This window comes from Diuraphis noxia, unplaced genomic scaffold (genome assembly GCF_037042655.1).
Source record: "Diuraphis noxia isolate RWA-SAM2 unplaced genomic scaffold, SU_Dnox_SAM2 contig0002, whole genome shotgun sequence".
NCBI lineage: Eukaryota > Metazoa > Arthropoda > Insecta > Hemiptera > Aphididae > Diuraphis > Diuraphis noxia.
In genome coordinates, this window is record NW_028301712.1 from 20,258,610 (window position 1) to 20,402,788 (window position 144,179).

General features: G+C 27.8%; 8 protein-coding genes and 2 long non-coding RNA genes across 17 annotated transcripts; 4 read left to right on the forward strand and 6 right to left on the reverse strand.

The window, feature by feature from the left end:
* Positions 1–5,111: 5,111 nt before the first annotated feature.
* Positions 5,112–13,970, reverse strand: LOC107162274 (F-box only protein 33). 2 transcript variants are annotated; one of them, XM_089220625.1, is made up of 8 exons: positions 13,953–13,970; positions 11,720–12,225; positions 11,366–11,630; positions 11,141–11,289; positions 10,245–10,365; positions 9,978–10,179; positions 9,208–9,344; positions 5,112–8,197 (listed from the first exon to the last, which is right to left on the reverse strand). In XM_089220625.1, exons 2-8 carry the CDS (start codon positions 12,094–12,096, stop codon positions 8,072–8,074), a joined length of 1,377 nt encoding a protein of 458 aa, XP_089076751.1. In that variant the 5' UTR covers positions 12,097–12,225; positions 13,953–13,970; the 3' UTR covers positions 5,112–8,071. The 2 variants fall into 2 exon arrangements, with proteins under 2 accessions (XP_089076751.1, XP_089076750.1); XM_089220624.1 differs by lacking the exon at positions 13,953–13,970 and adding an exon at positions 12,301–12,523.
* Positions 13,971–30,529: 16,559 nt separating this feature from the next.
* Positions 30,530–33,931, reverse strand: LOC149058195 (uncharacterized). The gene is made up of 2 exons (XR_016190126.1): positions 32,566–33,931; positions 30,530–30,715 (listed from the first exon to the last, which is right to left on the reverse strand). It is a non-coding gene; the product is annotated as an uncharacterized LOC149058195 (long non-coding RNA).
* Positions 33,932–35,743: 1,812 nt separating this feature from the next.
* On the reverse strand, positions 35,744–52,260 carry LOC107162287 (uncharacterized). Of its 4 annotated transcripts, XM_015509122.2 has the most exons (12): positions 51,886–52,258; positions 48,376–48,488; positions 45,667–45,974; positions 41,816–42,059; positions 41,467–41,735; positions 41,191–41,399; positions 39,864–39,943; positions 39,682–39,754; positions 39,460–39,599; positions 39,194–39,389; positions 38,892–39,131; positions 35,744–38,731 (listed from the first exon to the last, which is right to left on the reverse strand). In XM_015509122.2, the coding sequence occupies exons 3-12, from the start codon at positions 45,802–45,804 to the stop codon at positions 36,295–36,297; spliced, it is 4,026 nt and encodes a 1,341-aa protein (XP_015364608.2). In that variant the 5' UTR covers positions 45,805–45,974; positions 48,376–48,488; positions 51,886–52,258; the 3' UTR covers positions 35,744–36,294. The 4 variants fall into 4 exon arrangements, with proteins under 4 accessions (XP_015364608.2, XP_015364609.2, XP_015364607.2 ...); XM_015509123.2 differs by lacking the exon at positions 48,376–48,488 and having other exon boundaries at positions 38,892–39,128; positions 51,886–52,260; XM_015509121.2 differs by lacking the exon at positions 48,376–48,488.
* LOC149058196 (uncharacterized) lies at positions 43,202–43,918 on the forward strand. Its single transcript, XR_016190125.1, has 2 exons — positions 43,202–43,616; positions 43,683–43,918. It is a non-coding gene; the product is annotated as an uncharacterized LOC149058196 (long non-coding RNA).
* Positions 52,261–57,554: 5,294 nt separating the features above from the next.
* Coa7 (Cytochrome c oxidase assembly factor 7) lies at positions 57,555–58,871 on the forward strand. The gene is made up of 4 exons (XM_015509114.2): positions 57,555–57,863; positions 57,947–58,116; positions 58,223–58,351; positions 58,416–58,871. Exons 1-4 carry the CDS (start codon positions 57,764–57,766, stop codon positions 58,713–58,715), a joined length of 699 nt encoding a protein of 232 aa, XP_015364600.1. The 5' UTR covers positions 57,555–57,763; the 3' UTR covers positions 58,716–58,871.
* Positions 58,872–59,847: 976 nt separating this feature from the next.
* LOC107162290 (transcription factor Dp-1-like) lies at positions 59,848–62,465 on the reverse strand. Its single transcript, XM_015509128.2, has 2 exons — positions 62,107–62,465; positions 59,848–61,558 (listed from the first exon to the last, which is right to left on the reverse strand). Exon 2 carries the CDS (start codon positions 61,529–61,531, stop codon positions 60,137–60,139), a length of 1,395 nt encoding a protein of 464 aa, XP_015364614.2. The 5' UTR covers positions 61,532–61,558; positions 62,107–62,465; the 3' UTR covers positions 59,848–60,136.
* Positions 62,466–62,623: 158 nt separating this feature from the next.
* Positions 62,624–70,352, forward strand: LOC107162288 (uncharacterized). Of its 3 annotated transcripts, none has more exons than XM_015509124.2 (11): positions 62,624–62,762; positions 64,225–64,557; positions 64,614–65,145; positions 65,223–65,377; positions 66,248–66,418; positions 66,483–66,724; positions 66,985–67,165; positions 67,247–67,484; positions 69,039–69,335; positions 69,417–69,551; positions 69,611–70,352. In XM_015509124.2, exons 2-11 carry the CDS (start codon positions 64,250–64,252, stop codon positions 69,911–69,913), a joined length of 2,562 nt encoding a protein of 853 aa, XP_015364610.2. In that variant the 5' UTR covers positions 62,624–62,762; positions 64,225–64,249; the 3' UTR covers positions 69,914–70,352. The 3 variants fall into 3 exon arrangements, with proteins under 3 accessions (XP_015364610.2, XP_015364612.2, XP_015364611.2); XM_015509126.2 differs by lacking the exon at positions 62,624–62,762 and adding an exon at positions 62,849–62,988; XM_015509125.2 differs by lacking the exon at positions 62,624–62,762 and adding an exon at positions 63,001–63,402.
* Positions 70,353–72,052: 1,700 nt separating this feature from the next.
* On the forward strand, positions 72,053–100,426 carry nudC (nuclear distribution C, dynein complex regulator). The gene is made up of 7 exons (XM_089219150.1): positions 72,053–72,392; positions 74,629–74,709; positions 74,788–74,970; positions 79,192–79,350; positions 93,748–93,942; positions 99,973–100,175; positions 100,231–100,426. Exons 1-7 carry the CDS (start codon positions 72,315–72,317, stop codon positions 100,280–100,282), a joined length of 951 nt encoding a protein of 316 aa, XP_089075276.1. The 5' UTR covers positions 72,053–72,314; the 3' UTR covers positions 100,283–100,426.
* LOC107162277 (uncharacterized) lies at positions 79,627–87,819 on the reverse strand. The gene is made up of 4 exons (XM_015509108.2): positions 87,629–87,819; positions 81,906–82,016; positions 80,761–81,028; positions 79,627–79,857 (listed from the first exon to the last, which is right to left on the reverse strand). The coding sequence occupies exons 1-4, from the start codon at positions 87,677–87,679 to the stop codon at positions 79,823–79,825; spliced, it is 465 nt and encodes a 154-aa protein (XP_015364594.2). The 5' UTR covers positions 87,680–87,819; the 3' UTR covers positions 79,627–79,822.
* A 7,417-nt stretch (positions 100,427–107,843) lies between the features above and the next one.
* On the reverse strand, positions 107,844–110,326 carry LOC149058197 (uncharacterized). 2 transcript variants are annotated; one of them, XM_089220380.1, is made up of 3 exons: positions 110,219–110,326; positions 109,967–110,158; positions 107,844–108,183 (listed from the first exon to the last, which is right to left on the reverse strand). In XM_089220380.1, the coding sequence occupies exons 2-3, from the start codon at positions 110,137–110,139 to the stop codon at positions 108,015–108,017; spliced, it is 342 nt and encodes a 113-aa protein (XP_089076506.1). In that variant the 5' UTR covers positions 110,140–110,158; positions 110,219–110,326; the 3' UTR covers positions 107,844–108,014. The 2 variants fall into 2 exon arrangements, with proteins under 2 accessions (XP_089076506.1, XP_089076505.1); XM_089220379.1 differs by having other exon boundaries at positions 109,967–110,326.
* Between the last annotated feature and the right edge of the window lie 33,853 nt (positions 110,327–144,179).

Sequence of the window (144,179 nt, forward strand, 5' to 3'; positions counted from 1 at the left end):
TAAATCGTATTATTATTATTATTAAAATTATTATTGTCATTCGTATCAGTCTAGTCTCGACGTCTACGAAGATACCGAGAAAAAAATCGAATATTCGATAATTGAACAAATAAATAATCATTTTGGTGCAATTTACAAATTCTATTTTCGACTATCAGCAGTGGTGCAGATTATATATCTTTAATTTGGTGCAAATTACAAACTCCCAGATTTACGCCAGTACCTACCTTTAATATTTTTTTAATAGTTATAATAATGTCAATTTACGATGAACGAACCATTTTTTAAAAACAATAACTGTTAAAAGAAATAAACAACATTTACAATAGTCCACTGAGCAGTATTAACTATATGTCTATATGTGACTACCTATATAATATGAATAATAATAATATGTCGTTTATATGGGAAAATAATTATTACCTAAAGGAATAAATGTATTTATGTTTAATATTTTATGTGGTTAAGTCAATCAATATTAAAATATAAACACAATTCAATATAATATAATTATTTGATGAACCAATTCTAAACTACGCCACTGGTCTTATATTGATGGACATACCAAAACAAAGTTTTATTTATAAAGCTATAGGAAATTTGACTCGTTTAAATTCAAACAGATATTCATTAGTATAATAATCATCAGTATCCTGGAAATAAAAATAACTTGACCTTGGGCTGAGCTGGATAGAATTTTAGGTTCTATCAGTAAAAAAGCAACTCTTAAAAATTAACAACCAAAACAAATTTACCTAAAAACTAAACTACCTAAAAAAAATTGAAGAACACTATCGAGTAAAACTAATAAAATACAACGAACAAAAATATAAATAATATAAAATATTGTCTCTGGTACACTGATTATATTATTATTATCAATTGACGTTTGGTAGGAAAAATATTAATTAAATATAATAAATTAGTAATCACCACATTATTAATATGGTATCTGATGGAATATTTAATATATTACCTATTAACAAAGATTTTCACTTTTCCTTGTTTTTGGTTATTTCTATATATAAAAATGAATCCCTTTTTCCCTTGGTCAGAGCATCACGCGTGAACTGCTGGACCGATTTCGCTCATTCTTTTTTTGTCGGGTTCATAATATTGTCAGGAGAAGGATCTTAAGGATAAACAATTTGAGATAGTTACCGGGTTAGAGAAAAATTACGTAGTGGTGATTAAATTACAGTGACTCCATCTGTCCAGCAAAAAGTAAACTAAATAATAACAATATTTTTTGGTAATCAATGGCAACCATTTAAATAAACAAAACACAAAATAAATCATTTATTATTATAGAAACGGAACTAGTGAACAAAATGGAATTCGATGCCATAATAGATGATTTTGCGACTCAGAAGTCGAGCAAAAAGTAAAACGGTAAAACGCTTCCAGAGGTGGTAAAAATATACTGGGATAAATTAAACTTTATTTAAATTATACTAGGATATATTTACCTCCCTGGTGAATTGATATAGGATATTTTTACCCCCCCCCCCCCCCATCCCTATAAAAATGTGTTCTTATTATTATATTGATTTGTTTATTAAAAATTAAACAGTATTTTCAATATATTCGTGACTGTCGCTAAATATTATGATAAGAATAAAAATACAACTATACAATTCAAAATAAAATGTACGGTATTATACTTAATTAACAATCAAGTTAGGTGGTAAAGTTTTAGCCCCGTATCGTTTTAGAATTATAATATATTTTAACCACTATCTATCATTATTCATTATATTATATAAAAATATAATGCTAGCATCATTACATATAAGAGATAGGATTTTTAACGGGCTACGAAGTGCACGGTTTCAGTTAATATATTATAAATATTCCTATATGGTATATGCATATATAAAAGAACAGGCCTTTTTTGTGTTCCAATTAAACTATTGAACTTTTTTTTCACAGAGTTGTTTCAAATACTTTCAAGAGTGTTAACAAATTGCCCGATTTTTCATTTTTTCGTCTGTGGCAGGGAAGAGAGGTGAATGAGGTGATGTATTGTATTTAAAGGTTTTGGTTTTGTAGCATGTCATTTTAATAATTTAACAATTTTTTTTTTGCTAAGTTGTTACGAATATTTTCCTGGGTGATCTATTTTTTCCAATTTTATCGTTACTTAAAAAATTCCGAATCCTGTAATTTAAGATGATGTCGTGATTTTATTAGATTTTTCAACTGAATTGTAATCCATTTTTACGATTAAAGTATAATAAATATACCTTTATAATGAATTTAATATATGTTTTTGCGAGAAATAATGTACAGGCATAGATTATAATATAATAGTTTACGGAATTCTGTTATGAATAAAGATTGACCGAAATTATAAACTAAAAGTTAACATAAACCTTGTTGAATAGTTTTAATATTAAAAACACAAGTCTCCAACGTGTTAAACGATCTTCGTCCGCCGGACATCAGTAAGTTATTCGTTCACTTCAATAATACTTCACCAGTGTAGTACTGCGTTTGGAATACATAGGTAACTGTGCCCGTTTGTGTTTTGTCAGCTTTCATTGCGTACCTACTGTTCTTATATTATTAATTGGTATTTTAGATTTTGAGCGGAGCGATGAAAGTATTGATTTTACATTTTATTTCCAAATTTAAAATTAAAACAACATTGAATATAATTGATTGAATTTCTCTTTTACCGATATTCTTATTTTGTTGTTACCTATTCAAAAACAAATAACCGAAAAACTTGAAATTTACACCGTATATTTATTTCATCAATTCCTGTACTTGATACAATTTTCAAAATATATCAACTTTTTTAAAGTTATTACAAAAAAAAAAAAACCTAAAAACTATACAAACACCGTTTTTTTTATAGTTATCTTAAGATCGAATTTGCAGAATAAAATTACATATTTAATATAACAAAGAATAACAATTTTAGTTATATTGTTGTAATTTATAAAAATATTGTTCGTGTACTTGACATTTTTAGAGCATACTCAGTGGCGGCGCTAGGCGTGGGTGGTGTGGGCCATTGCCCACGGCCTCACACCTCAAAGGGCCTCGCGTTCCATAGGGCTTTATAATTAACCATAGAGAAATATGACAGAAGTTAAAAAATTTTTTAAAAGGGCCTCTTTAAGTCTACTTCGCCCACATGTAACTTTTACCTCGCCACGCCACTGAGCATACTTATAAGTTATAATTTATAATTGTAATAGTTAATGTTGTTAATGACTTATTAAAAACTAACTATATATTACTCATATCGAAAAGTCTCGCTAGAGTCACCATTCTGTGCGTATGAAACGCCAAGAAAAAACAGCACACATTTCCTGCCCAGGACTTTAGTCCACGATGTTTCCCCTATAATAGAGGTACTTCGGAGTTAGTGTTTGGCCTTGGAGATAATGACTTTTATTTTGGCATGTACACTCCATGACCAACCTGGGGGAACTTTTTCCTTTCAGTAATCCTAACCCCAAGTGCAATGGCCGAGCGTCGTTTATTGACGACTGACGTCAACAACGATTACATAATAAATCAAGGGATCGTGGTGGGCCAGTCTCCCATCACTCGCGTATACAAACTTATGAGTGACTTTTCCCCTCATCTTCAATATTGCCCTTCGGGTCACTACATATTTCTTTTTTCTTATACTATTCGACTATTCCAAGAGAAGTTTGGAAGTTCAACAAAATAACGATCTAGCAATTAATAACATAGGTAACCAATCTCAATTGCGTTTCCAGAAGACGCCGCGGCTTCAGCTAATTTTCAGCTATCTGTTACATTCCTCTTACTGTTATCAAATTCAACATTGAAAATCGAGTAATATAACTTTCATTAGATCATAATATCTTTAACTTGATGATCAATAATTACTGGACAAACAGGCTGCAAGATTTACGAGAATTTAAGCTTTTTGTCATACACGAATATATTTTCGCAACTAACAATAACACGCAACAATACTGAACTTCTTACAATCGATTTTGAATAAAAGTAATCAGAATAAATAGAATAATGATATTGTTGCGTTCAAGGGTGTTTATATAAAAACATGCATTATTGTACCTATGTTCTTGTAAAAATGTTCACGAATTTCACAAAAATTTCAAGATGTTCGACTGTGCAAACATTGGAAAAAAAATTACCCAGTACGACATATATCAATGATGAAATTAATGACTTGTTTATCATAAATTGTCTGTTTGACTCGAATTGTTGTTGACAATCTGTTATTCACGCCATATTGTGCTAATTTTGTTTTTTCAACGTTTATTCAGTTGAACATCTTGAAATTTTTGTGAATTGATATTTTTTCAAGTTGAGACATAGAATTTTTGGGATTGATTTCACTTATTTTTTAACATCAAAATTCTATCTTTTCTTCCAATTGATTCAACTTAGTACTTACGCACACAGGAAGCCTTTTTTATTTCTCCAAAGTATTTTTTTCTGCGGGATTGTATATACAATGAAAGACTGAGTGAGTTGGGTAGCTACATAATGAATCTGATTTTTTTTTAATACCTATTAACATTTTAATTAATATTGTGTAAAATATCCTTGACTGACAAACCGTCTACTGCACTCAGAATCTTTTTTTGTATATACAATGACATTATATAATTAAATTTAAATTTAATACCATCCATCACAGTAACCCACTTGTATCCAACTGTATTACAGCAGACTCAGCAGAGCGACATCCATTTACACGCTTGGACTAAGGTACACTAAACTGAGATACAACTAAATAGTGCTGTATTTTATGTATGATTAACAGCTGTCAGCTAGTAATAATATATAAACATTACACTTAATAAATAATTTTTTACAAAATAGATAATGCTTATATACAATACGTGTGCCGTACATATAGGCAGATATTTAGTTGAATGTTTATTGTTTAGAGGGGCTAAAATAATCATCTAATGTAAAGTAAACAGCAGGGGCTTCGCCCTTGCACCCCTTCCCACGCAAAAGTATAACAATTATTAATGAAAATATAGGTCTATTTTAAAAATGTAATCAAAACAAATGTAATACTTATAAAATGGCTATAATATAACACTTATAAGTTATAACCATTAATAACTAGAATACTGAATAATCAATTTCAATCATAATACATTTATTGATTTTTTGCTATTTTACAATTATTTATAATGAATATATTTATAATATATGTAAATTATGTGTTGATAACATATTTATCATGATCATTCAAACCATGATCCAACAAATATAGGTTTTAAAAAAAAATTAACAATTATAGATTATAAGAACAAGTTTGACTGTAATACAATATAAATAAGATAAAATGAAATAATAATAATGATAATAATACAACTTACATAATATAATAACATCAATAAACAAAAAATTCTAGCATTTGGTTAAAACATATTTTATCAAATTTGTTTTAGCTGAGGACAATTATATTTTTGATGTTGTGGCAGTGGTGTACATTATTACAACATAAATAAATATCTAGTTTAATTTATAATGAGATTTGATACTTGACTTTAATAAAAGAAATTAAAACTACACTAAAAATACAATTTTTTTTTTTAATAAATAAAATTGCATAGGTGCACAACAAAATTTAATTTTAATTTTAAATTATGGGATTAATAAATTTTTTTTTTATTTTTTTTTAACATACAATATTTGATAAGTGATTGAATTTTGATAAAAATTGATTTTCAAAATAGATTTAAATTATAGGTAGTCCAATATAAATTAGTTATTACCGCCACATAAGTTTAACACTGCATTAATTGTTATAAAAAATATTTTAATAAAATAATAAGTATATATAATTTTATTTTATTTTTTGATGTCTTTAAAGAAGACATTAATATAATATTATAAACACTATAATTAGCTTAAGATATAACAATGAACACAAGCACAAGAATACATAAGTGAATATACAAATATATTTTTTTTTTAATTATTAGAATGCTATGAATACAATACTTGTCTGAAGATATAAATACTTTTTTCTTAATAATATTTTGGTAATTAATTTTCTATAGAGATATAGGTTTTATATACTAATAATATAGGTAGTATAAATGTAAATATTTCCTAATTAACTAATAGCCATTAAATGTATTATAAAACATTAAATTCAAATTACAAATTAAAACAAATGTTTTTATTTTATTTCTCGATTTTTAATCGATAATTTTTAAATCACAATATCAACATAATATGGACTATAAATAGAATAAAATAGTAATTAATTCACTAAAAATCCAATATGAATATTGGATAACAATAATGTAATAAAAATAAATAAAATAAATTCAAAATCAGTGCGTATTTTGTTTTAAAGAGTTTTAGTTTGTCAAAGACGAAGGATTTTGTTTGAAGATTTTTAATACGTACTTTTAAAATTTATGTTATCGATCATAGAAAAAACATTTTTTTTTTTTTTTGATAACAAGTATAATCTATCACGAATTGTTTTCATCATATTCGTTCAGTCCTAGTTTTGTTTGTGTTAGGTACTTGTGTTACTGTTGAAAAATATTCACACAAATACATTGTAACAATTTTAACAATATTAATAAAACAATTGTCACAGTTCTTACATTTTTTATAAAATGGTTTTAGACAATTAACCTACATTAATAACATAAGAAATGATCTTTTTAAACATCACAGTAGTTTAGATCTTAATTAATCAAATACTTCTAAGATCACATCCTTTTACATGTATATGATATTATAATATAAATATATATTTTAATACACATTTCAACAACAATATTATTTTTAACAGTATTAACAACTCTTTGATGGTCCGCTCTAGTCACGACCAGTTCTAATTGCCTAAACACTATAATGTTGTACATATTTTAACAGATGTTATCACAGTCTAATCAGTAAAATGTGCTTTTTTGAGTTGCACTTGTCATATAAGTAGAACCACATAGGTATATAATTTGTGGTAGGAACGCTTTTGCTAACATAATACAATATAAATATTTTGTTTTAATTATTATTGAAAACAAATGTTTTATTTTAAAGCAATTGGATTGATCATTGCATAAAAAATTGATCTTGGTGATTTATTATCAAGTAAAAATTCATCTTGAAATCGACAAATACTCTCTGAATATAACGATTGTTTATCATGTTTATTTTTGAATTAAGTATGAAATAGAAAAATAAGTGAATTTGTGTATAACACTGATATTGTAACATAATAATCAATAAAGTAAATGAAAAATGAACTTTGGTAACTTTAAATCATCTTTTTTTATGGTTTACAGATTTTTAAATATTATGTTAAATAACATTTTATTATTAAACTTTAAAAAAAAAGTATCAAATATTTTTTTTTTAACTGAACGTTTTACATATTATTAAATGAGTGTAAAAAATATATCATAATATTATGTAATGAGTAAAAATGAAAAAATGTTTCTATATAAGATATTTTGTATTTTGGGAGATTGAGAAGAAATTATAACTTTATTTCTTTTAAAAAGCATTTCATATTTAAACAAACTCCTACATTGAAAAAAAAAAACATTAAAACGAATCAATTACAGAAAAATTGTTTATAATTGCCATGAATAATAGGATTTAAATTTAAAGTAAACAATAACTAAAAAAAAAAGAAAAATATTAATAATCAAAAAATAGGACTAGATAAAAAAATTTTTTTTTAAACAACATTTATAATTCAATATTTTAGTTTCAGAGTAAATTGAGGCTAGCTAGCGATATGAGTATTTTGTTTAGTATTACTATTTGGATCTAATACAATACTTTATATTTTTATACTAATACATTTTTGAATCACAGGTGTTGAGAGGTACTTCCAACATACATATTATTTGTAATAGTAATTTTTCATCCAAAAAATCAACATGAAGAAGTATAATGAATTATCATTATATTATGATTTAACAACATACTATATTTTATTTTGTAATTTAAATTTTTTCGTGATTAAAATATTATTTTTATTTTTATAGAATGATTGACTATTGATGACCACAAAATATAAAATCATGTAAATTCAAGAAAGGCATTTTAAATTATTGTGTAAATATTAATTAATATCTAATTTTGTTGTTAAATCTTTGGAAATACATTTCAATATGTAATGCGAATGACTTACAAATAAATTATTTTTATTCAAAGGTTTCCAATTTGTATCCATCCAATTTGATACATCCTGAAAGCATTTAGAAAATATAATTTTTATTTCTCGTTATAATATAACTACTGTCTATTATAATGCATAGCCTTAATAAAATAAACTAATAGCTACTTCAAATGGACAAACAAATTGTAGCCAATATTTCAATAATGATTATCTTAAACTATAATATATTTTAAGTTACCTATCACGAAAGTACAATTTTATGTCTCTTTCGTATTATATATAACTATTAACTATATAAGTAATATATTCAAAGTTTAAAAGCACACACAGAAGGTATTTTCCCCCATAGCAGCTAAATAGTTAATATTAAAAGACTATGACCTATTACAACAAACATAATTATTAATGATTACTATAATCTATGTTTTTTTCAAAAGCTTTTTTAATATTTTAACTTTTAAGATATTTTAAATATTTTAAAATTAATAAGTTTAAAATACATACAGAGTATTAAAAAACAAAAAACCGAAGAAATAATATATCTATACTTTATAAGTTATAATAATTAATAAGTCAATATGTGTTGTGGAACATTAATATTAACCATTAGTCATTAGTCACAAAAATATGATACAGTAATTATTTTGTTACATAAGCTCATAAGCATACATTTTGGAAGACGGATGATTAATTAATCAATAATTTTTATTAAAGAGGACATTTTTCAGAAAAAATGAACATATTGTTTTTAAAGAAACTATATTATTATTAAATTAGAAAGTACTTTAAAATTTATACTTTTACAGAATTAATTTTTTTTTTTTTAATTTGATCAAAGATTTTTCAAAACCAACAGTTAAATTGATAAAAATGGAATGTTTTTCTTGTTTTTACTGGTTACCAACAGTTGATACAACAAAGTAAAAAACTAAAAACTATAACTTATCATATTATGTATTATCTTCATTCTTCACACATAATGTTAATATTATTATGTTTTAGGAATCACGTCCGTTTATATTAAATAAATAAATTATTAATTAATAAATAAATAAATAGTTGAATTTGAAAATACTTACTAAAATAACTTCATCATATATCATTTCACTTTGTGGTTGATGAAAGCAAATATCTTCTTCTAATAATTCATACCTCTTTAAATTAGAACCCCTCAGTCTTGCGATTCCACATACGTCCACTGGTTCAATCAAGTATCCTAAAATAATTGACTACTATTTACTAAATTTTAATAAAAAAGACATTTTTATGACAATTTAAAGGGAAAATTAAATATTTTAGTAAGCAGGGCTAGAATTTGAATGCCCTAAAAAATGCAAAAATTGAAAATGTTTTTTTTTAGATTAGTATTAATATTAATGGTATAAATTTAAAAAAATGATAAATATAGCTAGATTTCATAAATTTATTTTACTTTAAAAGTTGCTTAGACTCATTACCTAGGTTTTGAGATTTCAACTGTTATTTGATAATATAATAGGAATTATGAGGACCTACTTTATTATCTACATATGTTTAAAAAATCTTGCTGATAATTTAAAAAAAATTTCAAATTCATATATTATTTCCAAAAATGCAAAATAAACTTTGTTATTCATTATCCTCAAACAAAAGTACACAAAACGAATTTGAGAAAATAGTAAGCTCTGGAAAACCATGTATATAATAGTGCATTGAAATCCCAGCCTAGTAATAGGATACACATTTTGTGTATGTAATTTTTTTTAAGGTCTAAACTAAATAATTTCTTATAACTAGTAATTTTGGAACTTAAAATATCATTAAATGTTATTATAATAAACTTTTCTAAATAATAAATTGACAAATTTACCCAATACAACAAGTTCTGTAAGTTTGCTGCAGACCCATGATAATATTATCAGTGGATTAGTTTCAATATCATCAGCAGATGGTTCAAGATGCCAATGTCCTTTAAGTAAGCCAGCAGGATTCATTGATTGTTCATCAACCCAGATTAATGATTGAAATGTATTTCTATAGTCCAGTAATTTATGTAATACTTCAATATTCATCTATAGATTTATAAAATATAGTAAATAGTTAAATGTATTAAAAGAATGTATCATGAGAAACTCACCATATTACAAAAAAGAACTTTGAGATGTGTCAAAGGCATTGATGGACGAAGTAACTTAGTATGTAAGTGCTTAGCAACAATATGACAGTTGATAATTGTTAATCTTAGTTCAAGTTTAGGGCTGTAAAAACAATTAACAAAAATATTTTTAAAATAACAATTCATTTTGTAAACAATTTTTACAATAATATATTATCACAAGTCAGTGGCGCCGAAATCCTAAAAATCTAGTAGGGCGAAAAATATTTCAAAAGGCCCAACATCTTAATATCGGAAAAAATGGCAAATTGTGGAAGGGTTCGGCGCCACTGTCACAAGTTATAATAAATATGTGTTTTATATAATTATTGTGATATTACATCATATATGGCTTGAATATAGGGTCAAATGGGGTAATTGTAAATAAATTTTGTTACTTTTTAATATTTTTTTTATTTTCTAAATTATAATTAACAATACATTTTCTTTCTCATCAAAACCATTCATAAACATATCCTAGGCTTATAAAATTTCCTACACAAGACCAGAATATTAAATCACTTAAGAAAAAAAAAATAATTTACATATGCCCCATTCATTTACATTTGCCCCATTTATTTGGGGTAAATGTAAACAATGATTTCACGTTATAAGAGTGAAATAGAATCTGGATCTGGGGCATAAGTAAACAACCTGTATTACCTTTTATTTAACGTTTTGATAGACCCAATACACACAAATTTACATTAGCCCCAAATATTATACTTTGACGTTCATACCTTCATGTTATTAATATGAAATACATTAAAAATGATTGGTTAATTTCTTATGATTATTATTTACAAATGCCCCGATTTACAATTACCCCATTTGACCCTAAATAGGTATAACACAAAATAAATAAAATTGATAGTTACCAGTATTTTTTAATATCTGCCCAAATATCATCACTTATATCTATATCCAACTCATTATGAACATGTAAAACAAGGATTTCCAATTGAGACATTGAACACAATGCTGGAAGCAATTTGCACGTATTGGAATTTAGATCTAAACTTAATTTCTGAAATAAAAATGCTCATTATTATTAATAAGTAATCAAAACCTAATCAGATTATGAAAATAATTTAATAACTGACCTTTAAATTGATTAGCGACGACATACTATCAAAAGTTGAATTAAAACATGTAGTTTTACTCTCTTCATTAAAAATTGATGGTCCCAATCCAGCTAGTTCCAAACGCTGTAAGCTATCACAGCTATATTTGGATAGCATATGAATCAAAGCATTCCAATAGTAAAACATAAAATATCCAAAACTAAACCCTTCAATGTTTCCTTTTTGCACAACATTGAGAATAGCAAACTCAAAATAGTTTTGAATTGACCACCTGTACTGAAATCTGATAACATTTTCCAGTTAGTAAAAAAGAGGTTTAAAACTCTAAATTTTAAATCGTCTGACATGTGTTCAAGATGGCAAGCTACTCACATTTCGTCCTTTGATAACTCACAGTGGTTGAGTTCAATGTCAACGTTTCTCAACAGTTGATTGCCCATCAATGCCTTGATAACAGAAGAAGCCAATTCAAAGCACTGGGTGCTCCGGGAATCAAATGCAAGGTGGATGTCACGTACTAATGTCACTAAGTTCTTATTGGCATGCTTCACTTTGGACTTGACTTCAGCGTATGAAGTTCCAGGAGCAGGTATGTCTAGCACCAGAGTGTGCCAAAACTGTGGATGGTAAAGAGCAGTCCTCCAGTGTTTGCAAGTGGACGAAGCGGCCACCCTGGATTCGGGTGACAAATGAGTGAATATTTGATGTAGAGCAAGGCTGGGAAGAGAGTTCCAATTGACGGTTTCCATTTCAATAAAAAAATAATAAAGGTATCAGGGGTTACGATCCGACGGGCTAGGGTTCACAGACATTTGACGAAAATCATTTTCGATCGCGATATCAGGGAATATATTATTTTAATAATATGATGTACTTTCCTGTAACAGGTAGATATATAACTTAGTAGCTTCGTAGGAGCAACAATAACAATATAAGATAATAAATAATAATACTAGAAATACTGCACGGTTACAGTCTCAGAGTGTACTAAAAACTATGACGTAGAGTTAATGATTTTTTTTCCTCTAATGTTTTTAAATTTGTAATTAAATTAATCTAACAAGTTGTTCTAGTAATCTAGTCCGAAGACATTTTGATTTCTAATTTCTGAGTTCTGCTAATCTGGTTCTGACAACAGCGAATAAAATATACCGATAATACGATACCGTACGCGATCAACAGCTGCGACTGCAGCTGTTCAAAATCGTAATTTGTAAATAACTAGATAGTAAATACTGTGAACCATATGACTAACAGTGTGCACGGTACGTGTATGAAAAATATTGAAAAACCGTACAGCCAAACGGTAATAAGATATTGTAGTATTCTTAGATCTAGATTCTATTCTGTGGTAACTGGTAGTAAAATGTAGTGCATGTAAGATTATTGCTCTATGCTAGTATGCTTAACATCAACTTATCTTAAGACATGGTCCGTAGTAGTCATTATCGTAATTAAGTCGAATTATATCGATATATTTAATTTTTATTATATTATAGAACAATTATATAAAAATCCAATTTTTTATATAACTGCATAATTAGCAGTGATAAAAATAATACAAAAGTACTATTTATAAAAAAATAGTTCATTTTCATGAATCCCGAAACGTGCAATTTTGCGCAACTTAAAACTTTCTTTGAGTTAATCTATACATTTCTTGATTCGGATTTGTAGTTATTGTTTCAATAGAATTTAGAACACGCCATAAAAAGATGCAATTGTACGGGTCTTTACTAATAACTATATTAACTAGTAATTATCTACTTACGAGAAACCATAGGTGCAAATAGGGCCAATAGGGGGAGGGGTCTAGCACCCTCAAATAATATTCGTGTTTACGTAAACCTTATTTTTAGTCTTACATTTTGATATTTACCTATGGTATTCAAATCATGATATTTAGAATTTTTAAATACATATGAAATTCTGAATTCTCTGAAACCATTTTAACCATATTTTTGATTACATGATATTTGCTTGTCCCACTCTTAGGTGTGATATTTTGACAATGCAAACTTTTGTTTTCAAACAGGAATCCCTTTTTCAATTATTGGTTAGATGTATCAAAATTGAAATTCGAACAAGTAGTCGTGGATTGTTATATAACTTTGTGTACTATGGATGATATATCTATAGTAATCGCTAATAGATTAAGTAGATATGGGTGCTTAGATTATTTAAAAATGTCAGTAACTATTATTGATCTATCTAATTTGTAAAAAATATCCAAGTATAATAAATACTACATCTAATATTATACGAAGTTTATATTTTTGTAAAACCAATTTAAAAAAGTATATCCTTATAGAACATATATTTTAATAACTCGGGAACTACCTACTTATTAGAATTTTGATTTAGATACATCAACGTTTTTAAGAAAATCGCCCATTAAATAATTTTCAGTAAAAAAAGGGGGTTCGTAATAGAAGTTTGTATCACAAAGTTTGTCTCATATAATTATTCCTCAAGTAGTTAAGGATTACAAAAAATTCAGGAATTTGAAAATATGGTTAAGTTTAAACATCATAGATTTATGTATATTATACTTACAGATAGGTATTACTATTTTACTATTTTAGATATACGTTCTAATACTTACTTGTATTTAGTAGAAAGTAGAATACATCACATGCCAACATTTAATTGAATTTGCAAGTTACACATAGATTGTAATTTGTAGATTATAATTTTTTTTTAATTACCCAAATAAATTTGAATTTTCATAATTATACTGTAGTTAACATAGATAATATGAAATTATGTTTTAAGTACAACAATTATATATTAATTAATTAATAATTGTATATTATTATTAATTACTTTTATCATACCTAGAACATTAGATTTTTGGATTGTATTGAGTGTTAATATCTAGTTAAAAATTGTAAAAGTGAATACCTAATAAAATACTGAATTAACAATAGTCTATACTCTATAGGTAGGTATCTACTATCTATACAAACATCAAAGTAGTCATATTATAATATAAATGATAAATATTATGTTTATTTAATAAGTAGGTGTATTAACAGTTCTGAGTTCACAAACATATTTACTAGTTTACCACTTTTTTCATACTATTATATCGTAATTGTTGAACATTATGTAATAATTTATTGCCATTACAATTATCTATGTATTGGTAATTATATAGTCATAATTCATAAAGAGTCACTAATGTTGTTGTTTCATTGTTTGTATTTTCTTTTACATAGGTACATCATAATCATTAGACAAAAATTTAAAATATACAAAAATACTTAAAAACCATTGTCATTATTTGACATCATATAATATTATCATTATAAATTTAAAATCGAAATGGTTGAAGTTATTTCTACTGTTCTTAACACCCTAATATTATTTAGTACCTTGTTAAAATAGAGGTTCCCAATAAACTGTGAGTCAAGATTCAAAAATGGGTTTTGATAATATTTTTGATGAGTCACGTTACGTTTAGAAATTTTATATCATATATAATAGGTTATTATTGAAGTAAAACATGTAGATATAACTGATCTTAAAATTATGGGATTTTCCTTTTATCATCACCTTGCTTTTTTGGGACAGTATAAATACTCAAAATCCAAAAAATATATATTATTAAATAATAATACAATAGGCAATAGATTCATGTTTAACAATTATTGCACCAACTATATGTATTTGAAGAAACAACTATAAAACGGATTATGGTAATCAGATGTGAACTTATTTTAGTACCTATATGGCTATACAGGGTGATTCGTTTATCAAACAACACTCATTATTTATAAAAGTATTGAATTTTTTCAAAATATTGTTTTACATAGTTTCAAGTTGTTAAAAAACCAACGCTTTTATTAAAAAATTATATTTTTAAATATTTTTTATCCTTATCATTTTTTAAGTTTTTTACTTTTTTGAATGGCAACATAGTTTTTTAATTTCATATTCCAAAGCAGAATATTTTTCTAAAAATTTTGATACATAAAAATCGAATTTAGGACTAGTAGTTTATGAGTTATAAGTATTTAAAGTTTAGACAAGCGGAGTAGTGGACAAACATTTTGCGGGGTAACCCCGTACCACTCCACTCTGCCAATCTAAACTTTAAATACCTATAACTCATAAACTACTAGCGCTAAATTCAAAATTTTAACGTAATAATTAATTAAAAAAATAGCTTTATTAATTTATGAAATTTGAAGTACAGGTTACCATTTGAAAATCAAAAGTTGATGGTGGTGTATATAATAAATATAAGGGTGAAAAATATAAAAATAATAAACAATTCAAGAAGAGTGTAAATCTACAATTTTGAAAAAAAAAAAAATTGAAAAAAGTCAATACTTTTTTAAATAATGAGTGTTGTTTGATAAAAGAATCACCCTGTATAGTTAAAATGATGAATTGATTACAGATTGTTGTTTTTACAAAAACATATGTACTTATCGTTGTGATAAAACATAAAATGATAAAAATTCCGAAAACTTATAAAATATACATACACCTAAAACCCATTATTTTCAATTTTAAACCTTCGTTTTCCACTTAAAATGACAATGAAGAATTTAAATACCGCATAACTAAAGAAATCGAATTTTTAATTGTGTGAATATATAGTGCTTTAAAAAGAAATATTTTGGTAGTCCTAAAATTGTTATCGGACAATTGGTTCCGTGTTTAAAATGTAAAGTCACGTTTTACGTGTGGCGTTATAAAATCACACCGTCCAACGGGCCGTATCTAAAAGACTAAAATACAAACGTGATATTTATTTAGCGCGATTAAAATAACTATACAGAAAAATTGATTTAATATATAAGTAATTAAAGCACATTTATAAAAAGGACATATATTTAATTAGATGCTCATATCATCTTCATTAAATTAAAATTTGTTTCAAAGTTATTAAGAAAAACAAACAACAAAAATATATAAAATAGCAAACATAAATATTTTTTAAATTTATTTATTAAGAAAATTAAAATGTCTCGGCATATTACATGCTATTACAAGTCAGTTTACAAATTACGATTACAAGTCAAGATTATATTACTATTGACTAATTATAATTAGTCTAAGATATTGTGATAGGTGTATACATCTTTAAGTTATAGTAGGTACTTGTGGTGGTTGATTTTCGTCTTCGCTTTGGTCTGTTATAAAAATATCCGTTGGTGAGTGTGATTTTAAATGCCAATTTTTCATTTTGATTCCTAGATTGTAAAACAAGGAAGCTGCTGGCGCTGCTGCCTAGATTGGACAGGTATAAGTGATCAGTGGTCGGATTCTTGAGGTGTATAGTAAAATGGACGATTTCATTTGGAGAGTTGATTTAAAGTTAATTAGGGGATATATTATGTTTATCCTTGCATAGCCCTGAGCGAGTTTCTTATTTATTTGAATTTTCCATGTCAGTTTTTCGATTTTCGTCTAAAAACACTCCAAGATACTTGACTGAGTCTTCCTTATTGCTCCATTATATTTGTGTTTAGAGCTGTTTGGAGATTTTGAATTGAAGAATTTAGGAAATTGCTTCGGGTTATTATTGTTGTGTCATCCGTAAACATCGCCAGCTGTGAGTTTGAAAGAATTGGTATGCCGTAGCACTCGTAGCAGTAGATTAAGGTAGGGCTTAGAACTGAGCCTTGGGGGACTTAAGCTTGTATATCGTGAGTTTGAGAAAAGTTGGTTCCAATTCTGCAGACTTGGAACGTTCGATCCGATATGAAAGAGATTATTGTTTTTAATAAATATTTGGGAAGAGCTAGAGTGTTCAATATTTGTTCAAGTCCATACCTTGTCGAAGGCTTGCGTTACATCGAAGAAGACAGCCGTTGTATATTGTTTCTTTTCAAAGTCATTTACAGTTAATTTAGAGATTCGTTGGATTTGATGACATGTAAAGTGATGCGTTTTGAATCCAAATTGACGTTTTGGAATAATGCGTGTGAATGATTCTAGTATTTTATATTTTATATTTTAGCAGTATCATTTCATAGTTTTGATAATGATGTAAGAAGGCTAATTGGCCTTTTTAATTTAACATTTTATGCAGTTTTGATTTTTTTTTTTTGTAGATTTATTTGAGTTCTTACATTATAATTAATTATACTAACATGTAAGTTTAAACTTTTCATAACAATATACAAAATTTAAAAATATAAGTACTACATAAAATATGTAGGTATGTTTTTAGTTTTATAGTCGACAGTCGTATATGATATACCTACCTTAGGTATATCATATCTATTCACATTGTATATGTACTTAATTTTTCTTGAATTATTATATTTTACTGTGAAGTATTTTTACACATTTTTTACACATTTATTTATATTTTAAATAACGGAGTATAATATTATTTAATATTTATGTGTGCTATTTATATATTTTTGTCGTCAAATTTTAATACTATAAAAATGATATGAGTATCTAAAGAAATTTATAACCTTTTTATAAATATACTTATACATTAAATCAATTTTTCTCTATATAGTTATTTTAGATGCGCTAAATAAATACCATGCGTGTATTTTAGATACGACTCGTCGGACAGCGAGATTTTATGACATGCTTAAAACGCAACCTAACCTAACCAATTGTCCGGAAACAATTATAAGACCCCCATAATTATTATTTTTGAAGCATATATATTCTTACAGTAAAAAAATTCCTTTTTAAATGGTGATTCGAAAAAATAGTTTGATTTTGATAAGTATTAAGTAAATTTAAATATGTTTTCAAATTTCTTGTCACATTATACATTTTGTCGATAATTATGACTGTCAACTGTTAAATACTTAATACTTACATAGTTATATCAACCATATATTTCCGAAGTCTGACATAATAGTTACACGTGTGGTAGTGGCCTGTTATTTTTTTTTTATTACCTTTTGGTTGATTCATTAACGTATGGCACTTGTTAAATTTTCGTTTATAAGACTTATAAAAATTATTGTCGATTCACGCTCAACTTTTTTTTTAAATTTCCACTAATAAAAATTTATGAGGAATGATGTCATACACTTTCTTTTTTTTTGACTAATCGACATTTTTTTATCGATAACAATTCAAAATAAAATAATAGCTCAAAAAGAGTTCAATATTATTTCGAACATTTTGTGGAACATAGAACTTGCTATTTTAGATTCTGAGCGGAGCAATGAATGTATTGATTTTACCACAATGTGTGTTTTTTGTCTGTCATCATGTTTTGGGGCAGTAAAAGTGCTTCGATTTTTGACTTCAGTACCTCGTTCGATCAGAAAGTGAATCTAGTTGGTACTTTGGGGGGTCAAAAGTGAAAAATTCTTAATACTTTTCTAAATAATCGGGATAAACAAACTAAAAATTAAGGAAAAAACGGGAATTTTTACGCACACTCATTTTTCGACAACATCGATTTTGGTTTTTGATGTAACTTTTCACAGAATGTTTATATAAGTAATAAGTATATTCTATCCACCATGAAAATTTTCGACTTAAGTTGAACTATTCATAGGCATTTGAAATTTTCGAACATTATTAGTTTTTTTTAAATTAATATCGATAACAATTTATTTGTTAGACAGAAAAGCTTGAAAACTTAATACAAGGCTCTTAAAATATTGTTACAATAGCAGTTGAAAATAAAAGAAATTCATAGTCACAATTTTTTTTTATAAGCATTCAAAGTTTGAATTTTGACAAAATACGTAAAAATCACGAAAATTCACAAATTATTTTAAGCTAGAAATTCATAAAAAATTTTCTTTTTAAATCTAAGATTTCAAAATTTAATACAAGATTCATTACAAGTTTTTCAATCTTTATCACAAATAAAAATTCCACCGGAAACTCAAATTAAATTTTTATGAGCATTTGAAATTTAAATTTTTACAACATTGGATTTTCACTTTTAACGATTTCCTTATTTTGGTACACCTCAAATAACCACAGATACTTGAAATTTTGACTGAATGTTTGTATAGGCATTTTATACATTTGATAAAATTTTCAAAATATTTAAATTTTTTTTGAGCTGTTTACTGACATTTTAATTTTTAAACTTGTTTGGTTTTTTTTTCTATAAAAAAACAAAATCGATTTTTATCTGATTTTGCGTGAAAATTTCGGTTTTCCTAAATTTTTTGTTTAATTTTGGTCTGAAGAATTTTTTACTTTTCATCCATCCATAGTACCAATGCTGAGGAAGAATATCGAAGCATTTCGACCGTCTTTAGAGGTGATGGCTGATGTCAGATAATACAAAAATAACACATACCTAATTGTAATTCAATTCATTAAAAGATCAATAAAACGATTAAAATGTATATTGGTAACAATATGGTAAGTGACTTTTAGTGTGCCGCTATGCCTATATATATCATAATTGGCATTTATATATAATTGCTTATTATCGATCAGTTAATAAATATAATATCAACCTCTACCTCTATTAACCTATTGCATATCCATATATAAATTATAATTAAAGATGCATAGTAATTCACTATACTTATATAGACAGTTGTAAAATAAATTATTATCACATACCTACATCATAGGTTTTTGTTGCACAAGATGGGAAACTATAATAAGCTACTAGCCGATATTTTTGTAGTATGATAAGAACTAATAGGGTATATATTCAAACACTTAAATTTCTGTAAACAAAAACAGGCGTGCTACCCTGGCTCCCCAAGGTCAAAATTTCAACTTGAAAATTGTTTGGTATATTATGTTATTTATTATGTAACATTTTGTAACCGCAAAAAAAAAATTTCGTAACCATCACATAGGTGCCCCGTAAAACGACGTTATATTGCAAGTTCCGGGTGCCAGGGTAAAATTACTTAATTAAATGTACAAGACAACAGCTCAAAATGTTGGCAGGTTAAAAAACTTGACAATTTTATAAAAGCTCCTCCATAAGTTGTTATAATTAAAATTTAAAAATATGAAAATACATAGGATGCATAGGTACAATTTTTTTCACAGCATATTTATATTTATACTGACGCGTCAAAAACTGAAAATGGTTCTGCTATAGCCAATTATCGCTCCTAATTTTCAAAAAAATATAAAAATAAGCAATAATTACAGCATATTTTCTGCTGAAATGTTAGCAATATACACAGCTATAGAATACATAAAAAACTCTCAACTCAGTGGCGTGCCCAATGGGGGGGGGAGGTTAGGGGTTATATCCCCCCCATTTGCTTTTTTTTGTTAACTTCAACTTATTAGATATTACCATAGACATATATAAACATTTATAAATGGATATGGATATTACTTTTAAAATTATCAGTAATAAGTTATTGCTTATAAATTATTTCCCATTGGCTATTATAAACATTCACTAAAGGGATTATACTGATTACAGATCAGTGATTATGTATTCATGTTCATGAGCAATAAATCCTCTAAGTAATAATTAATAATTAATTATGTTTATGTTAAGATATAAGATAAAATGATGGATCATGCTTATCACGTAGACTAAAAGTATAAATATAAATTTTCGTTTGGAATAACGAATAACTAAGTTGTTTTTAAGAATTATTTTTCTTTTGTATATTAATTATTTTAATAAAGGTTATAAATGTTTTTAGTTTAATGTTGTCATTTTATTTAAACAATAATGTATAGTGTGTGGCTATTTAAATTAATTCTAATTGTAGAATGATACTCAATATACATGAATGTACATAATATGTTTAGCAATTTTTGTGTTTGGATAACCATGATTAATTTAAATGTACCTACTTTTACTAAAAAATGTATAACATATATTCCTCCCCATTGAAATTTCCTGGGCACGCCACTGTCTCAACTACCCAATAACTATGTCATATTCACCGACTCATTAAGCTCCGTAATGTGCTTAAGTAGCCATGAAAACATCAACAGTCTTAAATCAAAAATAATAGAAACAGTAAATAACTACGAAAACAAAATAACCATTGTCTGGATACCTGGACACAGCAACATAGAAGGAAATGAAAAAGCAGATTACCTAGCAAAAGAAGCAGCCAACAATGTGATGACAAAAATAAGCGAAATACTCTGCACCTATGAAGACACGCTAAGATGTATTAATTCTGCAATTAAAGAAAGATGGTCATTCAAATGAAGAAGAAAAGTAACTAAACTCAACGAAATAAAGCGTACAACAGAACGTTGGAAAAACAATGCTAATCTTAATAGAAAAGACGAAGTAATATTAACACGGCTACCTAATGAACCGAGAAGAACAAACAGAATGCGCGATCATGTGGAGTCCCCCGTCCCCGTGACAATCAAACACATTTTTGTCGAATACAGACAAACTGAAGCCGTCAGAAATAAGTATAACATCCCAGAACGGCAGAACATCTATACGAATCACTAGGCCCGAACATAGAAACCATCACAAATACTCTAAGCTTCATCAAAGATATACAAATCGAAAATTTATTGTAAAAAATTAACCATAATATGTAATGTACTAACGAAATCATTGCAATAACTAATATTATATAATTGTTAACTGCCAAACGTCAGCCAGTGGCCTTCGCTGCCGAGGCTTATTCTAATAATAAAAAAAAATTTTTTCACAATAATATTTGTGTGGCGATACTTTAAAAAGCATTTAATAATTGTATTATATTTTACATTTTAAAATGCAAGTTTTTCGGGAAAAATGATTGCAATCTATACCTATAATACTATACCTAGGTAATAAATTACTTTAATTACAATCATAAAATACTTAATTATATTATATAGGCATATAGACCGGGTGTTGACCAGTTTCCCTCAACATCGGTTTTTTGCATTTTAAAATATACCAGTTACCTGCTCAATCAAATGTACCAATTGCCCTCAAACATATATACCAGATACTCTCACATATTTTATATTCAGGTTTATACAACCCGTAGAATGGAGGAGGTAAATTGTTCAATAATAATCATAGTACAAAAATATATAGAATTTAGGACGAGTAGTTAATGAGTTATATGTATTTAAAGTTTAGACAAGCGGAGTAGTGGACAAACATTTTGCGGGGCAACCCCGTACCACTCCACTCTGCCAATCTAAACTTTAAATACTTATAACTCAAAAACTACTAGCCCTAAATTCGATTTTTATGAATCAAAATACTTAGAAAAATATTCTGCTTTGAAGTATGAAATTAAAACTCTATGTTGTCATTCAAAAAAGTAAAAAACTTAAAAAATGATAAGGATAAAAAATATTTAAAAATATAATTTTTTAATGAAAACGTTGGTTTTTTAACAACTTGAAACTATGTATAAAAATATTTTGAAAAAAGTAAATACTTTTCGAGATAATTAGTGTACCCACTTAAAATAATCACCCTGTATTTATCTAATTGCAAATGTAATTGTATACTATATTACCTTTTTTGACAACTTACATTTTATGCTACTTATAATTATTGTACATACCTATTTATACTTTTACTATAAATATTATTATCACTTACATATTTACCTATGCTATTTTATGGATTGGTATTATAATCACACCTATTGTATAGCATAGCGTTACTCACTTACTCACCTTTTTTTTATTTTACTTTAATGTCACTTGCTTGTTATAGTGCATGCGTATAGTGCTTGCATTGGGGAGTGCGCAGGGGGACGGAGCTCCCCTACTATTTTCTATTTTTATTTTTTTTGCGTACCTACCCCTACTATTTTTTTTACTTAGACGAGGGGGGGCGGTACAAACTAATGTACGAAATAATTTTTATTAAAATATGGATTTTTAATTGATATGTCAGTTATAAAAATTTTTTACTATTTTTGATATGAATAAGTCATTCCAACAATGAAATTACCAACTTTTTTTTCAGAGTAGCATCTGCATCACCATTGGTTATAAATAATTTATAATCAATGGTATCACGCCTTATAATATACCTATTGCAGTTTTTTATCTTTGTATATTTATTATTATTTTATTTTCATTTATAATTCTAAATTATTTGTTAAAAAAATATAGGTACTTATCTTACACAAAACACTTTATAAGTAATATTATGAAATACGAAAAAATTATAATTTAATACACACAAAACAACGATTTTAATGTAGGAACCAGATGAGTTTTGATTTATATCCATGATCCACGATGGTTGAATTGATTATGGAAAAAGAAATTAAATGATTACTATGTTCTCATTGACTATATTTTAAAATATTTATAAATAGCTAAATAAGTAGGAATTATAATACAATTATAAAAATAAACAACACACAGTAATAATTTCACTTAAGTATAAAAATAGATATTTTGGGAATTGCGGTGGCTTTGAATTTAACCTCTTATAAACTTCTTAATTTTGAATACTAAATAGGTCTAAATGGTATACTATTTGTACAACAATGATTTTAAATAAAATAAATTAAAATATGAATAGTTAATTATTTATGGATGTCCATTGACATTCTATAATATAAGATAGCTTGATCTTATACTATTATACGACCATGCTGATAAATAGGGCTCGGGACTTCTAGGAGTTTGCATGTTTTTAAATAATCATTAAAAATATAGCAAAGTAATATAGAAATTTGTTTACTTATAATATGACTTTATATTTAAAATTTTAGTTGCATATTTTGCATATTTTACAATTATTTATATCAGTGGTTTTAACCTTTTTAACAACGTAGCACACTTCTTCTCCTACAAAATTTTTGCGGCACACCAATTCATATAATACGTGATATAATACCTAGTATATATTTAGATATATAATATTTATACATATATAGGTACACTATTTATAATCTACTCTATTAGAGGGTTAATTATTGTGAAATAAATTAAAACAATGATGAAAAAATTTGATAATAATACTGGAAAATACAAAATTAACCCTATTAATAGAATTTTCGCTGCACACCAGTGCCGCGGCACACCGGTTGAAAACCACTGATTTATATGAACGAGTAAGTTTTTAATTTCCAACTAACTTAAGAAAATATCTAATAGTTCAATGTAATGTTCAAGGTAATAAGTACTATATTAAAAATATACAAATATATTCAATTTAAGTTGTTTTAAAAAAAAAATTTTACCATTTTTGTTTTAAACTAAAACTCAATGTATCTATGATGAAAAAAGAAAATTAATAAAATGTATCTATGTAATTGAATTTATCTATTCCTGTATTATATCTATAAATATTATTAGGTATTTATTACAAATATGCTTTTTTTAAATGCATATTTTGAAATCCTTTAAGGCATAAATATATGCAAATTGTAATTCATAAGGTTTGTAGTGTATACTGTATAATACTTAATACTTATCATTTTTAAACGATAACATTTTGTATTATCTTCATAAACGTGCACACTACTGTGCATCAATACAGCGCATGGAGCTTTCGCAGTGCTTCTCTAAAATGTATTTCTGATTCATAAGTAAGCCAGTTGATATTTGTTTATAACACTTACATTACATTTTTATGTTTATTTGACGTTTAACATGGGGTGTATTAAAAAAAAAAAAAAATGAATAATATAAACGATAAAGCCATGATAGATTTGTATACTAAAATATTATAAATAATTAAATCACAGTTTTCTAGGGTACCAGTGAAGTTACAAATTTTTTTTGTGGGTTTTTGGAACTTGTAACGCCGCTTTCTAAGGCCGTGATGTGTTTCCAAATTTTTTTTGGTGGTTACAAAATATTACATGATAAATAACATAATACCAAACAGTTTTCAAGTCGAAATTTTAATTATTTAATGTTTGGGGTGCTGACTGCTGGGGTAACGTTATCCTGGCACCCGGATGCATAATGCATATTATAAGCATTGTGTACATTGTTAGAAAACCCTATGAAAATACTGTTCTACGATTGGCTCTAATACCAATAAGAAAGAAGATAACAACTTTGCTATCAGTTATCTGTTATTACGAAATGAAAAATTATTAATATTTAATTTATTTATATCCTTAGATCATATACTATGGATGTAGCCACTCGGTATATGCTTGTATTAGATTTGAAGCCAAAATGACTGAAAACGCTAGAGCCTTGGTTATTACTGCGCATGCGTAAATTACTGATAATAGTGTAGTATATGATATTATGATCATATTATTTTTTGTGATAATTTATTAACCAATCAGAATTACGCGCATGCGCACAAACAGTCGGGGCTCTGGGTTATTCTGGCTTCAAGAATTAGCCCGATGGCTTCATCCATTGTATATGATCTAAATTCTAAGTTCATATCTGTGTTTATTAATTAATTATTATAATATTTAATTTAAATAAAGATACCAATTTTAAATTTAATATCAAATTTGTATTTCAGGATAAAACATTGTTTCAAACAAAATATGTTGGTTATGGTAACTAAAAATAAAAAATAATAGAAATAATGGTGATTCATAATATAATCATATCAACAAATAACATAACGCCATAAAATGTTGTATTATTTATCAGTCTGTAAAAAAAAAAAAAACATTGTAAAATCAATACATTCATCACTTCGTTCAAAATCTAAAATATATACATATAATGGTTAAATATTTATCCTGTAAGGCTGTAAGTACCTTTAAAGAAAAAATATAAAATATGAATTAAAAATTCAAGTCTTCTATACCTATTACTTAAAATAAATAATTGTTATTCATATCAACAAATAATTTAAATTACAAATTTGTACAATGGTCGAGTCTGTAAAAATAAAAAAAATTAATAAAAAAAATAATAGTTGAGATATTTATCCTGCGAGTACCATAAAAAAAATATTATAAAATATGAATTAAAAATTCAAGTTTTCTACCGGTAAAAAAAATATACATATTATATTAATTGTGTAAAATACATTAATATATATTTTTTAGGAAATATCATTTTGTCAAATTTCAAAATTTTAAAGTATTAAGAGTTAAAACGTCTTTAAAATATTCAAAATTCAGAACAGAATTTGGTAACTGATAACAGATAATTGATAACGAAGTTTTTATCTCATTGGGATTAGAGCCAATCGTAGAACAGTATTTTCATTGGGTTCTCTAACAATGTACACTTTGCTTATATGCCACCCGGATCTTGTAACGCCGTTTTCCGAGGCACCGATGTGGTTACAACAATTTTTTTGCGGTTACAAAATGTTACATAATATTAAACTTAATTTAAACAGTTTTCAAGTCGATATTTTGACCTGGTGCCAGGGTAATGCACCTAACAAAGACGGTTAAATTAGATTTCCCATGATAAAGTATACATAAATAGGTAAAATGTAAGGGATTATAATATATTATAATTTATAATCTATTTTTTCGACTGAAATATGAATAATTAGTCAAATTTATTTTGAACCTCAGCATTTATTTAAGCTTAACAATTATGCGCACTTCAGTCTTTCTGGAATCCACATTGCACCGGTTGGGTTTTTCTAGAAATGTAAGTTTTAAATTGGTAACTTTTGCAAAGTTTGCATAATGTACCTATTTAGAAGTGAAATAGAACGGCATCCATCTAGGGATAATTTTGTTCTTGATTGGTTTATTCATTGGGTTGTCTATATTATTTCTTCACGATTGTGGAAAATCATTGTTCATTCATATAAAGTTATATATTTTTAGAAAGAGTTTTAAGAATGTTAATGGAGAAGTTACGAATAAATATGTGTGAATATCTGGAATAGTGTCGTGGCCAGATCTTAACTTTAATAACAGAATTAGTGAATTTTGTCACGGATTCATCGTTTATATAGAGCCTAGAGGTGGTCGTTGAAATGGTTTTCGTTTTAATTTCAGATTCGAGATAAGACAAGAAGGATGGCCATTCAGTCTTATTTGAATTCTATCTTGTATGTAAGGTGTTATTTTTTGGTGAAATTAATAACATTTTTAAATTATAGGTAGGTAGGCGATCAAAGTGGCTTTATACGTCTTTTCTTTCATTTAATCTACATAGTACATATTGACTTCACAGTAGTAGCATTGATTATAGAATAGACTATTCTATAATCAATGGTAGTAGCTTATAAGCTCTTATAGTTCTAGGATTTATTAAATGCAATACTGAACATTTCACCAATTAGGTGAATTGTCTCCATTCTTTCTACCTTGCATTTATAAGTTCATCTCTCGAGTATGTGAAGCACCCATACCTTGAAAAACACCAACAAGAGCTAAAACAGGAGCAAAATCACTTCCTAATTTACTCGACATTTGTAAGTAAAACTGATGTGTCTCATTGTATTCCCATAACTGCGTAATATTGTCTAACATACCATATTAACTTTCTTCTCGCAGCATCGTTATAGATGAACACTTTTCCTAAATAGTACCCTAGACGCCCTCATTGCTCTCAATTTACTTGCTAAAAATCCATTCAAAGTTCCTACCTGTGGAATACGAAACCTAGCTCAGTTTATAAACCACACTATTATCTAAATGTGCCTTAGAGCTTAGTTGTTTTAAGCTTCATTCTCTGGCTACTTGTATCATAAGTATGTTTTTTTTTTATTGTTATACTATAACTTGGTATAATTGTTACTTAATTGTTATTGCCACCATAGGTATGTATCGCCGATTAGTGTTTAACATATTTAAATAAACAACTTAGTACAGTTATACCAGTATAATAGTTATATAGTATAGACACGAGAATGTCGAAATAACTGCAGGTCTTTAAGTCTTTTAATAGGCTTGTTGTTTTGTTATAAGGTTCATTAATATGTATTTTGTGAAAAGCCCGACGAGTCGTAGGGAACGGAATAGAGTAGTTTAGTGATTGATTTGACATAGTTGATTTGATGTAGGTATGTTATAGACTAAGTCTAAAACGATTGTTTGGTTTTTTTTTTTTTTTTTTGGGGAGGGCTCACATTTAAGTGTAGTCTCAGTGAATGATGTTTCTTGAAGGTACCTATATATTACCTACTGCTAATGGTTTAAATGGAATATAGATTAATTGTATTTTTATAATATCTTATGAATTCCATAAATTTAAATAATAACTTCTGATAATTTTTTTGTAATTTAATATAAATTTCATCATTAATATTAAAAAAATCTGATATGAATGTAAAAGATACAATACAGAACAATAGTTTATATTTTTGGGAAAAATTAATAAAATGTTAATGATATTAGTGGTACCTATATATTTACTTGTATAATCTAATGGATTGTGCATTTTTAGCAGATGCATTTTTATTGTTTGACAAATGATTTTAATTTTAAAAACTGTATTTTGCTTTTTTCGTATTTTCAACCTTTTATTTTTATTTTTAACTGCCGAGCGTTAGATGTTGATTATTGTTATCAAACTAGTTAGTTGGTACCTAAATATCTTTTGTCAGCATTTCACGATTGTAAATCTATATAAATACTGCAACTGTTTAAATATTTTTGAATAATGTTTGAATCCATTAATTTAGGATAAACACTAACATCCAACATAATGTGTCGGTCCAGTAGACAGGGAATTAATATGGGGGTATCTCATAGTTTTCATATTCTAAGGGAGGTTGAACTCCCTAACCTCCCTCCCTCCGTTTCTAATTTATACATATATATAGGATATAGATAAGGTTTCCATTGGTGACGGCAACTATTTTGATGTAGAAGCTTTGATTCAGTCAGTTTACCGTCGGCAGTCGTTCATTTTACTCTTAAGATGTTTCAGCAGATTTCCTAGCTGACAATTGCAGCAGGCTGCAACACATATCTAGGGGTGAAACACGATTGCGGACGCTCCACCTTTTTTGCAACACGACTGCGGACGACCACTGTATGACAAAAGGTTTTATATTGCACCCAAAAAATGACACGACTCCGGACGAAATTTATTGAAACATTTGAAACGTTGCCAAGTTGTGCAACGCAGTCTTAACGAGCCCAACGGTTATCAATTTAATGATAGGCTTATCGACTATCGTTTGAATGGCTAGTGAGCACCGACTACAACGCGGTTTAAGATATTAGATAATATAATATTATATAGCTAATAATAGGAATAATAATAATACAAATATTCTGATAAAATATTTTGACAGTTTTCCATAGTTTGATAAAAACACTATACTAATATAATATTATACTAATAATAGAACACTATAACTATACGGTCTATGAGTGTGCAGCTATTACTGCAGTACCTATTTAACAGAAATGACTTGTAACTGCAAACTACATTTAATATTTTAATACGCTCAGAATTCCCATATTCCCACATTATCGAAGTATTATTTATAAATTTGGCAACATGTGTCCCGCAAACGTGTCATTTTTGGGTGTCCATCATTAAAGTATATAATCGTCCGCAATCGTGTTATTAAAAAGGTAGCCCTGATAAGATCCGTCCGCACTTCCGCAGTCGTGTATCACCGATATCTATTATTTTTATAGTTTATCTACAAATGTTTGATGTTTTGGGTAGCATTGAAACATTTTCAACATCTGTTGACAATATTTGATAACAGATGAGGCGTTCAAACTGTTCAAAGTTCATTTAGACGATTTAGTTGTGTTTGACATTCAAAAATCATGATCGAATGATGAAATTTATAATGTTAAATCTTTTATTATTTATAACCCGTGGCGACCAAAAAAAAAATATATATATACAAGCCAAATACCACTCATTCATCGCTACATATCTCAAAAACTACATAACGCATAAACTTGAAATTTGGAATAGTAATCATAATAATATGAGCTATAAGGAAGGATTTTCCAATATTTGCATTTTAAAGAGGTAGCCAGACAGGGATCTAGAGATTCACGGTGAAAAATGAAACTTTCTTTTGTTGATAAATGGTTGCTATATTGGTTAATCGGATAGATCAAGTCAAGTATTTTAAAACTAAATTTATGTGCGCAACTTATTAACTCAAATAATACTAATTTGAATTTAACTAAAATCTCAGATGGTTTTTAGAAATGTTAGAAAAGTTTTTGAGAGTAAGTAATAGTTTAATCCCCGTTTAAAAATATACAAAACGCTAAATTCAATCAGAGACTTGGATTTGGAGATGGTTGCCTATTATCTAGGTCGAATTATTTCAAAAATCTTAGTATACTAACTCCGATTTGTCCGTAAACCAAGGTGCACTTAAACTGAAATATACTCAAACCGAGACAAAACCTATATAATAACAGCGTTCCACGAGTGCCGGGATGCTAGAAGTTATACACTTTAACATATGATATTTGTTATTAGTTTATTACATCTTTTATAGACATATTTAATTATTAAATGTTTAGGTGGCAAATATACTTGGGCTGTGTGTGATAAGGTAGGTACTTTGTAGTTTGTTGTTACAGCAATTGATCATCCGGCCGCGGTTTATCGGTCAAATGTAAGATCCTACACGAATAATCTTTTTACCTGAAAATAAAAAAAAATAGTATAATATTCTACACTGACCTTTTTACTTGACAAAATAGTAGTTTATAATGTATCAAAAAGCTCTGACTTTGATAAAAATAATATAACTATTATTAAATATTTTTAAAATGTAGTAAACATAATATAATCATTTAAGCTGCCTTTTTTATAAACTAATAAATAACGTAATATATGTTATTTATAAGAAAGTACGATAGTGGTTGAGTGGTACTTATTTATGAATTTTCTTTTTCTTTAGGCTTTTGATCTTTTGTGCTATTTATAGATATTTTAAGTTTTAAACTTTTATTGTATCATGTTTAAATATATTTTTCTTAGTCTGTAGGTCCCAGATAGCATTTTCGTAATGATACAGTTGTACGTATTAATATCATATCTTCATTAAGAAAATAATATTTTAAGATAAACATCAATTAATTATTTTGTGAAATAATATTATGAAAGAATTAAAATATGATAATAAATACGAAATAATAATATAATATTCGGAATGCATATCATCATTATGTTATTAAAGATAAATTGTTTTAATTATTTTTTAAATATTATAATACTAATCTTATGGCATCAATAATTAAATAGTACAATAATATTCAGAAAATATGATCATAATATTATTAAAATCTAAATAATTATAGAACGATTCAAAATTATAATCAAAAAATGATTTAAAGCCATTATACGTATAGCTTAAAAATATGTTGTCACAATTTTTTAAATTATACTTCTGATCATCATTACTTTATATATTATATCTATATATATTTAAACTAATTTACTTAGGTTTGATTTAGTTAAATATTTCTGGTACAGAACACTATCTCATACAGGGCATATAGTCTTTCTTTGTCGGAGTTTACCATTTCTAATTTCAGTAAATCTCAACCACTGCTTGAATCAACGTTTATATAGATACTGCAGTGTATATTATTATATTTGTCTATAATGTCTATATTATTCAGACACTATATGCATAGACGTATAGTATTATATTATAAAGATTCGAGAAAAGCCAAGGTCACAAATTACGCAAATAATGTAATGAGTGCATATGCATCCGAGACCCGACATTCGAAACTTGATGTTATTATAATAGGTATACCCGTATTGTTATTTCGTACACAAGTACTTTCTCATATCAACTACTCATTCAATCGTGGTCGTTTCGTATATTACATTCGCTGGAAACGTTTTGAATATGAAATTCCCTGTAATACATACGCTGCAATCGCACGCTATATGTACATATTATACACTAGCAATAGTATTTAAATTATATTAAATTATAACATAAAATTGTAATGAATAATTATTATCCTATGTGACAGTGGCATGTGCGCTTGCTTGTCGTCTTATTAAATGTAAAATATTCGAAAACAAGTTTTTTTTATTGAAAACTCTGGTGTGTGGTGTGTCTATTTATATTTAAATTGTTAGAAGACAAATGTCGTGCATAAAAAATAGACTACCTATACATATAAATCATTTACATATAAATCGAGTCCGAAATACCCGAAATTCTCGTTAGCATATTATAAGTATACATATATATAGGTATAAGGTATCAAAAATAATAATAATAACCGTCTTTAGGAATATAAACGCGCCTAAAATCCTACTTCTGCAGGCCAATATGATTAACGTATTCGCTGTTTAGTAATAAATGTCGCCTCCTAGCCCCTAGGAGATTTTTGAATTGATCTGTCTTTGTGTTGGATTGTATTTGGATGTTAATTAAGTTCATTAGCAAAAGCAATTAGTTCGATTTAAGTACTTATAACTATCACGTATATTTACGCATGAATACAAATGACTGTTAATAACCATACCTAACGTTAAAAACGCAATACATTCTCACTACCCACTCGAAGAATTAATAGTTGTAAACATTATGAACGGAAGTTATGAGGACGAAAACCGCCTTGTACTATCGTTTACATCTCTTATGCCTGCACTACTGCTATAATGATACGACGTCGAGTGGTGACGCGCTGTCTGCTGCAGAGTCGAATCCTGAAGTATCCATTTCGATTCTCGAGGGCCTTATTTTATGTCAGTTTGGTTCAGTGTTTCGCGATAGGTTTGTAGTCACCAGCGCACGTTCTCCGACCACCCTTGGCACGACTGGTTTCGCGGGGCGCTACGGTCTCCGATGACGTGCGAGATCCTCTGGCGGCTTGGCGGGCGCCCGGTTACAGTTGTATACGGTTGCGTGGAGCTGGTTACATTTAACGGCGACTAAAAAATCGTTTAAATGTATATTTACATCCAAAGACTCGTTAGTCGTTTGTATAAAGTATATTATAATGATTATAGTGACCATCAACCCCGCAGTATAAACGTAACACGAATATTGTATTTTATTCCAAGAAACATTTAAACAATCAAACACTGGACGCGACGAAAACTGCTAAATAAATCATGAAATCACTTTTTGCCCGAATGTCATTTTTAACAGTTAAACAATTACCTATAACTTGTTTTAGTAATCACAGGTATAAATATATAAGGTTTGAATGAATATGATGATCATTATTCCCGATGGTTCTGATGGAATAATAGATATAGGTATAGGTTATAGGATGTTGAGTATTGTGCTAAACAGACAAACAGTTCCCACTATAGATAATCTATGGTTCCCAACCGTTCCCGGTTTCGAAAAAAAAAAAAAGGTTATAAGATGTTAACATTATCATAACACAAGTTCATACAGCAAATAACAAACACCACAGTATTAAACGTTACGTTTCTTAACCAAAATATCTATTTACCCATAAGGCCTTGAAACATGTATGGATATAATAATATGATGTAGCCATCATGTAGATATAGCTAGGTATATGCGTATTCATATTTATTTGGTCATATTAATATGGATATGCCATATAATAGCCAATAGGTAGGTATATATTATATTATACTTGTATAGTGTATACCCTATTATACACACAAATATACAGTGTATAAAACGCTAATTGAGAACACTCAATGTCATTGCGCAGGACTTGAAATTTGAACTCAGTTTCTAAGTTGGGTGTTAGGTCTTAGCAGTGACATAAAAACACACATTTTTATGGACTTTGATGTATTTTACCTTAAATAGATCTGCGCATGCGCAATACAACTTTTTTAAAAAGAAGTTTAGCAGTTTAACCACCTTTTTAAATCTAAAATTGACCAAGTTACAGCAATTAAAAAAAAACCTGCAAAATGTGCGCAATTTTTTTACTTTAACACTGAAAATAATTATTCTAAGATTAATAGGCATAACATTTTCACTCCTTTTTATTAACGTAAAATTTACACAACATTACACATTATTTTCATTTTTATCACTTTAATTTTTGAATAAATTATAACTTATTATACCAAAAAAAATCGTAAATAAGTACATAATATTGATTATTTCGTTAAATGCAATCGATGTATTGGGATTTATTAATAATAAATAATAAGTTTAATTCTCATTTAAGTTTTCTACTTACAACTAGGAACTAATAATAGTTCTTATAATCAGATATATAAAAATCAAAATTGCAAACTTGTAACTAACAATTGCAACTACTATTATTATTACAAATACAAAAGATAAAACTAGTTTTTTACAACGCTTTCTGAAATACCTAAAATAAATAAATCTATACCTATGAAATGTGTTTATTTTTTATCCATTTAACATTTTTTTTATCTTTTATATGTATAGAGAATTTCGGGAGACGGGACCCCAGAACCCTTTTCCACGGGATATTTATCTGCTAGGAATCTAATTTGAAAGGTGATTTCTTACGATACTAAATTATAGCTATATCTGTCAGTTATTTAGTTGTTATGTTAGTCAAAATAGTTAGGGTTAGCTATCTACTAAACAAATTAACTCATCATATTCTGATATTAATTAATATTAAAAATTAATTAATTTGAATTTGAATCTTCCTCCCCTGTACGCGAGCCGAGGTATACTATTTATTTCAAATCAGTATATTACTATAAACCAATTTTGTCATTTATAAATTATATAGGTAATGTTAAAAGTTTAAGTTAATTTTCTATCTAGTTCAATTTATGGTTGAAATAACTTAGCTTCTTTTAGTTGATTAAAAAATAATCCATCATGTTAAAATTATTATTAATATAATAATAGTAAGTAAAAACTAATAATGCTATAATTTCTCTTATGTTTCTTGATAAAATAATATTATATTGAATAGATAGGTTCAAGATACTCCTTGTGAGATCATTTTTTTTTTTTAAATTAAAAAAATTGATATAAGTGAGTTGATATTTCTTCTGTATTAACATAGAGCATAGTTAGTTACATTTATGATTTGTGTGATACCTAACGATTTATGTTCCTTTAATTTAAGTTAATGATTTCTATTAACTTACCCAACTTTGTCTATATATAGACATACCAGATAAGACTACGAGTGGGATACACACTGACAAACGGCTGCAATTCTATGATAATATTATAATTTATAATTATTAAATATTTCTCATACAATCTCATTAGTTATTTATTGCTTTGTACATTTGGAAGAAGTTTAAACTTAAACAAATGGTTATTTACTTTAAATCTTGATACATTTTCATAAAATATCATCAGTACCTTCTTGAGTATTTATTAATTCAAAATATGTCACTATGTCAATAAGTATGATCAGCACATTTCATATTGACGGCTGAGAGAGAGAGAGAGAGATCTTGTTTTTAATTTCAAATTTGACACATCTATTTAGTAGTTTAGGATTCGTATAGCACAGAAGTAACATTTTCATTAGAAACATTAAAAATATGTATTTTACTTCATTATTTGGTTATCATCTAGCACTTATAGATCAACAATTACGAGCCTATAGAAAACCTGAAACACGTAATAGGAAAACATAAATTACTGATCGTTTACTAGACATATGATAAGAAATGGGATGATAGTTGAAACATAATTATGATCATAAGGTGTACACAGTACAGTGTGTAATAATTATTGTCAACAAAAAATAAACATTAAAATTAGTAATCATATGTATTCAATTAAAACTTTTGTAAACAATAATACTATAGCTTATCAGTTAAAATATCAGGTAAAAATGTAAAGTTATTAAACATTTAGTTATAGGTATGCTTATAAATTATGATAGATATTAATTTTTTATAACATAATAATTTTATCAAGTTGTATTAATACTTTAAAATATTGACATATTTAATATGCATTAAAATTTGTTGTATAATATATAGAATATACAATTCCAAATATCATACAAAATACAAGAAAAAAAATGTTACACTTAATATTTTGCATAGGATGTTTTCAACTTTGACACAAGTTATTGAAAAACAAAATAATACAATAATGAAAAATAATGAAGTATTTTATTAAAAATAAGTTAATTACTGAACAATTATGATGAGAAAATCATTGATCTTTACACAATAAAATATTTAAATACTTATAGAACATAAAATGTTGCATAATTTTTAATGAACATATAAAATCTTAATTAGGCTCTAAAACAATCAATTTAATTAATTAATATAAAATCTATTTATTCAATTTACCGTCTGCCTTGAAATCGGTTATTTTGACCACGATTGAATCGATTGTTCCTATTATTTTCTCTAGGCGTTCCTTGGTATGTGTCGGGATAAGTATTATTAGTTTTATAAGAATTTTTACCTTTATAATAACTGGAAGCATTTTGATGATATTTAGTATAAGAATCCTGATGTTGCCCATGGTAATAATTATTACTTCGATTTTGTGAATAAGGATCATTGTAATTATCTACTTGGTTAGCTGAATACGGATCAGGTTTCTCTGGAGATATATCATACTCATTAGATTGCACTTCAGAAGTATTATATTCATTGGGTTCCTCTTGAGGTATATTATACATATTTGGCAGCTCTTGAGACATATATTTATTAATCGGTTCTGGAGATATATATTTATTAGTCGGCTCTTGAGGTACATTAAATTTATTAGGCAACTCTTGAGAATTTATATCATATTTATTAGGTGGCCCTTGTGACATATTGTATTTACTGGGTTGTTCTTGCGCCATGTATTTATTAGGCGGTTCTTGAGGTACATTATATTTACTAGATTGTTCTTGATTTTTATTGTATTTTTTAAGTTGATCTTGTGGTTTACTGTATTTATTAGGCTGTTCTTGGGGTTTATTGTATTTATTAGGCTTTTCTAGAGGAATATTGTATTTTTCAGGTTGGTCTGTTAAAAATGTAGTGGATGTTGATGGCTGTGGAGAATAATTAGTGTCATTATTTTTAGCTGAATATGGATCTAAAGAATAAGAAGTAGTCTGAGGTTCAATGTTAGGACTTTTGTAATAAGATTGGTCAGGAGTTGTTTGAATTTGAGTGTTTGTAGGTTCCAAACTATAATCAGATTTTATTTCTGGTAAAAAATGTTTTATACTACTTAAAAGTTTCTGTTGCTCTTCAGTAATTTCAAAATTAACAGCCATGTTGTTTACGTCTCCATCTTTCTGATCACTAACTTTTTCCTTAACAGCCTTACAAACGTCTGATAGTTCATAATTGTCATCATCATCATCATCATCTTTAAACATAGAACTAACTTCTTTTAAGTTAGATGGTCCCATGTCGATGTACTTTCTCAATTTTTTAACCTCTTCTGGTTTTTTTTCTCCCAACTTTTTTAAATAAGTTATAAGTCCATCTTGTTCATCAGTATTCAAGTCTCTAAAATTTTTCAATAAGTTAATGATGTCACCCTGAGATAGTTGGTCTAAATTTATCTTTTCAATTTCTTCCTTTTTTTCAACTTCTTCATAAGCAGTTTTTAACATATCTCCATTATTTATGTTTGCTAATAAGTTCTTTGCCCCTTGAATATTATCTCCTGACTGTGCCATACCCACAACAGCATTTATGAGAGTTTCTAGATCATTCTGTGATAAATCCACTCTACCTTGTGCTAGTAATGCTTGAGTTATTTGTTGAGCAATAGCCATTTTATCAATAACTCCAACTCCGGGCACTATAATTGGAGCAGTTTTAGATATAGGTACAGTTGTGGGTATGGTTGTGGGTATAGGCGTGGGTATGGACGGAGGCGTAGAGTTTAACATGCTTGATGTTGGTATAAACTTAGGGGCTAACTGCATCAATTTTTCAATGTTGCGAATAGAGAACATAGTAGCATTTACCAAACTCCTTTTGACAACACCTGCTAAAAGTTGTCCTTTGAGTTTTTCCTTTACGGTTTCAAACATCACACAATTGTCTGGAGTCAGCAGCTTAATTGAGGATTTGGGTTCAATTTTTTCCATCACAAGACCTTTAGACAACAAATCTACTATTTTAGGTGCTAATAAACCTAATTGACTTTCCAATACACTCAATTGTCTTAGAACGGTAATAACATTTAATGGATTTTCAATTTTTATCTTTTCCCTAGGTTTATTATGGTCATTGATTTCATTTATCGAATCCTCTGAATCTGAATTAATAGGAGATGCCCCAGCAACTCGAGGTTTTTTATCGTTAGATGGTTTGTTAATTATAACATCAGAATCCCTTTCAAAAACTTCTGAAACTGGAATATTGTGCCAACTAGGTTTTGAATCAATCATCGACTTTTTATCTTTTAAAGGTGGAGAATCTCTGGAAGGCGATTCTGAAGAACTTTTATCCATATTAATATCACCAAGTATTTTATTTTTTAGTTTTTCCATCTTTTCATTGATTTCCTCTTCATGCATTTCCTGTGTACGTTTACTCCATGAAAGGATCCATTCGGGTTTAAAATCATAAGTATTTGGATCTTTACCCTCCATTTGCAATTCTTTAAAACGCCGATTCCAAAACTTTTTCCATTCCTCTGGATATAATGGATGATTTTCAGGGTTTTTTTCATGATAACTTAACTTCTTCTCCATTTCAATTTTCATTTCTTCTACAGCCTTTTCGTATTCTTGTATCAATCTTTTTCTTTTACTCGTACCTCTGAAAACCAAAACATTATTATAAACATGCATTTATATTAATTTTATTGTGAGTATAATTTAATTTAATTATAATTTAACTTATTGTAAACATAATTTAAAATAATAATAATTAAACCTATTATAACCATAGTTTATATTTATATCAGTAAAAATCCTACCTTTCTTTTTGTGTATGATATTCGGCTGAATATATATCTGGAGAGTAGAACCTAGGTTGATTAGTTGAAGGGTACCTCATAAACGGTCTTGGGAAAGACATATAAGGTGCAGCATAAAACATTCTAGGATGTGGATGTCCTGAGACATAACCCGACATAGAGTGCATAGAATGCACATTTGGTGGAGGGGAAATTTTTCTTCTGTATGATTCATCTCTTTCTCTGCTTCTGTAACGCCTTCTGTTACAAACAAAATAATGACTAACAAATGCTATTTATTTTTATTTTTAGTATTAAATTACCGATGACTAGAGTATTTATTATTACGGTTGTAGTAAGGCGAATGAGATCTTGAACGAGATCTCCCAAAAGAACGTGAACGGGATCTTGGTCTAACCATTGCAGGTGTTTTTGAACGTGATTTATGACGAAGTGGACTTCTAGAACGGTGATGTCTTCTAGGTGGTGATCTACGTCTCCTATCTTTAGAATCTCTACCTGAAAATGAATAATTATTTACTTAGACTTGAATTTTTTTATTTTATGATAAGTATTATGACAAATTTACTTGATATACGCTTTCTTGGTTTGGATTCAGTATTTGGTTTAATATCAACAAATTCTATATCAGAATCACTTTCTTCTTTATCATTCTTTGGGCGCAATTGAGATTTATTAACAGCGATTCTTGGATTTTTATTAAATGACCTTAAATGCACAAATTATTAGAATATTAATGAATGTAAGGTAATAGAAATAAGTGCCAGATATTTAATATAATTTTACTTACGTTTCAGCTTTAATTGCCTTTTGTTTTTCTTCTTCTTCACGTTTATTTTTTTCAGTTATTTTTTTTAAAGGAACTTAAAATAGATAATTTAAAATTGTAACATTAAAAATTTTAATAATAAACTTAAGCCTAATGAGAATGACCAACTAATGATATTAGGATAAATAGACATAAAAACTTACATTTTTCTTGTAAAAGTGAAGGATTTTCAACAAATTCTGGCTTTATCATATCTAACATCCATAGGTCTTCTTGACTTTCCCTGTATCAAAGATAAACATAATGTACAACAAATATTCAAAATTTTTTGAACTTTTACTAGACTTTATAGTTTATGTGGATTTATTCTTTAAAATACATAGTTTGCAGTTATTATTTTTGTGTTGGTCAGACAATATTTAATTTTAATGTGTTGTTTGTAATATATTTATGATTGTATATAAGTATATGTTTAATGTTTACACAAAAATATCAGTAAAAGATTTTTTACAACTTATTTACATAATATTTACTAATTATGACATGAATAGTATCCATTGATTGAGTAACCAAATAGTCTATCACTATTTGTTACAGACATGTAGTTATTTGTATAAGGCTTGGTAAAATTACAGATGTAAATATACAAAATGCTGTACTTATGCTAGCAATAAAAGATTTTGGTAGATGATAACATTTAAGATGATAGAGTAGAAAATGATAAAAAGTGAAAACCTACTAATACCATCTGAAGTTCAATTTATTTTGCATGGCAATTAAACAACTTTAAAATTATAATGACACATTTTGTATGTGATAAGAGTTCTAAATACCAATATTATTTTTATAAATAATATTTAAGAGTAAGGGGAAAAGTAATTATAAGTATTTATTATGGTGTTGAACTATATCAGTATAACAGCAACACAATCAAATAGATTTTAAAAGGGTTGAAAGTTCAATGAGAGAGCATGCCATGGTAAGACCAAAATTGATCAGGTCTACATATCCCTGCACAACACCTAAAGAATAGGTTAGGCACTCCCCATCAGACGGTAGTGACCAACGGTCATGATTGGCAGTGTACATTGTTATTGTGTACAGTAATAAATAATCAACAGGTAGCTTTGGGAGTAGCTAACTATGAAGAGGAGGAAATAAGGCCTTGGTAGTCAGTATATATTATATGTGCACAACTTACATGCTCTCATTAAAGAGAGAATACATATTATTAATTAGTAGTAAATTGTATATTTACATTTTTTTATAATATTATAGTATACATTTTTAAAAGGGTTTATAACTTATACTTACTTATGTCCATAAAATATACCTTAAGGCCGTTCTTAAAATGTCTGGTTAAAGTTAACGGACACTTAATCGGAGAATTCTGTCAATAAAAATCCCACTAACCGTTGATTAACCGTTAACGGGCAATTAACCAGACATGGTAAGAATCGCCCTTAAACAGTCAAGCATATCTAATATTTCCCTAGATTATGAAAGAATTAATACTTTTGATTTACTTACATGATATGTTTTCCATTATTTACTTGTCTTAAGATTTTTATTTTTTCAGTAGATAAATCAAATAGACTTGCATCAACCACTATTGGTTTCATTCGGCCATAGGTTTCTTCTATTTTCCCAATAACATGAAATACTAATTCTTGAAATCCTTTAGAAGACACTTTGTTTAATTTTTCCAATGCACTGGCTAATGATCTAAAATATCTTCGCTAGGGTTTAAAATTAAAAATTTTAACTTTACAACGAATGTTGACAATTTATAAATAAATTACTTACCAAATACGCCATGTGATGATTAAAGCTTCGCAAGTGATTAGGAAAAGTTCTTGGATCACCTCGTTTGTCACACAATGCACACATGTACCTAGGTTCTTCAGTTGGTTCAGACGGTAATAATTCAAGAATAAATTCTATGCCTATTAATGGTACAAAAATTGAATCCAATGTAGCTTGAATACGGGCCAACACATTAACCACTTCGTCTTCCATTCCTGGTGGTATTGGTTCACCCGATACCATTGATGGCATACCAACACTTATCCCAGCTATTCCAATAACATCACATAAATTTAGATCACACAATAATGTATGCTGAACTATTTAATTTGCATAAAAATATATTTACTTTCTGAAGATGCTCGGATAAAGTTTTTTGCGGGAAAACAAGATTTTCCCATTTCTAACAAATGCATTTTGTTGGTTAAATGTTCTTCGAGCAATGACAGAGATGGAACTTTGAATGGATAACAAGCGTGACATGACCATGATCCTGTTGTTTTGTTTAAAGTTATTAAATATCCAGTTGTACCATTATCCAAGTGAACAACCGTAGATAACAACTGTTCTTCTCGAGATAAATTGGAGGGAGCCTAAAAAATTTTAACTTTAAAATATAAATTGTTTACTGTTATTTTTATTATTTTTATATTATCATTAATATAGAAATTAACTGAAATGCAGAAACAGCTAGTTCTTTGTAAAATACATATTTATCATTGATCAAACCATATACCATAATTCATGACATTGTAAGGTATCTTAATTTAATTTCATTTATACCAAAATAACAATTATAAAAAAAAAATATATAATTGCATATTTTTTTTAGAGCTTTGTCAATAATTACAGGTAAACATTTAAGTATAAATACAGTAGGTTATACAATTTATATTTTGCATAACTAGTAATAATAAAATTTAATAATTCAACTAATGATTCAAACATTTTATTTTGAAATTCACTAAAAATATTTTAATGACCAATAATAAAAATTCTTTCTAACATATTAATATTATGTGTTTTATTTTTCTAAACTACAACTAGCTAAAATACAGTTTATAAACTAAAAGATAATATGAGATACATGTTGATTTATCTAGTTTTCATGTTTATAAAAACAATTTAAATATAATTTATATAAAACATTATATAACCAATGTTATGAAGAACATGGAATGGGATAAGTTTAGGTAAAGCAACTTGAAATAACCATTTTTTAATTTAAAAATAATAAATACTAAAATAAATAGCAAATTTACATTCAATTTAAGTTAAAGTTCTCTGTTGCAGAATTTATTTGCTTGGATAACATTTTTATTTAACATCCAATGACACCAAATGTTTTGGTTGCTTTTAGGCAAATATAAAAAGACCTAAGATAAAATATATAATATGGTATATTAATTTTTGTTATAAATTTATAATAATGAAAGAATGTAATTTCAATGTATTAAGAAACATGTAAGTCTAAACATTACAATCATCTATGAGTGGACAATATAACAATTTAACGCAATATTAACATATTGTGTTTGCATTTAAAAGATTAATATGCGTATTCCCACATCAGCAATATTTCGACTGATTTAAATAAATCTATATAAAAAGATATTCAGATTTGTATCAATTTCAATCTATATCAGTCTTTAGGAAGAATATTGTAGTAGTATATACAATATAATATACTATATAGACAGCGCACAATAATGGACTCCCATATTTCAAGTAATCATTGGCACATAGTCAGACTGATTAGATTAGTGTTTTATTTAGTTACATAAGGTAACCAATAAGGTTTTCAGTTGCCACCATGTAATGTTGTAGTTAACAACATGGTTTTGTTATCAAGACATTTTTAAAAAATGCCGAGTGTGGGACTGCGATAGTGATTCTAAAAATTGCACCTTTCAACAGCATTGTGTAGAGTAGTGAAGAAACACATTTTCATATTTTTGGCACGGTAAGGCAAGCACAATTTTTGTTACTGAGTAGCTGAAACATCACAAACAATACACCAACAACTTCTTCACAGTCCTAAAGATACTGTTTGGTATGTTTTGTTCTCGCTAAGCATCATCTGGTTAGGTTTTTTGAAGAGGTCGGAGTCACTGTTACTGTGAGTTCAAATTGATTCTTCAAAATTTAATGTAAGATGATTTTTTACATCCAAAATTGAATGAATACTAAAATAAGATGCCTTCTGGTTTCAACAGAACAGAGACACAGTCCATACTGCCGTTCATTTTTGCATCATTTGACAAGAAATATTTCATGGTCCCCTGATCTCTTTCCATGAAGACACGAGAATTGCACACAATATGCTGGCAAGTGATAGAAATTTTTGAGAATGACTCCATATGTGTATCACTTTTCAAGGCCTTCAATTGGAAGATAACATTAAAAAAATAAATTATAATAATATACTTTCCATAAAAACATTTTTTCTCTATATCTTGTATCTTTTTTTTTTTAATATGCCTCGGAAATATGGGAGTCAATTACGCCACACCTTGTATTATATCATAAATAAATAGTTTCTCTAGTTATTTCAGCAGTGGTAAGATTTATACTAAAAGATAAAAACATGTGTTAAATCAATGGGAATGTGAAATTCTAGAACAAATATATATATACATATATAAATAATCATACAAATAAAAATGGAAAAGTGATTATAAAAGGATTTTAAGAATAATCTAGGATTATTAGAAAATATGTTGAATGTTATAATGCATTTTAAAAATAATCCTTTAATAAGTAATAAGTGATCACTTCTGTCCACCAAGACCATAAAATACAATATTGAAGAATAAATAATTCCATTAATTATAACATTTAGAATAATTTGTGTTATGTACTTTAGAAACTACGTGGATTGTAATATAAAATATATTATTAAATTATAATACTCATAAAAGAAAAGAAATAAAGTATAGTTTAATGTTAAATCATATAATAATAATTATACTTACGCTTTAGAATAAACATATTCCATTAAATAATTACACATAACGGTCATATACCAAAACAAATTAGTTTAAGAAAAAAAAAACTATCATAGGTAACAGTTAAAAAAATCAAAATAGCATTATTCTTGATCTGGTGAATTTGTTAATTTTATGTTTTAATTGCATGTTTCAATGTTTATTAATATTACTATTTTTGCTGCAGTCAAAAAAATTAGAAAATAATTTCTTTATATTCAAAACATTCTTCAGTTTGAGCAGATTAGTTCAATAATATTAGTGCTACAGATAGTTTTACTTTCGATTTCAATATGGCTTATATTCTAATATTTCATTTCATCTGTTGTTTACAGATAATATTAAATTATATTTTATAAGTTATAACTATTAATTGATACATTATGTTTAAGAATTGAAGTACTTAAGTAATAATTGAACTAACAATTTAGTTTAGGACAAAATCTTTTTGTTATTAATACAGATCATAAATGGATTAATTCTTTAAAAATGGTATTATGAGGTAAATTTCCTTATTACAATTATTTTATAGTATAGGTATAGTAGTTCTTAATTTATATCAAACAGTTGATTTAAAAAAAATAAATACGTAAATAATTAGGTGCATTAGAAAAGATATCATCATTTAGCGAAACATACTCGTGTATAAAATTAGGGCAAACATATTTATATGATCAATTTTTGATCATTTTGTCTACTGACCTATAGGCTATAATATATTTTTAATATTTAATACAATGCTTATTAATCAAATATTTCAAATCAAAAATTATTCATAGTAAGTCTATTAAATTAAATTTATTGTACAAATCAATTTTTGTAGTTAATCTAAGGTAATAAATAGTTAAGAAGAATTCATGAAATAAAATTAAAAATGTTTAGACTACTTTTAAATAAAAATTTAAATCAATTAATAACTTATCTAATTTTATTTAATCATTACGAAATAATACTATTTCAATTATATAAACATAGTAAGTAAACACTTTAATACATTATAAATTACATTTAAAATACATATTAATTGATTTAGAATTATGAATAATATTTAAATAAAATATTATAATCAGTTATAAATATATAAAAGTAACATATCTGAAATAATTATAGTAAAATAGAAAAATGTTATCTTATGAAATACCTAGTTGAATACATCAATATAATATATGAACAATTGATAAGCAAATAAATTTAAATAAACAAACATTATTACCTTAAATGTTGAACGTACTGGCGGTGGAGATGCTGATTTTAGAGGTTTGGCAGGAGTAAAAGGTTTGTCAATGACAACATTCTCATCTTCTTGAAAACTTGATTCGATATCAAAATCATTAAAATTTTGATAATGCATTGAAATAGCAAAGTTGTAAAACAAACACTTGATAAAAAACAAAATTTATCTTGCAAAAATAAAATAATTTATAGTTTTATCACTGCACTCAAGATCAAATCTTATCAGAAATTATGCTCTTCTAGTAACTTCAATTGAAGGATCTTTCTTATGTAGTGGATTTTAAACAACTGAAAAACAACAATATATTTTACTGTTTATTATTTAATAAAAAATCCGCCACTAATTTATCATTTAATCCATTTTCATGGATAGAATTATTTTGTTATATATGCATACAAGTTGACAGGTCACATAAATTTCAATGTCTACTTTCTGACTTTGAATAAAACAATTATTTGTAGATGAAGAATTTAAACATGTATTTCTTAAAATGGTATTATAATAAGGTCATACTCAGAACAAATGTATGGGGTTGTGAGAAGGGGGTTGAGCCCTTAACCTTCTAGGAACGGCCTAGAAAAGTAGTAATTATTTTACATGATATTTAAGACTTAAATTAATACATTTTTCATAACAATTAACAATGACAAATTTGTAAGAATCTCTAAAAAATGTAATTATATTAATGAATATTTATTTAATTAGACTTTGAACATTAGAATTGCCATAAAACCTATTTATAAAACTGTCATTAAGAATGGAATTGTTTTTATACATTAATTTGTTTGATTAGATATTATTTTAATTAACTAATCAACTTAAGCAAAGGTCTCAAAATATGGTTAAAAAATTTAAAAGCACAAAATATTTTTAATTAGGCACAGAATTATAAAATATAATTCCATAATATTTTAGAAAAATATATGTCATAAATACATAAATTAATATTCTGTCTTTACTATACTTACCTTTCCTTAATATCCAAAGTGGTGATATTTAGTATAATATTCAGTATTGCAAAATATAACGATGTATCATTTAAAAGCTTAAGTCACTTTGCTTTAATTATTATTAATACAATAGTATTTAATATAAAAACACATTGAATACTATTCAGTATTTAGTATACTAAAAAATCATTGTATATAACAACTCCTTATATATTATTATAAAATTCATATTTACTATATATTTGATAAAATACCTAAAATGGTCAATTATTTTATGAAAACGTTTAGGTATTAATTATTTACAGAGTAACCAATACACCTATAGCAATCAATATGTTTGTCGCATTCAAATTCAAATGAATAGCTATTATATTTTATTATTGATAGCTATCAACTGATAATCTTAATAGAAATACAAACATGCATCAGTGAGAAATAAAATGAGTTAAATGTTGAAATTATTATTTGAAAGATGTTGGTTTCAGATAAAGCCCTATTACTAAATCAATTTAAAGAAATCTTACATTTCACATTAAATAATTATAGTAAATAATAACAAGGATAACAAATAAGTCCAATCATATGACTCACTACAGTGATTTTTTCTTTAAGGATTTTAATAAGTTAGAAGTGATACTAAATACAAATATTGGTATATAGGATTCAGAAACATTAATTTGACCACTAGAATATTCAATATTTTATTTTAAATTGGATAATGTAGAAAATAAATAGATAAAATAGTATTAAATGCCATTAATTTTGTTATCCATTGACTAGTTAGTTATATAATTTGATAATATCTGTTTACCAAATTATATAAAATTTTTATCATCAACTTAAACTAAAATCACAAACTATGAAGAGAGCTTCATAAACATCTATAACTAACTGCAGTACCTTCACTAGTTTAAACCTATGACAAAATATTTTACCATAATTTAAAAACTTATCAAGTCGTATCATAAGTAGGTATTATATCATTTTTCTTCCAGACAATATTCAATGCCAACTAAAACTAAACTGATCAAGAAACTTACTTTTAAGTATAAAATGATATATTTATAAATATAAAAATAAATATTCAGGTGCTGTTAGTGAATTGCAAGTTGGATTATGTATATATATACCTATACTAAATTTCCTAATGTTAAAACAAACAGATTTCTAATATTTTAATAAATAATTTAAAAAAAAATACTATGTTGTTGGAAAATAATCTTCTTTGGCAAAAGAACTTGAGGTAGAAAAAATAAATATAATATAATGATGAAAATAAAAATAATGATAATTTAGTTGTTGAATATCACGTTGATGTTAAACTAAAATTATTTAAGGAGTTATTAATCCTAAAGACATTATATTATCCAATAACATTTTGTACTTCACATTGATATTTAATAGGTAGTAATAATTTATTTTAAATAAATACATAATACATTTTAATTTATAAGATGTTTCATTAAATAATAACATACAGGTAAAATCCATTCTCTTTGTAACTTAGATACATATAAAAAAATAACATTATCTTATTTAGAGAATTAAAATTCAACACTGTTCAAGAGTGTATTATTATTAATAAATTTAAATATGTTACTATGTAAATAGGTATCTGTTAATTTTTTTATTTTAATAAGTGCATTCACTGGTAATTCTAATACATTCATATTGTCATAAAATTGTACATAATTAATCAGATTACTCTATATTGTACTAGATAATATGAACTACTTACCTTGCATAAAATTGATCTTCAAAACTTCTTTAATACTAATTATTAAGTAATTGATCTTTTCCAAAAATCTTGATAGCAATTTGTTTTGAATAACAGAGAAACAAGATACTTTTCTGGTTTAAGAATAATATTGATATCATCATTAGTAAAATACCAAATATTATACTTGTCTTAGCTAAGTGTTATCCCGAAATAAATGTTACGTATAAAGCAGAAAAATATATTATATAATTTACCATAAGTCAAATAAAAATATTTATTCTTGTATCAAATTTTCAAATTATTATCTAAATGGAATGTGGATTATTGTATAGAATTAATAAAAAAAATCTATAAGTCCCATATTACAATCCATAAATTTACATTAAAGAAACAATTTGATATAGATAAGTATTTATCAATTGCATACATTTGATCATCACTACAAAAATAATTTATAGATCATATTTTAATAGTTAATCTATCAAAAACATTGAATGATATCAAACTTTTAGTTTTCTAGTTTAAAAACACGGAAGTTCCTATATAAAAGAATTTTTGTACTTTTTATATGAATGTTTGAAGTAGTGACATCATTTGTGGAGGGGTTGACAACATGAGTCGTTTAACTATTATTATATTTTATTAACACAAAAAACGTGCCTTTTCATAATATTTTGAAAAAAAAAACATATTGTATGTTAAGAAATTATCGTCACAATGATAAATTGATAGTCAATAATTAATAGTTGGAAAATATTTAGGTATGTTTAGACACATGTGAGAATGTGCGTGAAAGTTGTATGTGTGTTTTATGAAGCAAAAGGAATATATTGTTCGACCGTTGTATGTCATAAGTGCAACAACAATAATTAATATCATAATGCCATATAGATTTATTTCTAAACTTCAAAATGAAGAGGATATAACATTGACATTTGTGCGTTACATATCAAATTTTACACTTAGCCGATAACATGAGTGTTTTAAAATCGTAAATTGTATGTATATAATATTTAAAATGTTTATAAATTGCATTAAAATTAAAATATAATTAAAATCCTATGAAATACCCTAGATAATAATCTTAACTTAAAATTTTATAAAAGCTCAATTTGCTTTAATTTTTAAACTAATGGAGATAAACATTATCTGCTGAACGTATAATTTGGTATGTTACATACTTTGGTAATCGGTCAAAAAGTCCGGTACGGAAATAGTTGGACAAAAAGTCTGGATTTATTTTTTGATTGCCAGACAAAAAGTCCGAACACATTTTTATATTTTCTTATTCTTTTATTTCTTATTCCTAACGTAAATACAACAAAAATTCACTGGATTATGATTTTTAAGATAACATATTATAAAACATCGACAATAATTATAATGAGAATAATTTAAAATGAGTTATATGTTTTAAAAAATTGTCAATACAAACATTGATCCAAATATAATAATAATAATAATAATATTAAAAAAAAAAGTTATACGTCTTAAAAAATATAGTCTACAGTAATAATAATACAATACTAATATTTTTTTTTTAAAGTTACCAATACGATATATTTACAGATATAAATTAATAATTTGATCTACGCATTATGTTTGCTAATACAATAATTATATATGAACTGACTATATATATAATATTACATGTGTATATACGTGTATATATTATACCTACATAATAATATTATATAATATAAGGTACATTATAATTACAAATGAAAATTGAATAGACAATTTTGTATGCTCAGAATTTTGGTCCGACACTAAATATGTGTTCAGACTTTTTGTCCGGCAATCAAAAAATGAATCCGGACTTTTTGTCCAACTATTTCCATGCCTGACTTTTCGTCCGGGAATTACATACTTGTAAGATGAAGAGAACAACCGATCGATAATCTTATTTATCATTAATTTTAGACTTCAATTAACTTTATGACAATTGTGTATGATGTAATATTTTCTATTGTTTTGAATTCAGTTTAATATACTAAAATGTAATTTATTCGTTGTGTGTCCATTAATTTTTAGTATGAACTAAAATTAAAAAAAAAAAAAAAATGGATAGTGCAGCAAAAAACAGACTTGTGAAAAAAAATAAAAAATAAAAATTAAATCAAATACCCGAGAATTATAAACAATTTCCAATATGTTTATAAACAGACAAAACTTAACCAGTAAGCAGTAAAGATGAAATATTATTTTACATCACAAAAAATTGAGTTTAATTTGTAAGTACAATTATTTTTATAAAATATCTGCTACAGTTTGATACTTAATATTTGCAAATGATGTTGTTACCTAGTTAATAAAAAGGGCTGCAACGATTGTATAAAATATTAATTTATAAATTATATGAGTTGGGAATGGTAATTTGATAAAAATGTTAGTAGAATGTGCTTGAAAGCAGTCTTTGTTTAAGTTACCTATTTGGACTGGTTAAAAATTATGATGCTCTCTATCGTAAAATAAAATGACGCCACTAGTTTATAGTTATATATATGTGAATACATTTAATGACCAAAATAATGTAGTCATAATGCATAAAATATGTGTAATTATATTGAAAACTGCACAATAGTTTATCTTAACTGAATATCTGTCTCTGTCTCATGCACATTGATTATAGTAAAAATCAATCTAAGACTGTCATCACAAAATTTTAAAATGACATATGGATGATTTTTTAATAATTGATTTATTAACAATAACCTAATCATTGAATGTATACACTAGATTTTTAAACATATCTCATCATATTGCTAATATAATATGTCTTTTTTAGTTTATCTGTAACAAGACTAAAAATTGAATAGTATATTTTACAATAGTTTCATTTTTTGTGAAGCTCAATGGTCTATGTTATCAAGGGTCTAAAATTAATAAAATAAAAATGTAATAATATATTGATAATTATGTGATTTTAACAAGTGTTGCTAATGGTGCATAGTAATATACTAATATTGTATAGCTTCAAAACGTTATATTCCGTATTCTGAGGGACAGGAACCATGTCGTTATTTAACTTGTACATTTTTATACAAAATATATTATTAGTATTCCAGGCCTTTGTTTATTAACTAAAGATTAAAATCAACTACTATTACTGAACATTTTCATTATAAACTAGATAGGTAGGCTAGGTACCAATGTGTATTAGATTTACATAAATATTGATAATAAATATGGCAGTATGTGAGAACACATATCAACTACCTAGAGTAAAACGCCAACAATAAGTAATCATTTTACAATAGGTACAACTTTTTAAGATTTTGTAGTATGTTTAAAATTAATCAAATACTACTACTTACAAGGTATCAGGTAAAATGTTAATTTTTCAATAGTAATATTTTTATATTAATACTGAAACCAAGTAGGTGAACATTTCAGGCAAATATTACATAGGTATTTTAACTAACTTTTGAATCAATTTAACGGTGTATTAAAATGTATAACAAACTATTAAATGTCTAAAGCGTTGAAAAGATGATTGAATTTCAAAATATAATTAGTTTAACTTACTTCGCCAATTTACTTCTCGTCGGAAAATATAAAAGGACTATAGTTTTTACGTTTTAATTTTATATTCACGGAAATTATAAAGCACAACTATGTGACATCTAAACGTAACACACATGAAAGAAAAATCTCAAATTTGTTATGATTGTTTATTATCTGGTGTCTACCCATAAAAAATTTTAAAAAAAATAAAACAATTTTTACAACGTGAAATGAGCAATGGCAATCGATTAATCAAAACACTCCATATTATTGTTATTGAACGTCATGATTTCATGAACTCATGAATACTGAATTACTGAATAGGTGAATTATTATGATAAAAATTAAATTGTAAAGTCTTTGACCGTAAGTCCGTAAACCATCAACATTAATGTTGTAACCAATATTGCAGGTAAGATTTTATGGTTAACAGTAACATCGACGAACAGAATATCGATAATCGATATTTACAGTCTTACTTCTTACAGAGAACAATAATTATTGTTGAATAGCTTTGATATTTTTATCTATAAGCAGTGTTGCCAGGTTAAACACGAATGGATTTTCGTAGGAAAACATTTTTGTGTCCGTGTATAATATATTGTTCTATGATAATATTGCCTACATTTATTTTAACTTCTATCAAAATGTGATAACATTGATAAAATGATAACATCATATTCATAATTCATTATAAATACCAAGAACATAATATTATAATCGAATAGACCGCGAATAGAAAGAGAACTAAAAAGCCATGATATGTGTGAACGAGAAAGAGAGAGTATCAATAATTGTCCTATTATTGGGTGTCAAATGTCCTAGATTTTATACGATCATAAATGATCTAAGCGGGGGACAATGTTAAAAGGAGTTAAAATGGGCAATTTTAAAATTGTATGCATGTAGGTCTTGTAAATGGGCGCGTGGTAAGTGATAAATACTCATTAGTAGAGTCATTAGTATGTTATTATAGTGAGTAAAAAATGAAGTAGCGGAAAGCTCCCGCATTCGCATGTACAAATATCGATTCTAGGCAAAAAAAATCCCCGAAATTTAAAGACCCTTACTGTTTTACCAACAAAACAGTCAAAATTCTAAACATTCAATGATAATGCCCTAATTATTTATATTAAGTATTTATTATTTAGGTTAACATAACGTATTGCCGTGCTTTAAATAAATTTAAATACCTAGCTTAATATAATTATATTTTTGTACTTTTACTTCACAATTATTTATTTGAATCATAATAATATTAATCACATACATATTTACATTTTACATATCTAACATATTAAATAAAATCACATCTTATTTAAAAATTAGTTTTAACAGTTACATTTCTATTATTATTCGATACCTAGATAAATCTCCTTAAAATATACCTCCTAGGTAAAAGTTTGTAGTAGAATTTATTGGGGAGTTAACAATATTAGTTACATTATTATTATTTATTATTATATATTATATTATTATTTATACCTTCATCATTTTCAAAATAAAGTTACCTAACTCTTAATATTACTTCCGTTTGATCAGGGTCTGAGGATAACCACGCTGTAGTGCGTTCAAAAAATATACATATATACATTGTATTATTGTTATACTTATTTATAAAATGTCAAATATTTACATTAACAAGTATAATATAGAATAAATGTAGAAAAAAATTGTGTGAATTCAGATTTGGTATGGATATAACGGAATTCGGGAAAAGAGCCCTGGAAAAAAAGCTCCACCTATAGAAAAAAAAAGCCCCGTACCAACTAAATACATAACACATTTTGTATTATAGTGTACATTTTATAATTTGAAATTTTTAAATATGAATATTATATTTTATATTAGGTATATGAACGAAAAAACACATATTTTGTAATAATAAAATGTTGTAGATACTAAGATATTTAGACCCGTTTTTAGATAGGTAGAGTCTACAATAAAATATAATACCTTCACAATTTTTAAGATAAAGTCAAAGGTCAATTACTTTAATTACTTATATAGTTTAATTTCTTATACTTCAAATGTATATTTATCTATAGTTTAATAAATACTTAGTATAATAAATTAGATGATACATAATAATATAATCATTAATGAAAAACAATTGTTAATATTAATGTTTTAACAGTTTATTAAATATTATTAATTATTATATGTCCTAAAAGTATATACAACTATTAAACTTAAAACTAGTATTTTATAATATAATATAAATAGTGGTTATAGATACGAGTATATTATGTTAAAGAAGTGTTCCATAGTCACATATATATAAATATCGTTATTATATAAAAGTATGTATAAATTTAAAAAGTTAAAAAATTTATAAAAACATGTTACATAATAATGTTGAAATATAGGTATATTGTTTAAAAATGTCAAATTATAAAATGTACACTATAATAAAAAAATGTGTTATGTATTTAGTTGGTATACGGGGTTTTTTTTTCCTATAGGTGGGGCTTTTTTTTGGTAGGTAGTCAGAAAAAAAAGCCAAATTACAATAATTAAATATATAACAATTAAAATTAAAGTATTAAATAAGGTATTATTTAAAATTGTTTACACATTATTGGTCATATATGTATATAATTATTAATACACAGGTTATAATATGTTGTTATTCATTATTCCATAGTAATGAATATATTTTAGATTCTAAACAGCAATGAATGTATATTGATTACACACGACTTGCACCTGGGCACTTAATAGCTAGCGAAGTCTGTGATGTCCAAATATCAGTGAAACACATCATAACAGAATGCCTAAAATATCAGCAAGAACGACAAAGCACCGGATTGGATACGACCCTCGACATCGCATTGTCAGAGACATGCTCCAATGCTTTGGAGAACAATAAAATGATAGTTTTTTTTTGAAGTCAACAGGCCTCTACTCTATAACATAATTTAATAATTTGCAATTGTTTTCCTCTTTTTTTTTGTTTTTGTTTCTTTCCTTTTTATATAAATACTAAGAAACTCTACTTTTACGCCAAATACCTCTTAAAAAAATATATATTGTTAAAATCTTAAATCTTGTAATCTTGTATAATTTATATTTTATTGTAACTAATGGCCATGTAGCTGCCGAGTTTATTGATAAATAATAAAAAAAAGAATGTATTGATTTTATTAAACAAACAATTAAAATTAAAAATATACATAAATTAATTTATTTAAAGATATAACATGTAGTTCATACTGCAACATGTACATTTAAGAATCATTCTGTACAGACTACCAGGCCCTGATTTACGCAAGTGCAGATGGAGGACTTGCATTTGGCCCCCAATTTTGGGGGCCCCCGATCTCCGTGAATTGTAAAAAATTGTCGGAAGGTTAGCGACGTTAGCGTTGTGCCCGCACGTCACTGATCGCTTTACCATAATATATTATTTATTTTATGACAATATTATTATCTTGTTATTTTATTATTATGAATATTATGCTTTGGCCGTTATTTCGTATTTTCTTAATTGTATAATAATTGTCAGTATCGTGGTTTATAAATTTGTACGCTCGTGGCTCGTCACTCACACAAGTTACACGTGTATTTGAATAGGTGAGCATTAATGTGATAATTTATAATATTCGAAACTTCTTTTTTTAAATTTTCATGAATATTATTTAGACTTTTAAATATAATTGTTTTGAAAGTTTAATAGGCAATAACTAATATTTCGCGGCTGTATTTAAGCGGGGCGGCTAAACGAAAACTTAAATAAGGAAAATAAGAAGAAAAAAAAGCTATCGGGGTCTATGGATCGATTCTTTAATAAAATAATAGTTTTGGCTTGTGGTGGTGGGGGTAGGGGGTAGGGGCCTCCAAAAAAATTGTGCACTTGGCCCTAATTTTATTAAATCAGGGCCTGCCGACTACAGAGTATATTATACATTTTACTTTAATACTTAAACATATCTAGGTTGTAAGACATAAATCAATTGATTTCAAGATAATATCCACAAAATATTATGTTATTTTTATTCAATGGATAGCATTTTCTTTCATCTTATTCCGAAGGAAATTCTCTTTATTTTGTTAAGATATAATTGTTTCATAAACTATACTTTCGATCTCACACATCTATACTATTTACAATTATGTGAACATTGTGTACAATTTTATAAATAATACCTAATTTAATACTTTAATTTTAATTGTTATATTTAACTTTAATGTAATTTGGCTTTTTTTCCCTGGATTATATTTCTCCTTTTTTATTTTGGCTTTTTTTCCTACATTCCTTTTTTTTACCGTATTTTGATATCGGGGCTTTTTTTTCCTAGATTCGATAAAACAAGGGTAGGTACTAGAGTTTTGAGCCCCACTATAACATTATAGTCTAAATTTGTATTATACAATATTTTGAAGTCGCGGTAAAGAGTCCGAAGCATAAAAAGTTCTTTTTTAGATATTTCCTTAGCCTAAAAAGTCCGATGTACAAAAGATACTAATGAAATTTATCAACTAATTTATGAAAAATAATTTTTTCTTATTGGTGTCACGTGTTGGTGTCCAAAAATCACAAGAATGGATACTAACATGAGAGAAGCAATAACTGCAAGAGAAAGGTTGGCTCTCACAATGAGATTTCTTGCCACAGGTGATTCATTTACAAGTCTGCAATATCTATTCAGGATTTCAAAGAGCACAATATCTGGAATAATTCCAGAAGTATGTGATGCAATAAATGAGTCACTTCAAGAATATATTAAGGTATGTATGTTTACATATTTAATTATTTCTTTATTTTAAAATTAAAGTGTTCAAAAAAATAAATTAACTTTATGTAACTTAATAGTTAATAAAAAAAAAAATGTAAAATTATGTTTTTAAATTTTAATAATTACATCTTAAATAATAAATTGCTCGTTTCTGGGTTGTTCTGGTCTTGCGGTGTTTCATCAGTTGTTGGTGGAAGCAAGTGGGAAACAGTTGGTTGCGAGGATAGAGTCGGAGTTTGGGAGGACCCAAGGTTTGAGTCATACACGGAGTGCTGTGTACTTGTGGTCCAGGGTGACCCATGTGATATACTATATTCTGCCGAGCTTGAGCTTCCATATCGTTGAGGGGGTGCCTCGGGCATAAAGTACTGTGGCTCCGTATTATTGGTGTATGACAACATCCCCATATCTACCAAAATAAATGTATTAATAGACGCGTGGTTAGACGTGACTGTACACAGTACTAAAATGCGGCAGACGGTGATATCTCAGAATAGCCAGATGCCAGAATAGCTAATAAGTATTACTATATTGGGAATAATCATGGGCATAAATTAAAAATTTACAGAGAATGAATTTTTATATTTTATTATTTATTTGAAAAATCCAAATTATTAAAATTCTCAGGTGGTGCATTTGCACCACCTAGTCCCCCCCTCCGGGCGTGCCTGCCTTTAACTCTTTGCTCTTAACTCTATAATGGGTATCACGGATTCACGGATTAAAGATAGACACATCGAGATATATAAACTATACTATATAGTTTATATATCTCGATGGATAGCACGGACTAAGATATATATATATATATATATATATATATATATATATATATATATATCTTAGTCCGTGATGGATAGACATAATATTATCACAGATTATATAATCTGTGATATTATTATCTATTATCTCACAGAATTGTTATGTATGAACGTCTAATGATAGTGATGATACCTAAATTGTAAATATTAAATAATATTATAACTAATATTAATTTTAATTTTAATATCGATTAATTTCAAAAAGTATTTTCAAAGTTTAGATATTTTAAATTTTAATCAATTGGTTCATTGAAATATTGAATTGAGTTCATTCTATTTTTTCAATTCTTGTTCAGTTTTAATTGGTAAGTCATAAGTAATAACTCGTTTTTAACGAAAATGTCATATGATTTCAAGAAAGACGAAGATGTTAAAGAATATATTAAAAACTTAGGGATTGAATATAGATTTGGCTGTTTTAGTGAAAAGGATCCTCAAAGTAAGTCTAGAAATTGGTATTTTATTCTTTTTATTTTAAATATTTGAAGTAACAAACTGTTTTATTTAACAATTTCTACCTAGTATGTCAGTTACTTGGTGATTACTTAGAGACAATAGAAAACAACCCAGATAAGGCAGCCAAAATATATAAGGAAAATTGTGATGAACGGAACTTTGGTCGCAGTTGCTATAAGTATGCTTCCTACATGGAAAAAAATAACTTGAAAAATCTCAAACCAGTAATTCCTGAGGTAATGAAAATATTTATTTTAGTGAATACCTTACCTATCCAACAAGTTTTTTTAATGTTTCATTTGCTGTTCTACATTATAACTGAATTATATATTATTTTTATAGATGATAAGATATTTTCAAAAAGGTTGTGAGTACAATTGGTCTGACGGATGTTTTGCAGCTGGAATGAAACTTCGTTATCATAGTGATTCAATAACTGATGTTGATAAAAGAACAAAAAGTTTACTTAAAGCAAGTTTTTAGGCTATATTTAATACAAATTAAATTTTTAAGTAATAACACCTGTCTGTTTTAGAGTCTGCAATACTTAGAAAAAGCATGTAACAACAAGCATTCAGAAGCATGTTATGTAGCCAGCAATATTCATTTTGCTGGCATTGAGGAAATTGGATTAGAACCTAATAAGCCCAAATTTTTAGAATACTCAATAAAAGCTTGTGATCAAAATGAATTGAAAGGTTGTGTTAATGCATCTATAGTTTACAAAAAAGGAGACGGTGTACCTAAAGATATGAATCTTGCTCAGAAGTATAAAGAAAGAGCATTAGATATACAAAAGCAAATCAAAGAAGAAAAAGGTATCAAGTTTAGTTAATGGTTTAACTTTGATCGTTTCATAATTGTTATTAGTTATCATTAAAACAAAATTGACGAGTTTTATATTTGAAATTAATTATTCTGATTTTTAATGTTGTTCATTGGTTATTGTTATTCATATTAATAAACAGTTGATCTATTTATTCAACGTTAAGTTTTGGAGGACGGTTATTGTAATCTAAATTATTATACCTAATTGTGATTCGATAAACTTTATGAATGAAATACCAATTATGATATAACGAGTGAAAAAAAAAATTATGATTGCGTAAATAAGATGATCATGGTAAATATGGTCTTATAAAATCTATTCTGTTACCATTATTTCTAACAAAGAAAGGAGAGAAGTAGAGGTAAGTAATAATAATAACTATTTGTATTTTGCAGTACAGACAATACCTATGTGTGTTTTGACTATTATCAAGTGTATCTCATCATTGAAGTAGTCCTTGTTATGTATATTATATTAAACTTGTATTTGGTGATCAATCATTGTAAATGAAAAACAATTCTGAATGAATGCGGACAGTCTATATTACTAAATACCAAGAATATCTTCTGAAAGATTTATATTACTATCAAAGTTATTTATTCTATCTTTTATCATAATTAATAGAAACTTGATACTAAAATTTAAATTCATTGCTACAGAAACTCCATTTTTAAGCCACAGCAATTATGACAATATCTTATTACTCATAAAAAAAATAATTGTTAATTTATTACAAACTTTTTTATTTTGAATTTCACTAATAACAGCTTATGATTCACATATTGTATGTTTTCAAGTTCTTTGAATAAAAATCTTAAGCTTCACATGCCCATTATAAGCTTCAAATTTCAATTATTTACAGTAAGAGAAATTAATTATTCAGAAATTGATTAAATGTAAATATTTCCAAATATTAAGAAAAGTACTTTTAGTTTTGACTACCGAAGTATCTACTACATTCGCTTTTGTAACACAAAAGATTTTAAGTTGAAATCTTTTGTAACACAAAAGATTTTAAGTTGAAATCGAAGTATTTTGACTAAGATTTACATACACAAAAAAATACATGGTAAAATCATATATTCATCATTCTTACTTGTTAGCTTTTAAAGTTATTCATCATTCAGAATATAACAAATATTGTAACACAGGTTTTGATTTTATTGTCATTACAATTAACTTTCTTTAAACTTTATAATATTTATGAACTTATTAAAATTAAAGTGTTATTCAATAAGGAAAAAGTTAAAAGTTAAAGTTTATTAACAGATTTAATGATAAATATATTTATAAAATAGTTAAATCTGTACAAGTTAAAACTAATTAACATTCAGTTATTTACAGAAAAAAATATACATATTCAACAGTTATTTTGATGATTGTCATGATAACAAAATAATAAAAAATAGATTGCTTAAATATTTTATTTATCTTTTATTTTTTCTTCTATTAATAATATTGGGCCTTGATGGAGATTGTTCAATTTCAGCAGACCTAATTTTTTCATCAAATTCTTTACAGATATCGTTAAACATTTCTCCATTTTTAGTAGCCATCATAACAATGTGTTTTTCAAATGCTTTGGGTACTAATGTTTTCAAAATCTTTAAGTCTTCATTGCTCACTTCGCCACGATCCAATCCTAAAGTGAAACCCATAGTTTTCAAAAGTTCAGTATCATCAACCATACTAAATTTATCATTGAAACTCATTCCATATTGTTTTTGGTCTTCTGATATTTCTATTTCAACAGATGTATCTTCATTTGCACTAATCGCCATAAAAGGTAAATTGACAAATGTGTTATTAGGTGGAGGACCAAATTCATTTTCCATATCCTGATTACGTTTCACTAAACGTTTGATAGCTACTTCTTGCATTATGATCTCTTGAAGGGCTAAAAGTTTTCTTTTCACACTATCAAGGCGGTTTTCTTTTTCTTGAACTAGATATACACTGTTTTGTATGGATCCAGTAGGTAACCCTTTCCAGGTTATATCTTTTTTATTCTTAGCTATTATATCTAAAGCCATTAATACATTCAAGGCATCATACACACGGCGTCTGATATTTTTTTGATCATATAAAAAGGTTGGGCTATCACTGTTACCAACACATTCAGCTACTAATTCATCTGCCACTTCTTTGTACGTGGTAACCATTTTAGTCTTAACCTTATCACATACTCTTTTGGAGAAATGTCTCAAACCTTTATTAGCTTTTATAGGTCGAACTTTGAATGGGCTTTTATCATTAGTATACGTAGAACGAAATTCATTAGAAGTTAGCTGCATAGGCAAATAAGAAATCTTTGTAGAATCAAGAAGTTTTTTAGTAGTTTTTGTCATACGCCCTTCTAATAAATCATTTAAAATGTCTGTTCTTACAACAACATCGGAAGGATTGATTTCATTATGCTTTTTTATACTGAGGTCTTCATGTCTCATGCCTTCTAAGTCACTGCCACTAGATTGATCCAAGTCATCACCACAGACAACAATTACCTCTGGATCTTCTTGATATTCACAATTTACTTCCAGATCATCATAACTTGAATCTGACATAGGTTCTTCTTTTATCTCTGATGAACTGTCATCAAAGAATTCTGGAGAAACAGTGATGATTTCAGTATTGTTATCTTTTAAATCGCTCATTCTAATAATTTTTCTAATTGGCTTATTTTGTTGCTGTTTTTCAATTACATTCCTCATTTCTGATTTTCCATGGTCACCATTTACAACATCACAATTTCTAGTTGGTGAATGGACAACTTGAGAGTTAGCACAATGGTCTTTAACCATATACTTCACTGTTCCTGACATGATGTTGTTAATTTGGCTATAAAAAATCTGAAAAAAATTTTAAAAAATTAAATTTTTTTTTTATATACATAAGTAGTTTGTTTTAAATATAATTTATGATTTTAAGTTATTAATGGGCCGTGTATAATACATTTTGAAGAGATACAGATTTAGTAAGGTTAGACTAATAGCTTAACAATCAGTCATATATTTGCAAAAATAGATATTGGAATGAATTGTGAGGGTTTCTGATAGAAAAAACTTACAAACAAATTATCTAAGGGTGTCTACAGCATTGGGGAGGAGGTTATCTTAGCTCTAAATAACTTTAGTAGCCATGTGATGACTCTTACCGTGAAAAATGACTAACTCGTGAAAGTGGTCTATATATAAATATGTAAAAAGTAGTATAACACGGTGTGAGCACTTATAAAGACATACATGCTACTGACTAAATCATCGGGAGGACGGCTGTAAATCTAGGAGATTTAGCGGTTCCGAACTTTAGGGGGATAAGCAGTGCATACGTGATGATCAAATTTGAAAAAAAGCACGCGATCCACCAGGGATAATATCCGGTACTGGTTTTGACGTACCTGAATGTGCTGAGAGTGCTGGACTGCATAGCTCGGGCGCGCATTGATATTTGATTCCAACCGAATTTCAAACAGACTTCAGCCGAGGGAGCCGTGGTGAGTTGCAACGGATTGGCGTTGACAGGTGGAAACGGTCGCCGGAGCTAGGATTATCTACAATCGACACGGATGTCGAATCCTGGACCCGAACGGCGGCGAATAATACAAAATACAAATTACGAACGTGCAAACAAATTTCCTCGCATTTCATGGAACAGTAAAACCTGTAACCACGACGGGCGCAGGCTGTTATCAGTTATCACAACGTAATACGAGGCCTTGTTGTTATCAACTGGCTCATGGTGCCGCGCGACTGCGCCAGTCGCGTTATGTTGTTGTTGTTGTTGCTGTTATTAGTTGTTTACACCGCTCACTCATATTACGTTGAACGGATAAAACACGCGCACGCACAGGAACCGCCCGTCTAGATGATGGGGGAAGGGGACCGGGCTACCAGTACGCCGCCTGCCACATAAAACCAAAACTCAAAATGGCCGACCGCCGAACGGTCTCAACGACGCCGCAGTAGCCTTTTTTGTCGGTACGTTTAGCGCTGTGAGCTTTGTACGCCATCCGGACAGCGCAAGCAGCACCGAACACGACGCACTAGGACAGTGGTGAGTACAGCCCGTTCGCGACCTCGTCCGCCGTTTTCCGGTCGCCGGCGTTATTTTTTGGTTGGTATGGGGACCGGGAGACCGTCGGCCAACACTGGGACGACAATGCTGTACGGCCAAATGTTTTTTCATATTGGCAACTTTGGTTCCGACCGTTACAGGTTGTCCATTTTTTGGCGGACACGGACGGACGTTATTTTTTCTCGCCCGCGCTATTGTATTGCACGTATGTAATGTGAATTTCGTAATTTGTTATTTTGTTCGGTGTCGCCCGATCACTTGAACTGCAAACTTCGCGAACCTTTCTCGGGCCGGCCGTCGCGATTCCGGTCGGTCATTTTTCCTGGCGGAGTGCGGATGGGACGCCTCCTAAACCAGACAATTTCTGAGCCCGTTTTCAGTTTTTTTTAACTCTTGGTGTCTTTCAGTAGTAATTAATATTATCCGCCGCTGACTTGGTTTGTTTAGTAGGCCTCAAATCGTCATGAAATCGGTGATAATACGTTACGCGTACCGTACGCTGTATTGGCGGACGGCAGTGCCTTTTTAAAGAAATAGTTATTCGATTTAGGGTTTTTGACTTTGGTTGAGGTTGGGTCTTTTTTTGTGATTCGTCCGTCACCGTCACCTCAAAAAATGTGTAATATATATTTTACTTAATGAATTTTGTTGTTAATGGCTAAAACGATGCCGCCCGAATTATTATTGTTTCCCGTGTTCCCTTGTAGTTTATGTAAAGACGGTCGCAGGCGTCCGATCGATTTATTGTGTCCAATTTGCCACTTAGTTTTTATTACGATAATTCATGAAAAAAAAAAAACATAGTTTTTATGATTATTTCTTGTTATTTAATCCTGCGATTTTTTCCAGTGATATATGGAGTCCGTTTATTCTTGGTGATTTGTCATTGCCATCCACTTTCCCTCCAAAAAAAATTATGTTTTAATTTTTTAGTTTCTTATCTCATGTGTATTTCACTCTCAAATAGCTTCGCTAAAGGATTCGTATCTAATTTTAGTCTGTCCAAACAAAATCCAAACAATTTCCTTGTTCAACTACCAAATACCATAATAATTTTAATATTGTTAACACATCTGTTATTTTTTAAATCAATTTGCAATTTATTTTAATTGGTATGTATTACTGTATTGAACTAAAAATGTATTGTCATATTACTAATTTGAGATTTTTCAATCCAATATAATATTCTCTATAAATATACAAATTAGATAACTGAGTTATGTACATTATTTTCAACATAACGAATTTATACCATCTAGATTTTAATTAATTTAATTACAACATTGTACCAATCTCATTTGCAATGTATTTTTAATTATTGCCTAATCAGAATAGTTTACTAATGAGTTTACTCGATTTTATCACATTGAGTTCATAAAATTGTTTACTTTTAAATAAGTTTTTTGTGGTTAATTAACTGTATTTTTGAAATTTTCTTTAGAAATTTAACAAATTAGCAAGTTACTATGGCAACTGATCTGGAACATGAAAGGTCTTCAACAACAACATCAAATACATGTTTAATCTGTGATGGTAGCACGGGAGTATCAGCTCGAAATGCTATCTCTATATTTCAGCACCGTGTGAATTCTTCAGATCGAACTGTTGTTAAGGTGATTGATGGTGTCCTTGGTATAATCCTCTCTTCAGAAGATGTTCATTCCGTTGTTGTGTGCCGCCGATGTTATAAATCTTTGAATGAAGTGGATGAACTTGAAGATCGGTTAGCTGACATTAAATTAGAGCTTACATCTCAATATCAACGCACATTGAAGTAATATATTGAAAAAAAAATTAAATATATGTTATTTAATTAATTTATTATTCTAGGAGTAAATCTGAAGGTTTAGATATACATACTATAGACACTATTGACACTGAACTTGAAGTCGATTCACCAAAACCGGTTAAAAAACGAGGACGCCGTCCTAAGATTAAGGAAGAATCTATTGATATACCTATTTCTAACGAAGACATTTTACATGATGATATTGACATCAAAGAAATTGAAAAGCAGCAAAAGTGTTCATCAGTAGATAATTTAATTGAGATGTTACATGATGAATGTAAGGATAACAATTTGGTTTCAATTAATATGGAAGAAGAATGCTCTCAAAAACTGATCCAACCTGCCGATATCAAACAGGAATCTATATTACATGCTGACATGGAAAATATTGATGAAGATGATGATTTAGATGACAGCGCTATACTTGATGAAGAAGATTCAGATTATGAAGGAATTGATGATTCTAAAAATGATAGTGTTGATGGTGCCGAGGAGCCTAGTAGTCCAAAAAAATCAAAAATGACTAAAAATTCTTTGAAGAAAAAAACTCCTGAAATCCTCATACCACAAATGGTAAAGTTTATTAAGTTTATATGGGTACGTTTTTACTATAAACTTGAAGACTAACTGTCTATGTTTTATTTTTATAGTTGGTTCATCATGATGGAGAAGTTTACACTTGCCTATTATGTAGTGTAGATAATAAATTTACAGCAGATGCTAGAGGTATTGTGGTTCATGCAAAAAATGTCCATCAGATTAAGTTATTTATTTGCGATATATGTGGGCAAGAGTTCCTTAAAAAGTAATGTTGAAAACATATATTTTATATCAGATCTACCTCTTTGTTTTGATAGCTTTACCCAGTTTTATAATTAAAGACACTAAAATCTTAAATTAATGAATATTAATTATGAGAAATACAATCATTTTTTTTTTTTTACAAAAATTATTGTTGAGTTTCATGTGTCATGGGCCATGTACTTGCCAAATTGTCACTTGCATTTTCTGGCAATGAGTTACAATTTGGTATGCTACTTGTCTGGATTTTAACAATTTTTTGAATTTCATTACCTATAATTTCACCTCATAAGTTAAGATTGTTCTATTATTTTTTGGAAGACATTCTCATATGTGTTGTCTCTAACTTACACACGTACGGTATTAAATTTTTGTTCACCAGCTATAATATATTAGAGTGAATCGTCCTACCATCAAATATTTAGGTAAAAACGTTTTCTGTGTTCTCTTTATTGATTTTTTGCTATATTTTAATTTTTAAGCAAATCATTATCATTTTCAAATTTTAATATTTTATCTTAAAAATTTAAATATTGTAAAAAAATGATGGAGAGAACACGGATTATGTTCTTACCTAAAAGTTTGATGATAAGTTTACTGTCGTCAAACTTGAACAAAATAGGATTCACTTTTATATATTAACTAACAGCATCCTATTGGAAAATTTACTCTAGTACATCTGTAAGCTGGAAACAACACAGCTGGTATGACATTCTATTAAAATTAATTTATACTATTTTCTTTACTATCATACTTCAAACCATACAATTATTTTTATTAATTTGTTAGGTTAAGTTTTTACACCTTATATTATGATGTTAGTTTGTCTATAACTAATCTAGTATTATATATACATTGTAATGCTTTCTTCTAGGCCTGAACTGATGAAACATCTAGAACATCATGCAAATAGTGAAGATGGCAACTTTGTTTGTGACATTTGCAGTCGAGTATTTACCAATGTGCGTATGTTCAGGGTACATAAAAAAATGCACATGCCACAATCTAAAAATCATACTTGTGAAACTTGTGGCCGACAATTTGCGTGAGTAAAGTTTATTGATCACATTTATTTTCAACAATTAGTTTTAAGATTAATTATTTTACAGGTCTCGGAACACATTAGAAGAACACAATAACACACATACAGGTGTGCGTCCTTATCGTTGTGAAATTTGTGGTAAAGATTTTACTTCCAAGTATACATTTAAAGCACATGAAAAAGTACATACCAATCGTGAGCGTAACTTTACTTGTATAAACTGTGGCAAAGCTTTTCTTACTGAGCAAAATCTGATACATCATGAACGAACACATTCAGGACTTAAAAATTATGTATGCCAAAAATGTGGTAAGTGTGCAACTTTATATGTATATTTTTTTACACATAATAAAATTAATCAAGAAATAATAAGTATCTATTTTAAACATTACTAAAACTTCTTTAATACTTTCACATTTTTAAATGATTTATAGCCTCCAAATTTTATCTCTATTTTTTGTTAGATTGATTATGCTTTATTGTTGGTATATTATTACTGAGCACTGATAATATTATTTCATTTTTTTTTTCAAGTTTTAATAATTGTGACTAATATTTATTAATTTTAGGTAAAGCTTTTGGCACTGCACGCAATTTAGAAGTGCATTATGTTGTACATACAGGTTACAAACCATTTATTTGTCGTATGTGTGGTAAAGCATTTGCTAGAAAAGCTGAGATTAGGGATCATGAGCGTATTCACACAGGAGAAAAACCATATCAGTGTGAATTCTGTGGAGCAACATTCAGGTATAATTTTTAAATTTGAAATGTCTTTTTTAATCAAATATTTGACAAATAATATTCCATTTGTATTATTCATACAACTAGTCAAAGAAGCAATTTGCAATCTCACAAACGAGCTACCCACTATGATGATAAGCGTTATAAATGTACAGATTGTGGTAAAGGATTTAAGAGACGTCGCTTGTTAGATTATCATATGAAGGCTGCACACACTGGAGAAAGACCTTTCAAATGTGATGTCTGCCAAGCGTCATTTATTTACCCAGAACATTTTAAAAAACATGCACGTATTCATACAGGAGAAAAACCTTATTTATGCGAAGTAAGAAATTAAGACTACTCAGTGCCAAAAAAGAACATTACCATTTAGCATATGCAGACTGACTTCAGTGACCAGTCTATGATAAAATTGTGCTGACGGTGTAGATTATGTATATTTACATTAACATTTTGAATGTTGTTGAAAGCCAAGCATTGACAAACTGTTGTTGTTAAGAGGACGTTTCACCCGCATGTGTTGTCTCCGTCTTACAAGTGCGTAACATTGCAAAAACTGTTTTGCGCGGGAAAGAACAGAGAAAGATACAGTTATAACTAAGAAACGAAATTTTCACCACATAAAAAGGTGAATTTTGTCTGTGCAATATCGTTTTTATTTTTTCGATATCACTTATACAACAAAAATTCTTATTGTTTTATAATACATTAATTTTGCGTTTTTTAAGCATGAATAACTTTTTTTGTAGTTCTGATATCGAAAAAATAAAAACGATATTGCACAGACAAAATTCTCCTTTTTATGTGATGAAAATTTCGTTTCTTAGTTATAACTGTATCTTTCTCGGTTCTTTCCCGCGCGTAAAAGTTTTTGTAATGTTACGCACTTGTAAGACGGAAACAACACATGCGGGTGAAACGTCCTCTTAAGAGGATGCCTCTCACATTTTCGTTCTCCGTCTTACAAGTGCGTAACATAACAAATTTACGCTTAGCAAATAGAATTTAATTCCATTAGCTTAAAAGTTAGAGTAAACTGACCTATTATGAAACTTAATGGTAAGAACATTATCTGTGTTTATATGTAGGTTTTTACAATAACTTAGTTTTTAAGTGAGTTATGAGCATTTTTTATAAACGCATAACTTGCTATAAAATTGAACTATCGTAAAAAACCCACATACAAACACAGATAATGTTCTTAACATCAAGTTTCATAATAGGTCGATTAACTTTTTTAAACTAACAGAGCTAAATGTGATCTGCTGAGCATTAATTTGCTATGTTATGTACTTGTAAGACAGAGACAACAAATGGTAGTGTAGCTTCCTCTTAAAAGTATATAACAGTGGTATTTGTTACCAGTGCGTAATATAGCAAATTTACACTCAGCAGAACACTTATAGCTCCTTTAAAAATTTCAGTGAATCGACACATTATGAAACTTTATGGTAAGAACATTATCTGTGTTTGTACGTTGGTTTTTTACGATAATTCAATTTTTAAGTGAGTTATGAGCATATAATATTCAGTACATTAAAAATGCTCATGATACACTTAAAAATTGAATTATCGTAAAAAAAACAACATACAATCACAGATAATGTTCTTACCATAAAGTTTCATAATATGTCGATTCACTGTAATTTTTAAACTAAAGGAGCTATAAGTGTTCTGCTGAGTATAAATTTGCTATATTACGCACTGGTAAGACGGAGACAACAAATTCCACCGTTATGTACTCTTAAGTGAAAGATACGCGGTTTCTGAAAAGGTTGGTCAGGTCACAGTAATGTTCTTTGGCGCAGAGTATAGAGTAATAAATATTTCTTTTAAAATTACAGTATTAATATTTTCTTATTAAATTTATTAAATTAAGGTTTGTGGTAAAGCATTCAATAGTAGAGATAACAGAAATGCTCATCGTTTTGTACATAGTGACAAAAAGCCCTATGAATGTTTAGTTTGTGGTGCTGGATTTATGCGTAAACCATTACTTTACAATCATATGACTCAAGCGGGTCATTTGAATGATACTATTGTTGTTAATCAACCTCGGCTAGCATCTAGTCCTGTAACCATACAAGAAATCCAAGAAGACATTCAATTGCCTGGTACTGATTCTGAGTTGGAATTGGCCATGGTGGTTGATTCTGAAGGAAACCAAACAGAGTTGGTTAGTAATGAAATTAAACTGCTTAGATTAAATAATTAAATAACATTAATTAATTTTATGTATCAAAAATAAAATATTTAGCGTGATATGACTGAAGAAGAAAGAAAATTGTTTGCTGGAGAATTAAAAGAGCACATACTTTTACCAGGCAAACAAGAAGACCTCGGGAATGATTTAAATTCTGTTGAACAAATACTTGTTGATAATAAATATCAAGTAATCAAACACTTTAGATCCAATACTTTTTCTGTTTTTATAATAATTTCAAATTGTAGATCCAATACACAACTACAGATCAGCATGGTGATGTTCATACAATGTTAAACATGGATCATCATGGGGATGAGGATGTTGGACACATGGAGACTGTTACTGTTAGTGTTGGTGGCCAAGAACATCGTCAATTAATAGTACCAGCCACTCGTCATATTACATTGAATGAAAGTGATGCTGCAGCATTTGCTGAACATGCTACTATAAATGGTGAAAACGTGCAAATAGTACAGATACAAATACAAGACGATGATGGAGAAGACCAAAAACATTGGTTCAATATTATTCAACCACAGCAAGGATAACAATAAAATGTCTATAACTATATAATTTAAATTACATAAGACTAATTTTAAGTGTGTAATTTAAGCATAATATATTATACTAAATAATAATTATTGAAAACTAATTTTTAGTCTTGGTATTTATCTTCATTATAACTAAGTTTTACTGTATGCGATTTAATGATTTTTATTTCATGTTTACATTAAATACATTTTCGGTATTTATGAAATTTAATTTTCATTAAATATAGGAATTATAGTTGGTTGACCTTAAGTTCATTTTAAGATTTTATGTTATTTTAAGATGAACTTGACTTATTGTTTCACCTAAAGTTAACTTTTTGTGATATAACCTTTTATATTTTCCTTATTTTTAATTTTAATATAATTAAAATGATTTAGAAGTAAAGTTATTTTGTTCAATTTTATACTAATAAATGTCAGAAATATTTTTTATTCATTTATAATTTATATCTTCCATTTTTTTTTTTTTTTTTTATATTAGCACCTGCAATTGTAGGTTTAATATTGATTGCACTACACTTAAAAGAAAAAAATTTTAAATTGAATTTTTTTTGGAAATTAGATGAAACTTCAATAAATTATATTATACTTGATTGTTGATTTAGTATTTTACATGCTATGTATGCTATGCATGTAATCGTTTGAATAATAAAAACATATTTCAAATACCTTAGTATTAATTTTTTAGGACTTGATTAAATGTATTAATATTGCGTGTTCTCAAATTTCTTATTTAATGATTAAATCATTTAGTAGTTAATAATATGAATAAGACAAAAAAAAAATTGTTCAATTTCAAGTGTATTGCTGTCATATTACTATAATTTAATGATAATTTTAAGTTATTGACAACTCCCCTCAAATATAATGAATGCCTATGGTAATTTTGGCAATCTAAATTAAATGTATTCTTGCCAATAATTATCATTGCAACCAAGCACTAAACAATTATTATAGGTACTATAAAAAAATAAACATGAATGTGATTTTTTTAAACGATGGGTACAGAAATTACTTAGTTTCTTTTCAAGGACAGCACATAATTTTTAAAACAGATTATCTGTTGCTATTGTCTAATGTGCATTGGTATATAGTATATACCATATACAACCCTTGAGTCTTGACTATTGGGTAACTGAGTATGGTAATATTATCAAGGTGTCCCCTACAGTTTGTCCGTCCAAATTGACCGTGTTCAGTAATAGTTTCTAAGGTGTGCTAGTTCTTTACTTTACATTCCTCATGCAAAAAAGTATGATAAACCTTTATCCATTGAATACCAAACTGATTAACATTCCTAGCCACGGTCTTTTAAGAGCATCTTATTCTAGTGGAACACGTTCCGCCATCGGAGTGTGGACCATAAAAAAAAAATGAATGTTTACCAATGATTTAATAACGGCATAACGCCCAAATTAATCAAATTATATTAATTATAACGATAACATTATAAATAATGATTTATGATATTATCACCATAATTTTTACTGTAGTTAGTTTTCTCTTATCTTTAATGTATTTTGAATTTAATAATTATGTAATTCACCCACCGAACATTTGAAAGTCAACTACTACGAACATCAAACAGTACGATAGAAAATAATTCGTTAGTTCACGATGTAGATCATCTATACCATCTATACTATAACTGCAGTATAACATGACAAATTATTAGATAGGTGTCATCACAGTTTTTTGATACGCATTCTTCGCTCTTTACTTCACCTATATCGTAGTTCTCCACTTCTTATTGGCTGCCAACCATTTACATAAATATATATAATATATAATAAAATCAACCAATGAGAAGTGGAGAACTGCGACATCGGCCGGAGGTGAAGGAGAATATGCGCATACTGAGCAAAACTAGTAATACTTTGATAGTGTGATGATACCTAACCTATCTAATTTCTCATGATCTATAATATCGTGAGCATAGACCTATTAACAGTATTAACTAAGTATTAATATTATAATATTAATAGGTTTATGATCGTGAGTGGGTTACATTCACTATTCACATAATCACATGGGAACGTTACGGAGGTTCGTTAAATTATTTTGTTTCCCACCCCCACTATAATATTGTTTATTGTTCTGTGGTTGATATTATCACAGAACAAATGATATTATATTCTGTTCTGTGGTTGATATTATATTCTGTTCTGTGGTGCTACAACAACTTCTGCGAAAGCCTCATGACTTGTAATGTTAAGTGATAACGATAAGTGATTTACCATTTACCATTTTCATTTTGTAACCGCACTGCGCACGTTATATTTGCAGACCAGCGTTTCTATCGTTATTGTTATTGTTGATCGTTAAAAAATTTTTGTTCACTGACTTTTAATTTTAAACAATATATTTGATAGCGATTTAGTTGGATCCATACTGCATCATGTCAAATGGGAATGAAGAAAAGTTCGATTCAATGCTTCTGGCATTGGCTCAGCAGCACGAGAAAGGAGTAGAACAAGTAATTAAAATAAAAAATCATTAAAACAAATGATTAGTTAACTTTTTTTTGTGAAGAGACTAGTATATATTTCCAACAGTAAATAGTTAATTTGTTTAAAGTTGTTAAATTGTATAATAGGTATTTAATATTTTTTTAAAGTAGTAAAATATTTTATTTGTTTAACTTAGGTAAGTTATTTATGGGATGTATTCATTTTCATAGGAATTTGTCCGGGAATTTGTTATTATGATAAAATTTCTTAACTTTAATTTAATTTTTATTTCATTACTTGTTATAACAGTATATTATTGATTTTTCTATTGTTAATTCAATAATTTGACTGCTGTTACTATGGTAACATATGTAATATACTATGAAACTTCTAAATACTGGGCTTTCTTGGTCACTGATATTTTGTCTGCTATTTGGAGGTGTCCTCAGAGGGTTCAGATTGTAGAAAGTTTGTAATTGGTTCCCAATCCAATATCTACTATTGGGAGGTGTTAGGGGAGGTTACACTGCAATTAAAAGTCGATGGTGAAAAGATGTACACAAGTAAATTATTATATTTAACAATAGGTAGTGTATTGTTTGTATTTATAAAAAATAAAAATAAAGCAGGGAATTATAGCAAAAATATTATGAAGTTGAGGCCAGTTGTTTGACAAACTCAAATTTTGTAAGTCAAACATTTTTTTCCAACTACCAAATACTACTGTGTCCAACAGTCTGCATTATAATATATAAACAACTTAGTGTTAATTTCTCTCTCTTAATAATAATCATATACATATGTTTGCAAATAAAAACAGACTTTTTAACCATTTTATCCTACATTGTTGATAAAACTTAAGATTTGAATTCCTAGATTTACTTTAAATCATGTAAATTCATAAACCTATTACGATTTAAAATGTTAAAAGAATATAACTGGCTTTAAAATCAAAATATAAAAGTGTAAGATATATTTTATTATCAGCATTATTATTATGTAGTTAGTTGTCGATCGAACGCCGTATAGTGCGCGTCGTCGTCGTATCAGTCTCGCTAAGTTCGTGTGATTTTTTTAAATAAACTGTTTTAACTATTAAATACTAGAAGTATGTTATTTTATTAGTTATTACAAAAGCAAGCCTATGTGAAGATAATAATCATACTTCAATTTCATACTTGTAAATATGATGGTTGATAACTACTGTTTAATATCAATATTAATTGAGTAAAATGGATTTTTCTGAGTGTACAATTTACTATATTGAGCACTTAAATAAAACGGAGGCAATATGGGTACAAAACCTTCCTAATAGTATATAGATGTCATGTACTGCTGTATTGAGTAGGGAAAATTATGGATGTGTTAAATTTTAATTCAATGATATATCATTGTATACAATAAAAAAAAATTTAATAGGTACATTTTGTAATTGCTTTTCATTTAAACTAAATGCTATTTTAGCCTTTTTTCACATTTTAAATGTTTTTTATTGGTTATTATTTTTTTTAACCCTAACTAACATGATTGAAGTTAATACAAAAGTACTTATTTATTCTTGAAATATATAATATTATTATATTTAGGCAACTATATCAAAAAAAATTGAGCTTATGTATTTTTAACATTTTTAAATCGCTATAAGATCAACTTATGAGAGATCTAATTTTAAAGCTTTCAACATTTATAGAAAAAAAGTTTAAATTCTCAAGTGTTTATAAGTTGATGAAATATAAACAAAAACTACCCTTTAAGTTATATTTTCCTTCTTTTGAAAATACTAGCACACAAAATAAAAAAATTACATTGTAAAACTTATACAATCATCACTTCAGAGTCTAAAATATTAACAATTATAAGCAAATGAAAGAGATTTTAGTTGAGTAAGTAAACATATCTCAGTCAAGGAGTATTAATAAAATTCAAATTACATTAAAATTATGAAATTTATTAAAGATTCTGTGGATTTATTTGAGTATAATACTAAATTAAATGGTTATTTAAATGATAATTTCATTGTATATTTTATCATATTTCGACTAAATTAAAAGCATATTTTACTATTTATTTTATTGTATGGCATATATATAAATTATATTCCTAGTTATTACTATTTTTTGATTTTATCAAAAATATACTTCATAAAATTCATTTTAAAGTTATCTGACTGTATTAAAGGTACATTATTTCATTTAAAATTGCTCAGTATATTATTCTACTAAAATATTTTTACTTAGATTAATTTTTTTTATTTTGTTTTAGCTTTTGGATACATTTTTTAGTTTTCTGGGTCGAAAAACTGATTTCTTTATTGGAAGTCCTGATGAAAAAGCTTCTGAACAAGTATATTATTAAAAAAGCATTAAATATTAAAGTTAATATACCTATATATATTATATGTATAATATATTAATATTTTAGATGTTAATGTCAGTATTTAAAAGACATCGTGATATTGCTCTGAAAGAAAAACGTGCAATAGATGAAAAGCGTAAATTAGAAGCTTTGAAAAGATTACAAAAGGAGAAAGAATTAGAGACTAAGCCTAAACTAAAAGAATTAACTGATGAAGAAGCTGACCAACTCCAAAAAGAGTTAGATTTGGTAAGAAATGTTAAAAAATACATGCATATTTTATCAAATTTTTCTATTTGTATGTCTATATTGTTTACTTACGACAATAATAATCAGAATTATTAATGTTGCTATTGTAATTTTAATTCACATAGTTTTATGTTATTTGCATTTTAAATGTTATCAAATAACTGAAATCTATCTTTCAACCTTAAAAAAAATAGTGATTGGCTTTAAAGATTGCTTACTTTGTTAAAAATAAATTAGAATTACTTTGTTAAAAATAAATTAGAATAGTGTTCAACCAAATTGTTATGTTATAAGATACTGTTTTAAGTAGTTCTTACAATTAATTGGTATGTAATTAATTTTAATGTTAAAGAAGAACATTTTTGACTCATAAGTCATGTAGGATTTAATTTTAAGGTTTTAGATATTGACCGTTTTTAAGGAGTACCTATAGGCAATTCTTTAAATGTGTGCATGTATTGTTAGCTAAACAGCATATACTTTTTGCAATTCTGGTAAAACTAGTAATCTGAAAATAATTTGTCTACAGTTAGTGATAAAGTTAACATAAGAGTTTTTCTTTTATGATTTTTTTTTTCAATTCTGTTAATTAGGGTTCAAAAATTCTGTATTTTTTTCATTTTAAAATAAAAGTTAAGTGGTTAATAAGAGCCAACATTTGTGAGAATTATGGACAAAAAAAAGGAAAAATTTTAATATGGATTAAGGTGAAATAGACTGAATTAAACATACAGGACTTACTTAATCTTCATTTAATTTATATGATGAATAAAGGTAGCGCTTCATACATATTTGTTATTTTTTCATGGTACAAAGTTTCTATATAATTGTTTGTTGTTTCTAGTTCATGATTTTGTGAAAAAAAAAATGATTGGTATTAAATATCCTTAATGACCACAGTAGAAGCTGCTTAATAGGAACACAGATAATTGATACAATCGTATCATTGAAACAAATTGTCCTGGGATAGATTGGTCGGGTATTAGAACATTAACAATAAATCCGATTATTGAAATATCGCATCGGTAATTTGAAATAATTAGGCTAAGGTCAGTTGACATATGCACTGATTATCCGGCAATAACTAATGTACTTTAATCTTATCTTTGCTATTGTTACATTTATTTTTACTGTATCTATGCAGGAAACAAACATCGATAGATACTTTTTTTAAATAATATGGTAAAATATATACATACATAGTTAATTATATATATTTTCAAATACATATGTATTGAATACAATTTATTTTTCATAATACGAATCAAACCAATTGCTTATTGAAAACAATCGGTTAATTTACGCATTTCACCTTGGTTCCAAAGTGTTCCTAATAAGTGATTTCTACTGTATAAATTATTTTATTCTATTATTATATAAAATTGCAACAATTAAAATAATTTTTTCAATTTTAATCCAATTCATGCATGTTCATTGTTTATAAATTTCAAATAAATAAATATTTATACATATATATATATATATATATATATATATATATATATATATTATATATACATTTTATACAAATCATTTAATTCAAATATGTTTCATAAAGCGATATGTTTATAATTTTGAAGCTATTATCTGTTTGTTGCAGTTATGTGGTTTTAAATGATTGCAATATCCTAATTTATTCATGTTTTGTAATTATAATTGGTATGTTTGTGGAAATGGTATCTCAAAACCATAATAATTGTGGTTGCCGTTTAAAAAATCACTTATAAAGTTATATAGCGTGTTCCAAAAGTCTTGTGTCATTTTTAGTATATCCATGGAAGGTCAATATTATATTTAAATGCAGCTTTTTACAGTAATAAATGTAAAACTTCTGATTGAATGGTATAAGATTTTTTTTTTTTTTTTTTTTAAATGTATTCATTTATAACTATGAAGTTTTTTAAATTTTCAAGATAGCCATTTTGTTAATCATATTTTTATAACAGGTGAAAAAAAAGTATAAAAATTGAATGAAAGTTGAACAAATTAAAGCAAATTACATGTATGTTCTTTAATTTCTAAGAATAATGACATAAGTTATTTATCAAAATATCAAATCCATGCTTTAATAAATATTGTTTGGAACATTGATTTTTTTATGAATATCTTTAAATATTTCATTATTAGTGAAGCTTTCAGTTAAGATAAATTTTAAATTTTCTAGGCCAAATTATATAATAATTTAAAAAAAATAGTGGATACTTATCGAGTATCAATTAAAGATATGACAGTTAAAGACAATAAAAACGATATAAACCAAGGTATTATTTATTCAGAGTTTTGGCATATTTATAAACAGATAAACTAAGAAATGCTGATTTTAACCATTTAACTGTTAATTTTTATTACAATTGTCAATTTTGTTGACTTTCAAACTGGTGCTCTCATACAGAGTGTCAAAAGGTTGTAAGGATCCTCTAATTACGACTTAAATGTTGACAGTTATCTGGTTGAAATCATATGGCGTCAAAAACACAATAATCTATTTATAGGCATTTTAAATTGAATAGTTGAAGATTTTCCTCTTTGAGTTAATTATTAATTTCTAATTTTGAATTTTGTTCCTAGTTTTTATATTAGTTTTAATAATTTTTAATCCATTATTTTAAGTTACGTCACGTAACGAAACGTAGTCGTGATAAGAGATAAGTATCATTAATGTTTTTATATTTCAATGGTAAAATATATATTTGTTTGACAAAATGTATACATAGACACATAGTACATACCTATTACAAACTTTGATTTGAATAGAAATTTCAATATCTGTGTCTTTACTGAACAGCTAAATTGGTAATCTATTTTTAAGTATCTAAGTATTATATCAATGTTATTGTGAAGTGAACCTAAAGTCCTAAAATTATGAAATTAAGAAATTGGACAAAAAATTATGATAACATGGCCTAGTCATGACCATAGAGTGGTCTACCGCGTCGGCTGTGGCTCAGCCGGACCAGGTTTGATCCTCGAACCATTGGGCGGCATTTTTCTCCGGGCAAGTCACGGTGTCCGGAGAACAAGTGCCGCCATCCCCCACTCCGGGGCATGGCAGAAACCTACGGGTGCCCCAATAGAAATTCTGCCAAAATTCTCACCCACGTGTAAAACCAACCTATAGTTCCATAAAAACCTACAGTACTACCCCCTTTCCAATGGCCTTAGTTGCCGCGGGATAATTAAAAAAAAAAAAAATTTAACGTAAGTCATTAAACAATAGGTTATAAGTAGCTGGTAATTGTGTCAGTGCGTCATGTTTATTCTTGTCGACTTTTCTACAAACTATAGAATGGATGTTAAGGTGATGATTTGATGATAGTGCATGTGCTTATTTCTAATACAACCAAATAATGGCTCACTTTGGAAAGCAACCAAAAGACTTAGCTAACACAAAGAAAAAATTTCACCTCTTTAACAAAAAAATGAACTACTATCAATTACCCATAAAGAAAAAGCTAATATTTTTGCTTCTCAATTAGCTGATGTTTGGATTTATGGAATCACAATCTGAGGTTCTGCTAAACCTTCAAACATCCAATCAATTTAGGTATTTCAATCAATAGCGTTGAGGCTACTAATCCACGCCTCGTGGTATGTTTCAAATCTTTCTGTTCACAATGACCTAAAAAAGTACTACTACTGAACTAGCCAAAATAATGTTCAAACGCTTCCACCAAAATTTAAGAATGCATAGAAATACTTTAATATCTCGCATGTCTCCCATTACCTTCCTAAAAGCCACTACGCAGGCTAAGGCGTAAATGGTGTAGAGACTTATTAAATTAGTAAGAGATATAGGTATACTTCCTTTACACATTACTCATGTTATTTTAATCCTATTGTAAACATCAAATTTGCTTATTGTAATATTTGTATATAGATTGTAAATTAAAAGAAATCTTAGAATCCTTTATTTATAGAGATGTTGATTAAATTTTAACATTGTTTTAGATTATTAAATAAAATTAATTAATTTTTATATTTTCCCACTGATTATAATAATAATTTTTAATTAGGTGTCTAATAAATTAAGACAATGTGTTTTATTGTAATGTTCCTAACAACACTTTAAAAAATCTAGCTTACCTAACCTATGCAATCCAATTTAGATGAATTATAACTACTGAAGATTGTATTAATGTTGCTGTAAACTTTTTGCATACATGACGTAATGTGACTTTTTAATCTTGTGTTCTATATATTATACTGAGTTATTTGTTTTAGAAAAAAGACTTAAAAAATTCTGGTGAAACAAATGAATTATCACAACCAATTGAAGAAGACGAAGATGATCCAAAAGAAAAAGGAAAATTGAAACCAAATGCAGGCAATGGTTGTGATTTACCTAATTACAGATGGACTCAAACATTATCTGATATTGAAGTAAGTTTATTTTTAATTTTTTTTTTAGTTAACTTGTTTTGCAGTTAATTTTTTTTTGTATAATAAAAATTTTTATGATATAGACTAAAACCGTGTCTATAAAATATAGTTACAAGATTGATGGTGTTGTATTTTCACCTAGAATTATAGTCAAATAGCTATTTTTTGAAAGTGTATATGGGTACAATATACATATTTATTTTTTGTATATAACATCTATTTACAAAATTGATGGTCTACACTGAAGATATTTTGAATGTTGTAATAAAAAACCAATTTTAATATTAAATTCTTATCAATTTATTCAATACAATAATTTAAATAAAAATCTGAAGGTACATACAATCATACATACATATTTATAATTATCGTATACTTCATGATTTATAAATTATAATTTATGATATTCCATTTTTTTAGTTCATATATCTTTGGGATCTTTGTAATATTGATAAAGTGAATGACTTGTTTTTTAAGCAAAGCTGTTTGTACTGTATATTGCACGTCCTAAAAAACATATATATAATAATCACATTATTAAGACATTGTTTATCTTACTAGAAAGTTTAAAGTACAAGTACAAAATATGTTATTATTGGTAAAATTCGAGCTGTGAAAAAATAGCTTAGTTGTAAAATCCGAATTTGTCTAAGAAAAATTAGCAAATATAATATATAGCACCATATAGATATATGTACTTCAGTTAATGAGTAAGTTGGTATCAGTGGTCCTAGCTTTGTGAAATAATTCAAACTAGATGAGTAACCACATGCCACAAAATTGGATTTGATACTCGGTATATTTTTTAATGTAGTTTATACTTTTTTGATATTTTTAAGCATCTCTTAGTATTTCGTTGAAATCAATTTAGTAGTTTTTGAGTATATAAGCTACAATTTGATGCATTAAAAAAAAAAATTGAATCTCAACATTTTTGTATGAGGACTACACCTTTTTAATGGATTTCTACATTATAAAACGAAACCACTGATAAATTGTCATATTTATAGCTTCAGTGATTCCGGCTAGGTGATGATAAACCAGTCAGGTTAGGAATTAAATACACAGTATTAATGGTAGTGTAAAATTATGCTAGCATAGAGGATTGAGATTAGTGGGAAAAAATATTTTTTTCTTAACCTAAGTATCCAAGTGGTGACTTTTTATGTATTTATACTAATAAGGAAGAAAAATAAACATTTGTAGCTTTTAATTTTAAAAACTGATTAAATTCATAGTTATTTTTTCTAGGATATGCTAAAAACACTACTTTTTTTTGGTGAGTTAGTGTATAAGTTTCATTAAAATGTACGCACAATTTTATTTCATAATGCAAATATATTACTTATTAATAACTTATTTCACATTATGCATCTTTTTAGCATAATACTTGTATTCTTAAAAACTTACTGTGAACATAGTAGATGCAGTATACAATTGTTAGGAAGAAAACTATTGTCATAGAAATGACCAATACAGTAAGTTGATGTCGTTCACAACAACATGTGGTAGGCTTTCTTGACTTATGTCGATTATGCCCTACACCATTAACAATTGTAAAATGGTTGGATGATGCTATTGATAAAGTATCTAAATCATTGTTTCGATCAATATATTTGTTATGGGCATCTAAGTTTTCAGCACATAGTAGTAACATTGAAGTTGTAGATGATTTGCTCTAAAATTAAAAATTAATGTAGTATTAGAACATGGTTTTAACTATACTTTATAAAAAATAATTTTTTTTTATTTTTCTGATCAAAAAATTTAGGCAAATTTAAATTTGTACAATAATTCATTTTGAGTAAACTATTGGAAATAAAACATCCAATGTGCTTAAAAGAGTTAATCATTTAAATTAATGTAGTTTAAAAAAGTCAATTACTTGGGCAGTTTGTTGAATTAATGATTAATATAATATATATTCCATTTTTTTTAAAATCTATATAATATAAATTATTTATTAAATGTTTTAAAACTTAGATTTTAGTGACTAAAATGTAAAAAGCATATTTATTAGCCAATGTTATTTAATTGAATAGTACTTATAATATAATTATTTCTAGTTTTTTCTTTTATAAAAAAAACGTATAATCTAAATAATTTATTAATATTTGTTGATTAAGTTAGAGTTAACTATCCAATGTAATAATAAATTATTATATTTAATGAACAATGAAACATAAGGTTGTACATTTTTTTATAATGCATTTCTGATCTTTATGCTCTGAATAATAATTGCTTTTAATCAATACGGTTTGTGTTGTCATTGAATATGTTTATTTAATTATATACTATATTACTATCACTTAAGTACTATTATAATATATTATGTTGATAGTTTCATAAAATTTTTAAATTAATAAAAAACAGATTTTTGTTGTACAAACCACAATAATTATTAAAATGTAAAATTATTATAACATTTTAATTGAGTTTTTTAAACAACTTTGGTAGCATTGGTCATTAGAATTTGTAGTCTAATTTAATCATGAATAATAAATTAAAACGTATAATTGTTTATAAATAACTCTGTGAATTTGAGGATAGTTTACCTTTATGCTTAGTTGATTAGGCGATGTGGATGAGTCTAGCTGCGATTTGTCACTGGAATTTTCTTGCTTCGATGACGAAAATGATGGTCTTGGTATAGACCATCTGTACACCTACATGGTTTAAAAGTTAACATGAATTAATAAAGTATGTTGAATACAAAAATATAGTATGTATAAACGAAGAATGTAATCTTATGATTATTGAAGATCAAGGTTATTGATGGGCGTCGTCTAAAACAATACACCTCGTTGCGACTCATGAATCATGATACCTACCTATAAGGTATTTGTAATAAGAAGTAATAACGCTTATATGCGGGTTATGTAATATTTGAACAGGATTTTTTGCAGTCAAGTTTCAAGGTCCGGGTCATACCTATATTGCAATTTTCAGGACTATATAATCTAATTTTTAACGCCTTCGGGTATTGAGTTATCCGGTTTTAATGTTATTTTCTGACAATGTGTAAATAAAATATTGTTCTATTATTAAATTTTTGATACATAAAAATTGTATAACTCGTTAGTCGTTACATGTATGGAATTTCAATAATTTCTTAGTTATGTCTTTAATTAACTAGTGTTTTTATTTTAATTACGAAAATACGCCCCTATATAAAATATAAACACGTATCTGGTGCCAATAATATTGTCATAATTTGTGATAACTATTATCATTCATTTTTTTGTTTTTAAAGAGCGCATATATTTAAACATTTTAATTTAACTTATTTTTTGGCAACTATGAGTATAATATTACACATGTATCAGATAAATATTTTATGAATATTTAAAAGTAATTATACATTTTAATTTTTTCTATAGCGGACATTTTATGATTTTCCGTAAAAACGATTATGAAAAAAAAAATATATATAATATTCCATGTAATTTATATTCTGTGATTTGTACCCTAATTGTTTGATGGTGCCTTCTTATAAAACTTATTTTTATGTTTTGTATTGGCATCAAATAAAACATTGTAAAATGTTTGTTCCTCACAAAAATTTTAATTTTGAACCATATATCTACCGAGTTGTCGAGTATCGTCTAATTTTTTTTTTATTTTTTTTATTTTTTATTTTTAATCTAGAATTTATACAATCTATACTACAAAAAAAGTACAATAAGCATAATGTATGTTTAATTAAGTGCAATAGCTTGAATGTCTTGCGAGAAGAAACCGTCCAGTGAAGGTACTTCGACTTGAATTTACAATTATTTAGGTGTATTCATATTATGTTTACTTTATGAGGTCACGGGGCCATTGTCGTTTTAGTCTCCTGGTGGGATTTCCTGGGATGGAGATGGATAATAACTTTTTTATATGGGGATTAGGGTGATTTTGAAGGCGATTCCTAAATTTTGAGTAGTATAGCTTGGCTGTATCAGTGACTTTCGGAATGTGAAGATCTGTATGAAGTGTGTGGTTTGAAATATAAGGAGGAGCATTGGTTATGAGTCGGAGGATTTTTGATTGAAACACTTGTATTTTTTTTGTATTTGATATTTTTGCCGTGCCCCAGAGCTGTATGCCATAGAGCCAGATAGGCTTAAGAAGAAGATTATATATATGAATTTTTGTTTTAAGGGATAATTTTGAGAATTTACCGAGAATAGGTCTGAGAGAGTAGAGTCGTTGATTTAATTTTAATTTTGTTGTGTGTATGTGTTTAGCCCATGTTAGACGTTTGTCGAAGGTTAGACCTAGATATTTGGCTGTGTCGGAGTTTGGTATTGGTTTGCCGTTTATATGTACCGGAGGAGGTTGTCTGTGGCGAAGAGCAAAGGTGGTGTGTACAGATTTGTTTTCATTAATTTTGACGCGCCAGAGGGAGTACCAGTGTGATAGATCATTTAGGTGTCTTTGGAGAGTAGTTGAAACCATGTCAGAATCGGTGTGGGTGGCATATATTGCTTTGTCGTCGGCATATTCAGCTATTTGTGTATTCGGATTAGTGGGTTGATCTGCAGAGTATAAATTAAAAAGAGTTGGAGATACAACAGCGCCTTGAGGAACACCAGCTTTTATTGGGGATATACTGGAGTATTCGGTTCCTGACCTGACAAAGAAGTAACGTTCGTTGAGGTATGATTTTAAAAAAAGGTAGTATGATGGGGGTAGGAACGATTTTTGTTTATAAAGAAGACCGGGATGCCAGACCTATCGTCTAATTTAAAAATTAATAATATCATAAAATCTATAAACAGGTATCTTTCATTTGTTCCCTATAATTTATAAATTATGTTGTATTAATATAAATATAGACTTGTGATTAACAGTTATCATATAGGTTTATTTATTATGTTTACAATTTATACCGATGATACACTGGAGGCTATGGTATGCCGAGTTACTTATATAACAGCACTGTTTGAGAATAAAAAGGGTCTATTTGACCATTATTGTCTCTATGAAATGAAGATAGTGCGAATAATGCAATTTCATTGCCATTTCATGTTATTTATTTTTATTCCGAGTGGCCGTACATAAGATTATTGTGTTTTTACTAAATTTCATTGTCATAAGCATAATAACTTATAAAATATATTATCAGTTTATCAATAATTATTAAAACAATTAATAGAATTAAAATATTATTATAATATGATATAATATTGTATATCAGATATATTACCTTAATAATATATTATATAATACAAAACTTACTGTAAAATAAACAATAAGAGGACGCTACCAGCATACGTTGTCTCCGTCTTAAACACTTATAAGTTAATCCATTTAATTCTATTATGTTTGATATATTAGAGTAAATTGTCATATTATCAACTTCCCTAGTTAAAACATAATCTAATGAATCTCTTAGGTTATTTTTAAACGATCATTACTCGCTTAAAATTAAAATATAGAAAAACTTTGAGATTCACTAGAAAATATACTTACTTGAAAATTTCGTAGTATGAAATGACAATTCACTCTATCTGATATTAAACATAACAGAGTTAAATTGATTATTCAGATATACATTTTGCTATGTTTTATGTTTGTTAGACGTAGACAATGCTACATCCACATGCGTCCTCTTAAAAGGTAAAATTAAAAATCTTAATATTTTTTATCTATAATCAAACATTATGTATTATACATAAGTTTTTTTTTTTAATTGTTTTAAAATGACATTTTGATGATCATTTTTGAGCAATTATTATTTATGTTATTAATTATTATTATTGGGTCTATCTACTGCCGGATATACATTATCATTTAAAGAATGAAAATCAGCAATGCATTTTTATGAACTGATTAAGATTGCAGACAATTTTGTTGATGAATTTCAAACATTTTTGATTTTATAGGAAGATTGACAATCGCGGTTGCTAGCATATAATATCTAGTTTAGCATATAATATGAACTATTTTATAGTTGATAATAGTTTTTTTTGAATTTATAAATTATTTAAAATTTATATTTTGTCAACGATTCATATAATATTATTCATCAAATTCTTTAGTATTTATTAGGACTATATAGTAATGTATTACGTATGTAGGAATGAGGATTATACGCACTTGTTTTATTTGGAAATTTTATATAAATGCTTTAGAGTTTTTAAGTAAGTTTATGAAAATGTTGATATTTTTAACCGTCTTTCTAAATTATACGACATGGTAAAAGATTATGTCCGAAATTAATGTTTTTAGTTTTGTATAATGATATAAATTTAAGTTTGATATTTATACTTGAATAAATACGTTATTATTAGATTAGTGGGTGGGATATGATATAATAAAAATGAATAATTTATACATCGTATCCTGGAGCCATGTCAATATGTCATGCAATCTAGGAATATGCAAAATTCTTTACAGTTACAGTAGGTTCACTCCACACGGTATATGTGATTATTTAGGCTCTCTTAAGAACACGGATACAAATCCGGATACGAAGGCGGATCAATAGAGTTCAAGAGATCTGGTTTCGGTGCAAGGTCATATATTTATATCTATATTTTTTTGTAATAATATATTTGCGCAATTTATACTCTAAAATCATGTCATTTTAGACGTAAGTTCACGGTCATTATTATTACAACTATAGGTATTATACCAGTTAACCACTGATCTTAAATGAAAACTGATTTGATTGAATTTTTCGTAAGATATTATTATTTAATTTATGTTTAATTTCTTAGTCAATTTCTTTGTATAATTGTATGAAAATCATAGCAAATATCAAGGTTTTTTCAGTCATGCGTAAACGGATAAGTACTTACGTTAGTTAAAAAAAAAAAATATTTAAATGTATTCTTAACGTACTATAAAAATATTAAATGAACTAAATTCAATATAAACTGTTGTTTTTAAAATTTCAAAACAAGCTATAGTCAGTTATTTTTTTAATTAAATATTATCAAACTTTTTTTTAACTGGCAGTTATTTCAAGTAAATTAATTATGTATTATTACATCTTATGTGTCTTTCACAATATTTTTTTAAACACATTGCTCAAAATATTGTACTTATTTATATTCTACTAATAGTAAAACAAAATTAATCAATTACACAGAATATATAATTCTGAGGTAATTTGAATGTTAAACTGTTGATTTGACCATATATTATATAAGTCTATACTATAATATATTTGTAATAATTTACTGTTGTAGAAAATAACTGCTAGAAATTAAAAAATGTTTAAAATATTTTAACAACAGTTTTCAATATTTAGTTTTAAAAACAATTCATGTTAACATCAATTATTATTATTTTTTTTTTTTATTGGAATAAAAGGCTTCAACATCCCATAAATTATTATTATTATGTACTTAGAACTGAGTGAGTATGGTACATTACCCAAGTTTATATAGGGTGTATCACAAAGTTCTGATGCATATACTATATAATAGACACATGGACCATATATATATCTTCGTGATACATGCTACATAAATATATTTATTTGTATAGTTGTATATAATTTAATTTAAAGTAGAAAAAGTTTCTTTTATGCAGTACCTAAATTACAAATAAACAATATACTATTTTCAGTATTCGAAAGTACTGAATTAAAAGACTATTTTTATATATTCAATAATGATTGTATAAAGTTTTTAATGAGTAAAAAAGTACAAATTATTGTTATCAATTTTTCCATAAATTATTGTACTTATTAAGTATTGGGTGCTTCGATTTTCTTCATTCAGATTTATTACAATATATTATTTTAATGTGTACCTAGTATAGGTACAATTTAGAATAAATTAAAAATTAAAAATGTATTTACTGAAATATAATTACAAATACATAATTGTTTGTACATATAGGTTAGTACAAGTATTATTGCTTGCTTTGTGTTCGAAATAAATTATTTCCATTAAAACTAATGGTTTTGTGTGTATTCTATATTATATTTGTTCATAAATCATTAAAATTTAAAATATTAGTATGATTATCATTAAAGTAATTACTTAAAAGTTTTTAATTTATTTGATAAGGTTGGTTAATTTTAATTGTTCATATGTTTTTAAATTATAGTTAAATCGTGTGTTTAAAAGTATAATTTACCTAAAAGGTATAGTCTAGTATAATTTTCTCTTATATACGATAGATCAATTTAATTGTAAAGCTACGTAGGTACTTGTGAATTTTTTCGAAAGTTGAGACTTATTATCACGATATTTAATTAAGCCATTCTGACTAAAGTCTAATAAATTTTTATCATTTGGTTAGATATTAAAATATTTAAGAGAAGAGTACTTACATCAATAACAGTGTTGTCAATATCAATAACGCTATCTACTTTTGGACTCATAGTTATTTTAAAAAGAAAACTTCCTGCTCTTGGGGTAGTGGCCTTTTCTTTTTAAAATAAACTACGCGCGCACATCACTAGACACTCGTTGGCGATGTTGATAATTCCTCGTAGCCGGCGAAACATCACATGCACTGCTTAATAGAGCGCTTGGGTATTTTATATTACAGTCATTATAATACCAAGATATCTTGGCGGAGTGGGAATATTAGTTGATCTTGATATTGAACTTCAAATTCATAAGCTCTCGGTGTTCTACAGCGATTTCAAAAATTACTTATACTAGAAGACGTATGTACAATATTATTTTTCCCTCTATACATGTGTAGAATTATTTTATATAATACTGTCAATTACTACGATGTAAATAGTAAATACATACATTTTAATATTTTGTTTTTTCTCCAGATAAATTATTATTTAAAACTATAAAAAAAACAGGAGTATTCATTTTTGCTGCATATGCTTGGTAGATTTTGTGTATACACGAGTCATGGCAATATGGCATCATTAGGTAGATTACTGTAACGAATCCATTGAATCTAATAGATTGGTGGATCAGTATCTATTTATAAGGGTATAGTTTATATTATATAGTTATATATATATTTTTTATATCAATTCGGTTGGTTCATTGGTTGTACCATTGGCGAAACTAGAACCATTTGCATAGCCTTAGGGTACTTGCCAGTTGCCTCATACCCCTCAGAATTTCATATTACCAATAATTAGATTACATTATTATTCTTGGAAAAAAATGTAATTTTTTATTTTTTATTACATTAAAATAAATTTGAAGTATTAAACATAATTTTCTTATCGATAGTAATTACTACTAAATAATAGCAAATTTATTAAAAGTTTCGTCTAGAATAATGTTATTAGTTAAGTCTAGTAATAGTCTCAAAATGGAAATTTATTAAATTAACCCGGAATATTCCTGAATGAAAACATTTTTTAAGTACCTGCATTTTAAATCTTGATTATAATTTTTAATAATTAAATATGTTTACTTTGTATGGTATCGTGTATGTGACCTGAACTATTGTTTAAACTGTATTAATTTTTGTGAATTTTTAATTGTTTATTAGCATTTCCCAAAAATAAAATAATGATATTACCTACGTTCATTTTGAGTTTGTGATAATACAGAAAAGCTTTAATATTTTTTCATTTTTTTTTCATCAGGGGGACGAATATACTAACGGGTTTATGCCAAATTTAAGTTTATTACTTGAAGGCTGGATAAATGTATGCCAATACAATATGCGCGGCCTGGCCCAATGCCCCCTTCACTCCCCTGTCTTCCCTTTAACTTACTAATCTTCAACCATCAGAATAGATAATAATAAAAAAAAAAAACAATGCAAATTGCCATCATAGATCCACATATAGAATTAGATATTAATCTATTTATTATCCTTATCTCCAAGATTCAATGAGCGCGGCATGATATCAACCAATAAATAAATAACCCTGTAGTTTTGTAAAATTTGAAATATTTATTTATAGTAATTAATTTTCTTAATAGTTTACAGAATTTAATATATGTTGTATAATTATATATAGGTATTATGTGTGCTAATAGTGATCATTTGAACAATAACTTGTAAAATAAATTTATTCTCAAAAATAGTAATATTTTTTAAGATAATCGTTATTAAGTTTAACCAGTAAACCTGTGGAAAGAATTATTTTTCGTATTAGTGAGTTGAAGAAAAATGAATGTATACAACTAGTTTAAATAAGAAAATATTTTTAAAAAAATAATCGAAAAGAGTATCTATTTGAAACTAAGTTAAAATAACTAAAGTTAATTTTTTTTTATCTTATCTAATATTTATTAAATTTAAAATAATACTACGAAAATTAATTAAGCTGTTTAAGTTATATTCATGTAGATAATCATTTTCTATGTTTTGAAAACTACTCGTTAAAATAGTATTATAGAGATGTTTATTTTCTCATATTGTTTTATTATAAATTTTCTTTTAGTTATGTATATCAAATAATAAAAAAAAATATTAAAATATGAATTTTATTTATGGTGCATCAATTTTATTAAAATTATAAAACGGAATTTATCATGTTACAACTTAAAACTATCAATTATAACTAAGCAATATTGTTGTCAATAACCCTTATCATTACCATTTGTTTTGGTGCCGAGTTGAATACAAATTAATAATTACTAAATTTATATAATTTACAAGAAAACTATTAAAATTATTGACATTTGTTATTTTATTAATGCTTTTTTTGTATGTTGTAAATGCTAAATAAAGGTCACTTTATTGATGATGTTTTGTTGCCATAAAAGATTTAGTCAAGCATTTTTTTTTTTTGTAATTTTTTTACCTATAGTTATGAAAATTATCAACAGAGACAGCATCAATACCTTGCTATCTGAGTTAGGCTTTGGATATTTAATAAATATTTAACACAGTACTTAATGTTTAATTTAAAATTATCGCTCTTAATTGTAATTGTAAATACTTATATCATGTTAAAATAAGTCAAAAAAAAATTATGTTATTTATCCATAGATGTAGAATCTACATCTATGGATAAATAACATAATGTAGATAGCCTTTATAGGCTAGGAATGTCTTATTATAAAAAAAATTTTAATTTAAAATTGTTAAATTATTAGTATTGAAAATTGAAATAATAATGTTATTAGTTTACAAAATTAAATTATGACATGAACAGGTTATTATGTTTATATTATCAGTGGTTAGATCATTTAGATTCTAACCTATAATTATATTTATTAACTATTGTTTGACCTTAAGTTTCTGTTAAAATGTGTTTAATAAACTATTCAATATAATTATTATGTAAACAATTCATATTTTCTATATATGATTAAGAAAATTAATTTTCTAAATTGTGTTATTAAAGTATTGTAATTATATTTTGCCAAGTTTTTGCACGTCAAAAGAACGTGATCCAAAAGGGGAACGTGACATTTATGGACAGACGGGTTTTTGTTTGTTTAGGACCGTTTGTTTTTTGTAATTATCAAACTCTAGTCACGTTATTAATTTTAGCTGGTCGTTCATTTTCACCAATCGTGTTTTTGTTTTTCAAAGGAAAGTTAATCCTTTATTGATCTGGTTATTGCAGATATTATAAAAAAATCCACATAATAAATTAATTTAGTTTATGTTAACATTTTAAGTATTATAGACATCTTTCTGTCTCGGGTGTAACGCGTAATGATCGCTTTAAAGATATATAGGAGCAATATATTTAATATGTGGTTATTATTTGGTTACACCTTCTTGTTATCGAACAACTAATTGTTTTATAATTGACCAATCTTTAATACTAAACAATATTATTTTTGAATTGGACTGAGGTCGGCATTATTATTACACTGATTATTGATTAATTCTTTGGTAGTTAATTAATTTATAGTACCTCATCTACTATAATAGTATTAAACTATACACTTAATTTAAAATATTCTTGTAATAATACTGTACCTACCCGACAAGTTAACGTTATTTAAGTTATTATTAATTTATCAACAATGTGACGATTCATAACTAACTAATTACAAAATAGTGTCAAATACTTAGATATTTAATTTTTCTACGCGCGTTGCCGCGTTCATGGATCATGTTTATTAGGGATATGAATATTAATCGTTAAGCTAAAAAATATATTCACTCATGATGTATATGATGTGAAAACTATATGAGTAAAAGTAAATTCGGGAATGTTGGCTATATATTATCATTATGTTATAAGTATATACGTTTTGTTTGTCATGCATTAGTCTTTCGGCTAAGCGCCTATGGATTTTTCATGATCGTTTGGGTAATCCCTAATCTTTGACAAGGTCGCGAAGAAACTGTCAAGACGTCGTTGCTATCTTTCAAAAACACATTCTTTATTGGTCACGACTTTTTTTATTTTGGTAGTGACGTTGGGTTTATGGAGTTTGTAGAGAAACTCCATTTGGGAATGCCAGAAATCAACACTGTGATCTTCAATGGATGAACAATTTATAGATATCTTATTATAATTATTATGAGATACGTTTTTTTCAAATTATATCTGTATAATGTTGATAATATACATGATATTATGATCATTTTATGAATCGTGAATAATAATAATAATAATTCTTACAAAAGTATAGATGACCAACAGGCGTTTTTTTAAAAATTGAATGAATGACTCATACTAATAGTATCTACTTATGTATGTGTAGCGCGTATATTACAAATAAACTATGTTTATGCTATTAGTTATTACAGTCTTATCATATTATATTGATTTCATATTAATTACTATTTACGAATTATCTGATGTCAAAACTAAGTAGTGTACTTATAACTAAGTCGTAATTGGCTACATTAACTGTTTTGCTAACTGGATCTTAAAAATAGTAATTGACTATTATTATTCACGTTTTTAGGTTTAATACATCTATTTTTTATACGTAATCATTGGTTCGTGATTGTTTGATAATAATTAAAAAATAGGTACTTTACTATACTTGATATTTAGTGTTTCCTTATAGTTTCAAATGTTATATTTATATTAATAATTTTTTTATGCTAATTCCATAAAACGTAATATATATTACTTTTTGCGAATTAAATTAATTTTAGTGCAGCTGAATTTATTTATTTGAAAAAATATATTTATTACGTAGACAGTCACAAATTATTTTATTGATGATTGTATAAATAGTTAAATGTTTTGGAGTAATGTTGAGTAGTGTTTAAGTGCACATATTTTAAATAGTTAGAAATGTACCAAAAATCAGAAAAAAAATGTTCACTTGTAATAATTAAATAGCTTATAATTATAGGTAGTCCTTTGAAAATTATTTGTTAGCTATATATTTTATCTTTTGATTTATGTATAATTATAAGCACGAATATAAATTTGTATTTTTGTAGGTTTGGTTATCTATTGACTACATTCAGAATTAAAAATTAATTTAACATAATTTTTTGATTACTTAATAAAAATAAATACTTAAAAAATTAAACATAATATTATGCAAGCAATTAAAGAGTAATTGTAAAATACTTTGAAATCAATTTTTAACTTGATGGATATAAATTATATATTTTTTCCATTTTTTTTATAAATAACAATAATATGTCTTGTACCTATAATTCTTTTTTTTAGAAATCAATTAAATCGTTTCTTTTTCTTTTTTAAGATTAAAATGTCTGTATTGCATGCTGTTACTAGTCAGTTTACAAATTACAAGATTCTATTACTAATTATAATTAGTTTAAGATATTGTGAAAGGTTTATACCTACTGACATTTTAAAGTTAGTAATTTTTAGTCTTCGCTTTGATCTGGTATAAGATCTCGTGGTAAACATGGTTTTAAACGCCTATTTTTCGTTTTGATTCCTAGATTGTAAAACCGTGCGCCATCGGATGTTTTGAGTTTTGCGTGAAAGTTTTGGAATTAATACTTATAATATATATATTTTATGTTTTTATTTTTCGTTGCTAAGGAGGAATCGATAATAACTTAGCTATAAGAAAGACCTCTTGACGAAGAGAATATGGCATTTATCTTAAAGTTTGGTACTTCAAATTTGTGGGTTAAAATCCAATGCGAGTAATTGAAAACGTTCATCTCGAGTTATGACTCAAAAATAAAAAAAACTACATTTATTACGAAATGCGTTGATAATTTTTATATTAATATCAAAGCTGTAATTTCTTCTCAGGATTAGGAGCCTACTATTTTAAGACTTAAATTTTTATTGTCATCTTATTTTGTCCAACGTTTTCTAATGAGGATCTAACTTAAATTAAATTATATTTCTTTCCCATCAAACCTCGATAGTTACTAGTTTATTACTGATTAATGATCATGTGTTACATAACGATGCCGATTGACGAAGTTACATTTGTAATTTAGGCACCTATATTATAAACATAATAGATAATATGTTTTATATAATAACCTTGAAATTTTCTGCACGGTTTATGTCTTAATCATATATTTTAAAGTATTTGTTTAAAATCTATGTACATTATATTATGAGCTCCTTTAATGTTGTGTTTTATCTCACAGCTTAGAATTCCATCTAAAGCTGCATTCAAATTGAGACCACGTGATGTTATCGTGAATTTGAAAAAGAAACACATTTTCGTTGGAATAAAGGGACAACCACCGATATTGGACGATGAATTGCAGCATGAAATTAAACTTGAAGAAACCACGTGGCTACTTGAAGACGGAAAAACATTCCTTATCAACATTGAAAAGGTAATATATTTATATTGTATATACAATTTTTCATTGAATCATTACAGTACTTCATATAACGGATTTGACTTGCAACCCAAAGAATTAGAAATTGTTTATTTCTAATCCATTATTGTAACGTGTGATATAACCGTTTTTGATTTTTATCCCAAGATTATAATTAAAGTACAGGGAATTTTTCTTAAAGTACCAACTAAATCCAATTCGTTAACAGAAATACGTTCGAAGTAAAATATTGAAGCAATTTTTTCTGCTATAAATTTGTTTCAGCTGAACAACCTAAAAAAACTACCCTCCTCCTGTCTAGTTTAACCTTGGGATCCCATAAGGAATATGTACAATTTTAATCCTCATAATTATTCTTTTAAATTTAATAAATATTTAAGCATACATAATATTTTAGTTGAGTTATTATGGATATTATTAACGAATTTGTGTCTTTTTTAAATGTGTATGTATTGGATCCTCGTGTATTCTCTTGAATTATATCTTATAATAGCTATCAAATATATGTAAATTTATATTTTAGGTGGAAGTAAATATTATCCTCCCATATTGGAAGGTAAATAGTTTTTAGAGGTATTGTAGGTATCACATTAAACGTTTTAATTTTAATTTATTATTTTGATTTAACAAAATGTCAACTGCAACCGTAGGTTTTTATTAAGTCCAGCTCATAATTGTTTTTGGATTGCCATTATTTATTATAACTTTCAAATTAACACCAAAACACATCATTATCTTGTGCTGTTATCCAATCAAACTGAGTACTTATACACTCGGTTTACGTTGCTGAATTTCATATTAATTTTAAATAATTGGTCATTGTTTTAATTAAGCTGAGATCATAGAACTTAAAAGTTGCAGTCTTAGATTTATGTAAATTGTAATTCACCACTAGTTTTCAAGGAATTTAAATATATTTATACCTTATAATGCTTATATTATATATACATATATGGAGCAAGGCAGCCCGCAGAAAATTTTCTCGGGGGGGGGGGGGCAGTGAAAAATAATACACTTACCATAAATTCTGTTTTTTATATTACATCGTCAAAAAAATTATTTATTTATTTTAATATTGCAAGTATATACATATATCTATAAATGTTTAATATTATGTTGTAGTTATAATAAATAAGCCTGTATTATAAAAATGAAAATAATAATAAATAATAAATAATTATGACTCATTGATCATTATCGTCAAATAAAAATTGAACGCGCCGTGGTTCCATGCAGAAAAGCTTAATTGTATTTTCAACAATGTCAGACTGTTGACTTTTTAAAATATCACTATGAACGTACATAAGTGCTAAGATATACTTATATATAGTTATATCTTATATCTTATATAATATCTTTAATCGTGCCGAATACCTAGTGATATTGAAAACTGACACAATTTTGTGTCACCTTATCAGTTATCAGTCCTCCTTATCGCTGACTGCTATATATAATGCAAATAAATGCAATAAAAATTAGGTAATATCTTTATTAGCAGGGGGGGGAGGGTCGGTGGCCTTGACATGAAGCTCATACTATACTTTCTTTTAACGGTATATCTCATTTTTATGACGGAAATATCCAATTTCTATTTCCAAAGACTAAATTTAAATGGGATGTTTATCATATTTTATTCTATTTAAATAGAGAATCTATATTCTAAGTATCTCGGACCTCGCATTATTCCTTAATCTTCATATTATAGGTTACGCCCCTAATAAAGTTTAGTATAAAACACAGAGATAAAATACACTTCTCTGTAAAATGAGAATACAAATTTAATTTGTAGCTCATAAAATTATATTATAGTAATCAAATTCGTATTAAGTAAAAATGTATTTCTCAATATATTCCTTGGCCGATTGGACATATCTGTTCAATTTTAGCTTTAGTTAAAGCATAATTAACGACGCTAAATTATATAAAATAAATTTTTAAAATGTTGATTTCTTGGAAACATCATTGATTATGTTTATAATATAATATTATGGATATTAATTTTTAAAAACATATTTTATAAATGTAATATTTCAGACAAATTAATTTTGTGCAATTATGGCTATTATAATTTTATAGGGGGTTACGGTTGGTTGAGGAATTCGTGTTTGTTGGTTGAAGGTTTCGTCACTAAAATCATGGGTGACAACCCTTCCGAGAATTAGCGACGTCGGTCGATGCTTGACCTCAGAAGACGATAGTGACTGGGGCTAACCCCTGAGCCATTCCAGGCCTCAAAAATTAATTTTATATTCACTCATTAATAACGAACAAATTTAATAAATAGAATTAATATATCTTATTAAATAAAATAATCATTATTATCAATCAATTACCAACTAAATTTTTTAATTACTACATCTATATAAAGCTTGAAAAGGTAGTATCGTCTGTTTCGTTACCTAAATCTGTATAACAAAAATACCTAATTATATAACGTGCGTTTCTATCTATAAGATCAATGTAGTTACTGTAAACTGTATGTAATATCATTGATTAATACCATTTATAATCAATGATAATATGTTTCAAATTTTTATATAAACTGTTAATACTGTCAACCATTTTTTTTTTTTATTATTAGGGGAACTCGCGGCAACATAGGCCATTGGATGTGGGGTAGTACGGTAGGGGTTATTTTGTATATTTGTTTGTAGGTTTTTAAATGGGTAGGGTTGTAACACGTGTTTGTGTATGTGTGGCAAAGATATGTTGCTAAAAATCCGGGGTGGTCACCCATCCGGGAGCTAGCAACTGCGGCCGGAACGCTCGCTCAGAGCGTTTCCGCAAATTGAGCGTACGACTGCGCTTCACCAAGCCACAACCATTTTTTATTCTTTATTTAAAAGCCAAAAGACAGTATTAAATAATTTATTATACACTAAGAATTCAATTTTTTTTTGGAAATTATAGGACATCAAAGGATTTTTAAGAGAAAGTACCAAAAAGTTTTGATATAAATTTTGTAATAGAAATATTACAGTTAAAAAACTTTAATACTTATCATATCTGGTTATTTTGTACTTTAATGATAAAAATATCCAATAGAGGACACTTATATAGCATAATTATTGTATTTTTATCTATTCGCCAATTTAAGAGAGAATTTTTATTATTTTGTATCCATATAACTAAATCGCTAATGTACAATATCAATACATAAGTTTTTTCAGTCATATAAACTTGTATTTTTTTTTTTTTAAATTTTATTGAATACGTGTTTGGTTGGTGGGAGAAAAATTAAAGATCAAGTTCTGTGTTCGTTTCATGAAAATGTATCTCTATTCTGTAATTACACTGCGTGCGTACAAATTAATTTCGTTTCCATACTTCATAGGCTTAGTAATACTTATAATACTATACGTTTGAGAATTAAAATATCAGTTTCTTAAAATAAATTAATCAATGCTTTATGAAAATATAATAAAAATAAATTATCTTTTTTTTCTTATTTTTAATCTAGAATTTATAGAAATATACAATCTATATACAATATACATAAATAAAAGTATAGTAAGTATAACGGATGTTTTCCCCCTAAATTACGTTATAATGTAGTGGCTTGAGTGACTAAAGGGAAGAACCAACCAGTGAAGGCATTTCGGCGTAAATTAAATGTTCAATTGAATAAGTCGAAGCCATTCGTCCATGCAAATAATTTAATTAATAATAATTTAATTGCATAATAATAATATTAGGTAATACTTTTATTGAAATTAAATCCTATTCACATGTGTCGCATATTATGCAATTTCTTATTATTTCTATCTAAACACTCATAATTCTCCTAAAGTATACCTAGATTTATTTTATTATAAAATAAAATATTATATACAAAGTAAATGTTATACTACCATAGTGTTATGTTAATAACAACCGATCATATAAAACTAACAAATATAATACTTATGTGTTTTCTTTTGTGGTTGGTATTATTATAAGACTTGCGAATTCATCTAGTTTAATTGGTGCATGGTTTATTTTATTACAACTTTTATTGAGTAAAACAGTCATTAACATTTTATACACGTATCCCACGTAGTCATTTTAAATACAAACGATTCACAAAGTCATAAACGATATTATCACACTCGATTTTGTTTTGGGATCAAAAAGAGTTCGAAACATCCTACATAGACTATAATATAAGCCCCAGACCTTCGTTTCTGAGAACTCTCTTTAGTGCATGGCAATGGACATTAGTGTTTATTATATATTTGAATCATATCATTCGCAGAACGATCTGAGCGAAATTCAATTTACAAAACGTTATTATTAAATTATAATTGCGCATAATGCATAAACAATTTACTAATACAGAGTGTCCCGTTTGATTTACCCATTTCGATATCTCCTGAGATAATAAATATATTATAATTTACATATTATATTTTTTTTTCGATTTAATAAAAAATTTTTATCAAAAAGTTAAAAAAATTATTTTTTATTTTTGAATTTTTAAAAAAAAATAAAGATACTTGCCTATTTTATAGAATTTATTTTGTTAAAAATTTTAACATTTTATTTTCATTAATCTCGTGATTTTTAATCATTTTTTTAGTTTATAGATAAAACGGTGAGTCCCCCTACATCTAATGGGTATATCCTCACGGGACATTATATACTAAGTAAATAAATATACTGAATATTCAACATATCATGTATAGTTATAATGTATACCATATAATCAAATGCTTGTACTATAATATCATCTCAAACCTACAAATTGTATTAAATTACATTCATTTATAAATATAATATTAATCTTATATAATTTATCAATGTATCTTTATTAATGTTAATGTTAGCCAATAACCTTAGTTATTGAGGCTTACATAAATAAAAAAAAATTAATATTTATCAAGTCATCAATTTAAATATAGATATAAGAGGTATACTTGCATCGGAGTTACTTCAACGTGAATAAATTTGTTGGAATATTGTATTTATAATTTTGTATTTTTTTCTGTCATTAATAAATCCAAAATTAATGAAAAAAAAAGTTGTATTAATTCGTGGAATTAAATGCCCCGTTTAGAACAATTCGTATATTGTTTTATCTTATTTTATAAATTCTGAGAGGAGTGATATGAATAAAGTATTTATTTTTTGGCCTGTCATATTTTTTGGAATAGTAAAAATGCTTTGATTTTCAACATTGTGAGTGGATATCAGTATAATAAATTTGATCTAGTTGATTCTTTAGGTGAAAAGAAAAATATAGAATGTAAATGATAATACAAATTTTCTTCGATCAAAAAGCTTAATAATTTGGTACGGCAGTAAAATTCCTCATAAATTATGTATACAGGAATTTAAAAAAAAATTGATTGTAAATCTATAATAATTCATTACGAAATTTGTCAAAATCACTAAATTTTGTAAATTATTTTTAATTACCAGTTATTACTGAAACCCAAAGATGTATAAGTAAAACTTTTTTGTAAATGGACATTTTAAGTTCAAAATTTGACAAATTGGATATTAAAATAAAGAAAAGCTATTTTCTTATAATTTAAAATTTGTAGTGACAATTTACGTGTTTTGTTATATTTTACTATACGCTTTATTCTATATACCTATATGTACATTTTGTCAATAATTTTATACATATTATATTAATTAATTGTTATACTGTTTAAATAAATGCTGTAATCAATAAGCTATATAACTTTTTCAGGAAAACTTTAAATAAATTTAAAAAATAATTATACGCTATTACATTTAAAAAATACTTAGATAAGTTTTAAATTATTCGGCTGTTGTCTATAGTACCTATATTCCGTGTTACTAATAGTAAAATAGTAAGTAAGTCATTGTATAGACTGACAGATAATTTCTGCTCAGGGTCATTTTTTGTATGCGATGATTGATCATTCAATTTAAATTTAACTCATGACTGACTGAGTCAATGACGATGAAGTACACTGTACTTTTAATATATACAGCATAGTGGTTACCTACCTATACTTGCTCACTTTTTTTATAGGGTTAAAGCTACGAGCATTTAATTTCGATGTGTTTTAGGTAAATAAAATGGAATGGTGGTCGAAACTGGTGCTTGCAGATACTGAAATATCTACCAAAAAGATCAACCCAGAACCTTCCAAACTTTCCGACCTAGAGGGCGAAACTAGGTCCATGGTGGAGAAAATGATGTACGACCAGCAACAAAAGAATATGGGATTACCTACATCGGATGAGCAGAAAAAACAGAACGTTCTTCAAAAGTGAGTTTATTTTATGTTTTTACCTTCGTTGTTTTAACTGTTAATATTTTTACAGGTTTATGGAACAACATCCTGAAATGGACTTTTCCAAGTGTAAATTCAATTAAACCAGCTCAAAACCAAGAAAAAAAAATATATATAAAGAACAGCATTAAATGAAAATTGAAATAATAAAAATAATGTTATCACTTACAGTTTCTTTAGATGAATTCAAAAGTTTTTGGATTAAAATAAAAGTATTGTAAATTTGATTGAGGTTTTGTGTTTTTAAACTGAATAGTACAATATTTTTCTACCTTCTAATAATATCATATTATTCTTTATACCGCTCGACGTTATATTCTGTCAGCAACCTAGTGCAGCAAACTTCGTATCTGTATTGTGCTGCGCACTAGCAATATTATGATTTAGAATCAATATCTCATCAATTGATTGTACATATCATATGCACAGGGCCTTAGCTGGAACAAATTTTCGTGGGGGGTTTTAAATCAAATAATATTTTCATTTTAAGTAATTAAAAAAACATTTATTTAAAAAAAAATCACATTTTACTATGTTATTAATGCATTTTAATTATTTTAAAGTAAATTTATATTATATACAATTATTAATTTTAAAAATATTTTATAGCACAAAATCTATTTGTCGGTTTTTTTCTTTGGCGAAACGATCAATAACTTCAGCCGGATCGATATGAATTTGCCTATGAACACTCAAAAGAGCTAAACCTGTAAGTCGTTCTTGGCCTGATGAGTTGCGTAAATAGTTTTTTAATCTTTTCATGGTTGAAAATGTACGTTCTGGCGTAGAAGTCGAAACTGGCAATGTAGCTAAAAGCTTCAAAAGAAAAGATATGTTTGGAAAATATTCATAATTACAATTAATATATGCTTCAATAGCTGAATTTGGTTGGTCTTTTTCTGGTTTTTTAGACCATTTTCTTTTCCAAAGTTGAATTTCTGTTGGCAAAACTTCCATATCCAAAAATTCTGAATATATTTCGAAGTCGTTTTCATCTATTTCATATTTATTGCATATCTTTGGTAACAACTTGTGCAGTGAAGAAATTTGTTTTTTATGATTATTAAATCTTGCTTGAAGTTTTTCACGATAAAATTATTAATAATGCTTTAACTGTGTAGTACTGACACTATGGACAATATCATGGAGTTTTTTGAGATAAAATGACAATTGACAATACGATCGATAATTTATTGTTCGATAATATATTAAGTATTTATAGACGTTTCGTCTATCGACAAAACGTCTCTAATCTTGTATGACTTATCTATGTATAATATAATAATATTATATTACCTATATTCTCAGAGTAATAATAATATATATTATAGAAATCGCCATCAAACTTAGTTACTATATTATTACTTTATTAGGTACCCAAATGGCCAAATGGCCACATAGCAAATTATTATAATTAAGTTACTTATACAATTAAATTTATTAGTTGTAAAATATTTCGGGGGGGGGGGGGTTGAACCCCTACCCCCCCCATATACGGCCTTGCATATGCATATTATTTATTGCTGTTAAGCTTATTAATTTAACGATACAAAAATTAAGATACGATTGTGAATTGTGATCTGGAACGTAATTGTAAAGTATTTATAATAATGGTAAATTTTTAAATGATTCCTACATTTTACTAAGACAAATCTAAATTAGTATTTACAGTTTTCAGATGAATTTGATTAATACCAAAACAATTTTGTGACCATATAGAAAACTTGGGCTTACTTATAAAAACTTTATAAAAAAGGTCATTGATATAAAATGCCCAAAAATGCTTATTGAGAAGTATTATAGTATAGTATAGTATTATAGTGTGAAAACTATCAACAATAAATGTCATGATGTCCTTGACATTTTCAAAAATAAAAAATGTTTCTCCATTAGCTTTGTATCCACACCTTATTATTTGATTTGTCATAGATAAATGGCATAAAGCTAAGATAGACCACTATTAAGGCTTTCGATTGAAATTTGCCGCTAAGTTCAGTTCGATTGTGCATGGTATTTCTGTGTCTATGTATGACCTACTGCACGCTAAAACTTGAATTCTTTGCTTAAAAAATAAATATACGTACCCATGATCAGGTATATAGTTAATGTCAATGTGACGGGACTCTAGGGACTAAAAGCTTAATTTGTTTGAAAATTACATAGCTGTAATGTTCTATATAATACTAGGAATTTATTTGGTCAAATTATATAAACGCTAATGAACACATTTATCAATGATTGCGTAAAATGATTGACCAAGTGATCTACGAATTTGAATTACAGCCAACGCTGTGTTTAGTGAATAAATTATATAGGTATGCACGTAGATGGATCGAGTCGGATAAACATGGAAATTGCGTAAAATTAGGTATTCATTATCGAGATAAATATCCTAAACGCTTAACTTAATGAAATCTCCACATTTCACAAGGTCAAACTCATATGGTTTTACTATTTAATAGCATTGATTATCAATTATAGACACCATATATTTATTGACAATGATTGGTAATAGTCGGCTCCAGCAATGTTTTGCTAATTTTATATCCCGATCACGAACGTGCGACTATATCCACAAAGATTATGATATTCTTGTAAAATGTAAACCGTGGACGCCTTGAGATCGTGTGAATTGTATTTTTATTCAGAAACCGAAACTTGTTTTAATTGTCGTATACACTATCTACAACTGTACATTTTAATGGGTTTTCGAATCATTATTATTTTATATAGCACTCTATCATTATTCATTATCATCTAAATCACAATGTTTCACGAATATTATTTATTTGTAATGTATGTTTTAATTATCTTTGTAATATTTTGATAATTGTTGAGCTATCATAGTTACTCTAAAACCTAGTAAAAAAAAAAAAAATTTTTTTGGTATTATTATTGAAAGATGACCATACTGTTTTTTCAACAAATGGATTAATTTTAAATTTAAATTTTATTCACTTCACAATTTGTTTTTGAAGTAGGTATAACTGATTAATTTGATAATTTGCTTATTAATTACTGTATAAAATCCCGCGTTTAAATAAATTGATTTTCATTGATGGATACCTACTGCAATAATTGGTGTGATACATGCAACATACGCAACATTTTGTACTGAAATTATATAGGTGATTTATAATCAATGGTATTATGTATGGAACTAAATCGTTTTCGGCGGAATCCAATCCGAATATTTAATGTCATACTCTGATACTCATATTCATACCTTATACATAATACGTACGTATGTAGGACGTAGGTGTATAGTGTATACTGTATAATAATATTATTACATGAATATAAAATATTTTATCGGCTCTTAACTATAGACAATAATTAAAGTATCTACGATATAATATCGAAATCCAATTAATACCTATCACATATTAAACACATTTTTCCGTTGGACTAATTTTCACTAAATAAATGATATTATCACACGTGATATAATTATACAAATGTACAATATATATATATAGTTATACGATATTATACTCGTACCCAGCGCCGTGCAAAGGGGGGGGGGGGAAATTAGGGCAAGTGCCCCAGGGCGGCAAAAGTAGCAATATTTTATAGGGCGGCAAAAAAGATGGTACTTTTCCATTAGTTTATACTCCAAATTCGCCACGGCCACAAAAATTGAAATATCTACTATCTATTTTAAGATAAAATATTTTATCTATGAAAAATGTGTTGTAAATTGTAATTTATGATTATGGACTGGTGTGTGTGCCTACACTGGCTTGTTGACCTATGGGTGGCGGCGGGGGCGGGTGACTAAACGGCACGGACTAAGATATATCTTTTAGTCCGTGCTAAACGGGTAATTAATAAATAAAAAAAATAATAATCCATCATTAAACACATCTTTTCCTAATGTTGAAATTGCTTTCAAATTATTTATTTGTATGCTATGTTCTAATGCCAGTGGAGAAAGGTCCTTTTCTGTTTTGAAGAGAGTCAAAAACTATTTACGTTCATCATTATCAAATGATGAAACATCAGCATTATCAATATTATGTATTGAAAATGAAATTGTCAAGAATATCAGTTGGACAAGTCTTGTTAAAAATTCTCAAAACTTAAAGCTAGAAAAAAAACATTTGTATAAAGTTATTTATAAAATCGTTATTCAATATTATGATAAAAAAAAATGTTGTTGTTATTCATGTTTTTATACATTTATTCTTACTGTCTCCTAACTAAATTCATTGTTTATTGAGTTGTTTTACTTGTTAATTTATTAATTATTATAAATATAAATAATTCAATGTTAAGTGACCGGATAATAATAACATTTTGAATAGTTTCGATTTTTGGGGGGCTTTAGGAAAATGTCTAATGCCCCCTCCCCTCTCTTACGACCATTTGAGATTAGGGGCGCCAAATTTATTTCCCTAGGGTGCCACTGATGGTTAGCACGGTACTGCTCGTACCCATAACCATATCAAAACGTGTAGCGTATACCTAATACCTGCCAAACTCATTTAACGTTATTTTTTTACAGTGGCCAACTCGCGAGGTTTTTTAAAATCAGCTGCATCCGAGTTCCGTCCCAAATATAAAAATGTAATTTTAAGATATACTAGTTCCGTCCTGGATTTTTTAAATAGATATACCAATTCCGTCCCGTGTCAAATCGAATAAATAACAGTATCATATTATTCAGAAATAAAGATAATTTGGTTTCAGCTATCGCACCAAATAATCGAATTTAACAATATTATATTATTTAGAAATAATTAATAATAATTAAAATAATGTAAATTATTTAAATTAATATTTATTTCATATTCGTACCTATTTTACCTATTTGAATTTCGAATATTTATTGAATATTGATAATATTGATCATAAAACTTGTTTATCTTATTATAACAATAATACTATATTATATTTTAACCGATCTGTAACTAGTATTACAGAGCCCAAATAGGATCTGCTGTTAACAGGTCCGGAAGCCGATAATTTACAGAGCCGGTAACTTTACCGAGCGTTCAAGCAATACCTAATTTCATTTACAGATCTGTAAGTAGTTACAAGACGTTTATGCAACCCGCCCTTATAGTGTGTACCTAATGTGAGTATAACAATATTATAATAAGAAATTAAGAAATAAGAATACAAAATTATTGACTGTTGGCTGATTTGGTTTACGTTTACCTATGATCTGAAGTCTGAACCTAAGAAATAAGCCCATACACCAACATTATGTTAGATCCTGTTTACCCGTATTCAGAAAACGTTTACATCCACGTAGGCGGGGTAATATTTTGATTATAAATGCTTGATTACAAGGTCGATAAGTGATAACCTTGATTTTTAAATAAAAATTATTGTTCGTAAAAATATAAAATATTCGTTACGTCCTATATTATAATTCACGCTCGTCAAAATGTAGGTATTTTACAATAATTTATATATTATTTGAATTGCCATAATATAGGATATACGGTAGATACGGCCGTATACCCGCGTATCATTAATTTTTCATAAGCTATACGTCATTGATACAAATAGCGTATATGGCCATATACCCCCCCCCCCCCCCCCAATACACCGCTGGTCAAATAAAGATAATAAAGATAATATTATTTCAGCTATTGAATCAAATAAACTTTTCAGTCGTTATTTGTGCGTGCCCACGCTATTTAATATATATTAAAAATGAATAGTATAAACAATATATGTATTTACAGTGAAAAAGGTAAAATTTTAATTATTAAAAATAATAAGTTTGATTTAGGTAAACTTATATTTTTTTATATGTATTTTATAACAAAAATAACTATACAAATTATTAAGAATAAATTATAAAAACGATTAAGGACGGAATAAGTATATATTACCTTTTGGCTTTTTCAACAGGGACGGAATTGGTATAAAAAGGTTCTTATTGGGGCGGTACTCGGATGCAGCCTGAACATCTGACCCAAATGTGATTCTTTTTCATTCCAAAATCCCGGCTAAGTAGTTTCAGTCGTTTCAGGTCTATGCTCTGAATGGCTGGCCCCCGATGTAATCCAGCCCGGTAAAAATACGTTTCAAACCCTCGCCCGTCAGATTATCCTGTTTCATACACGAGATATTATACACTTATACCTGACGTGCAGGCCCGGATTAAGGCGTAAGCAGTGTAGGCTTAAGCCTACACAACCAAGGATTTAGGGGCACGGGCACCGCATACTATCCTGATGCTATTTAACATTTTTATTTAAATATATCGGAAATTTGAAATTAGTAATAATCAATCATAGATAATATTATTAATATTTATCATCTATATGTAATCAATAATAAAAAAAGAAATGTATAAATTAATGGTTCGTTATTTTTTATAATACCTATGATTATTTTATATTTTTATAAATCTAAAATATATTTAATTTTATGTTTTTACTTGTTTTCACATATTATATACATGTACATATTGTGGCTAATAAACCTAAAATAATATTTTACTATTTAATCAAGTACCTATCGAGTAGAGAAATGTGTACAATATTTTTTTTTAAATAGGGGCACCAAATTTTTTACAGCTTATGGGCACTGATAGATCTTAATCCGGGCCTGCTGACGTGTACCTACATGGCTACATAATATTTTGTATACCTATATCAACGCATTTATAATAATAAGTTATTATAGCTATTCTATAATAAATGAATATGAATTATCATGCGCGCAACGATATTATTATACAGGGTGATTCTTTTAAGTGGATACACTAATTATCTCGAAAAGTATTTACTTTTTTCAAAATATTTTTTTACATGGTTTCAAGTTGTTAAAAATCCAACGTTTTTATTAAAAAAATTATATTTTTTATCCTTATCATTTTTTAAGTTTTTTACTTTTTGAATGACAACATAGAGTTAGAGAATATTTTTCTAAGTATTTTGATTCATAAAAATCGAATTTAGGGCTAGTAGTTTTTGAGTTATAAGTATTTAAAGTTTAGATTGGCAGAGTGGAGTGGTTACCCCGCAAAATGTTTGTCCACTACTCCGCTTGTCAGTACTTTAAATACATATAACTCATAAACTACTTGTCCTAAATTCGATTTTTATGAATCAAAATACTTAGAAAAATATTCTGCTTTGGAATATGAAATTAAAACTCTATATATTGTCATTCAAAAAAGTAAAATACATAAAAAATGATAAGGATAAAAAATATAATTTTTTAATAAAAACGTTGTTTTTTTAACAACTTGAAACCATTAAAAAAAATATTTTGAAAAAAGTAAATACTTTTCGACATAATTGGTGTACACACTTAAAAGAATCACCCTGTAGACTAGTAAAAATAACATATTTGACTTGGTTTTTTTGTATGGATGGATGGAGGAGGAGAGGTAACACTAAAATTATTATACACAGGCTTAATTTCTATCCTATGCATTTTACCATGAACTGTTTTTATTTTTATTTTTGTGTCTAGTGACACTTTTCTAGTAGAAACAATAATAAACATTCGATTTCAGAGAGATTTTTGGTAAAATATTTTTAATCTTGCTTGTACTTTTCATATACTATAAAAATCAATAATTATTCAAGTCATGGGGGGATCGTCCCCACCCCTCAGGGACGCACCTGGTGAATAATTATGTTCCGTATATAATATCTAAATATTTTTGACACGTTTTCAATATACCAAACTTAATTATTATACAATATTTGTTATAATATTATTTTGTTAAAAGTAATTGATACCCATCATTGAACGACGAGAACATCACCGAACGACTGTGATTGATATATCATAATACATTATAATCGTTTGTCGTAAAATGGCAATGCATATATTATTGTGTTATAATAATAATAATATGGTCATCGTAAGAATGTAACATTCAATAGCGTCGGAAAATCGCACTGCTGTTGTAGATCTGTAGCTCGTAGCTGCGACGAACTTCAGCCAACGCCGGTTTGTCGAAGTCTGTTGAAATGTGTCTCGTCCACCACCATTATTGCCATGCCAGCTGCATTAATAATGATACATATATTATATGATACATAGTTATATACACCTACACACCGAACATTTTACAACATAGCACGTATCCAGGATCAATTTTCGGGGGGGGGGGGGGGTAAAATATTTTTAATACATAAACTAAAAATACATAGTTATTAGTTATATTATAATTTGATCAATAATATTATACACTACGAAATATTATAATGTAATAATGTATTCAAAATATAAATAATTTAAAAAAATGGTTGAATACCTACCTACAATTTTAATTCATAAAACAATGTCAACTTTACGTGGCATTCTGGAAAATGTATTGATTATTTCTTCAATATCAATTTGGATACCTCGGTGGACTGATAGTAAAGCTAAACCTGTTAGACGAACTTCACTGCAGCTATTCCTCAAATAGATTTTTAATTGTCTTTAAGTTGAAAAAGAACGTTTTGCAGATGAAGTGGACACCGGGAGTGTTGCAAGTATTAAAGATATTAAACACCAAATGTTTGGATAAAAGTCTTTCGACATGACGCCTAAAGTATCGATTGCAGATTTAGGAAGTTTGTTATCGGGTACCGATTTCCATTTTTCCACCCACACCTTCAATTCTGATTCAAAAGTTTCATAAGTCGGTAAAAAGCTTTTGTAAAAATCAATGCATTTTTTAAACTCATCGCTACTTGGTTTTAATTTAATTAAAAACTTAAAATCAAATTTTGCAGCCCAGAATAATGTAATTGTGTTTTATAAATCTTTTAATTAATTGACTTTTGAAGTAGTCTAAAAATGGCAAAAAAAATTGATCTCCTATAATACTGTTCTGGCGAATCTGCCGGAATATTGTTACGATAGGTAGATTGCCTAATTAATCGTGGCATTTTAACCGTCTCATCTACTAAGTTTAATACATTTTCGACATCTAAAAATAATTTGTGGAATTCTTCCTCACTATTTTCATGAATTGAATTAATAACTTGCATACAGTTATTGACATATTGACAACAATCAGATAAATCTACATTTATTTGTTGTAAAGATTTACATAAAGGCAATATTATAGCAAATAATTTTTCTATAATGTAGGTACAATGAAATTACAAACGAACTAGAGGTAATAGTTTTTGAAAGTTGAAATGCAAGTTTTGATGTTTCTAAATTATGATGCTGTTCGAGTTCCCTTAATGTGTTAGTTATTGCCTATTGGTAAATATAGTTCTTTAAACCGTAACAAGCTGTTGTGGCGTTCAACCCAACGAGTTTCACACATCATTTTTAAAAGTGTTTGGTGGCGTGTGCATGGAATTAAGTCTTTTATGAACTTTTTAAGAACTTCTGACATTATTGGTGATTTTCGAAAAAATGAAGTTATTGTAGATATAGATCCAATACAATTTCTTATTTCAGGAATATTAAATGATTTACTAATGGCGAGGTTACAGACACATACTTATTAAGAAATAGAATCAAATTAAATACACGTTATATTTTATATTATTACTGAACAGTGAATACTTTTGAAAAACACACTGAACAATAATACTGGCGAACACGGAACAATTAAATAGCTATAAAACGATTAAGTCCGTCTTCCGACAAAATTGCGATAACATTATTTATTATATTTAAGTATTAAGTATCCGTTTGCTATTTTCTAAAAAAGATAACGTGTAATGACTAGAGGGAAATTTACAAATGCTTAAAATAAACTGTAGTTGTACAATTATACATTAATATATAAAGACGTATGTAGTTAGTTTTTGTTACCTATATTATAAATATATACCTACTTTAAAAATTTTGGGGAGGGTTTGAACCCCCCCCCCACCAGTATACGGGCCTGAGTCTTGTACGCTGCATATAATACTCGAAAGACACGAAATCGCATTTTTCCACAAACCGGACACTCGAGCGGATTCACCTTGTCAGGTGTTTCCTGATGTTGAGCCCATCTTAAGCTCATACTAAATGGAGTAAAATCCCTAAAAACATGCACACGCGTATACCCACATATTATTATTATTATTATTGTTGTTATATACCATCTCTACGGACTCTACGCGTTAGTTTTCAAGCCGGATTTCCCGCTACTCTCACAGCGGTTCTTCGCGCACACACACACACGCACATGCCGACGAATGTAGCACAGTGTCCGCTGCTGCTCGAATATTATTGCCATCGAAAATCGATATTTTCCACGCTCTATATTTTGTGTGCAGCTGTTACCTATGTGTACATCAATACATGTCACACGACACACGTGGTGGCGTATAATAATAATAATATGTTCTATCGGATTCCCTCTCCCTTTCGCGTGTGTGTAGGTAATGCTGAATAACGATACATTTTCGAATATTTTACAAAACGGAGATTTTTCGCGTAAGATTCGGAACGGAAGTGCGTGTGGAGAAACGATAACGATACGCGTGTACGTGACTACAGGAGAAGAACTTGGATGGGGGTGGGGAGCACCGAGTCTTTCCGTAAAAGTATATTTAATTAGTAATTAAAATATATGATTTACGATCAAATCATATTTTGTGAGGTTTTCATTGTTTTCAAATGAAAATGAATGTATCCATTCATCAATATTATGAATATTATGAATGTTAGAACTCTATCTAATATAATTTGAGTATTTGACGTAGATACTGCAGATATGTTGTATAATTAATTCTTGTAATTTAATATGATGGATATTATATAATATTTATTAAGTCACTATAAGCTATAGCTATTTTATTTAGTTTCTATACTTAAATATTACAACTTGTAATCAATAAAACATTTCTACATAAAAAAAAGTTTATAATTCATTTAATGAATAAATCAAACAGCTAAATTAATTAACAATTGTGATGCAATTATTTTTTTAATTGCTTTATAATACATCATATAGTGTTGGTACCAGTACTGAAGTACATTTCTACAAATTCCTTGAATTAATTTTTTTTGTTATTGTTAGAAAAATGTATTAATTTTTAATTTTTTTTAAATCGATTAGTTAACTTAAGTCTTGGGTACTTTATAAGAGCGTCAAAAAAACTATTTCATTATTTTTGTAATGGTATCTACTTCTACTACTACTACTACTACTACTACTACTTTTTTTTTTTTTTTTTTTTTTTTTTTTTATCTTGGTATCGTCGAACCGGGGGAGTACTGCCTTTGCTCTGCATTCCCGCCGGTCCGCCATCATACTACTACTACTACTACTACTACTACTACTACTACTCGTAAGCGCTACAGGCCACAATGACCCTTGGCTTTCAAAACAATTCGTCTCCACTCGTCTCGATCTTTAGCGATACTTTTCCAGTTCCGTATACCCATCTGTTGTAAGTCCTTCTTTACTTCGTCTAACCATTTGTAATGGTATCTAAATATTGTAATTGTGAACTTAATGTATAATCTAAAAAAAATGTGATGAAAAAAATTCAAAAACAGAAATTTTAAAGACCGAAAATATGGTAGATTCAACTTAAAAAACAAACACAAAATCCTATAGTTATGCACATTTTTCATTATCTGTGATTTTGCAAACACACATGAGATTGTTAACAGCATGTCATATTATTAGTTTGATAACTAAGTAACATATTTTGCTATATTTTATTGTTCCGCAGTATGTCATAAGTTATGATCTATCGAATTTTACCTATATAACACATTAATACCTAATACCAATGTTTATAAATTAGTACCTATTTATATAATCAATGTTGACACGATATTTTCGATTTCGATACCCATCCAATTGATTTCTCACAAATTACACATTTTCGTCGATTTGTATGTTGTGATTTTTCCATTTGCTCGTCTAGCTGATATAATAAATTTATAGTGTATATATCCTCGTAAATAATAAAAACAAAAATTTCTGATTTCCGCTTTTTGATATTGTCTTATATTTTTACGTACCTACCATGTAGAATGAACTAACCACTTGATTACAGGCACGCGATTGCATATCATACAGAAGTACAGAATAGAGTCTATTCAATAGACCATTGATAGGTCTGCGATACCTACGCATAGTACTTCCATAAACGGATTTCAGGGAATATAATAAAACAGTATGACGTATGACGTATACTCACTTATAGAAACGAGTTATTTATTATGTTGTATTAATATATTATTATTGTCGCGTTGATCGTTGACGTACTAATTTAATTTATATTTATTAACGTTACAGATACACTACATAATTATATAAATTCTAATTAAGTATAAAATACCAAGTATATATAATCTAAGGTTTGAAAATTTTTAATAATCTATAATATACCCTAGACAGATAAACCGTTTCCGCTCAGTATCATTTTTCGTATACAATGATAGAATATCATTGGATTCAAATTTAATTTCATCCGTTACAGTAACCCACATGTAACCTACTGTACAGCAGAGTGACATTCACGACTTACCCGCTTTTTATTAAATGCGCATACTTCCGCTGCAAAACAAATTAAAATTATTGTTATATAGTTCATGAGGAAATAAAGATTTCTAAAATAGTTTATTTTTCTGTTATATTTAAAAAAAAATTATTTTTGTTTAAATAATCATACCGATATACCTAATGCACACAAATATCACATCTACAAATTGTTCAATTCTTACTCACTTTCAATAATTTTTTTTTTCTTAAAATTAAGAAGGCTATTAAAAAATATTCAATTATTATTATTAATATTGAAATTTTTCCATCCCTGGGTTTCTCATAGATGTCCAATATATTTGGCAGTTTCCTAATTATTATGAAAATATTGAAACAACACGTGGATACAATATGGCTAATATGGATGACTTAAGTACCATGGAAATTAAACTTCAAATGGCTGCGTGATGTGTTTCATTATCGTTTCCATAATGATTATACAAATAATATTTATAATGATTATACATTTATACAGGATCTACAGATTAGTGTTGGTTTTCGGTGCTTTGACGCGGCTTTCGTAAACTCTCACGACGCCTCTGAGAGCCTCGACGCACAGTTTTAATACCTTTGATTTCTGATGTATACCTATTAATTCAGAATTTTCTTATAGATTATTGTTAAAAAAACACATTTAAATGTATTGATTTTCAACGAAGAAACTTAGAACGGCATAGGACTTTTGGAAACGCTGTATGTCTGACGTTTGTACCATAGTATGTATTCATGCACACATTTATGATTTTGTATACTCACTGCTCATCCTTTTTCAACAGATTAAATCGAAAATCGCGTTTTATATTTTAGAAGAAGATGTGATATCGAATGTATTATAATAGGTATACACTATGCATGTATAGGTGTTATATCCATAATGGTATACATACGAAACCCTTTATAAACTATATACATATATGTATGCTATTTAGCGGACGTTTTGTTAAATCGTTGGTAATATATTTGCATACGGAAATGTTGCCTTTTTTGGCAAAACATTTTACGCGACACGTGTCATTCGGTGGACCCCGCTATAAATATTCATAACGATATAGCGGTGCGAACGGACCAAGAAATCTGCTATAAAGTTTCATTTAGAAAATTGCACCGATATAATAATATGTTATCTACATATATAGAGCTGTATGTACTTCACACGATGTTGTTTCGCATATATTATCGACCCGTAACGACCTCGCGCGTGCATATTATACATATATTTATTGTATACAATGTATATAATGTATATATTCTAGTGTAAGTGTTTAGACGCACAATAAACAAAACGAACACGCGTGTGACCGGGATCCTCGGGGTCTGGGCACTAAATCGCGAAAATAGAGTGACACAGAGCAACGGCATTAGAGTATACATAACATTTTTTCTAGTGCATACACTTATCATTTGTCTTATTTTTTGTTTTTTACGCTATATTGTGAACTCTGAAGACCCTGTATGTGTGAGATCAGTGTGGTGCAGGATATATATATATATATATATATGTGTGTGTGTAGGTATATGTATTACACGCGGTGATTGACCAAGCTTCATCAACGCCCACCCTGGCCACCCCTCTCAAGCTTAAACTTTTAAGAATGCGCTTATTGAAATCTGGAATTTTCGAATTTACTCGCAGACCACGTTATAAAATACTTAAATGCAATTTAAACAAAAAACTTAAAAAGTTGTACACAAATACATATTTTTTATACGCGAATCTCCCTTTTTTTGCAGTGAACTATTGTAAAGCTGCAGATGATTTGATCAGACACATTGGGCATGACGAAGCCGAAGATCTCTTAATCGAACAAATATAAGAATATAAGTTCTAGAAGATCATAATAATATAGCCACAGCAGTACAGAACACTATCCTCGATTGCAGCATGAATATCTTAAATTTTTTTTAAATACAGTCTATACATACTTAAAGAATCCCAAATTCAAAATTTGAATCAATGCATAATAAAATGATTAATGTGGGTACAACCATAATTGTTGAATCACTGATCAGTGATCACCCTATATATAGCTATTAAAGATGCTTAAACAATGACCATTGACTAATGGGTAATATTATAATTATTATAGGGCGTGTGACGTGCTCTGTGTAGCTGGTGCTTTGTACAACTACTGACGGATATTATCCGACGACTTGATGACGTGGAGTGTCGGACATAGAGTTGTTAGTATGGATATAATGATATAATAATAAAAATATAAAACACGTGCGTTTGCTATTGTTTCGTAAATTTATAATGGTCCGACTCCGACGTCGAACGATGTCCGTGTGACGTATATTGTACACGACAATGTTTTATGGTCACGACAATATTATTATATTTTATCGTTTATCGCGTACCTACGACTTATTAATCAATATAATGATTATTGTTGTTTTATGCCGACGCGGGTTGTTGTTGTTGTACGCTGAAATAAAAATATTACCTACATATATAGTAACGTGTAATAATAAAAAAATTAAAACAATAGGTGCGGACACAATTGATATCGCAGCCACCCTGGTAGCCAAACGCGAACATTGAATAACGATATACACATATACGCATATCAGCGTATGTACCTATGTATATATAAAAACAATAACAGTGTGCATGATATAATGAAATGACAACGGTATATAATATTGTAACGACGATGTTACCTAATATGACGTGTGATGATGGTGAACCCAAATCGAGTTTTTCGCTTCGGAAGTTCAGAATTACCAGCTATAGAGGGGGGGGGCCGAGTGCATAATATTATTATGTATTTCGATCGGTTCAGCGAATACATACCTATCATCAATATTTTTGTTTTCCGGTGATGTACTCGCATATTATACGTGTTATGTGTGCGTAATTATGCAGTGGTGTAGTATTGACGCCATTTATAAGGAAGGCGGAGATAAAATATTTTATTTTTATTTTTTGTTACTGTCAATTTTTTTATATGTACCTATAATATTATTATTATGTTTTCTTAAAATAATTGCACTTAAGTTTTTACATTTTCATAAAAGTGTAATTTTAATAAAACCGCACGTCGTACTTTTATTCTTAAGTTTACCAATGATACATATTTTTTTTTTTTTTATCATCGGCGTATAATGTTAATTTGAGGGGTGCATTTAATTATATTCATTATAAATTAGGTTAGACGTTATAGCTAATATTCTATCTATGTAAAAATATAAAAATACAGTGGAAAAATAAAATAATGCCGGATCTTCCGTGCCGTTGAACGAATTATTCGAATATCTCCGATATGCAACATCACGCCAGTCTGTGAAACTGCTGAATCCACCCGGGAAAAAAACTGAGAAACCTAAAAACTAAGAACCCCGGCATACTGCAGGATTTAGCAACGAAAATTATTTAATACATTTATTTTTATTTTATCAGCACTCTTGATTGACAAAAAGTTAAAAAATATGAATACCGTTATCATATTACCCCATTCTCTCTAATTTTAACTTATATTGAGTTAAAATAATTGGGAATATATTTTATTTCGCTGCTTAAAAATCTAGTATTAAGTCTTTTTAATATTTTTTTCGTTGTTTTCAATGTTTTAAGTTCGGTATTATTTTTATGTTTTATTCAAAATTCTCTCAATGCTAATTTTGTATAATCTGCATCAACCTCACGTTTCTTGGAATTATTTTTTGAAACATTGATTTCGTTAGTAAAATGCAAACCAGATCGCATTCACCTATCAAACTCCATGGTCAACTTTGTCGACTTTTTCATAAAAATGAACCTATTCAATTTTAAAATAAATATAGTTTACCAATCATAATTTGGAAATAATGTTTTTCAAGTTCTACTAATACTATAGGTAGTAAAATAATTTTAATCTAAAAAATGTTGCACGGTAATGTGGTAGTCAGTCAAAGTGTAAAAATTATGATGTTATAAAAAAAAAAAAAAAATAGTTTCAATTAATTATAATAAAGATACCGGTCAAATTAATAACCAACATAGTTCTATATAGTCAACCTACCTAGTTAATTAATTAAAATTGGGGAGATGGCTGGGGAGGACCGTCCCGTGGGTGCCTCTGACGTTCCACATGACACAGGCACTCACGGGCCATGGTTGTTTCCAGTGGTACCTCCATCGTATGGGCAGGGCCACCAGTCCACGTTGCTCGCAGTGTGCAGACGACTCGGACACCGCCGAACACACATTATTCCAGTGCGTCTACTGGGAAGGATTTCGGGAAGCTCTAACCTCCCGGCTAGGTCGTCGTCCGAACACCATCGACGTGCCCGACATAATCTGCGGTCCAGTGTTCGAGACTCTGCCGCTGGATCCAATCGATAGGCAAGCGGTTCTCATAGAAGCCGAGGAAGTTTTTAAACTTTTTTACCATATGGTAGAAAACATCCTTACCACGAAGGAGGATGAGGAAAGGCGTCGTCAGGCCACAGAAAGACCTCCGAATTCACCGAACTAATTAATAATTACGCATACCTATAGTTAAGTTTCAAAAAAATGTAGCCGAAGGCAAGTTCTCTACTATTGTACAACATCCATTGTAATAGCTAGCGAACGGGAGACTGGCCCGTCGCAGCTACTAAATGTGTAATTGGTTATTTTTATCAATAAACGATGGGGGCCGGAGGAGAAGTATTGGCACCATGGTTCCTCCTCCGGTTCTCGATACTAACGAAAAAAAAAAAAAAAAAAAAGTTAATTAATTAAAAATAATGTATAGGAAAATAGTTTATTTTTTTGATAATTTTGAAATTCTGATACAAATATCGGTAGGTAACTAAACTATTGATAGTCTATGAAATTACATATTGGATACAGGGCCATTTATAACCTTTTTAAGATCCTGGGCATTGATATTTTAACGGGGCCGCTACGATGGACAACCGACCCACATCGATTATATTATCATTATTATTGTGACTATATTATTATCGATTATCCTTTGATCTGAGAAAAATCTCAAAATAAGTTTATTTAACGGTAATAAGTATCGATTATTGGTTGGTGATTTGGCAGAAGCTAGGGGCCCCATTGATCGCGGGGTCCCGGGCACGTGCCCAAAGTGCCCAATGGGAAAGAGGTGTCCGATTGGATACGATTGAATTAAATTTTCCAAAGTTTCTGTTATAATCATTTAGTGGTTTTTACGAAAAAATAGGCGTTACAATTCAATTTGATTTATATTTTATACTAAATAGACAGTAGATAGATACCAATCTATTTTTTGTAATTTTCTAACGTAAATGTAAATTTCAAGAAAAATAAAAGCTAACCGGCTGTCCAGCTGCATGTATACGGTAACATAAGTATAGGTAGTCAATTTTTACTCAAATAAGGGACTGACTTATAATCTTATTACTTTTACCGGCTCAGGGAAATAATATATTACTCTACCTGTTCTGGTCTGCACGCCTTTCTGTATGCTATTTTTGTATGTGATGATATTATGTCACATTTGTACAATCATAATATGACCGGTTTGTCCGAGCACTGCAAAACGGTGGTGACAGAATATGAACTTTCGTACAGTTTAGGGAAAAAAAAAGAAAGTAAAGTTTAATTCCCGTGAAACGGTCTTTGTTTTCCAACTTTTTACGTGACTATTACGTTTCATGTGCAATAATAATAATAATAATAATATTTCATTTATATATACATACGTATAGGACGTATTTACACCAAAACAGGCAACATTATACACATAATATATATTATGTATAGAATGTCGTCGCCGTCGCCGCGTCTCGCTTCGTCGACTGCATAATACATATATGATATTATTCAATGTATTCGTAACTATGCATGTGCCGTATAGCAAGAAAGTGTCATAAAAGGCCATCGCAGTAGTGTAATAATATTGTGTTTTTCTCTCAAAATATTTCTCTCGCGTGTGGCGTACACACGAATTTATTTCACAGAACGGTTTTTTTTAAAGCAAACAGTACCATCTGGCTATCATCTGGATTTTTTGGAACCCTTTTCAATTTTTAGGTTAAACTCTCTATAGTATTCGTTTAACATGGTTCGAAAAATCCTTACCACCACCCTTACCCGCCACAACTAAAAACATAAAACGGTTGAACGTGCTTGATGAATATCAACAAAAATGAGTGAGAGAGAGAGAGAGATCTACAAACGGCGTGACCCAATAACAATATTATCATCGTCGATATGATATTATTATTATGTGTTTAAAAGGACGCCCCGCTTACAATATTGTTTTCAGTGTACATAAACAAGTTGACACAGCTGATCGGCTTTAAGTCTACATCTACAGCTGCTTTTAGGATAGTATTCTACATTTATACCAACGATGAACCTATTTTAAAATGAAAACGAAAATGAAAAAAATGATGGAAAGTGATTACAGAGCTCTTTTTTAATAATATTTTAATGAAAATGATACAACTTAAAATCATTTAAAAAAAATTAAATATACACACATTAAAAAATTTCAAATAATAAAATTACTTCACAAACAGAAACGTATTATAAGAATATATCATCTAAAATGTATTAGTTTTTAATTTTGACTGTCAGTGTTTTAAAGCCAAAATCACAATAAAAGCATTATTAATACTCGAAATCCTAATCTGCGTCAATATATTATGTTTAATGCATTTCCCACATAATTTTAGCTGCTACCAACTGCAACCAGTATAACGACACAACGGATTATACCCGTATGGTGTTTTGAGTTGGCGCTTTACAAAATATGTTTTGAATTTTAAACCCCTTATCTATTATAATGCTAACCAAAAGTCCTTTAACTTCTATTGTTATAGTATCACGTAAAGCTAATGCTTTGACGGTGATTTAAATTGTCTTAAACTGTTTAAACGTGCATAGCCAGCTACCATCATCGCAACAATAATAATGTAACAATAACATGTTTTATGAGTAAGTTACCTAATACTTAATAGTCATGATAGAGACGCTGGCTAAATCGAGTCAAAACAGTCGCAAGTATCCTGTGTAAACAGTGTTGCTTTAAAGTTTGAAAACTTTCTATATGGCTGCACAATAATATATATAAAATATATTTACCTAGCTATTGTATACGAAACGTATGTTATACGAAACGCTACTAAACTCATTATTGGACACCTTGTGGTATGTATATATACAACCTATACGCACATATCTATACATATACATATGTATGTATGTATGTATGTATGTATGTATGTATATATGTATACTACATTATGTATAGGGCCGCTTAGGATTTGCGCGTAGGTCATTGCCAATTCAGCGACAGTCTTTACCTCGTGCGCGTAAAAACTTCTGACCAATTTCAGCACGGAGAAATCCACAAAGGGGACGAGTGGGGCGAGGGGTCGGGTGGTTGGGTGGTCGGGCGGCTGGTGTTGTACGTATTTCTCTACCGTGCGGGCCAACCATTATTATTATTATTATTCCGCTTCCGAAGCTGCTACTGCCGCGCACGTGATCGGCGCGCACAATAACACCGTGATTGTCGTCTGCGTCTATACATACCGTGCCACATATAATATAGGCTTTAGCCCTACACACAGTGATGATGGTTTGCGGGGTTCGGAGACGTGCGCCAATGATGGGGTTCATATTCCGCCGAATCTCGTCTCGTCGACGTCCCATATTTCCCCGACAGATTACAGATGTGCACGCTGTAGTCTTGTTCGGTTTATAAATCTTCCCGATTGACCAACTGCCGAACAAAATACCGACCGCTAACTAAGATTAAGACGATGATTATAATTTAACAGCATCACGACCTCAAGTCCTGCAATGTCCAAACTTATTTTCAGTGCAAAAGTGTGGCGATTTTAGTTTGTTCATGCACATCGTTATTGCGTATACACTTAATATCAGCTACTTATATAGTCGAAAATAAATAGATAAGCAATTTTCACTGGAACGGAACAAAATAATTATTCATTAAGATTCTTGTCATTCGTGGTCAATGTATTATGAGACGACAATTATGTATTCAAAATTTATATTTGTGTTTTATTCAGACATTCAATCGTGTGGACCAGAGTTGATGGCTTAAATTATTTTTGGATTTTTAGGAAAACTAATTAGTAATTAGAATTTTAATGAAAACTATTTTTAAAAATTAGTAAGGGATACCAATGATATAATATGGTTAAATTAACCATTGGAAATGTTAAAATGAATAGAAAACAGAATAAATAGTTATTTATTTGAATTAGGTGATAAAGATTTTATTAATGGTACTAGATTTTTAGAGATTTTTGAATTTATTTGTATGTTTATAGTTTATTGTAATAAAATATATTAAATCTTGTATTGTGTATTATATTTTCAACTATTGCCATCGTCCTCGTCATCAAGTTTTGAAATGTTCATCGGCCATGTTTGTGAGAAAAATCACAAATGATGCCGGTCGATTCGTATAATAACATAAAACTGTAAAAGGTAATACAAAGATATCATCTATATGTAAAGTTATAAACCATCATGGTGTAAATACGGTTATTTTCGAGATCGAATTATTTCTCATCACCGATCTCTATGGATCGAATCGAATTTCGTTTTCAACAAAAACCAATACAAAATACGAAAACGGGTTGTAAAATAAATATCAGTATGCATGATTCGCATTTTTTTTTTTTTTTAGTTTTTTGACTACGATAGTACGATACGACTTTCATCGAAGGATAAAATTCTCATATTTCAGTCAGGTTTTGACCAACGCGAGTTATGAAAGTAGGTTATAATATTATAATATAATACACCTATTTTGTACTCAAAAATATTTGCGTTGCATAAAACCAACACAAATATTTTAAATTATACTATATTCTTGATCAAAATTTTGTAGAAATTATTCCAGGTCTACATAATATATTAATATATACATAATCAATAAAAAAAATTGAGAAGCTCTAGGATTATTGTCAACTGAAAATATTATTATATTTTGCAACAGTCCTATTAAAGACGAGTATGTCTGAATTTTTTATTTAATAAATCCCCCTTCTACATTTAAAACTAAACGGTACACGCCTACGCACTGCAGGTCTAAAAATGAATACATTACAAGAAACCGCTATTAAATCCTATACACACCATTACCACAATTCACTCTCCAATCACATATATTATATCAAAAAAATTTAACTAAATCCCGGCAAACCTCCCAAATGACTTAAAAGAAAATGATGTCTCGACCTTCTTCCCGTAAACCCTTCGTTTAACCCTGCAATCATACCCCAGGAGTGCCATCAGTATTTGGCTTCCCATTCAATTCATCAAGCAAAACATATTTAACTTCACTTAATAAGCTTATTAATTATACCACAATTATTTATATAGATTGTTTAAACTCTCTCTCTCAAAAAAAAAAAATTAAAATAAATACTATATACCGTCTCCATCAATAATAAGTAGTATCATAACTGAATGCCTCTCATACGAGACGGATAGACGGGAAGCAGGCATCTCAAACATCCCGTCAGAAGCCCTCCATCCAGGCAACATAAGACAAATAATAACCTTTATTACTAAGTCCAACCTTATCAATAGTATTTAATATGTAACTTATATAACATGTAAATAATTTAGAGTTAAACTCATTGTTGTCAATGACCATAGTTGCCGAGGCTTAATTTAAATAAAACAAAAAAATAATAATAATTAGTAATAACTATAACAATAAATATAGGAGTAGAGTGTTCCTATAATGTGGCATACCTACATAATATATATGCATTTTTATTAACGAATAGCATGAATGACTATGTGTTCCTTCCATTTATGATCCAATTTAAAAATAAATTTAACTTTAATATATCGTATAACTATGGTGATTAACTTTCGCTATACAAGTTCACTATTTTGTAGTGAACATGAGAAGCAGTAACTGAGTTTCTGTTACACCTGTGCCTGTAAAATTATAGCGAACATATTGTTTAGTACGAATATCACACCTCGCGTACTTGCACGTTACGTAAATACATATTTATATTGCCCGATGGCCGATACGGTATATTGATTGAGACCGGCTGAAAATTGGTAAAAACACAAAAATCAACATAAATATGACGGAGTGGATTTTTTTAATGCTAAGAAACCCATTGTATACTTGAGCCTTAAGGGTAGCTGGTAAGTATACGTAATAAGTAATAACCAAGCTTTATAGAGTAGCCGAACCTCATCGTTTTATACATTTTATATTATATATTATACATAGAGTTTTAATATCAGAGATCAGAGTTTCCTCCGGGTCCTGAACACGTCACGCGTCATCGTCATAACAATAATGATATATACATAATATTATAATGTAATATGTTGATTATATTATATTAGTATATATACACTGATCGGATGTTTTTTTCTCTTCTTAATAAACTATCGTTACGGTTAAGGCCACAATAACACCGAGCTTATTATGTAGGATCAAAAATTAATGGACAGGGGCGTGCCCTATCCATTATTTATTCGTTATCGCTAGACTATAATAACTGCTGCAGCTCCTCCACATCGCTGCTGTTCTATATTTAGATACTTTATCCAACTTAATTATTATCATGATCGCGCAGACGCGGTGTAATTTGGGTCCTTAGGATAACATATACCAACAATATTAGGTATATTATAATGTATGTTTTGTGTTCACTATACTTTGTTGAGTGGATGGTGTATTATTATATTGTGTACCATTTAATGGTAAGTAGGTATATTACATTTTTTTTTGTATAGATACTTGTTTCTAGTCATGCTTAAATCAAAAATAATTACAGTCTATTTACCGACGAGTCGATATTATAGTCGTATATAATGTTCGGGGAACGTTAACATATCAACACTCTTTCAATTAACTTTAGTTACGTATACTACCACATTTGTGCAGTTGCGTGAACTACTCGAGTTTGAAAACCGACTCGAATCCAATTTAAAATTGGTCTTCTCTCTTAGTTTTCTGGTTGAATTCGATAACACATCCATCCTTGTTTTCTACCAATATAATATGTATGCATTGTTGCCTAGGTAGGTACTATAAGTAGGTACATATTTTAAATCGATATCATAATAAAATATGATAGTTGAATACTTTAGACTTTCTAAATTTCGAACTATAACACTTTAAGAAATATTATAAATTTAAACGATATATACCTAAATTAAGTTGTATTTTTCATAGATATTAATAATTATAAAAAAATATACGAATATCGTTAAAAAATGTTGCATACTAGTTAGATAATATGTTTGATAACTTCTATAGTAATCTGAACTCTGAACCTTATATATTTTTTAGATTCTGAACGGAGTGATGAATGTATTGATTTTACAATGATGTGTGTTTTTTTTTGTGTCTGTGTACACTATACCTACAGCATAACTAGTCGAAATAATGCTTCAATTTCAAACTTTGGGGGTGGTTTCCGATGTAAAAGTGAATATCCTTGGTGTATTATAAGGTCAAAAGTAGCTATAAAGAAAACTCGAAGCATCATTATAGGAAAAATTTTAAGTGCGTTTGAATTTTAAATTTTTACGAAATAACGTAACGATAACGATTTATCCTCAAACGATATTAAACATTTGTTATTATTCATAAAGTATAAGTCGTAGATACTTGAAAATTTTACCAGTTATAAAGATTGGAATTTCCTTAACATGATTTAATTTTCAAAATATTTTGATTTTTTTTTTTGAGATATTTATTGACAACTGAAATTTTCAATTTTTCTGATAACTTTTTTTTGAAGTGTCGATAAAATTTTTTTGGCCCTATTAAAATACTTGAAAATTTAATACAAAGTTCCTCATAAGTTATTCTTATAGTGATTAAAAAATTATAAGAATACATAGCACAATTTTTTTTTATTAGCATTTGAAGTTCAAATATTGACAAAAATTCGTCAAAACCATGAATAATTCCAAATTATTTTGTAGTTTAAAATTCATAAAATTGTTTGTATTTATATCTAAGGTTAAACAATTCAATACTAAGTTTTCCATAAGTTTTGCTTCAAATAACTGTAGAGAAAATTTGAAGCGTCAATATAGGAAAAATGTTTTGAACGTTTGAGTTTTAAATTTTTATAAAATCGTGTATAACGATAACGATTTATTCTCAAACCAGGTATATATATATATATATGATAATATAAGGTATTATGAATTATGATAAATACATGCAATGCTTTTGGAAAAATTGATTAACCATGCCTTATGCAAAATGCGTTCTAATTGAAAAATAAAATATTTGTTGCAAAATAGTATATACGACAATATTTAAATATAATATATCCTAGACTGACAAATCATCTCCGTTCAGAATCGTTTTTCGTATAGGTACAATGATACCTATCATTGCATTCAAATTTAACCTACCCTAGTCAGAGGTCTACCCCACCACCTAATGTACAGCAGAGCGGTACCCACTTACCCGTTTTGTTAAGTTCCTTATTTAAATTTTCCAAAAAAAAAAAAAAAAAAAACAAAAACAAATACTAAATAGATGTAGGGGTATAGGTTTTATTCGATTTTTATAAAATTAATCGATTAAATATTTTTTGAACCATATAAGCGCAATTATATAATTCACGTCACTCTCATATAATTTTCGTTAATTTCACTATTAAATAGTTAAACGTCCATATACGTTGAACTATACCTATATGACATTATTATTGTTAATGGGAAATTTAATTAGTGGTTAGGAAACTTTAGCATAACAACCTTCCACATTTAATTGAAAATTATCAAACTACCTAGACACTAAAACAACTAACACGCGTGAATTATTATATACTACCTATACATTATGCTTATAAGTTATTTATTATAAATATAAAACAAATATTTATTTAATTAAATAAAATTTTGATTTTTTAGGATAATCGATGCATATGTATATGTACAGATCATTATGTATGTTTTATCAATAAACGATGGGGGCCGGAGGAGAAGTATTGGCACCATGGTTCCTCCTCCGGTTCTCGATACTAACGGAAAAAAAAAAAAAAAAAAAGATCATTATGTATGGAATACAATATAATAGACCAATAATGATTAATGATTTCATTTCAATTTAATACTTAAATCTGAGTTAATTAAAATATGGATTCCAACGCTAATGGGTCGTACCTATTTCAATCTAGTTAACCTTCACTAAAGTTTATTTATGATCATTGACTATACATGAACTCGTTATTAATTAATATGTTTCGCGAGAGTAAAAATGTAAGGAATAAATATATAGGTATTAGTTTATCGAAGTGTGATTATGTTAATATTATGTTACATCTGTTTTTCCATTTTTTGTATGAATATTGTAGATAGTATAAATAGCTCTGGGCTTTGGAGTCATTAAACTTTTTAGTTTCCTTACTGTTTCTCTTCGGAAATTATATTCAAAACTTTTAGACTAGAAATTATTAAATATGTGAAACGTAGATTGCATATTTTTTTTATAAAAAAGTAGTTTTCTATACCATAACACTTTTAATAAGTACCTATAAATATTGACTAACGATTACTGTTATTTGTTATTTCATATTTGTGTTTTCTAATAGTTATGTAATTATTTTAATTTTTTTTATTATTATTAAAGAAATAACGATAACCCTCGGCAACTTGGCCATTGGGATAAGATACATTTTTGTTTTTGAAAGGTGTTACATAATAATAAAGGAAAAGTTTAGTAACAATAACAATAAATGGTTAAATTATATGAGAATAATAATAATAAGGATGTGTGTGTTTTTTTTTAAATGATTAAATAAGTTTGTCCAGTTCTATCTCCTGGAGAAATACGAATATGTCTGTGATTGCAGAAAAGGTATATATTAAATTTATAATACAATCAAATCTATAAAATATAATATTTTGATTTAAACTTTTTGGTGAAGTCTTACTTTGTTAGATATAAATATTTGTTAATTCATTTTGATGTTCGTAAAATAACTTATATTATTGAAATATTATATATACTACCATTTTATATTCTACTTGATTTAATATAATTTATGCGGTACATACATTTTTATTTTATAATTATATTTGCTCAGAACATCAATCACATTATAATGACACGATTTCCTTTTTTGGTTCATTATCAAAATGTAACATTCGGATTTTTAATTTTATAGAATTTTGATTGAAATAATAATCAATAAATCCGCATTTGTATTCGTATTATTATTTTCGCTTTACAAGCACAATCTGTTAAATACATATTTATAAAAAAGAATAATATTTGGGTTTAAATGAAAAAAAAAACACAACGGAATGCTTTAGAATCGACTCAGTCGTTTTAAATATAAGATTTTGGAATTACTAAAAAAAAAAAATATGAGAATAACACTTGCTCAGTAAATTTCTGATATAAAAAACCATTTATCAGTATAACCTTTCTATTTTACATACAATTTAAAAAGGTCTATTTTTTCACAAAATTAGAATAATACCTAGCTTCTTAAACGAAAGCTCCAATCATTTAAATTATTATTTAATTAGTAATTTGTAATGGCTAAGTAGTCCTCTTATATCCATATATAATTCAAACGCACTAGAAAACATAATTGATCAATATACAGAGCGAGACAGTGGAAAGAGTGATTTTCGTATCTAATTATATAGAATAATCGTCTTTTGCACTTAATTTATTTAAATCTTATATTTATAATAGCTTTATTCAATAGTTAAAATTCATAAAAATAGTTTTTAAACTAGTCATTCAAAATACGAATTATTGTGTATTGAACGTACCAACATACTATATACTATATAATCTACCTATACAATAATAATATTATGTTATTTTGAATGATGTTTGAATAAAAAAAAATGTCAAACTATAAATATTAATATAATTTATCATCATATTGATTATATTATATTCACGTCGGATTTTGAAGAAATATATAACTTCATTATATTGGCATATTTAGACCTTCAAAACTGGGGATTGGGAACGTGAAAAGTAATTTCATATTATATTAAGTTGTACATTTTGATTTGATGGAGAAGAAAATTGATTAATTGGGTAATTATTTTTCAAATTTGCCTGAATAATGAAAAATATCATACTGGTGGGAAATGATTTTAGTATAGATTTTGATTTTCATCTCTGTTTATTATTCCGATTTACTTGAAAATTGTTTATTCTAGTTGGATTACGCAGTTCGCGGCGGGTTTATACTCGTAGATCATGGAACGCGTTTTGATGTTAAGGACATTTAAATTACTGTGCACGACGAGTAAATAAACGTGCTTAAGTGGAGAGCTTATAGTATTAAATGTGAGTATGTGATACTAAATCAGATCCAACGTTGACGTTAACCGGCATTTAAATGATAAAAAATGGTTTAATAAAATAATTTCATCCAGTTGTTTTTTCGACATTTAGGTACGAAACGTCTTGATAAATGAGTATGTGTTTTCAATATTTTGTTTAGCAGTAAACTTGCACATGCACTTGTATTGTATAGAACTTGCAGTTGGCAGTAAGAATATAATATAGTTTGCTGATAAACGAGAATACATTTACAGACCATAGTAATTTGTTTATTGATATAATGCCCAAAAACTATTAAGGTCATTACCTTTTTTAAGGGTTACAGTTAGAACGGTTCATTTGGTTGGTTTAAAACTTTAAACACGTGTATTTGTGGTAAAAATTTGCCACTAAGAACTCACGGGTGGTCAATGGTTACCTATACCGGAACTAGGGGCACTGGCCAGTGCTGCAGTCAGAATAAGTTAAGTTTATGATCTGAAGAAAACACCGAGACAACTATTTTCACAGAAGCGCAATTAAGGTGAATGAGGGGGATAAATTCCTCCACAAAAAAAAAAACTCTTTTTACTGCTGAAATTGTATACATTGTGATGGGGTAGGTTACAGTATGAGGCTAAAAACATATAATACCCCCTCCCAAACCAAATTCCTAATTAAGCCACTGTATTTTAATATACGTACTAAGCGCTTTGTATTATAAATTATAATATATCAGGTTAGATTAGGTCGTGGCCATATACATATTATTTCTATAAATTATATATTTTAGTATTTTAATATAAATGACGTGGTTTGACTGGATACTAAGCGAACATAATAGCATTATATTTGTGTCATCTGAAGATGTTATAGATGTCTTATAACTTTGTCCCAGACGATTTGATCTTGTTACATCTTATGTGTAGGTAAATGATATTGGATTTACCGTACTTTTCACTTCCTCGTCAGGTTACGAGAAAGTTCTAAATACGTCATCACTATTATTTATTAAGCATTCAATTTTTAATAACGTGTCAAATGTCAAATTTATACACATAACCATTGTCTGTAGACTGTGTTTATCAATTATCTGCGTCGCGTCCCATAAAAGTATTTTAAAATGTATTTGATTCAGCCTATACCTTTTTTGTTAAAATATATTTTGTTGATCGTATAGCCGGATTTGTTGAAGTGTTTCTATCGATAACTATTTTATCTAAACACGATTTTAAATGAATAAGATATTTGTATTTAAAGAAGTATAATTTGTTTAGTATTACAAAATGCCTCTCTGCGGACTTTTCTGATTGAATATATTTGGGAGTAACACCAAAAAATTTATTGATGCATGTTAATTTTTTTTTTCAAATTCTGATTTTTATTTGTATTATGAAATAAGTTGTTTATAAAAAGAGTTTTTGGGGACTTTTTTTGTATTTAACTAGGCGTATATTAAAAACACCAGTACACCCTGCTAAAAAAGTCTGCTCATGCCTATGCATACAATTTTATACCTTTACCATAATATATAATAACATTACAATACTATGATATAGGTGCCTATACAATAAACTCCAAACCTATTTAAAAATCTATTTTAAAACATGTAATAAACATCATCATTCGAAAAAACACAAAATACTATTAATATTTCCGTTTCGTCGAATCGACCCTCAATAAATAATGTACACGCCAAATGGTGTTATTATATATTTCACAACATCCCCAACGTATTGTGTACCACGCTTTGTGACTTATAGCCTAGTTGTCGATAATATAAATGGATTACAAACAAAATCTAAACGAGATATTTGATTTTTCACAAAATTAACATAAACCATAATTATTATTATATATAGATAGGCCCATTTTACACGTACGTGTTAACGCGTATTCGAGTACTCATTTTACAATACAATAAATCTTCCAGGAAATTATGTTTGAGTAAGCGTTTAAATTGTATAGATCATTTGGTATGAAAATGTTTTTACGAACAGCACTACTGTGGTAAATGATATTAAATACAATACAAATCATTGTTTTCAGTATTGGACGAAGTTTTCAATAGGTACTTTAGATATTTTAATTTGAAAAGTTTATATTATGATTCCATTACAATAAAATAACTGTGAAAAATCTAAAAAAAATTTATCATATTATAATAAATAAATAATGAAAAAAAAAAAAAATGAAAATCTAACTAATAATAATTCTTTAATTTTTGATAGTAGTCTGCAAATAAACAATAGTACAGAGACCAAAATCTTCTCCGTACTATGAGTTAGAACTCTATTTTATAATTTATAGGTACCTATATGTGGTGATTATGAAAATATAATTATGGAATCCAATTAGATGATAATTTATTTCATCTCAACTTCCAATATTTTTATTAGAAAAAATAAAAAAGTTATCAAAATTTTTATCATGGACTAAGATACTATGAACTATCTTAGTTGATTTGAACTAATCATAAATAAAACATTTAAAACTAAAATCAATGATTGTGATAGTTCTGCAGGGGATGCGGATGCCATATACCATAATCGGCATCCCCTCTGGGCAAGTGTATATAATTTTATGCAATAGGCACTATGATAAATATATCTACATTTTTATTATAGCGCGTTAAGGAGGCCATATATAGGCAACATTATTATTATATGTTATATTTTCGTATCTTTAAACTACCACGTGCTCTCGTGATGTCATAATATTATGCTATGAACTTGAATTAGAAATTCGATGCGAAAATAGTAAACGAGTCTGCTTGGCGTCCGCCTTGTTATTAGGTAATTGGTTTATTCAACTATTATATAATAATACATTGCATATTAATCGTAGTCATATCTATATATCATACGTGTATGCATAAATTAGATATTTATAGATATAGTTTTTACCTATACTTTATTGTAAGCACATGCAGTGCACGCATTATTAAATAACGTACAATAATACCCAAGTAGGTAGCTCCATTGGGAGCCCTCCTACATCGTGCCATTTCATGTTATGTAATCCTCATCATCACTATTACTTGTTATGCTTAATTGTATAATTGTATATTTTCTTATTAAATAAAAAAAAAAAAAAAAAGGTACCTATATGGCTATATGTATTAAAAATAATGTAATTTATTTAAGAGGACGCTATCCGTGCATTTGTTGTTTCCGTATTACACACGTACCTACCTAAGACATGGCTAATATTCATTAACTGGTTTCAACAGTGTACCGTTAGTTTTGATATTAGAGAGAATTTATTGACCTATATTATCAAAATTTTAGATAACAACATTTATATTTGCTCAAGCGTCGGATATTTTTTCGATATTTTAATTTTTGAGTAATATATGGGTACGTGAAATATCACAAATTATTGTGAATGCTCATATTTTACTTGAATATTAAAATATAGAATAAAAACCAACGCTTAAGCATGAATAATGATTTTATCTAAAAGTTGGAAAATAGGTCAATTCACTCTAATATCAAAACTAATGGCACACTATTGAGACTAGTGGACGAGAATTTGGTACATCGTACGTATTTAAGATGGGGAAAACAAACGCATGGATAACATACTCTGTATAGTTCATTGAAGACATTTTAGATATAATTATAAAATGAAATTGCCCTTGTAATTAAAAATGTTTAATAACTTTTTTTATTTATTGTACAAACAGTTCAACAATCAATCCGATATAAAATTATGAATACAAAAAATGTATAGTTATATGTGGTATTATGTCACAACTAGTAATATTATTGCGGAAAAAATAAGAGGTATTTAAGAGGTATATTTATGAATTAAATTAATGAACACAAAATTACAAAATAATACATTAACTCCAAACATACAAATTATAAAATAATTGGTTTTGATTTTGTTATTTGTAGTATTTGTACCTAACGTACCAAACAAACAAAACTGTAAATCTAATTACTTAGTGGTAATTTGAAATCCTGACAATCCGTCAAATTCTGATTCGATTTTAAATTTTTATTGGAACCCAGATTTAATTACATGAATACTTTGTTATTTTTTTCTCGATTAATTCTTAACTATTATATACCATGGTTAAAGCTTTTTTGTGATACTGTTGACGAACCTAATTCACTTATAAGTATATATAATAAGTTGTATACAAGCCATCATAATACATAATTTTATCAGGATATGAAAATTCACTTTTCATTATCTTACATATTTTTTAACATAACATTTTACATTACATTTTCTTCACATATTATCTGTAAAAACTATAACCTAATAATAATCAAAAACCATTAATATTTCAAATGTATGATTGAATCAGGGATCGAAACCGGTTTTTCAAAACCCGGTTAGAACCGCGGTTTTTTCATTATTGAACACCGGAACCGGAACCGACACCAAACGCTTTAAAACACAGGTTAAAAAACCATAACTGAAACCCAAGGCCTTTAAAAAATCGTTTATAAAACCCAAACCGAAACCATAGAATTGAAAAACCGTTCTTGATCAGTTCTTGAAAAACCGATTAAAATTTAAAATCAATATAGGTTTCTTCAAATTTTATAAAGTTAATTATATTATTTATAATTCTAGTTAAAACGAGTATTTTCATTCGAAGAAAATAATATAATGTTGGAATTTATTAATAAAAATCCAGATGCTCTTAGGTAATCACTAATCAGTATTACGAAATATTAATATCTATTGGTAATACGAATATTATTCTATTTATATTTTATATTATTCCTATACTTATTGTATTGGTTCTAAATTAAAATATAATATAACTACTATTATTTTGTCCGCCCCTATGCGGTTATACATGTTTGTAATCACTAATCAGTAATCTGTATTGTTGTTATATTATATTTATTGTAATATTATTATTTATTGCCTATTGAATATTGGTAATAAAAACGACACATGTTATTAAAAAATAGAAATATGTAAATTTCTAACAATCTCTTGGATTAAAAATGTGTGTTAAACGTGTATTTATACCTTTTTAAATAACAGGATTGTCAATACTCCAATAACCTTTTTTAGCAACTATCCATTTAAATTTTAAATTTAAATTTAATATTTTGTTCAAATATCATAAGCGTTATGAGATGAGATTTAACATGACATATCATGGGATTTATTATACTGTAGTCTGTAATATAATGCAATATTATTGTCAATTACAATTAAATATTAATATAATGTAATCGAATAATGATCTCTATAATATGTTGTATGCAAAAGCAGGTAGGTACCTACTACCTACGTTGTTGAGAACACGAAATTAGTTCTGTTGATCATAACTTGGCATATTGTATGTACATTCTACACAAAGTGTACAAATCGGATACCTATATTTTAATTTTTAGGGATTTAGGCTCAGCCCTTAATAATCAATAGATAGATAATAAAAATTGGGTCAACGGGTTTTAGTTGTAGGAAATATAATAAAAATTTAAAACACCGTTCCAAAAACCAAAACCAAACATTTTCAAAAACCGTTCTTGAAACCGATTAATTTTTTTAAAAACCTTTTTTGAAACCGAAACCAAAACCAAAAAGTTTGAAAAACCGATCTTAAAACCTAAACCAAAACCAGAAAATTTAGAAAACCGTTCTCAAAAACCGAAACCGAAACCGTTAAAATATGAAACGGTTTCAATCCCTGGATTGAATTGATGATAAGTTTTAGTTTATTTAAATAATACGCAAGCCAATTAAAAATCGTATTACGAGATTCCTGACAGTTACAATTTCCAGATATTCTCAATTATATATAATAATATATCGTGTGATGAATTTTACACGCTCGTCAACGGGCTAAATTATTTAGTGACTATAGTCATAAGCAACAAACATGTGATGCTGCTGTTACTGTCAGTGTAACATTATATGTATAATATCATGTTATTATTTAATGTCAATGAATTTCGAACAACCATTTCAAACCAACACGAACAATATACTATGTACATATTATATCTATATATGCATTCACGTATATAATATCTACAGAATGAATGTCAATAGAACAACCAGCACATGCAGTGGTACTGCCCGTGGCGGACTCGTTATTATCGTTTGAATATTGAGCGGTATTGCGGCTTGGTTAGTTAACATGGCGTAATAATAAGTATATGTCCAAGTGGCTAGTATTGTGGACGTTGCATATGTTTGCGCAATTATTTATCCGTTATTTTGTCCGTTATCGGCAGTTCGATTCGGAAGAGAACTATAACAGAAGACACGCGCGGCTATAGATTCTTCGTGTTGGCACTTAGCGCCCGCCTCAATATATAATATGTGAATAAGACCTCCCAAACAGCTATTTTAGTTTAAATTTATAGACTTTTCGTTTTCTTAAGTTTTCCAATCTACTATGTTGAAGACTAATAGATATCTGTAATATTTTGAATCCATCCATGAAAATTTGAAATATTTAATTCTTCATAACTTTCCCAATATACTAACAAGTGGGTATGTGATAAAAACTATTAAATATACCTTATTAATCCAACGTGAATAAAACCTTGAACATACAAAAGTAAAATAGTAATAGAATTTTCAGTATTTTAAGAGAATGTCAACGCATAATAATTGTTTGTTGTTTCTCTCTGGTCCACATGAGTGTAGAAGAAATGCATTTATACAGAAACATGTTGCTGAGTGTTAAATTCCATTTAAACATCATTTAAATTAAAATTGTTTTTAAATATTATTTTGAAAATCGAATACAATATTAAATAATAATAAAATATAAAAAACCATCTACAATAGAAAACAAATATTTAGCTAACATCTTCTTAATAATCATAATATTCGTATAATATTAATCAACCGAAACTAAATACAAATATAATATATTGATATACACTAACTGTTGTATGAAAGTCTCAAACTTATGTTAATATGTTATATATACATATATTATACTATATTATTATGTCATGAAAGTCCTGAATCACCATCCCCGCTAAAACTTGCAACGATGATGCGCAAATTCCAGGGAATACAATTTGTACTAGAACAAACATACAATATTTTTTTTTCCCCCATGTCGACGTCAAAAATAATAATACGTGTGTAGCTTGCCATAACCTGTAGCTCTATGGTCATTGATGATTTATCTCCAGTCGCACTTCCGTTTCCCTGTAACCGTGTAATCCCACTACATCCTTAAAACATAGCCCATAGTTCTATAATGGCTGCACATGCTATTATATTATCATTCACCCGCAAGTCGCGATACCAGTAAATATCTTATTCTGGCACAGTTATTATATTTAATTGTATAATTGATCGTATTATTTTATTTTTATTTTTTAGATTTTATTTTATTTAATTAGAATATTATTAATATCGGTTTCTTTTTAAAGTTGTAAAGTTTTGGATATGCCATTTACCTAGTAATATCATATTTTTCAACCATAGCCATTAACCAATATATTTTTATAGCTTATATAACGTTTATGATCCATAATTATACAAAATTATGGTTCCCATAATTTTATTTTTCTTAATCCGGGACAAAATTATTTGCATAATTTTTATGGAAAGATTCATACCACTCCTACACGTTCAACAACTAATTTTAACACACTATTTTTTCGTAACTAGAATATCACATACAATGGTCACACTGGTCTGTGGTGGGTTATCTATTACGATATACAATAATAATATTGTAAGGAACAAACTATAACTCAATGCTACAATCCAGAATGAGTAACCGAACAAATTATCAATTAGGTAGCGATAAGTGACAAATATTGTCATCAACTTGATTATTTTGTAATTTATTTTAACTATATTGTTTTTCTACTATAAATTTTAAATTATAAACGCATAAATTATAAAATAATCAAGTTGATGACAATATTTGTCACTTATCGGCTATCGCTACCTAATTGATAATATTTGTTCGGTTACTCATTCTAGATTGTAGCATTGAGTTATAGTTTATTCCTTACAATATTATTATTGTATATCGTAATAGATAACCGACCACAGACCAGTATGTGTGATATTCTAGTTACGAAAAAATAGTGTGTTAAAATTAGTTGTTGAACGTGTAGGAGTGGTATGAATTTTCCCATAAAAATTATACAAATAATTTTGTCCCGGATCAAGAAAAATAAAATATGGGAACCATAATTTTGTATAATTATGGACCATAAACGTTATATAAGCTATAAAAATGTTACCTACATAAATTCGTTTAACATAATATGCATTTTTTTTTTGATAAATTATTCTTAGGAGTGCCATAAATACATTTAGAGCTATGACCTCCTAATCTATTGTTGCTTTAGGCACATATGCGATAAAAATTATAGTGACTACTGTAAACGATGCAATAAAAAAGCATTATTATTTATTTGTTTTACTTACTGACTGTTAGCGAGTTGTATGTATTGATTATTTAATATTATATAACATAATATTATATTAATATTATACTCATGTTAGTTTATATATATTACAACAAATTAAAAATAGGAATACGTATTCGTTAAGATGCGTTAGACATGAGTGCGTTAATAAAATATCAATGGTTCTATTAAGTTCTAACGTTCTAAGCTCATAAAACGGGTAGCTGATTCTCAATGAATTGAAAATTGTACTCGGAATTCTGTTCCACCGTTCTCTGTACATACAACATCTAATGTTAATTACATTTTATTTTAACGAAACAATAGTTTTTCAGAACAATAAAGATAAACCATCCGGGTTCTAACAAACACAGCCGTGGATAAACAATTATTATTATTGTGTTATTAAATTAAAACTTGAAGGACCATATGTGTTTGTTGTTAAGCTAGTGTCGCGCAAGAATGGGCTTATCAAGCTGAATAATTTGAGAGGATTTTATAAACTTTTCCATACTTTAACTCAAAAACCAAACACAAAAAATCGATCTAGCAATATTATAGATACAAATTTTTATTATTGAAGTGTAATAATATTCTAACCTAAATTATAGTCTATACGCTGTCAAAATAGATGAATTATTTAACAAATTGTATTTAATCTTCGTAATTTAAACTTTAAGCTAATACAGTTTAATTTGACGATAAGAAATTATTATACGCCCAATCAGTGTGCCTATAGTAATGAACGTTAGAGTTTCAAATTGTTTCAAATTTAATTACCGTCACATTGTTTGATTACGTCTAGGTAATGTTTAAATAGAGATAGAGTAACATAATAATGATTCCATTTCCATGCGATCGTATATCAAATAATTTGCATAGCTTATTTGATTAAATATACGAGTATTGATTTAATAACACGTATGTCGAGAAACGTGATGAAAATGCAAATTCAAAGATAATAAGTATCTAAAAAAAATAAATAATAAACTTAAAGTAAACTATACACCTAAATAACGTATATTATTATACGTTCATTGTGAAACACATTTTGAAAATCACACTATGCATAGTAAAACTTGAACATAATATACGCATAGGGTTATACATATTTTTAAACTTAATATCTGAAAATACAATTTAATTTTACAAGTCCATAATTGAATGTGAAAAATGTTTTAAATCTATGTATATGTAAGTCAGAACACATTAAAGTTAAGTAACATTATTTTTTCCAAATGCAAATACTATTAATTATTAGATAGTCGTAGTGATTATTGTAATTGTTAAACGGGAAAATTACCTATATTAGACAGGTTAGGTTATTTATTTTAATATTTTCAGTATAAAATATAGTAGGAATGTGTATTATTATAGGAATACTAATAAGTAATAAGGTAACTATTCTAATGGTTTGTTGGAAAAAATTTAAAAAAAATTACTTTCATAATAAAATAAAATAAAATAACAGCCCAGTTATATATTCTGAATGTTATTATTGTAAAATAATTAGAATATTATAAAAAAATATTCATGAATTCTGTCTATGTGTTACTGTATTGTATTCACACTTCACAGTAATGTAACTTGTAAACTGTGTTTTATTTGACAATTTTAGAATGCTCGAATTTTCATCAAACATTTCCCAACATTTTAATGAAGGTAAATGTTGATCATATGGTTGTTAAAATAAAATTTGAAATGAATGTTGCAATATCATATTTAACAATATTTAGGTATATACCTACTCGTACTTAGGTAAAGATAATAACGAATAAAAACTATAATATAAATATTACTCTTATCATTTTTTACTCTATACTATAATAATTAATAAGCCTACCACTAACCAAGAAGTGGTATTTTCGTCAAAATTGAACCATTATAATCTATAATTATATCATAAAAAGTCTTAAAAGCATTAAAATAAGTTAATTACATCTTGAGACATAATCAATAATATGAATAAAAAAGTATAATATAATATCAACAATACCCACACCCATAACATTGTTAGCGGCATTGCACGAACTTTAGTCTGTACCTATTTTAAAGAGGGAGTAATTGTATTCTGAGTTATATTGAGTATACTCGACCAGCACATTCCGTTCGTTCGTGTACGCATCAATTATCTATAATTATTTTTAAAATTAGAATTTAAAACCTAGTTTACAGAAATGTTTATACTTCACCATCTCTCGCCGAGCTCGAGTTTTTATAGTTATTTTACAGTATATAGGATTTTTTTTCTTTAAGGTAATAACTAATGAGTATTACGACTCACTTGAGCCGTTTGTGTAATATTTTTTTTCTCTTTTTGGACCCATAATTATATTATTATAATCTTAAGAATTGTAATGTACCTAAAGAAACTATCACGAATCACGATCGTTCGCACAATAAAATGCTTTCATTGCAAAAATTAAATTTTTAGTTTCACAAACTCAAAATGTTCAATTTTAAGTATTAACATATGTGATTTCAAGAAATATAAATTTAAGAAATTTCAATTTCAATTTATATGATCGTTTAAAACTTGAATTACAATTGACAGATTAATTTATTAGATTATATATTATTACAATAGGTAATTTTATTATTGTTATTCTTAGCATAGTTTGTAACTTAACCATATTCTTTAAATTCAATATTATATTAATAACAAGGTACCTATTTATGATTTATTGTCTATTGAAATATTGAAGGAACTCGGAATATCACTGATATAATGATATAAACTATTGATTACAATTAGTAATTAAATAGTGAAAAAAACCTAAGTCATAAAAATAATTATCAATTTTATGCTTCTTCTTCTGATTATTCTTGGAGCTTATTGCAATACGTATATTAAATATTAATAATACGTATTTATAAATAATATCGGTAGTTACTTTACTTACCTAGATATTAGATACCTATTTTACTATATTTTGTATGTCATATTATTTTTCTCCGTATTCAAATTTAATGTAGGTGAGTTGAAATATGTAAATATTTTAGTTTTAAATTTATTTTTCGTTCTTATCTATGTCATAATGAACACTTACTTTATAATTTATATAGCAGGGTTTGAAGGATTGTAACGGCATACACACACACGCACGCCAAAGAAGGTCTTTTCAAACTAACGCTGAGTATGAAACAACATGTTAACAATATAATCACACACTTTGGTAAGATAAAATTAACTGACAAAGGTGGTTTGTAAAGAAATACATTTCAAGAGTCTGATGCGAATAATACGTACCAAGCAAGTTACTAACACTATAGCAAAGATGCGACATTCCCTCGTCAATCTTGATAAACTCAGCCAATCGGCACCGGTTTCCATAAAAAGAGTATATATATCAGTGCAGTTACAAAACTTAAGCCAGTCAGTCAGTCAGGGCCTCAGGGAACTTAAACTATACGCATCCCCCGTTCTTACATATGCTGGATCCTCTTGGGCCCCTTTCATCGGTTCTTCACATTATTTTCACAAGACGGCATCACGTCTAGTGCGCATGCCGTATCAAGATTTAATTATTACTCATTTCATATTCGATGTACCACAGAAGTAAGAACACTAAGAACATTAATATTTGTGAAAATAAATCAACTTAAATAATTTTGATTTTCAATACTGCACTTCGGTTATCTATCCATAATAACTAATAAGTATACATTATACATTCTTTAAATTTTCAATTCATTAATAATCATTGTTATCAATTTTATTTTTGTAAATTAGAAATCGATATTTGAATTCAATGTATTATTAAAATGTGTACTCATTTACTCACCACTCGAAGTGCTATAAGTTGAGATTGTTAAGAAATGTGAGATGAAATAATATTACTCTTCGTGACTACGTCTAAGCATTCGTCTAAAAATTTAGATTCAACTTTAGTTCTGACCATAGCCAACAAGAATATATTATTATTATATCATTTATTTCCAGCTTTAAAAGCCATTAAGGCCCATTGCTGCAAAACAAATCTCCTTCTATCTGTCTCTGTTCATAGCCGCTTCAATAGTATTTTCTATCCCAAGTTGATTTAGTTCTTTTTTATTTTTGTCCATCCATCTCTGTTTTGGTCTTCCAATCGGCCTTCTTCCCTGAGGAATCCATCTTAGTACAGCATTTGCTATTGACTTAGCCCTTATAACATGTCCAAGCCGCCTCAGTCTTTTGTGGCGTATTTCCGCTATTATGTCTGGTTTTCCGAATAACTCCTGTAGTTCTCTGTTAGATCTTATTTCGTATGTTTGGTCTTCGTTTCTTTTTGGTCCGTAAATCTTCCTAAGGAATTTCCTCTCCATGATAGCTAGTCTATTCTCATCCCCTTGGGTCGTGGGCCATGTCTCACATGCATACATTATCACTGGTCTAGCTAGTACCATATAGAGTCGTTCTTTTGATTTTTTGGACAGTAGCTTCGACCCCAATAACCCCGAGAGGGCGAAAAAACATTTGTTTCCTGATGTAATGCGTTTTTTTATTTCTTCGTGGTTGTCGTTTGTGCTACTTAGGTTAGTGCCTAAATATTTAAAATCATCTACCTCCTCAAACATATATTCTCCGACCTGTATTCCAGCTGCATTTCGTCTCTGATCTTTGTTCCTACCGATTCGCATGTATTTTGTTTTAGTCTCGTTAATGTTGAGTCCCCGTTTGTTTGCGCTTCGTATCAGTAATTCCGTTGCTTTTTTGATGTCCTGCTCGCTTTCGCCTAATATTACCACGTCGTCGGCATATGCTAGTAATGGAAGGTTTTGGCCGCAGTTAATTCCTAGGTATTCTTCTTGTACTTCCCTTATTGCCATCTCTAGTACTATGTTAAATAGTATTGGTGACAGTGCGTCACCTTGTTTTAATCCTGTTGTTGTTTGGAATTCTTCTGATTTTTCGTGACCAAATTTGACTGCGCATCTTGATCCTTCCGTGCTCACTCTTATCATCGATATTAGTTTTGAGGGAACTCCTAATAGCTTTAAGCTTCTTCATATTTCTGTTCTTTGTACGGAATCGTATGCCTGTTTAAAGTCTATAAATATTAAATGTAGCGGCCTGTTGAACTCGTAGTACTTTTCTATTATTTGTTTAAGCGTGAAAATATGGTCTATTGTTGATCTGCCTGACATGAAACCACTCTGATATTCTCCTATGATGTTATTGGCGTATGGTCTTAATCGGTTTAGTAGAGTGTTCGATAGAATCTTGTATGCTGTGTTGAGTAAAGATATTCCCCTATAATTCTTTACATTCCGCTTGGGGTATCCTCCACAGGATAACGGGTGTGACAATCCCGCGGACCTCAGTCAGGTGGTTGTGTAGCCTGAAGGATGCTTAGGATCGTCACAGGTAAGTAGGTGCACACTAAGATCGTGACACTGAAGCACCACCACCACCCAGTTGGGTCCCCCATTAATGGGGGTTGACGTTGGGCCAACCACCCAACTAGTAAAACCAAAACAGGTTCCGAAACAAAACAAACCTCAGCCTCGGATTATTATTATATATATATATATTATATTATTATCATTTATCTATATTGCCATATTATACTAAATATAAATATTATTGTATTAATTTACATGCATGTATACGTTTCTATTTTTAAATGAAAATAAATAAAATAATACCCATGTATGTATAAATAAGTCAATCACCTCGGATTTGGTGATTTTCCATACTTATGAATTCTCTGTTGGGTTTTTTTTGTCTTTCATCTATCAGGTTTTCGTATATTTTATAAGAATTATTTTTTTCCACATACTCATAAATATTTTCTAAAATAGTTTACCCTTCAATTGTTGCTTTTGGGATTTTATTTACCTAGAATATTTTTTTATTTTAGATAATTTTAGACTTTGAACGAAAGTTAATTGGAAATCGTCAAACGATAAGGTTATAAAATATAGTTTTAATGATCTTTATTTTATACAATATATGCTCAATAATATTTATGTATCGATTTTATATTACATTTACATTTTAATGGTTTTACATAAAAGTTTTTCCCTCATTTAAGTAAAGTGTCTTAATTTTTATGCTGTAGCAATAAGGTTGAAGAATTTTAATTCTTAATAGTACAAGCATTTTGCACTCATATATCTAAATAAATAATTAGAAATTATTGTTTTATTTAATATCTGATGGCTTATTTTCCTCGCTAAAAAAAGTTGGTGTGGTTGTCAGTATTAAAATTCATAATCTTCATTAAATTGAGCATATTTAAAGATAACTAAAAACATTTAAGAATTAGCATCAAATTCCTAAATTTAATTATCAGTTTTTCTTAGCTAGTGATAAGCGAACAGTCTCAACCTTCAAGCACTAATTCTTTCCGTCAGATCTCTTATGCTAATAGGCTCATCTTCGTATTATTAAGTGGCATAATTATGTGCGTAATATACTACTAAAGAGTTTGGTTTTTAAATTGTCCATAAATAATACATTTTAAATGTTTTAATAATCATAGTTATTAAAATAAGTTTGATAAAATATGTAGGTAATAATTTGGTAATGTAGGATAATTTTAGTCTGTTATATTAACTAGTTTTTTAATATCTTATTATAAGATAATATGTTATATTACGTACATATTTAAATACACAACATAATTATATAATTAGAACGGTTATTAATATAAATTATGATCAATCATATATCTCTACTTTTAAAAATAATATGTAATACATTAAAAATTAAAATAATATATTTTTTAATACATACGTAAATGCAGTAAATATAAAAGCTTTTAGTATTTTACATTGACTCATCAATCATTTACCTACCCATATATCATATATTATTAAATATATGTAATTTTAAATATAGTAAGATAATTTCATTAAAAAATTTAAATATTTCATAAAATACCTTTGTTCTTCTAAATTTCAAAATATATTCACAAGTATAAAATGTATTGTGAAAATCAGCTTGTACTTATCTCAGAATTACCTACATTTATTTATTGTGTATGTATAATATGAAATGTATTAAATGCTTATACATATTACTTTCTGTCGATATTTTACTTAATACTTAGGCATAAACAAAATGCAATTTATGTTTAAAAGTACCTTTGAAATGTTGGCATTGTGTCTATGAAAGAATACTAACACAAAAAAATATCTTAAAACCACAAAAGAGTGGTTTCATACATATGTACAATTAAATAAGAATGCACATTACCTACCTATTATAGTACACTATTATTTCATTATATTCATCTAAATATTAATTTCGTTCAAAATTCTGAACTAGCATGGTGTTTTTTAATTAATGATGTTTAAAAAGAGGGAAAAGTAGATAATAGCTCTGTTGTACACTTGGGGTTGGATATACCTCGTCATAATACATAGATCAATTAATCATTGCATACAAAAATTCTGAGAAAAGACGATCTGCCAGCCTGTTATCATATAAAATATAAATATATTGCAGGTATTGATTATTACAGTAATTTATTTTGCTATTGTTAGTGATACGGTGTAATATCTCACACTTTTAATGGCTAGGTTCAGTGAAGTATTATAAGACGACAGATGGAAAGATGGTCGTCTACTAATGACCAAGACCGAAGTTGGAGTTTCCTGCATTTTGTGCAGTGTTTGCATGACAGAAGATAATATAGGAAATAATAATGCTGTAATAAAACTCATATTTTATGATAATTTTAATTGTATTACGTTATTTAAATGTAAGGTTATTATTATGAAAAGCGTCAAAAACATAAAAATTCGTTAGGAGAGACAAAATAATAAATACTTATTATTTTTGACCGTATATTACATACCTATATCTACACAATGTACATGGAATATTTAAAAAAAAATTATTAAAGAATAATGTTTAACATACTCATAGACAATGTTTTCAAATTTTTAAGTTTTTTTAACTACTTAAGAAGTGTCCTGTGGAAATATAAACTTCAGTTTTTTTCAAATGAGAACA

Coding starts and splice junctions, on each gene's coding strand:
- nudC (XM_089219150.1), top strand. CDS start 72,315: ATGTCAAATGGGAATGAAGAAAAGTTCGATTCAATGCTTCTGGCATTG. Junction 79,351..93,747: donor AAACATTATCTGATATTGAA/GTAAGTTTATTT, acceptor TTTATCTCACAG/CTTAGAATTCCATCTAAAGC. Junction 93,943..99,972: donor TCCTTATCAACATTGAAAAG/GTAATATATTTA, acceptor GATGTGTTTTAG/GTAAATAAAATGGAATGGTG.
- LOC107162290 (XM_015509128.2), bottom strand. CDS start 61,531: ATGTCAGGAACAGTGAAGTATATGGTTAAAGACCATTGTGCTAACTCT.
- LOC107162274 (XM_089220625.1), bottom strand. CDS start 12,096: ATGGAAACCGTCAATTGGAACTCTCTTCCCAGCCTTGCTCTACATCAA. Junction 10,180..10,244: donor AAGTTCTTTTTTGTAATATG/GTGAGTTTCTCA, acceptor ATAAATCTATAG/ATGAATATTGAAGTATTACA. Junction 9,345..9,977: donor TACAGAACTTGTTGTATTGG/GTAAATTTGTCA, acceptor CAATTATTTTAG/GATACTTGATTGAACCAGTG.
- LOC107162277 (XM_015509108.2), bottom strand. CDS start 87,679: ATGAGTCCAAAAGTAGATAGCGTTATTGATATTGACAACACTGTTATT. Junction 82,017..87,628: donor TTGACAACACTGTTATTGAT/GTAAGTACTCTT, acceptor TAAACCATGTAG/GTGTACAGATGGTCTATACC. Junction 79,858..80,760: donor CTGCATCTACTATGTTCACA/GTAAGTTTTTAA, acceptor TATGTTTTTTAG/GACGTGCAATATACAGTACA.
- Coa7 (XM_015509114.2), top strand. CDS start 57,764: ATGTCATATGATTTCAAGAAAGACGAAGATGTTAAAGAATATATTAAA. Junction 57,864..57,946: donor TAGTGAAAAGGATCCTCAAA/GTAAGTCTAGAA, acceptor ATTTCTACCTAG/TATGTCAGTTACTTGGTGAT. Junction 58,352..58,415: donor GAACAAAAAGTTTACTTAAA/GCAAGTTTTTAG, acceptor TGTCTGTTTTAG/AGTCTGCAATACTTAGAAAA.
- LOC107162287 (XM_015509121.2), bottom strand. CDS start 45,804: ATGCATTATCAAAATTTTAATGATTTTGATATCGAATCAAGTTTTCAA. Junction 41,400..41,466: donor ATCATCACATGGCGTATTTG/GTAAGTAATTTA, acceptor TTTAAACCCTAG/CGAAGATATTTTAGATCATT. Junction 39,390..39,459: donor ACCAAGAAAGCGTATATCAA/GTAAATTTGTCA, acceptor ATTCATTTTCAG/GTAGAGATTCTAAAGATAGG.
- LOC107162288 (XM_015509124.2), top strand. CDS start 64,250: ATGGCAACTGATCTGGAACATGAAAGGTCTTCAACAACAACATCAAAT. Junction 66,725..66,984: donor TTATGTATGCCAAAAATGTG/GTAAGTGTGCAA, acceptor TATTAATTTTAG/GTAAAGCTTTTGGCACTGCA. Junction 67,485..69,038: donor AAAAACCTTATTTATGCGAA/GTAAGAAATTAA, acceptor TATTAAATTAAG/GTTTGTGGTAAAGCATTCAA.
- LOC149058197 (XM_089220380.1), bottom strand. CDS start 110,139: ATGAGCTTAAGATGGGCTCAACATCAGGAAACACCTGACAAGGTGAAT. Junction 108,184..109,966: donor CCCTCCCCAAAATTTTTAAA/GTAGGTATATAT, acceptor TTATTAATGCAG/CTGGCATGGCAATAATGGTG.